Raw genomic sequence first — 144,179 nt, forward strand, 5'->3', positions numbered from 1 at the left:
CCTTTCCTTTCCTTTCCTTTCCTTTCCTTTCCTTTCCTTTCCCCTTCCCCTTTCCTTTCCCCTCCCCCTCCCCCTCCCCTTCCCCCTCCACTCCTAATCTCCCCTCCCGTCTTTTTTTTTTAACTTTTCTCTTTCTTTTTCCTTCAGGACTTCATACAAAAGTTAGAGACTGAAGTTATTGGAGTTGACTTGGAGTTCACTGTCAAGAAAGTAGAAACAAGAAACAATATGCAGCGTTTGTCAGCCACTGATATTTGTATTGTAATATTTATATTACAATAAATATAAAGTGAATTACCACTATCAGGAATGAAACAGATTATATCATAGCCTTTCCCTAACTGGAATAACATAACATCATAATTCCTATCATCCTCATCCAACATGGTCAGTGTTCAGGGATAGTTGAAGTTGTAGTCCAAATTTCTCTGGGGAATCCAAATTACAAACAATTGCTCTCTATATAACTAAATAGTGTACACAATGGAAGAGCTTAATTTCATCAAAGGACATGAAATTCAGAATCATTCAAAACTGAGGCACTTGTGATAGCAGTGTGAGATGACAATGGTGTTAGGCTCACACTGGGTAAGTAGTCTGTTAAACAGATTTCTACTGAATCCAATGATTCCACTAAAATAATAAAATGAACATTGTAGAAATGTTATATAATGTCCACTCTTTTCACATCTGCCAGTTAACATGATGCAGGTAACAAAAGTTTGCAGTACAATAGTAAGAGACTTTTTAAATTTGTTCTGGTTGCCCCTGGTATTAGCATCTATAGGAAAGGAGTCACATGACAAAATCAACCAATGGAATAGCTTGCCCTCAGAAGTCATGGAACTGCCATCACTTGAGACCTTCAAGAAGAGGTTGGACTGCCATTTATCAGAAATGGTGGAGGGTCTCCCTCTTGGTGGGGAGTTGGACTAGATGACCTATAAGGTCCCTTCCAACTCTGATTATCTGTTATCTGTTATGAGAAATGTGTAATGACATCATTATGTTAATATCACAATTTACATACTTACATCAGGTCTCTCGATACAAGGATATATAGTGAGCATTTTATGTTGATATCACTACAAATGTATCATCATTTTGATGTTATATTTTACATTTGAGAAATGTAATGTTATACTATAAGGGAAAAAAATTTCCCCCTGGAAGACACCAAATCTTGGAATATACAAAAAAGAGTCCTCATGAACCTTTGTTCTTAAGGAAAACAGCTATACTTCAACAATTAGTTTGGGTTGTAAACCCCCACCCCCACCCCTGGTCAGTTATGTGAGATGACTGATAAAGAAATGCAAGCAAACAAATAAACAAGGTTATTCTTTTGCTTTGCTCTGGTACTCAGAAACAAATACTACAATAATGTTCCCTTGCCAGATATATTGAAAAGAAATGCTGAGACAATTAAGTAAACCATGGAAAGAAAATCCAACTCTGTTGCAACTATCCAAGTGATGCTTTTGAATATCTGTGAAAAGGAGGGTGTGTACAAATGAAGCAATATCCATGAAATGATTATTTCTTTGTAGTAAATATTCACTGAGCTATTGCTTGAAGAATAGTTGTTCACATGCTAAACTAGTAGCAATCTAAACAATGACCTTGTCTCAAGGAGTCACCATGCAAATGATTTGAGAAGGCTTCACAACTTCTTGTCCTATTAAAATTCTCAATTTTATAAAACTGTATATACCTACCTTCTAAATAGGGTACTCAATCACTTATGAAAATAAGATTACACATAAAGAGATTTACATAAGCTTTGGGGTAAACTAATCTAAGTATATTATGTCCGCATCATTTAATGGATCCATTAATTTAGTCACTTGGTCAAAGAATGAAATAAGATTTGTTTGGCATGATCTGTTTTTGATGGTCACATTGGCTTCTAGTTATAACTTCATTTGCTTCTAGGTGTTCACAGATTTGTTGTTTGATTATTGTTTCCAAGATCTTCCCAGGTATTGATTGGTCTGTAGTTTCCTAGATCCAGGGTTGTTGTTGTTGTTTTGGTGACATGGTGATAATATCACCTGTTTTCTTATTGATATTCTATAATGTCCATATTTATTTCATAAGGAAGAAATGGGAACATGCTTGAAGGTTACCCTTTGTTCCTTAGGATCTTCCTGGGAGCTGATGTTTAGAATGTTACTGTGTGTCTCTCAGTGTGTGTTCCGTGTGTGTGTGTTTACAACCTTGTTGCATAAATGAGAGAGATTTAATTCATAATCAGCAATCCAAAGAAGTTAAGCTCCTCTAGTAGAATGGTCCCTTCTCTCATTCCCCAGCCAGTTGCCATTTAGATGAAATTGATGTAGAGATTGCTTTCTCTAGAGATTTTAGAAGTGTACTCATTGTGCTTTTGAGAAAGACATGAGACTCGATGTGTGTGACTAATGCTGCTTGCTTTGACATTTTTAATAAATACAGTGTATGTCAAGCCTGTCTCTGTGAAAAGGAAAAGTAGCTCCCAATTTCATTCCACATCTTCCTTCAGGGGATGCTGTCTTGAAAATTGCTATAATAGGGAGGATTATAGGCTTTGGCTTCTTTGGCAGATTTTTCCCAAGTAGAAATTCAATTTCCATATGCCATTTATTAGAACAAGAAGAAGGGAAGCGGAGCTGGCGTCATGACGATACGGCATGCGATCTTAGAGGTCTAAGATCACTGCCGATATTTTTGCTCCTGGACAGTCCTATCAGATCTAAACCATCCCAAAGAGATGGTGAAAGTGAAGAGCGCATCCTCTCGATCCCAGGGATACCGCAAAGTCCCTGGTAGATCCAGGAGAAGCTCTTCTTGCCAGCGGCAAAGAGGAAGCCATTAAAGCTGCTGAAGTTGGGACAGCTCTGAAATGGAAGAGAACAGAAAGAGAGAGTGTGCCAGTTTGGTGAGAACTTTTTCTTTATTCTAAGATCTGAAAGGACACCCTAAGGAAAAGAAAGAATCTGTAAAAGTTTTGACAGAAGTGATTAAGTAGCGATTTTAAACAGGAATGTCAAAGTAATGTTTTGTTTTGTTTTTCTCATTGCTGGATTTTCTATATATGATCTTGTATTTTGAAACTGGACTGGGTTTTTCATTTATATCTATTTTTTTTTCTCCTTTTTGATTTTGTAATATTTTAGGCTAGAGGCTTCCTTTAGTTATTTCTTTTTTTAAAATTTTTCTTTTTTTATTAATTCTTATTATATCCTGCTTGGAAAAGGAGGGGGAAAGTGAGAGCAAAGAAACTTTGTACCACTGCCAACTGGAGGCTTGAAAATATTCTATTTCCCAGTGACCAGACAAAGCTGAGAAAGAAAGAACTGAGACTCTTTTTCAAAGACAATACTATTTGATAAGATAGAGGGAAGAGCATGGGAGAGTATTATTGCAGATGCTCTTCTGGGTTTCTATCAACAGCTGGAGCCTGGAGTTGAAAGGGGAAAAAGATGATAAGTTTTTGGAGAAGAGAGTTATAATAAGACCCTTAGATAATCAAACAAAGTGCAGTGTGCCCTTTTTACTTTTCCTAAGTTGTGCTATCCCTCCTCACCAGTTTTATTGTATTTTTTTTTAATCTTTTTCTTTTTTGTAATAACTATTTGGGTTTTTGGCTTTGCTGGAGCTTGTCTTTGTTTTTCTTTCTTTCTTTCTTTCTTTCTTTCATTCATTCATTCTTTTTTTTTTTTTTTTGAAAGTCCAATCTCTACGTTTGCTTTTCACTTTAAAGGGGAAGCCTTAAAAGCCTTTTTTTTCCCCTTTCCTGGTATTTTTGTTTTTTTCATCTACCTTTCTGGTTTATTTTTATGCACTTTTTTCTATTTGAGACCTTTCAATTGGATTAAGGTGTTGAAGAACCTGAAGAATTTTTCCTTTTCCTTTTTTTTCCTTTTTCTTTTTTCTTAAGTCTTTTTCTTTATCTAACTATTGATTGGATTAAGGTATACAAGAACCTGAAGAAATTTTGTCCTCCCCTTTTTTTCTTTTTTTTTCTTATTATTATTGGCTTCTTTTTTCTACTATTTTTATTTTGAACTATAATTGGTTACTTCACAATTGGATTAAGGTTTAGAAGAACCTGAAGATTTTGAATTGCTTAAAATGAGTAGGAAATTTACAGCTCCTGGTTCTTTAACTTCTACTTCTTCCTCTCCACCATCTGGAGGACAACATTCAATACAGACAATGTTAAAGCAAGAAAAAGAACAAGAAAAAGTGACTCTGCAGATGATTATGCAAGGAATTCAAAATATTCAAGCAAGATCAGAGAATATTGAAAGGAGAATAGAGAACATTGAACAAAGAACAGGGAAAACCAATGAAAAAGTGCAGAACATCCAACAAATGATGTTGAAGTATGATGAGAGATTCCAAAAAATTGAAGAAGAAGATAAACAAAGAAGATTGGAGCTATTGATAATAGATTAATGGTGGATGAACAAGATAAAAGTGGTATGTTGAGATGGGAGATGGATAGATCAGAATTCTATCTTAGATTCCAAAACGTAGAGGAAGAAAAAGGAAAAAACCTAGCTGAGATAATGATAGAAATACTGGCTGAAGCTTTGGAAATAATTCAAGAGAAGATGATGGATGGAATAGATGAGGTTTATCAAGTTTTCACAACATATGCAATGAGAAATAGCTTACCAAGAGAAGTTCACATTAGATTTACAAAGAAAGCCATTAAAACACAAATATTGCAAGTGGCAAAAGAGAAAACATTGAAATACAAAGACAAGGAGATTGTGGTCTTGAAACAAATCCCCAGAAGAGTGAGAGAGATGAGAAGAGAATACTGATTCCTGACTAAAATGCTACTTTAAAAAGAGGTGAATTATAGATGGCTGATTCCAGAAGGTTTAATGTTCACATGGCAAGAACAGAGACATAGAATTGACTCAATTGAGAAAGTGGAATTATTTTATACATATTTTTTTGGAAGGAAAGAGGAAGAGGCAGAAAAAGAGATCTCACTAATTGAATTCCAAGAAGACTGCCAAATGGCGACTGCAAAAGAAGGCGCAGTAGGTGGAAAGGTGGAAGCCAAAGGACAATGTGAACTAAGATCTATGAGAGCTGCTAAACTTAACTATAAAATATAACCAAGGAAGAGAAAAAAATGATTACAATTAATATAAATGGACTTAACTCAGCCGTTAAAAGAAGGAAAACCTTTCATAAATTAGAGAAATTTGATATAATTTGTCTACAAGAAGTACATATTAAAAAACAATATCAGCAATTGTTGGTACAGCCAAAATTAGGGAAAATATTTACTTCCTTGACACAATGTAAGGAAAAAAGAGTGGTTTTATATATTAAAGAGACCACCCCAGCAAAATTGATCTATACTGATGATGATGGAAGAATATTAATGGTGGAAATAATGGACAATAATATGAAAACACTCCTGATTGCAATTTATGCTCTGAATGACAAACAAGAAGAATTCTACAAAAAATTCTATATGAAAATAATTGAACTGGACTATGCTAATATAGTTATGATGGCAGATTTTAATGGAATTGTAGACAATAAATTGGACTATACAGCATAGAAACAATAAAGAAAAACAGAAAGACTCTCCCTAAATCTTTTTTTAAAATGGTAGATGAAATAAACTTAAAAGATACATGTAGAGAAAGAAATGCTAAAACTAAACAATACACCTTCTATTCAAATAGACACTTATCATGGTCCAGAATAGATATGATATGGATGTCAACAGAATTAATATCTAACATTCAAGAAATAAATATTGAAACAAGTACTTGGGCAGATCACAACCCAATGACAATTAAATGGAAAGGACAAAAAAGAAGATCTAGATGGATGTTAAATAATACTATTTTAAAGGAAAAAGACTTCACACAGTGGATGGAGAAAGGATTGGCTTTTTTCTTTAGAGAAAACAAAAAAGAAGATACATCAGTTTAGAATGTATGGGATATAATGAAGGCATATGTTAGAGGCTTGATAATAGACTATACAAGGAAAAGGAATACTATGAAAAGACTACCTCTAAGGCCCTAGAGGATGAGCATAAAACACTTGAAAAAGAGCTACAGAAAATGCCACAGAAAAAGGACATAAAGCTAAAACTGGATATAATTAAACACAAAATGGGTCAAATAGAAAAAGAAGAATTAGCACAGAAAATTAGAGGTGCTGAACAGAACTACTTTGAACACACAAACAAACCAGGTAGATGGTTAGCATATAAATTGAGAAAGAAGAAAGAATCAAGGAAAATATTGCAATTAATAGATGACCAAGGCCAAGTTTGCCATGGTAGCAAAGAGAAGAAGGAAATCATTTGAGACTTCTATGGGAAATTATATATGCAAGAGAATATTGATAAGGAAAGATTTAAGTAGTACTTACAGAATGCTAATTTACCTCAGATACCTAAAGAGACTGAAAAAATGTTAGAAAGCAATATAACGATGATGGAGTTAACTGAAGCACTCAAGAAGCAAAATAATGGAAAGGTACCAGGCCCAAATGGACTTCCGACAGAATTTTATAAAACATTGCAAGAATCATTGAATATTCCATTGCTAGAAGTTATGAATGAAGTTATGTTAAAGAAGAAGATACCTAAATCATGGTCCAAAGCCTAGATTACCCTTATTCCAAAAGAGGAGGCCGACCCATTACAAATTAAGAACTATAGACCCATTTCTCTACTAAATGCAGATTATAAAATCTTTGCTTCAATATTGGCAGAAAGACTTAAAAAACATTTAAATAATTTTATCCATCCTGATCAAAATGGATTTCTGCCAAAGAGACAAATTAAGGACAATATGAGAGTAATCTTGGATACTTTGGAATACTATGAGGCACATCCTGAAAAACAAATGGCTCTGATATTTCTAGATGCACAGAAGGCATTTGATAATGTGAATTGGCGATTCATGTTATTACTGTTGGAACAGATGGGTTTTGCTAGAAAATTTATTCAAGCAATAGAAGCTATATATTATAAGAAAACAGCAAAGATAATGATAGAGGGAGAACTGACAGACTCTATTAATATAAGAAAAGGAACAAGACAAGGGTGCCCACTATCACCTTTGTTGTTTGTGTTAACTTTGGAAGTGTTAAACAGAAATATTAGAGATGAAAAGAACATAAAAGGAATGAAAATCAAAAAGGAAGAATTTAGGCTGCAAGCATTTGCGGATGATCTGGTTTTCATCTTAGAAGACCGTTTAGAAACAGCATCAAAATTGATAGAAAAGATAGAGACATATGGAAAGGTAGCTGGTTTGAAAATAAATAAAGATAAGACAAAGATTTTTATAAAGAATATGCTATTAAGACAAAAGGAAGAACTGGCAGATCTATTGAAAATTCAGGTCACGAATAAGATCAAGTACTTGGGGATATATTTGACAGCAAGATGTAGTACATTAAAAGAGAATAATTATATTAAACTTAAACAGCAGATAGCGCTAGATTTGGCGAAATGGGAAAACTTACACTGTCACTAATAGGGAGAATTTCAACAATCAAGATGAATATATTACCCATAATTTTATATTTGTTTCAAACAATTCCAATTAGGCTTGGAAAAGACTACTTTGAAGATTTAAATAAAATTGTGTTGAAATATATATGGAAAGGTAAGAAAGTGAGAATAAAGTTAAAAATTTTGCAAGATGCTAGAATAAGAGGAGGATTTGGTTTGCCTAATTGGGAGTTGTATTATCAAGCTACAAATTTGATGTGGGTTAAGGAATGGATAACATTAAGAAACACTAGATTGTTGATATTAGAAGGACATGATCTGATTGCTTGGGGGAAGAATTTTGGATATGGGATCGATTTAGAGAAATGGCAAAAATTGTGGTCTCAAAATTATAAAATGACAATGTCAACAGCATATAAAGAAAATTTGTATAAGATGTTTTACAGGTGGCATTTTTCCCCAACAAGAATAGCAAGAATGTTCAAGAATAAATCTGAAAAATGTTGGAAATGTCATCAGACACCTGGCTCATATTACCATATGTGGTGGACTTGTGCGGATGCTAAAAGATACTGGACTAAAATCCACATGTGGTTGGAAAAATGACAAAAAAACACATAGACTTGAAACCAGAGATATTTTTATTGGGAATTTTATCTGAAATATATAGTAAAGACTTGAAATACCTGATTGTAGATGTATTAACAGCGGCTAGGATTGTATTTGCTAAAAACTGGAAAAATGAGAAAATTCCATCACAGGAGGAAATCATTAAGAAAATATTGGAATGTGCTGAAATGAGTAGATTGACATTTGAAATCAGAGAACAAGAGGATAAACAATTTTATAAAATTTGGGATCTTTTTTATCAATGGTTAGACAATAAAGTACAGTAATGAAACATGTAGACTTTTAGAAAATAATAAATATATAAAGATGTACTTCTTTCTTATTATATCTACAAAATGATTTTAGGACAGATTTGGGATGATAATATGAACTGTTATAAAATAAACTAAGTAAATTATGGTTTTCTTGTAAAACATGAATGAATAAAAGTATAGTCAAATGATTGATTAATAATGATACTAAGGTATTTAATTTTTGATTGACAATATGAGATTATATGTAATGTAATTGTAATTGAAGACTACGAAATGGAAGCACAAAACAATTTGTAAACCAACCGGCACACTGTATGTACACCTATGGAGGATGGCTTGGTGTTTTTATGTTTTCTTTGTTTATGTTTGTTTTTAAAAACCAATAAAAAAATTTTTTAAAAAAAGGAGGAAGGGTGCAATTCATCTCAAATAAAAAAGACACCTTGAATATCTAATATATCCAGTGGCAAAAAGAAAATCATTTTACAAGTAATGGGAAGTGATATTATTATTTTGGGAAGTGATTTCTTGGTGTCACAACTGCTTACATTATCTTTTTGCCCAAGGTGAGCCTATAGTGAAGTCACAGTATTCTGGCTGTGAGACATCTTTCAGATATTTTTCAGATTTTTTTTTATTTCAAGAGTGGGTTAACTTTGCTCTTGATAGACCATAACATCTACACAATCCCTCTATAATTAAAAAAAAACATAAATAAGTAAATGTCATCCCAAGGCATTAAGGGGAAAGGCCAGAGGTGGCATTCAGGAGGTTCTGACCAGTTCTGGAGAACCAGTAGTGGAAATTTTGAGTAGTTCAGAGAACTGGCAAATACCAGAATGACCATAGAAAACATTTCCTCAAAATGTTTTCTCAAGAAGTGTAATAGAAATATAGAAAGCATTTGTAGAGAGGATTGTATTATGAACATAGGATATAATTTAAGGCATACCATTGAGCTATCTCTAAACTAAGATCAGAACTAATTCATGATCACTTCATCAAAATGTTCTATTCTCCTGTGGGGAAAAAGACCCATCAAACTAATTGAGATACTGAAAATAAAAATACTTGGATGAGCTCCAGTCGAATTATAATACAGAGAATTTCTTTCAAACAAATGTGACTTCTGATGGTCATTCACTTAGAGGACCCAAGAAAGCAAGTCAACAACATGGAAAAAACAATAATGACCTAACTAGATGCATGAACAAGAAAATATACTGAAGATATTATCAAACATCTCAAAGCAATATGTGAAGACTATTGGTTACTGTCAATAATTATTTTAATTATAGAGAACATATAGAAATCAAATATAAAAATATTGAACAATAATAATTATGTGGTTGAATTGTGAATAAATTGACATTTATTTCATCTTAATTATCTATTCATTTGATTTATATGGCAATTCATTTTACATATATGACTCAGTATACTTTTTAGAATGTTGTGAATGATATTTTTTGTTGTATGAACTGATTCATGAAGGTATACAAATCACTAATCTGTCTCCAGTAAATTCACAAAGTCCGGGGGGGGTGGGGGGGATTTGAAGACAAATTACTATTTAGTAACACAACATTATTAGATCATATGCTGATTTCAGTAGTTTAGAGATAACGTCAGTTTTTCTTCTCATTAAGCATTCTATGTGAGTTCCAATAGGCAATGTGAAATATTGAAACATTAGTATGTTGAATTATTTTTCAATCCTCTCCTATTTTTCTTGTTATTCAAATGACTTGAAGAAATATAATGTGGAACTTCCTCCAACTCTTCACAGATTTAACTGCCTCTCCCCCTATTCCCCCTCCCACCAAGATGAGAGCCATTTGCTCCAGTGGGTTTGCAGGATTGTTTCACACAGATGTATCGTTTAACTTTAGGCTTATTTTCTTACTCCTTTCCAATTTTTCATTCTTTTAACACCTTTTGTATTTTTAGTTTGGAATCTGATTACTGCTACTCCTGCCGAGAGGCTCACCTTAATTATTCCCATAGGAAAGCAAAATTCATGCTCTAAATGAGCTGGCTCACATCACATAACTTGCTCTTTCTTTGCATTCTACAGTATGTATTTTTAGCATCTTTACTAACTGAGAGCAAAGTGCAAATTTGCCAGCCGTTTGTGAGCAGGAGATTGTTCTGCAAGCTATATCTATGCAGCTTTTTCCATTATAATTGTGTGATTGTGTCAGAGAGACAGACAGTATTAAGCTATATCCTGACCTTGGAGATCAACTCCTGATAACAGAGGAAAAGATGAAGCGCATGGAATGAATATGTTGCAATAAAAGTAAGGACTCCAATGAAACTTTGAAAATGAGAATTGGGGAAAGATCTGCAGAACCTATGGAGATGAAGATACAGGTAGTCCTAGACTTACAATCATTTGTTTTGCAACCTTTTGAAATTACAGCATTGAAAAAAGTGACTTACAACCAATCCTTACAGTTATGACCATCAGAGCATCCCACAATCATGTGATCGCAATTAGGGTGCTTGGCAACTAGTATGTATTTATGATGGTTGCAGTTTCCCAGAGTCCTGTGGGTACCATTTGCAACCTTCCCAATTGGAGTAAGCCAGATTCATGTTATACCCCCACGATTCACTTCACTGCAGTGCTTTGTTTAACAATTGCAGTAAAAAAGGTCATAAAAATCAGGTACAACTCAATTAGCAACTGCCTTACTTAGCAACAGAAATTTTGGTTCCAATTGTAGTTGTAAGTCAAGGACTCTCTGTATGTTTAAGCAAGGTTATTATTGAAATCAGCACCCATTGAATAGAGACGTCAGAGCTTGTCCAAGGTGAAGAACAAGATTGAAGGTTGAGAAATCAGTCAGATTGGCACTTAGCTTTCATTTCATCATCAGGATCAAGGCAACATTCATCTGTAGCGGGCATGCATAAGTGCACAAAGGTGCCTACCGTCCCTGTCCTATTGTTTCTTTTAGTTTTTTTATATGTATCCATGTATTCATAACTATATTTTTACTTATACCTATTATCTTGTAAGCAATTGACAAACCAAATAAAATAAAAAAAATAAATTAATCAGGATCAAGGCAGTATTCTTCAGCATCATGGTTTAGGAACCAAGGTTTGGGAGACTCTGATAAGACTCAGAGGTGGTATTCAGCAGGTTCTGATCAGTACTGGAGAATCGACAGCAGAAATTTTGAGTAGTTTGGAGAATCAGCAAATACCACCTCCGACTAGCCCCGCTCCCATCTATTCTCTGCTTTCTTACTCCCAGCTGATCAGCTGGGACTTCTCTTGTTGCCTTGCACAGGAAAACCGAGCTAGAAAATAGGTTAGTGGGATGGGGAGGGAATGGGATTTTGCAGTAACCTTCCCCCAGGAGTGGGGAGGGAATGAGAATTTTATAGTATCCTTCCCCTGTAATGGGGTGGGAATGGAGATTTTACAGTATCCTTCCCCTGCCATGCCCACCAAGCCACACCCACTAAGCCACGACATGCCCACCAAGCCACACCCACAGAACCGGTAGTAATTTATTTTTGAATCCCATCACTGATCAGAGATGAATTAGATCAGAGGTATGGAATTGGGTTTTGGTTGCAATAGTAACATCCTGGTATTGTCCTTACTATTAGGAGGGTAGACCATATGTGGCTTAGCATGACTTGGGACTGGTAACTTCTTTTATATGTTCTTTTTCTCATTAAAAAGCATTATGTGAAAGTATTGAATTAGGGAACCACCAACAATATGACCAGGACATATAAAAGAATCAAACTTAAAATACAAGATAAATAAATATTAAGATGTATAATTAAGTAATGAAAGAAAATTAAATGATATGTCTGTGAAATTAAAAGAAAGAGGAAGGATCCCAATAAAGATACTCTGATTTTATCGAATAAAGTAGATAAATGCCTGCATAAGATTGAAGGTCTACTGTATGTTTCAATATCAATGAAAAAGTTAAAATGTATGTTGGGAAGTGTGAATTTGTGTCATTTAGGTTGTAGTTTTGTATAACAAGTAGTATTCATGGTTTCACACCCCAGCAGATGATAATAATGAATAATAATGAATGAATTTGGAGAAAAACTGCAATTGTATTTGCCACTATGCAAAACCCCATAATAGTGTGGTAAGAAGCAGTACTTTGATTTATTGCCCTTCTGGTTAATCATGCCAGAATAACCATTTCTCTTTTTATAAATAAACCTTTTTCTGAAGGCTTAGAATGTTTCCTTGAATGAAAGTATATGAGTATCTAACAGACCTGCAGCAAGTTAAAAATTGCAGACCTATATCCCTATTCAATTCAAACTATAAAATTTTTGCTTCAATTCTGGCAGAAAGACTAAAAAGATATTTAAATAATTTTATCCATATTGATCAAAATGGATTCCTGCCAAAGAGACAAATCAAAGACAATGTGAGAATTGTTTTGGATACTCTGGAATACTATGAGGCGCATCCTGAAAAGCAAATGGCCTTGATGTTTTTAGACACACAAAAAGTCTTTGATAATGTGAGTTGGTGATTCATCTTATTTCAACTGACACAAATGGGCTTTGGTAAAAAATTTATTCAAGCCAATGAAACGATATACCATGAACAAACTGCAAAGGTTATGGTAAATGGAGAACTAACAGAATCTATAGATATAAGAAAAAGGACAAGGCAAGGTTGTCCTCTGTCGCCCCTGCTGTTTGTGTTAACATTGGAAGTGTTGAATAGGAATATTAGAGAAGACAAAGAAATAAAAGGAATGAAAATCAAAAAGGAACAGTATAAATTGCAACCTTTTGCAGATGACCTGGTATTCATATCAGAAGATCCATTGGAAACAGCAGGATAATAGAAAAAATAGAAGAATATGGAAAAGTAGCAGGTTTGAAAATAAAGATAAAACAAAGATATTAACAAAGAATATGTTAGCAAGATGAAAGAAAGAATTGGAAGGAGTTTTAGAAATACAGGTCACAAACAAGGTTAAGTATTTAGGGATATACATTACACCAAGATGTAGCACACTGAAGGAGGATAATTATCTTAAACTCAAACAGCAGATTGTGACAGATTTGACAAAATGGGAAAATTTACAATTATCATTGATTGGGAGAATATCTACAATTAAGATGAATGTATTGCCTAGAATCTTATACTTATTCCAGACAATTCCAATCAGATTAGGGAAAGAATTTTTTGAAGATTTAAACAAAATAGTGCTAAAATACATTTGGCAGGGGAAGAAAGCGAGAATAAAACTTAAATTGCTACAAGATGCAAGAATAAGAGGAGGATTTTCTTTGCCCAATTGGGAATTATATTACCAGGCAACGAGTTTGATGTGGCTAAAGGAGTGGATATCAATAAAGAATACTAGACTTTTGAATTTAGAAGGATATGTCTTGCTCTTAGGGTGGGATGCCTTCCTCTGGTATAAGGGAACTAAAATGCAGGGGTATTTTAGAAGACATTATATTCGAGAAGCATTGTTTCTAAACTGGGAGAAGATAAAAAAGCAATATTATTTAAAAATCCCGCTATGGTTATCTACTATTGAAGCTTTTTCCTATCCAATAATATATAAAAAGGAACAAACAGTTAGATATGGTGAGATATTGAATGAAAAGGGTGAACTTAAATCTATGCAAGCATTGGAAGAACAAGGTGTAAAAATGAATTGGTTTTCATATTTGCAAAGACAATCTAGATTTGACAAAGATGTTAAAACAGAAGGTATTTATGATAAGTTGACTGATTTAGATAAAATTTTGATTGGTACTGATGAAAAGGTAATTAAAAAACTTTATGGACACTTATTAGAATTTAAATTGGAGGAGGAACAAGTTAAAGAAATGCTGATTGCTTGTGGGGAAAAAATTTGGATATGGGATTGATTTAGAAAAATGGCAAAAACTGTGGTCTCAAAATTATAAAATGACAATGTCAACTGCATATAAAGAAAATCTGTATAAGATGTTTTACAGGTGGCATCTACCCCCAACAATATTTGCGAGAATGTTTAAGAATAAATTGGATAAATGTTGGAAATGTAATCAGATACCTGGTTTGTATTACCATATGTGGTAGACATGCTCGGACGCAAAAAAAAAAAAAAATGGACTAAAATCCACGCATGGTTGGAAAAAATAATAAAACAACATATAGACTTTAAATCAGAGATCTTTTTATTGGGAATTATACTGGAAATATACAACAAAGAGGTGAAATATTTCATTGTAAATATATTAACAGCGGCTAGGATTGTATTTGCTAAGAATTGGAAAAACAATAAAATACCTATGCAGGAGGAAGTTATTAAGAAAATTATGGACTGTGCTGAAATGAGTAAATTGACATTTGAAATTAGAGAACAAGAAGATAAATAATTTTATATGATATGGGATTTGTTTTATCAATGGTTGGACAAAAAGACATGGTGATGTAATAGACTAGATAATTCTGTGGTAGAAATTTAATAGATTGATATAAAATATAATATAGACATATATAACCATTGGTTGAAAATATAACATAAATTTTAAGTTAAAATTTGGACTATCTTGTATAAAATGATGGCATAAGTAGTTTAGTCATGGATGATTACTATGTTTCTCACAAAATAAGGCCGGGCCTTATTTTTTTTGACCCCTGAAAAAAGAGCTAGGTTGTATTTTCGGGGGTGTCTTAATTCCCCCTCTTTGCATCCTCGGGTGGGTGGGCAGCAACGGCTTGGATGTTGACCTCAGTGTTGGTGGGGCACTTCGTATCAGGAGACCTTCCACCACCATTGCTTTCCCTTCTCCCCTGCTGTCACAGCATTTAGAGCAATGCCGCGGCGTTTGGCGCAGCCATGTGTGGCCAGCCAGGGCTCATCCCTGCAACCAGAGCCTGGCGGAGACACTCAGCTTCAGGCGCTCCTGTCGCCACTTTCCCTTTGCCTTCGAAGGCAAAGCCAATTCTTTTAAAAATGACGTCCTACTACTGGTACAACAAAGCGCCCCTGCCCAAGAGGGCAGCTCAACCCCACAAAGGGAGGTGAATCTCCTGGGGCTGCAGCGTAGGATTGGCCCACCCCAGGAGAAACACCCAGCCAGCTTCCCTGCCTGGTGCTGGGCAGAGCACAAAGAGCTTCACCTGGGGCACCCAGTGCAGCTGACAGGTGGGCCCTCCTGCCCGGTGGCAGAGCTCTCGCCAAGGCAGTGAGTGCCTCCCCAGCAGACCCTCTGCTCATCCAGCCAGTGCCATGCCAGAGCCATGTGGGCTGGGCATAGTCAGGAAAGTGAGCTGTGGGTGCGTGCCCACCTGCCAAGCAAAAGAGCCGGGCCGACCCAAGCTTGGCTTCCTTCCCAAGTCCCTCCAGCCCGAACCTGAAGGGGCTACCGGGAGAGGCTGCCTGAGGCAGTGATAGTGCCCACCCATCTACAGACAGGGAGGCGAGGCAATGGCAGCACTGCTTCCCTGGCTGGCGGGTCCGGTGGAGAGAGCCTGAAGCCGCCCATCCTTTCCACTCCTCGCCCAGCCCGTCCCCATCCCCACACATCTCCAAATGCTCCGGTAGCTTCAAACACTGCAGCAGCATGGGCATCGGGCAGAGGCACTGACTCGGTGGGACTCAGCTCAGGACACGGCGCAGGCCATCGCCTTGCCTCCCTGTCCATGGGTGGGTGGGCTCCATCACTGCCTCAGGTGGCATCTCCCAGTGGCCCCTTCAGGTTCAGGCTAGAGGGACTTGGGAAGGAAGCCAAGCTCGGGTCAGCCCGGCTCTTTCGCTTGGCAAGCGGGTGTGCACCCGCGGCTTGCTTTCCTGGCACTGCCCAGCACGCACGGCTCTGGCGTGGCCCTAGCAGGATGAGCGGAGGGCCTGGTGGGGAGGCGCTCACTGCCTTGGTGAGAGCTCTGCTGCTGGGCAGGAGGGCCCTCCTGTCAGCTGCACTGGGCACCCTAGGTGAAGCTCTTCACGCTCTGCTCAGCACCAGGCAGGGATGGTGGCTGGGTGCTTCTCCCGGGGTGGGCCGATCCTGTGCTGTGGCCCCGGAAGATTCGCTTCCCCACATTGGGTTAGGCTGCCCTCTTGGGCAGGGGAAGCTTTGTCATACTGGTAGTAGGGTGGCATTTTTAAAAGAATTGGCTTTGCCTCTGAAGGCAAAGGGAAGGCGGTGACAGGAGTGCCTGAAGCCGAGTATCTCTGCTGGGCTCTGGTTGCAGGGAGGAGCCCTGGCTGGCTGCGCATGGCTGTGCCAAATGCCATGGCATTGCTCTAAATGCCGTGGCAGCATGGGGAGAAGGGAAAGCAACCGTGGCAGGTCTCCTGATATGAAGTGCCCCACCAACGCCAAAGTCAACACAGACAGCACCATATCCAGGTGTTCTGTCTCACCAGTAGCCACAAGGTGAGAGTCCAAATTTCCAAAGGAAAATACTCAAACAGACAGAAACAGAAATGACAGAGTTAACTTCCCTTGGCTGAATTCGTCCTTGGCAGTTTTCCCAGAAGCTGCCTACCAAGTCTGATAATGAGGAAAGCAATAAATCAGAAGCATCCATCACACAGAATAATTCATCCGAACTGCTAACTCCAAAAGACAATTTGACCCGAACAGGGATTCAGAGCTAACATGCCTCCTTATATTCCCCGAGGGGCATGTCAGTCTCTTTTCTTTTTACATTATATGTCACGTTTCTGCCTGCGTCTTAGCCTTGCATCAGACCAGCATTTCTCAGCTTGATCTTCAGCTAATGACTCCGGCACACTCTCCTGATTATCAGCCGACACCTGAGGCACAATCAGGGAGGAAGTTTCTGGAGAGGAAGACGACTCTGAAACTTCCAGCAAAGCAGGCTCAAATCTTAGAGCCAAGTCCTTCTCTTCCTCCTGACTCCCATTTATGTCACTCAACAAAGCAGCCTCAAACCTTAATGCCAGATCTTCCTCATCACTCGAGCCTATGTCTTCTGACAGAGCAGGTGCAAACCTCTGAGTCACAACATCCAGGTATGCAACAAAAGTACTTCTTAATGGCAAGCCCTCCCCACCATTCCCCACCATTTCACATGTTTAATATAGGCCTTAATTTGGGGGGAGGGGCTTGATTTGATTTTATGCTGATAAAACATGCTGGGTCTTCCTATTGGGAGAGGCTGTATTGTTGGAGAAACACGGTAATAACTGATAAATATATAAGTATACATTAGTTTGACAATGTGAAAATTGATATAAACTGTGAGTAATGACTACAAAAAGATAGCACAAAAGATTTGTAACCAACTGACAGACTGTATGTATATAAAATGGAAGATGTTTTTATGTTTTTATGTTTTGTATGTTTATGTTTGTTTTTTAAAAAATAAAAACTCTTTTAAAAAAAGAAAGTATATGAGTATCTAGTTGTCAAATCCTTCTCTCCTCTCAGAGTTAAACAAGAACATTAATTACTCTGGGCAAGCACACCCTTAGACTAGCAGCACAATAGCTTCTTGATCTTTGCTATTAGACTGATCTCCATGGAACCAATCTGTTTCCCATCAAATTGATCTCACCAACCATCTTCTTTCTTCTATAGTCTTCTTTTAGTTGCCCTAGAACATTTCTGTGCATCCTCATTCTGAAACCATAGATTCAGCAGCTAAACCTATCAAAATTTCTCTTGTTTGGTTGGCCATCTCCTTTCCTTCCAAAAACCAGTCTAGTCTACTGAAAAGTAGGACTAGGGGTGACATGAAAGCAGTGTTCCAATATCTAAGGGGCTGTCACAAAGAGAGGGTCAACCTATTCTTCTTTTTTCTTTTTTTTTTGAAAATTTTATTTGGGTTTTCACAAAAACAAAATACAAATAAAACATCTTTTTTGAAAATGGCATGGTCCCAGGTTATCACTTCTTCATACAGACACAAAACTCAATTTCATGCTCATTTTTATATTCTATTCCATATCTTATTACCATTTTATATTTTCTACATAGTTTTCCCCCTCTTTTAATTTTCTCAACTTTGTTTTAATTATCTCATCTCAATTCAAATCATTATATTTGTACTTTTGTCTGTCCTGTTTTAATTTCACATTATCTTTTCTTATTAAGCAAATTTTCCCTGTAGTTAATATATATATATATATATATATATATATATATATATATATATATATATATATATATACATACATACATACATACATACATACATACACACACACACACACACACACACATACATACATAACCAAAGATCCACATACAAATACCCACGAAAACCTCAGAAAACAAATATTGCACCTCTACGGGGAGGAAACCCACCATCTGACCAGGACTTATGAAAAACTTGAAGTCCAAAGAGCTTCCATTTTATGTGACCTCGCATTCCTATGCAACTGCCAAGATCAAAATTTAATTCCCACAAGCTTCCAATTGAAATTCCACACCAACACAGCAGCTACCAAACGCACCCTAAAAAGAACAGAATTGGCCCTAATTAGAAATGAACTTCACACAAAAATATTTCTCCTAGACCAAATCAACAAAGATCTCCTCACACTTCACCTCAGACTCAGCAACAAGATTCACCCCTTACTTTGGGACAAATCCAAACAACTCGCTGTCTGAAGAGCCGAAACACAGACCACCCTCAAGACAGACACACACACCAACAAACTCAAAAAACTACAACAACACCAGAAACCAACTCCTCCCCCTCACAGCCACACATGAAACAAACAGTGCACAACATCTCAGACAAGATCCTCACCGAAGCCGAAACCAAGATCCTCTCAAAAGGATTCAACTTTGCTGTCGCTCCCAAACACATCCCCACAGAAACCATCATATGCAGAGTTGAAACCAGCCTGACCAAAACCAACCCTGATGATGCTAATAGAATCAGACTCGAAATCACCAACATCCTCTGCACTAGCAAACCACCCAAAGCAACTTATCCAAAGAAGAACAAACTGCACTACTTAACCTGAAAGAAGACACCAGCATAATAATCCTACCAGCAGACAAGGGCAACGCAACAGTGGTTATGAACACATCTGACTACCAAGTTAACCAACCTACTCCAAGACCCCACATGCAAACCCCTAAACACAGACCCCACCACCTACCTAGAAAAAATCACCAGATCCAAAATAAAAGCCTCCCCCCATCAATGAAGAAATCCAGCAAAGAATCATACCCAGAGAGAAATAATCCAGATGCCCTAAGCTTTATGGTCTCCCCAAGATACACAAAGAAGGAACCCCACTTAGACCAATAGTCAGCTCCATAGGCTCACCTCTACAAAACCTAGCCAAATTTCTCACCAAACAACTACAGCCCTATGCAGAATCCATCAACTCACACGTAAGAAACTCATTCCAGTTCATTGAGATCATAAAGAAACAAAACTTACAACCCAACAACCTACTAGTGAGCTTCGATGTCATATCCCTCTTCACCCAAGTGCCAATAAAAGAAGCCTTGACAGCCATCCAAAACCAAATACAAGCACATCCTAGATCTGACCAACCACTGCCTATCCAATACATACTCCACCGACAACGGACAAAAATACAAACAAATAGAAGGAGCACCCATGGGATCACCCCTCTCATCTGTCATCGCAAACCTCTATATGGAACACCTTGAAACACAAGCTCTAGAAAAATATGATCACAAACTCAAACTCTGGCTCAGATATGTAGATGACACCTTCATAATCTGGCCACATGGAAAGAAAAACTGAACAACTTCCTCACACACCTCAACAGCCTACACCCTAAAATACAATTCACCATGGAAACAGAAGCTAACAATCAACTTCCCTTCCTAGATGTCTTGGTATACAAAAGATCCAATGGCTCCCTAGGACACACCATCTACCAGAAGAAAACACATACAAACCGCTATCTACAAGCACTCTCACACCATCACTCAGCACAGATCAACTCCGTAGCTGAGACACTCATCTCCAGAACAAAATGCTTAGCCGACGAAAAACACCTAAAAACCGAACTACACACTCTCACTATCATACTAACAGCCAATGGATTCCAAAGAAAGAAGATTACCCACCTAATCCAAAAAGAAACCCCAACCACAATCCAAGACAGAGAACAAAACAATGGCAAAGCCCTCCTCCCATATATAAAAGGCACTACAGACAAAATCAGCAAGATCCTCCAAAAACACAACATTAAGACAGCATTCTGCACAAACAGAAATATATCCACCATCCTAAGAAACTCTAAGGACAAAATTGAGTTAGAAAACCAAGGAGTATATGAAATCTCTTGCACTGCCTGCCCCACCACATACATTGGACAAACTAACAGAAGAATAAGTGCACTCATTGAAGAACATAAGAACTCAATCAAAAAAGAAGAACCGACCTCTTCCCTGGTCCAACACCTCAAAGCCACAGGACATGAGATTGACTTTAAAAATACCAGAACTATCACCAAAACTGAACACTCCAGCAGCAGAATAATCAGAGAAGCCATAGAGATAGAAAAACGCCCACATAGCATGAATAGACGAGATGACACCTCCTGCCTACCAGCCATTTGGAAACCCGCCCTCATGAACAGACGAGTACCTAACACGAAGAATTATACCAGACCCACACCCATGAGAGCCACACAAGATGCCACCACCACACTTCCATGTAGAAAACAGACTCACACCCACACAGAAGATGAGACATGACCATGGACCAGAAGGTGCACTGCAGCTGCATCACTACCCACTTCAACCACCCCCCAAGCCATACATGAAGCAAACCGACACCCACCATGAAGATGCGGCACGACCACGAACTCAAAGCCAAACAGCAGGATCACAGCTCACCAGCTCAAATCCCCCAGCAACTAAGACTAACCTGAGCACAACCAAGCCCCACCTGAACAGAACATGCCTCCAGCCAATCAGAACACAGCCAAACCCCCTACCAATGAGAACACACCCACCCAATCAGAACACAGCCAAGCCCCCACCCAATCAAGTCACACCCCCACTAGCAGTTAAAAGGAAGAAGCAGCTGCAAGCTCACATCACTCTGAGAAGCACTGAGACGAAGACACAAGCCTGAAGGTGATGAATGAGACTTCATCGAAATGTTGCCTAGATACTTCCAATCTTACATGGGAGAAAACCCGAATAACCAAGGATCCACATACAAATACTCGCGAGAACCTCAGAAAACAAATATATGTATGGCATTCAGCTTTGTTCGGGTATTTTCCCACATCATTGTAGTTGTGCTTTTAAAGCTCACAGATGAACACTATACAGAAGCCTGATGATGGCAGATGAGATTCTGCCGAAATGTTGCTACAACTTTAAAAGCACGACTACAATGACGTGGGAAAATACCCAAATTTCCTTGGGAACACTTATAAACTTTCCATAATTAATTCTTTTTTTCCCCCATATTTCTCACTTATATTTTTATAAATCATTACTAATAATTAAAAATGTTCCCTTTTAATTCTCTCAATCATTTTAATTCATTTATTTATTAACAAACATCCCACTACATTACAGTATTACAAACATTACAAATATTACAAATATTTTATCCATCATTATATTTTCTAAAATTATTTCTATTTGTAATATAACAATGCTATCTTATGTACCTTTGCAGAATCCCTTTTTCAATTAAATTTTCACCCATTATCTCTAAGCAAACTTATGGTTACAATCCTTATATCTTTACCCTGTTTCTCCATTTCTTGTTTCTGTCTTTTACAACTTCTTCTCCTTGCCTTCTTCCCCCTCTTCTTCTCCCTCCTCCCTTTACCCCGCCATCTCTCTACTTCTAACTCTCTCATCTGTAATCCCATCTTCTGTTGCTTTCTAATATTATACTTATCTTTCAAATTGTTCTTTTTGGTTGTTTTTTCAAATGTTAAACTTTTCACTCTCTTTCCCCCCTTTTCTCCCCCCCCCCACTTAAAACTATTTGATCATTAAGGATGGCTTCTTCTTTGTCCCAATCTTCTTGTTCTGCAAGCGCTTCTTGTTGCTTCTCATAGTTCCAGATCTCCATTTCTAAGAATTGAAACACGAAGCCAGAAGAACTTCTCCCTTCTTGTGCATCTTCTTTCCATTTTTAAAGTTCTGTTTTCAGTTCTTCTAAGAGTGATACCATTTTAAAAACTTTTAAACAACCATCTGGTTAATTTTAGTCATCTAGATGCAAAAAACAAAAATCACCAAATAATCCAAATAATCCAAGGCTGTTTCTACTTGCTTCTTTTTTTCCACTTTCTCTTCCTGGGGTTCTATTATTTTGTTACTAAGTTTCAATTAAAATGTATATTTGAGGAATCTTATTAAAATTTCTCTGTAAGTTCCTTTTAATTACAATTCCATTCCTTAATTCCAGGCAGTCTCCTCCATTTTTCCAGATTCTGCCCTTTTATTCTTTTTTTCCTCCTTTCCAGCTTTTACAAACTTTTAAATGTCCAGAAATCTTTATTATCCCTTTGACTTTTATTTTCAGCTTAAATACCTATTAATGTCAAAGTTGATTTTTTTTCAATTTCTTGCTTAAGTCTCTTAGCAATTAGTATAAGGAAGGGATGAAAAAAAAAAACCTAATCCTTTCCCTTCTCTCTCCTTCGCAGCTTCAAAATCTTCTTTAGGAACAATTTTGTTAAGTTTAAATTCCAGGGTACCTTATTTGTTGCTTTTACTGTTTGACCCGGTCAATCAAAATTTTCTCTTCTAATCTTCCTCCTGCACATTCTTTTCCAGTCAAGTTCTTCTTTGTGGTGGCCATTTCTGACCACCGCTACAATCGCGTTCAGGAAAGGGAGTAATGGTCAGCTGGGGAGGAGCGATGCGGTTCTCCTCAACCCTGCAGGCAGTCTCCCCCATCTTCACCACCTCTACAGTGTGGCTTAGCCCCAAAACCAGCCAGCTCGGGGCGCTCCAGCAGCGAGCACGGATTGAAGCCTCAGAGAGATGAGGTTTCGGTCTGTCACCGAAGAAGCTAAAACTGGAAGTCAAAGAGAGGGTCAACCTATTCTTTAAAGCACCTGAAGACAGGACAAGAAGCAACAGATGGAAACTAATCAAGGAGAGACCAACCTAGAAGTAAGGAGAGTTGGAACAATTAATCAGTGGAACGACTTGCCTGCAGAAGTTGTGGGTGCTCAAACACTGGAGGTTTTTCAGAAGAAATTAGATAACCATTTGTCTGAAAGAGTATATAGTTTCCTGCTTGAGAAGTTGGACTAGGAGACTTCCAAGTTCTTATTCTGTTAGTTAATACCAACCTACTTTTCTTCCCACCCATATATCACCATTTCCCTTCCCAGAAAATTTCTGTGCAAGTCTCATTGCTCTTTCCTTACATTAATGATTTTCCCAGGCCAGCTTGTCATCCTGTACTCAGGAAAAAAAAAAAAACTAGGCTGGGCATCATATGACAGCATCATACTTTTTCCATTCTGTCCTAAAATTTGCTGTAAGTTTGTTCATTTATAAAAGATGTTTAAAGGGAATAGGCTTCTTCCTTAGAATGTTTTTCATAAAAGTGGAGTTCTCTCAGGGTTGCTGAATGCAGTGAGTGGCATATAATGGAAATAAAGCAGGTGTGAGAAAAAATAAATAAAGTGCTTAAGTAAATGATACCATTAAGTAGTCAGGCAGGCAGGCATTCTCTTGCTTAGCAGTGAAAGAAGGCATTTGTTCTCAGCAAGAAAGAGAGACACTTGTCTACAATACACTGTCTTTCTGGAGAAAAACCAATGAGCCTAGAAGCAGACCTGGAGATATTCCTAGGTGATTATCTTTTGAGTGATGCTAAAAGATCAAGTAGCATGCAATGGAAGCACATCAAATCCTACAATCCTACTTTGAAATAGCATTACTTGATACTTAAATAAAAACAAAGTAATCAAAGTATTAGAGAACCATTTCAAATACCCTCAAAGATTGTTATTCTGTTATTGCTTTTGCTATAAAATTGTAGTATTCGTGGGATCCCCATTTTATATGCCCTATTCATCAGATGGGCAGCATATACATTGAATGACTGAATGAGTGAGTGAGCAAGCAAATGAATGTAAATAAATAAGCAGTCTATATGTAGAAAATTTGGGACTGCATTGTTGGTTGAATGATGATGTGCTATCAAATTAATATGGATTCTTGGCAAATATATAAATACATGTTCTCTATGACAATCTGTTTCTAACTAGATCCTTCCAATGTGCACACATTTGAACTCAGCTTTGCATTGTAGGAATTACAAAATATATTTTATGGTTTATGGGGAAAGGTTATGAATGGAGAAAAAGAGATTACTGAGATGTAAAACCGATTTTAACTTTTAATTTTGAAAATAAAAATTACACAGCCAAAATCTGCCATATTTATCGCATTTGGTCTGCGAACAGACTATAATGGCATAATCTCAGGGATCTGGGGCATATGGGAATTTTGGGTCCTGCCTACTGCATTATAAATAAGCCAGATACAAACATAATTTGCTAGAATATCATTTTACTTCTGTGTATTTCCACTCTAATACCTTTCCCTTTCTCCGTGAGATCCCATTATTGATATAATCAATAAGGAAATGTCCTGCCAAAAAAGATCCAGAAATATAAGATTGAACATTATGATTATAACACCCAACAACAACTGATCAGCTACAAAACAATTAATTTGTAGCTTAATATTTGAACCAGAGCAACTATATTTCTGCTGGTTTCTTTCTACAGTTAAAATCAGGCCAAGACAATCAGACAGAAAGACAGAAAGATTATACCTATCCTTCCTTACCAAACTGATCTCTTTTTCTGCTGAGACATAGCCTGTCAGCTGAAAACTTATTTTTAAATATTACTTTCCAGATGTGAAAGGTGAGCAAAATATATGTCCACTGGAACAGATTCACTGATATTCACTGACCTCTAGGAAAAAGAGAAGGACATATTCATACATGCTGTCAGCATTCAAGACAAGAAGACATTCTTATCTACAGTTAAGAATAATGTTTTCTTCCTGAACTTAAAGCATGTTGATTGGAAATATATCCCACTTAATTCAGTTAAAAAGATGAAATGCTCTTGGATATTCAACTCTGCCATTGGATATAAATCCTAAGTGGCAACCTAGACTGCCAAAATTGAAGGGAAGCTCCAATCTCCTCTTGTTCTGAGACACAGTCATGGAGTTTCCTGATAATGAATTCTGAGAAATGATTCTCAGAATAGTTCAAAATGAAAAAAATAAAGAGAATAACAAACAATCAAATGTTTCCTTTTTATGCATGAATGTTCTACTGTAATTGAGATATGTATATTAGGTAAATTAGTATGTGTCTTGCCGTGGTGGCTCAGTGGCTAAGATGCTTGGCTTGTCAATCTAAAGGTCAGCAGTTCAGCGATTCAAATTCCTAGTGCCACGTAATGAAGTGAGTTCCTGTTACTTGTCCCAGCTTCTGCTAACCTAGCAGTTTGAAAGCACATAAAAATGTAAGTAGAAAAATAGGGACCACCATTGGTGGGAAGGTAACAGTGTTCCGCGTGCCTTTGGCATTTAGTCATGCTGGCCACATGACAACAGAGATGTCTTTGGACAGTGCTGGATCTTCATCTTTGAAATGGATGAGCACTACCCCCTAGAATCAGGAATGACTAGCACCTATGTGCGAAGGGAACCTTTATCTTTTTAATGTGTCCTGCACACTTGATGGTTCTTAACATAGGCTGTCAATGGTGGTGTATATATCCATTTCATCATTCATCATTAGTTTCTTTGGGTTATTTGTTATATTTACTGCACTAGGATCTTTTATTTTATTTTTTAATCTCAGAAAATCTAGGGATCAGGAATTGAACTATGTAAAATAATTTAAAGAATGGACAAGCCGAGAATTACTATTTGGATGAAGGGGGAAAGCTTCTGTGTTTGCAATCTTCTGCTCCATTCATCAAAATGACAAAAGAAGTGCTGCATCTTTGCATCACAAACTCTGCCACTTTGGGACCAGGGTGCAATATGACAATGGACATACTAAAGGATTTAATGGTGTGACCATGCTTTAGTCAGACTGACCCATTCAACTACATCACTGTTTCTAGGCTTTGTGTGTGTATTTCTCTGAGCAGGAAGAACAAAATAAGACCCAGTAAAGCTGCATGAAACTGTACTTTGACTACTATTCAGTAAGGCACAATTCCCTAAATTTATAGATTAAATGTGTAGAAATGTGTAGACATTTTAATTTATGTCCTTTGATGCCTCCAGATTTTACAAGCAATTCTGAACTGGACCTCCCCATTCACTCCCATCAGGAGGGGCATGCTGCTGTAGATCCTATCAACCAAAGTATTGTCTATGGAGATTCTCAGTCATCCAAGTCATGGTTATCCCAAAGGTGCTTTTTTAAGAGGCAAAAGGACTGTCTGTTTTTTTTCTTCAGATGGCCTCTGTGTAAAAATTAAACAGCCCACTCTCAACAGAGGGGGAATGATACAAAATCATCATCTTTCTTGTGGGGCTAGGGGACATATTGCTAGATTCTGTAAGAAGGGCAAACAACAGAATACTCGTAATCACCAGAAGGCTAAGAAGAATGTTAATTTAGCTATGTCTAGCAATTCAAGTGTAAACCGTGATTTGTGGGTAGTTGATACTGGAGCATTGCAGTGCATTACTAGAAATAGAGAAAGGTTTGTAAAGAAGTCTACAAGTAAGCAACATGTATCATTGGCAAATGGATGGAAGATGAAAGCATCTGGTGAAGGTACTGCATATTGTTCATGTATAAATGAGCATTTAACTATGTTATAAGTACCTAAACTGAAATTTAATTTGTTATCAGTAAGGGCTTTAGTTAATATTGGTTATGTAGTAACCTTTAGGGGAGATAATTTTATAATAGAGAAAGAGGGTAAAAGTGTTACTGCTACTTTAGAGAATGATTTATATGTGATACATGATAAACAATTGCAAATGGCTAACTCGGTTTATAACAATGTTAAGCCATAGAATGAATGTATACATTTACTGCATAGACATCTGGGGCATATTAATTTCAAGATGCTGAAACAAACTGTTGAATTGTCAGAGGGAGTAAAATTAAAACCCTATAGAAAGTACTTAAACAGTAATGTCTGTAGCCAGGAGAAAAGCAAGGTTACTCCAGCAAACAGACTGAATGGGTTTAAAACCAAACAACCTTTAGAGGTTGTTTTTGCTGACATAATTGGTCCTAAGAAACCCAGTTTGGGAGGTGCCTGCTATGTTTTGAGTATAATGGACCATTACTCATGGTACGGTTTCTGCTATTTAATGTAAAACAAAACAGAAACATTCCAACATTTCTTTAATTGGCTAAGGTTTGCAGAAAGAAAAATGAAACATAAGGTAATTAATTTAATTACAGATAATGGGACTGAGTTTATCAACAATAGATTCCAAACGATGTTAAAATTGGCTGGTATCAAGCATAATTGTTCTGCACCTTACAGACCACAATATAACTAGTTTATAGAATGAAGAGGGCAAATGTTACAAGCCATGGCTCACACTATGTTATCTGATTCAGGTTTGCCTGAAGCACTGTGGGGTGAAGCCATAATGTGTAGCAATCATGTGTTAAACAATGTGGTGAACACAACAACTGGTGAATTGCCATTCACTTGTTGGCATGGCAGAAAACCAAATTTAAGTTATCTACACACATTTGGAGCTCCAGCATGGGTGCATATTCCCTCACAAGTAAGACCTAAAGGACAACATAGGGCTAGGAAATTATTTTTCGTAGGTTACGAGGCCAACCATAGATCGTTTAGATTTTGGGATCCAGCCACACCTAATATTTACTAGCGCTAGTGCTAAACTTCTTGAGCATGTTGGGTGGCATAAACTAGAACAGGAATCCAACAATGATGTTGTTATCAACACCCAAATAGTCCCTAATGAGATAGTTAAACCATCAATAGCCATTAAAGAGGAAGAACAGTCACAGGAGGAGATAGAAGAACAGGAAAAGGTGGAACAGGAGAGTCCACCAGTAAGCCCTGAGTTACCTAGACATTCAATCCGTGTAACATGACCAACAGATAGATATCAGGCTAGTATAGTATGCTAAGTAAATATGGTTCCTACTAACTATAATGAGCTGAAACTGTATCCTGCTAAGGATCAGGCTGCTTGGTAGAAAGCAACAGATAAGGAATTTAAATCCTTACAAAGGTTGGAGGTATATGAAAATGCCAGGTAACTACCAGGTAAGCATGCCATAGGGTGTAAGTGAATTTATAAAATTAAGACAGGTGTGGATGGGACTGTTACCCATAAAGCCAGGTTAGTAGCATAAGGGTTTGATCAGTCAGCCAATGATTACGATGAGGTGTTTGTTCCTACTCTGAAGGCTACCACTTTACGAACAGCATTAGTGTGGGCAGCTAAAAATAAATACAAATAAATCATTTGGATGTTGAGACAGCATATCTGCATGCACCATTACAATATACTATATATTTAAAGAAGCCTTTGGGGATAAAAACTGATAACAAGACTGATTGCTGGAGATTAAAAAAGAGTCTTTATGGCTTGAAGCAATCAGGCTATGAATGGAACCAATGCATAGTGAAGGAATTAACAAAGATACGTTTTGTAGCTGGCATGGCTAATCCATGTTTATTCAAAAAGGAAAGTGATGGTGTGGTTTCATTGTTGCTATTGTTCACTGATAACATAGGACTGAGCAAGAAGCTACTGAGATTATTTCACTGTTAGAAAAGAAATTTAAAATAAAACATTTAGGAGAGATTAAATAATATCTTGGTTTAAAAATAGATAAATCTAGAGGAGGATACAAAATGTCACAGGTGGATAAGATTAACCAGTTACTAAAGAACTTTAAAATGAAATTTTGTAAACCAGCTAAAACACCGATGAGCCAGGAGTTTAGCCAGTGATGTGCAAAGTCCTATTTTTGATAAAGATAAATATCTTTATCAATCTTTAATTGGTAGCTTATCTTATCTTAGTAATTGGTCAAGGCCAGCTGTGTCAACCAATTAGCCAGGTTTAATGCTAAGCATACTGAAAGACACTGGCAAGCTGCTAAGCATGTATTGAGATATCTTAAACAAACAATGCTTTATCCATTATATTTGGAATCTAAGGACGAACTCAGTTTAACTGCATATGCCGATGCAAGTTTCGCTACAGATGTACCTACACGTAAATCAACATCAGATACTGTAGTATTATTAGGAAAGGTGTTAATTCGATGGCGGTCAATTTGACAAAGACATCTAAGTTTATCAACAATGGAGGCTGAATTCTTATGTTTGTCTCTAATTATGTAGGGATTTAGTTTGTTATAAACAATTAATGATAGATATGGGAATTAATGTCAATGAACCTATTGTTGCGTATGAAGACAACCAATCAGCAATTCAGATGGCTTCCAATCTCGCTATAAAAACAAGATCCAAACACACTGATCTAAGATATCCAAATGTGAGACAATGTGTTCAAAGTAAAATAATTATACTGGAGTACTGAATGTCAGAGAATAATATTGCAGATCATTTTATGAAAACCCAAGGCACTGTAAAACATAAGACTTGCTGTGAAGAATATGGACTTAAATAGGGTTTTACATATTGTCCTACCCAAAGGGGAGAATGTTAGGAATGCTAGTCACCTAACGGTTGGGTTGGAAATATATAAACCAGGATAGTCATTTAATACTGTATCTTTAAGAGAATGCTGTAAGTGTGATTGGCTGAGGTTCCTCCAACGGCCATAAGATGGAGCCAGAAACCTGGTTTCTTTCTTCTTGCATTTCCTGTTTTGCCATATTACCTGATCGTCATTCTACTTGGATTGCTGTGAGTCTTGCAACTGTTAGCAAACTCCGTTTACTGAACTCTGTTTATGATACTTGACTTCATTTTTGGATTATCCCTGGACTGATTGTTTTGAATATTAACTGTTTTAACCATGTATGATTTGGACTGTTTGTTGGACTTTGTTTACCCGTTTACTGGAAGTAAAACTCACATTTTACTATTCAATGTATCTGTATACTGGTTGTGTGTTATTCCTCACTACTCTCACTATGTTTTCCTGAGTGCACTCATTCTCCTAATGGGGAATACCTCAACAACACAAATACACTTCCTGGTGGCCTCAGTAACTCTCTAAAAGAATGCAAATGACAAGCAGTCTGCAAGGAGTATGAATTCTTCCATTCCCTACCATCCAGTCAGAGCTGAAACCTTCTGGATAAAAAACAAAATGTCTTCAAAGAAAAAACAGAAAGTCCAGTTGCCTCTTCAAAAAGTACCTTTGAGAGAGTCCAAGAATTGTAGTTGGTATTGTCCAGGAGAAAATCCTTTTCTGCTGTGGATCCCACCTCTGGAATTTTGTGCACCTTGGGGTGAGATATGCTCCCACCATCTTAGCTTTCTGAAAGGCCCTGGAAAATTGGTTCTGCCAATTGACTTGGGGCTCAAGGGGGTCGTTTCATTCTTAACAAAATAACAAAATAACAGAGTTGGAAGGGACATTGGAGGTCTTTTAGTCCAACCCCTGCTGAAGCTGGGGACCCTAAAAAATTTCAGACAAATGGCTAATTTCTTCATACAAACTTCCAGTGTTGAAGTACCCACAACTTCTGGAAGCAAGATGTTCCATTTGTTAATTGTTCTCACTGTCAGGAAATGGATCCTTAGTTCTAGGAGAAATGGAGATGGCTAGTAGATTAGCAGCAGATGCTATCTCCACCCCATCTATGTATCGGTTCTTTTCTTCCACTTTGTTGTTAATTTTAAATTTTTAGTTTTCAATGCCTAATGTTTTAATCTTTTCAACTTTCTTGTTGTTTTATACTGTTATATAACACACAATAATATCTGGCAACCTACATTTGATGACTGCTAAATAGTGTCTCTGTCCTGGTGGCCAGTGTAAGTGAAAGTGTTACACAGAGTATAGAATGGATAAAAGAGAGACACCCCTCCTTTTGCTAGGGGTGGTAGTAGTAGAAATTATTTAAAACTCTGTTCATGGAAGCATAACATTCATAGCTATCTATTCTGAGAGCTTAAGGTAAATTGATGATATATGCGGTACCAGTCTGATAGACTCTACAGCCATGATGGCGAACCTATGGCATGCGTGCCAGAAGTGGCACATAGAGCCATCTCTGCAGGCACATGAGTCATCACCCCAGCTCAGTTCCACTGTGCATGCACGCATACTTCCTGCCAGCCAGCTGATTTTCGGATATCTATCAGGCATGCGTGGGGGCAGGGCACATGCAGGAGACGGTACACATGCACAGGGGGTGGGGGGAGCCTGGGAGATCCTGCATGCATGGGCATGGGGATGGGGGAGCACAGGGGGTCCTGTGCACATGGGCAGGGGGATGGGGGAATGCGGAGGGGTCCGTGCACATGAGCAGGGGGTGGGGGAGCACGGGGGGGTCACATGTGCATTGCATTATGAATGCAGGCACACGTGCGTGCTCTCGTGCATGCACGCATGCACTTTTGGCACACGACGACAAAAAGGTTAGCCATCACTGCTCTATAGGTTTCGGAACTAATTCTAATAATGCAATATTCAGCTAATTGTATATCAGTATAATCAGATATAAATAATTTCCAGATTTCTGTCCTCTCATCCCAGACTGACACATTTATTTATTAAATTTATTTGGCTCCCATTATCTTTGTGTATGTGTGTTTGTGTGTGTGTTGGGTAGGCACACAAGTATAGGAATGTGGCTATGACTAAATAATTGTCATGAAACATTCTCACAATAATATTAAAACTTTTTAAACAGAAGAGCTGAATTTACATTGCAAATGCATCCATTTTGATAATCGTAAAATATACTTTTAAGATTGTCTGAATTAGAAAAACTTTCAAACATCTTGTTTTTTTTAAGAGCAGCATAAAAGCATAGTAATGTAGAGTAGAACTACATCCATACATTGCTTCAACACTCAATCAATTCTTTTTGCCTTTAAAAATTCACTACTTCTGGGAATTGAGAAAGATATTTGGTGATGTATGGTATCAGACTTACCTTTCAACAGGTTTATCTTTTGACAGTGCAAAGCACTCTATATTTTCAGGACAAACATGGATTTTGATGCTTTGTAGTACATATTTCATGAACCAAGAGATATTCACCTGAAATCCCCAGTTAGAGTTCAGGGATACAGCTGCACATAAAAATCATCCTTGCCAATTGTCCTAAACATTTAGCTAGGTTAGCAAGTTGAGGGATGAAAAGAAACATAAAATTCAGTTCAAATCAAATATTTATTGCTCTCTAGGACCAACCTGGAAGGCTTCAACCAGGAAATAAATAAATAAACAAACAAACAATAGTGCTAAACTCTTGATTAAAAACTATGAGCTTAAAATTAATTACGTGAATACTGAGATCATACATAGATTAATACAGTTTCAATATACTTCTAAAGCAAGATGTGAGAATAGCAGTAGCACTTAGACTTATAAATCATTTCACAATTCTTTACAGCCTACTCTAAGTGGTTTACAGAGTCAGCATATTGCGCCCAACAATCTGAATCCTCATTTTAACGACCTCGGAAGGATGGAATCTCAGCCTTGTGAGATTCAAACTGCAAAATTTCAGTCAGCCGACAGTCAGCAGAAGTCTGCGGACTACTTCCGCTGCAGACTAACCATTGCACCACTGTGGGTCATGATCTAGTTGTGACATGTACTACCCATTGATTGCCAAGGTTGATTATGCAGAACTGAAGGTAAAAGGTATACAAACTAATTTGTTCCAGCAATGAGAAGCCCTTGTGACAAAAGAAAGAAAGAAAGAAAGAAAGAAAGAAAGAAAGAAAGAAAGAAAGAAAGAAAGAAAGAAAGAAAGAAAGAAAGAAAGAAAGAAAGGAAAGGAAAGAAAAATCACCCTTTCTTTTATTTCCCAAGCAGAACTGCATATAGTCTAAATAGAAAGGAAACTTAAAAGAAATGGCTGGACTTGATACGTTATTATCCAGATCTACAGCTATCTTATTTAAACAGAAATGTATTTTTCACTATGTACAAGTGGGAAATTAACAGACCAGGTATTTATAATGCCATTGCTTTATTTTCTAAACAAGAAGAAAAACACATGCTTTCTTTTTGAAAATATATTGCAAGGGGATTTTTAAAAGCAAAGGATTGTGAGAATATAATAAACATTTATTGCTTTTAATTGAAGTGAGTTTTGTTTAGCTGCATCAGAAAATTCAGTGCTTCAGAAGCTGAGTATAAGAAATAAACAGTAGAGGTCACTGTTCCAATATGGAATAAAATAATAGTCCCTCAATTCCAGTTTCTTTCATGGATTGCCCAGGCCAATCATAGTCTAAGCTGTAAAAATCAGTCATTTGCTCTTCTTATCTCTCCATATAAATGATGAAAACAGAAACCATTATTTTTCAATAGATTATAATAACAACCTTCCAGTTTTCAAAGGTCTTCAATCTTTATTTCTGGCAATCTACTGGGCTAAAAATCAGGAGATTGTGAGTTCGAAAACCTGTCTTGGATACAAAGCCAGCTGAGTGACTCTCTCAGCCCTAAGAAGCATGCAATAACCCTAACCACTTCTGAAAAACCTTGCCAGAAAAACTGCAGAGACTTATCCACGTAGTCATCAGGAGTCAATTCTGATCTGAAGGCACAAACAAGGGCAGTACACGTAGTCCTCAACTTACAACAGTACATTTAGTGACTATTCAAAGTTATAACAGCACTGAAAAAAGTGACTTATGACCATTTTTTTCACATTTACAATTGTTGCAGCATCTCCATGATCACATGATCAATTTTTGGCAATTGGTTCATATTTATAACAGTTGCCGTGACATCACATGGGTCATGTGGTCAACTTTTGAGAACTTCTGACAAGCATAGTCAGTGGGGAAGCCAGATTTACTTAACAATCTGTTCCTAACTTAACAACTGCAGTGTTTCACTTAACAGTTGTGCCAGGAAAGGATGTAAAATGGGGTAAAACTCACTTAACACTGGTCTTGCTTATCAACATAAATTTTGGGCTCAATTATGGTTGTAAATTGAGGATTACCTCTGGTTGCATCTTCATAGACTCTCACATTGGAAAGTAGTGCATCTGTAAAGCCTTGTCCTTAAATCTCAGACTACTTTACACCAAAAAAGGAGAAAGTTGAAGGAGAGGCATCTTTTTTTAAAAAATAAAAAAATAAAGGTCTTTTTGAACTATTTTTTTCACAAATTAATGAAAGAAGCAGACAAAAGCAGCTGTTAGTAATAAAAAGCTGAAGAATATACTTTAGTGGGTAGAAGGCATCCATCTCCACTACATTATTCCCTTTCAGGGAAAATGACACACAGGACTAAAAATTAGGGTGGCAAATATATGTAAGGTATGAAATAACAACAACAATGATAATATTAATGATAATATTAATGATAATAATAATATTGTTAATGATAATAATGATAACAATAATGATAACAATGATAACAACAACAATAATAATAATCCCCACAGGGTGTCGCCTTGACATGGCGGGAGGCTTAACTATTCCAATGAAGCTGAGAGCTGTGCTGGTGGTAGTACAAACTACCAGCAGGTCCAACCATGTCAGAGAGGTCTAGGCTGAGGAGCAGAACTGAGTGCACCCAACAACCCATGCAGTGAATCATGGTGAAACACAGCCAAATGAAGCCTATACTGGCTCGGTCGTCGCCCAGGTTAACAAGGACCACGTCGGGTGTTGGGGAACTTGGGCATCCATCGACAAGTGGGCTACAGGCCACAGGTCCCATAGCTGAGGAACCAGGGCATGGGCCTGCAGGGCTACTGGAAGCTGAACAACTTCAGAAGTGGTAGAAATACACCATGTCAGAGTACTGCACTGTAATCAAATGCTACTACAAAGCAGAACCAGAAACATGAGTCTATCAAAAAATGATGTACAACTTATGAAAACAAGAATATCCAGACTCAAGGATAACTGAATTATGATTATCCGATCAACGACAATTCATCACTCAGAACAAAGTGCTCAGTGAAGTCAAACTTGAAAAAATACGGAAAAATTGTGAAACAGGAACACAGACTGCCGAACAGCAGACTGCTGAAGTGGCAGCAGAAAAAACTCCAATAACATCTGGAGCAACTGAACAGCCTGTATTTGAAGAAATTTTGCAAAAACAGGATCAGTAAGGGCCTGAAGTCATCATTGAAACACCAGGACTACTCAATGCCAGGCAGCAAGAACTGAAAGCTAAAATCTTGGCACACACTGCAACAAATGCAGAAAGAAGAAGGCTTCCAACATTGAAGTCTGTGCCTAGAAAATATTTGGCGCCATTGATGATAGATGCGAACTATGCACTTGCAGCAGTCCAGATAACATCATTTGAACAAACAAATCAGCTTGCTTACAGTACAGCAGTCATAGTAACAGAAGAACTGGGGATTCAAAAGCCGCAGCCCCCTAGAAAATTGACTGGAAAACCGTAATGGAAAATCAGGTTGTAGTTCAAAATCAAGAGCCTGCGAGCAGATGCAAGCAACTTGAAGCATTTGCAGGAGAAAAAGCTGAAGAACAGCAAGATCAAGAAACATATGGTAAATAAAATATGGGTTCAGCACAAAAAAAATTGACGAAGCATTGGAAATTGTGAAGCAGCAGATAATAGCAACAGCAACAAAAATGGAAAGATATGAAGCCAGAGTCATCCAGTACAAACAAAACCAATTGTTCCAATCAGACCAAAGAGGGTTTTGTTATGTCCTGAGAACTCTAGGAGTTCTCACTCAGGTCCACTCACTTTGTGTGGGCGTTCTTCCCCCTTTCCTCATTGGTTGGTTCTCCCCAGCAGCCAGCTATAAAAGCAGGCTGCGGGATCCAACCAGTTGCTGATTGCTGCGAGCCAGTTCCAGGCGTGGCAAGCACGGTCAGCCCTTTATTGTATAATAAAGTATTGTTGCACTCATGCTCTGGTCCAGCCTCTCATTGCTCAAACTTAACACTGGCGACGAGGATGGGATGGCTACCAGAAGCACCATGCAACCGCTGAGTCACTAGCCGCCGATCCGCAGCCCAGAGAGAGCGATCGGCCGGCGATAAGAGAAATGCTGATCCGCAGCCAGAGAGAGTGGTCAGCCAACAAAAAGAGCAAACAAAAAGAGCAAACGCTGATCCGCTGACAGAGAAAGCGGCCAGCAAGCGATAAGAAGCAAACGCTGATCCGCAGCCAGAGAGAGCGGTCAGAATCGAAAGTTAGAAGCATCTGTAGCCGCTTGTTAGCCCAGCTACAGGGAAAGTGAAGCGCTGCGAGCCGCAGCCGCTCAGTATCAGGCGCGAAATTCAAACGGTTGTCATTTGAATTTCAAACCTAAAAGGTACAGCACAGCGCTGTAGCCAGTCACTGTCGCCCACTCAGGCGCGAATCCAAGCGCCATCAACGGCTAACAGCCAAACGTGGTTAACCCAGAGAGAAAGAGAGGATTGCAAACAGCCTCTCCTGAGCTGAAATCACTTGCCCACCACGGGCACGAAAACATTGTCTGCTGCCCCAGAGAGATTTTTTCCTCAGGTTGTTCAACCGGTCCAGCACCATGAGTTCCAATCCAGTCTTCCCGGCGTTCAAACCAGACGAGGAGAAGTGGGAATCGTATAAGAACCGCTTTAATCATTACATCAATGCAGTTGGCCTGGCAGATGCGGGAGAGCACCGGAAAAAATCGTATTTCCTAATCTACTGTGGAGCCACCGTCTACGATACTGCCGCAGCGCTCGTGGCTCCTCGTGAGTTGAAAAACGTTCCGTGGTCTGAGTTACTTGAAATTCTCACTAACCACTATTCCCCCAGGCCCTCACAGATTGCCAGGAGGTTCACCTTCCGTATGAGGAAGCAATCGAGCAAGGAGACCATCAATCAATATATGGCCGCTCTCAGAACAGCAGCACTGCATTGTGGGTTTGGAACCTACCTGGAGGACATGCTCCTCGATCAATTAGTCTGCGGGGTCAAGGACCTCCACCTGCAAAGGCGCCTTCTTGCAAAAAAAGACCTCAACCTCGCACAAGCAGTCGAGGAAGCCTTGGCAGCTGATCTGGCAACAAACTCAGCCACCGAAATCCAGGGCCCAAGTGCCAAGCTGACATCACTCCCAGTCCACTCCGAGGAGGTGGTAGCAGAGGAAACCATCAGTGATGAAAACGAAGTCCACCGCCTATCCAACGAGAGACGGCCGCAGGTAGGAGCCAAACAACAAAACACCGGGCCACCCAAGCACATCACCCTGTGCCTAGCCTGTGGGGGATCTCATCAGAGGGCCACCTGCAAGTTTAAAGGAGCCACCTGCAATAACTGCCATAAAAGGGGACACATCGCGAGAGTCTGCCAAGCCCCCCAAAGCGCAGCACAGAGGCACCCTCCCTCGAACTCGGGACCACAGAGGCAAGTACTGAACTGTCGCACGCACCACCTTGCCAAGCACACTTGCCACACTGTTAGTAAAATTTCTCTCTCCGTTTCCCTAGAAGGTAAACCGTGCCGCATGGAGGTTGACACAGGGTCAGCGCTCTCAATTATCTCGTGGAATACCCTTAAGAGGCTCCAACCAAGCCTATCCACTAGCCGGCTCCAGAGATGCCAGTTTGGCCTGAAGGACTACCAGGGGAAGACCATTCCTGTAATCGGCAGAGGCAAGTTTCTTGTCAGTTTTAAAGCTTTTAAAGGTCACCTACCTCTAGTGGTAGTTAACGGCAATCTACCCACCTTATTGGGGCTCGATTGGTTTCCCCATCTCGGCCTAGGGCTAACAGAAGTCCATGCTGTCTCAACCTCAGACACTGACTCCTTATTCGCTGATTACTCAGATGTATTCAGCGAAGAGCTGGGGTGTTATAACAGTACCCCCATCTCATTCTCAGTTGACCCCCAAGCAGTCCCAATCAGGCTAAAACCGCGTAGGGTCCCATTTGCTATTCGGCCAAAACTAGATGCGGAATTGGATAAACTATTAAAACAAGGGGTCATTGAGCCAACAGATTTCGCCAAGTGGGAGACGCCCATTGTCACACCCCTCAAAAAAGACGGTAGCCTGAGAATTTGCTCGGACTACAAGATGACAATCAATAAATTTCTACAAGTTAGCGCTTATCCTGTGCCCGTCATCCAGCACTTATTACACACATTCGAACCAGGCAGCATTTTTGCTAAATTGGACATGTCTCAAGCATATCAGCAGTTCCCTGTAGATAACCAAACAGCGGAACTCCAGACAATTGTCACTCACAGGGTGCCTTCCGATGCAAGCGTCTCCAATTTGGCGTAAGTGTTGCCCCGGGTATTTTTCAATCCCTCATGGAGCGGATTTTGCAGGGCCTCCCTGGTGTAGTACCCTACTTCGACGACATCTTAGTCTCGGCCAGGGACAGACCCCAACTCTTCCAAAGAGTTCGAGCTGTGTTAGAGAGGTTCAGACAGCATGGCCTCAAGTTGAAAAAAGAAAAATGTGCCATTGCCACTAGACAGGTGGACTTTCTGGGTTATAAAATTGACGCCTCTGGCATTCACCCCCTGGAGTCCAAGGTTAAGGCAATCCACGAGGCACCCACTCCAACCTCCAAAACTGAACTACAGGCGTTCTTGGGGCTATTGAACTTTTACGCATCCTTTTTGCCCCATAAAGCATCAGTAGCTGAACCCCTACACAGATTACTGGATAAAAAGTCACCCTGGCACTGGGGGCACAAAGAAGACCATGCCTTTCACGCCGTCAAATCACTACTCACGTCAGAGGCGGTGCTTATTCAATTCGACCCTAACCTCCCTCTAGTACTGGCAGCAGACGCCTCCCCTTTTGGAATTGGGGCGGTACTAAGTCACAGGCTTCCCAATGGCGCCGAGGCTCCCATCGCCTTTTTCTCAAGGACGCTCTCTTCTACGAAGCGCAATTACAGCCAGATCGATAAGGAAGCCCTAGCAGCTGTTGCAGCCGTGAAAAAATTTCATGAATTCCTTTTTGGCCATTTTTTCGAGCTGGTCACGGACCACAAACCTCTCTTGGGCCTACTAGCCGGGGACAAGCAGACCCCTCAAGTCCTCTCCCCTAGGATGACAAGGTGGACTCTCTTCCTAGCAGCTTACTCCTACAGACTTATACACCGCCCGGGTAAAACACTGTCCCACGCTGACGCACTCAGTCGCTGCCCCTTGCCTGCCCCGGCTGAAGACCCTGCTCCTGTCCACGCTATTTTCGAGATCACTCAGTTGGACCTACCCATCACTGCCCTGGACATTGCTGCTAAAACCAAGGCAGACCAAACACTCGCCCAGGTGCTCGACTGGGTGAGGAGGGGGTGGCCGGGTGGCAATGTTGATAACAAATTCACACCTTTTAAGACTCGCATGCAGGAATTGTCAAGTCTGCAGGGCTGCCTACTGTGGGGCACTCGAGTGGTCATCCCGGCCTCACTGCGTACCCGAGTTCTGGAAGCATTGCACGAGGGACATCCTGACATCGTGAGAATGAAGGCGTTAGCACGCAGCTACGTGTGGTGGCCGGGTCTAGACGAGGACATTGTCAATTGGGTAAGTTCCTGCAGCATTTGCCAGGAATCCTGTCCTGCTCCCCCCATTGCCACCCCTACTAGATGGGAAAGCGCCAGCGCTCCTTGGTCCAGAATTCACATCGACCTGGCCGGCCCTCTGCATGGGAAGATGTTCCTAGTGGTCGTGGATGCCTATTCCAAATGGATTGACGTAGCACAGCTATCCACGACCACCACACTAGCAATCACCAACGTGTTAACACGCCTGTTCGTAACGCACGGGCTACCCGACTCCATTGTCTCCGATAATGGCCCACAGTTCGCATCGACTGAGTTCAGCCGTTTCGCGGCCAACCTGGGTATCCGCCACATTTTCACAGCCCCATTTCATCCTGCCAGTAATGGATTGGCTGAAAGGGCCGTCAGGACCACTAAAGGTTCAACAAGGATGACTGGCACCACAAACTCTCGCGGTTCCTGATGAGCCAGCACTCAACTCCTTGTTCAGTCACCAATAAGTCCCCAGCTGAGCTCCTGATGGGCAGGCGTCTGAGGACTGTATTGGACAGACTACACCCACAGTACTGCCCTGACTCTCCCCTCGCTTCCACATCGGGGGTTAGACATTTTATCTTACAGGAGCCAGTTTTTGCGAGGAACTTCGCTGGAGACCCCCTGTGGATTCCGGGCGAGATCGTAGCCATCACCGGGCCGTGGTCGTATCGGGTCAGACTGGAGGATGGTCGCATCTGGAGAAGGCACATAGACCAACTGCATAGATGCCTCAGCACCAGCACCAGCAGGGACCCAGAGGCACAAGACGAGGGGAGGCTTCATCCTCAGCCTTACATCCACATCACGCCCAGCGAGCAGTTCACACCTACAGCTGGTTCCGAAAGCCCGAACACAGACAGCGGCGCCCAGACAGTTGACCAGCCCGATCCAGTCTACAGGAGCACACCCCCAGTGATCAACCCTACGAGCCCCGGGCAGGCCCAAACCGAGGGGCACACTGGGGACACTTTGCCGACTCTGCCTTCCCAGGCAGACCCCGGACGGACAGACGATGTTCCAGAGCTACGCCGTTCCGGGCGCCAACATAAACCTCCTGCCTACCTCAAAGACTATGCATGTTCGCATCTGGGGGGAAGGGGTGTTACGTCCTGAGAACTCTAGGAGTTCTCACTCAGGTCCACTTACTTTGTGTGGGCGTTCTTCCCCCTTTCCTCATTGGTTGGTTCTCCCCAGCAGCCAGCTATAAAAGCAGGCTGTGGGGTCCAACCAGTTGCTGATTGCTGCGAGCCAGTTCCAGGTGTGGCAAGCACGGTCAGCCCTTTATTGTATAATAAAGTATTGTTGCACTCATGCTCTGGTCCAGCCTCTCATTGTTCAAACTTAACAGGTTTTATCAGAGTCTGAATCAGATGGGGGAATACGAAAATTGAAAAACCTGACAAAATGGTAACTACTCTGTTTTGGAAAGACCTATGGGAGACTGAGAAATGTTACAACAAAAATGCTGGGTGGATCAGAGACTTTGAGATGAAATTCTCCAAGAACAAAATGATCAACTGCATGGCTTTGGGCTCAAATACCTGACCAGCCTGCATGGTAAAATGGCTGAACAATTCAATGAGATGCTGCAGACAGGAAACATCAATGAATGATTAACTGGGAAAACCTACTTGATATAGAGGTATCCAGCAAAAGGGGCAATACCTGCAAATTATAGGCCAATAACGTGTCTGCCAACCATGTTCAAGCTGCTGACTGGCATCATAGCTGACAGGATCCAGGACTACCTAGAAGCAAATAATATCTTGCCAGTAGAGCAGAAAGGAAACAAAGGAGGAAGCAGAGGCACAAAAGATCAGCTCCTGATCAACAAAATGATTTTAAAGAACTGCAAAAGCTGAAAAACAAATCTGCATACAACTTGGATTGACTACAAGAAAGCATTTGATTCACTACTGCACATCTGGATCATCAAGTGCCTGGATGTCATTGAAATATACAAGTGCCTTGGTACTTTCACTGCAAATGAGATGAAGCACTGGAAAACAGAACTGTTTATTGGAAGTGAAAGCTATGAACTGGTTAACATCAAAGGGATTTTCCAGGGTGATTCTTTGTCACCTCTGCTGTTCATCATTGCCATGACCCCGCTATCAACAATTTTACAGAAAACTAACCTGGGTTATCAAACTGCTAAAAATTCACAGAAAATCTCTCACCTGATGTACATGGATGATCTGAAGTTATACAGACAATCAGAAATTTAAATCCAGTCACTGAGCAATACAGTTCAATACAGACCAATACAATTTTCAGCACTGACATCAGCATGGAGTTTGGCCTGGACAAATGCACCACAGTGGCACTGAAGAAAGGGTAGATTGTAGAAAGTGATGGAATTGAAATGTCCAATGGACAAACCATCAAGTGCCACCAACCCGAAGTCTACAAATAGCTGGGCATACTACAGCTGGATAATATCAAGCACGGGCAAGTGAAAAATGTGGTCAGCAAAGAATACACACAAAGGGTCAGAAAACTTCTATAAAGCAAACTGAATGGCGCTAACACCATCAAGGTTATAAATACCTGGGCCATACCCATCATCAGATATACTGCTGGGATCATAAACTGGACACAGGCAAAGCTGGACAGCTTGGATAGGAAAACAAGAAAACTGATGACCATACACTATGTGCTGCACCCATGTAGTGATGTTGACAGGCTATAGTTGCCCAGAAAAGCAGGCAGCAGGGGACTTTTGCAAGTGAAGCAGACAGTCAAAGAAGAGAAGCATGCTCTGGCAGATTATATGAAAGACAGTGTTGAACCAGCTTTGATGGAGGTCAACAAGAGGAAGCTGCTCAAAGTGCAGCAAACCAAGAATCAATATAGAAAAACAGTGATGCAAACTCAGGCTGACAGCTGGTGTAACAAAGCACTGCATGAAGAGTTCCTTGAAAAGATCCAAGGAAAAGTAGACAAGGAAAAGACCTGGTTATGGCTGACCAATGGAACACTGAAGAAAGAAACAGAAGGCTTGATTCTTGCAGCCCAAAAACAAGCCATCAGAACTAATGTAATCAAAGCCAGAATAGAAAAATCTGCTGATGACCCCAAACGCAGACTCTGCAAAGAAGCAGATGAAACCATTGATCACATACTGAGATGTTGCAAGACAATAGCTCAGACTGACTACAAACAACGTCACAACACAGTTGCTCAGATGGTCCACTGGAACTTGTGTCACAACTACCATCTGCCTGTAGCAAAGAACTGGTGGGATCATAAGCCTGAAAAAGTGGTCAAAAATGAGCATGCAAAACTACTGTGGGACTTCCAAATACAGACTGACAAAGTTTTGGAACACAATACCCCAGATATCATGATTGTGGAGAAGAAAAAAGTGTGGATCATTGACATTGCCATATCTGGTGACAGCAGAATCAGTTGGAAACAACTTGAAAAAGTCACCAGATATCAGGACTTGAGAATCGAACTGCAGAGACTCTGGCATAAAGCAGTGCAGGTGCTTCCAGTGGTAATTGGCACACTGGGTGCTGTGCCTGAAGACCTAGGCAAGCACTTAAAAACAATTGGCGCTGGCAAGATCACCATTGGTCAGCTGCAGAAGGCCACCTTAATGGGATCTGCTCTCATAATCTGCTGATACATCACACAGCCCTAAACACTTGGGAAAGGTTCAACTAGTGATTTGTGATACGAAACTCAGCATGGTTATCTCGTTTGCTGTGTATACTGTCATTTTTGTGTATAATAATAATAATAATAATAATAATAATAATAATAATAATAATAATAATAATAATAATAAATTTAAATCAACACGATCCGCTGTTCTCCATCATATCCTTGTAATTTACCTTCCTTGTTTCCTTCATATACATAGATTATTTCTTGTGTTTTCTTTCCTTCTTGAAACTTTCATCTCCTTCATTTTGAAGATCTCATCAGCTCCACCTGAACCATGATTTTCTTGATCTTCCCTTTCTTCTCTTTTAGAAGCATGGTATCAATTGCACTGATTATTGAGCATTACCCACCTACTGACCTGCTGTGTATACAGAGAGTTAAGCATTTCTTTTGAATTTTCTCTTCGTTTCTTCTTTTGCTTTTTGTCTGAGAAAGTTAATCTTAGGGTGCTTTCTTTCTGCTGTTCTCATCTCATTCCATTTACTGCCTGACTCCCTGCCTGATAGGATGTCCCTAAGAGCTGGGATTTGCCATCTGTGGTGATAGAACTTCTTTCTGTTAAAGTTATGAAGAGCTGCTGCAGGACTTCTTGTTCAGGTTAAATTTACAATCTTCAAAAAGCATACAGATTGCTTCTCTCAACATTCTGTACCCATTGAGTCTTCCTTCAAAGATTTCTTTTGTAGCACAATCCCCATTCATTTTATTTCCAACAAAGTATTTCTTACTCATCACTTTGGATTGAATTGGATTCAATTTGGAATCCATAACTTATTAACCCTCATTTATGCAGTCATTATTTATATTTAACGGTAACTTTTGCTTTACTATGCATACTTAAATATCCTATTCTCACATTGAACTTATTATACGTTTCTGCTGACAAACCTCTCACTTCCAAATACACATATATTTTTGCTTTTGTTGACAAACATTAATTCCACCTTCTCCATTTAGTGAAAAGGTAATTTAATTATTTAAAATGTTTATATAGCCACTCAACTTCTAACCAACTTTGGGCAACTGTCAATCAAGATTCAAAATTTAAAAACTGCCCTAATTATATGGATTAGATACTGATATTATCCATGTACATACACATTCACCTATTTCTTTTCTAATTTCTTGCCATATGTATAGTTTCTCATCATTTATTCAACTTTCTTTTCAGACAGACAATTTTGGCTTTTGATACATTAATTTTCATATCTATTCTCCCCATTCCATCACCTCTTCCAACATTTGCTTTGAAAAAGGTTCAAATTCTCAATCCTTAACACTTCATCGTCTAAATTCAAATCATGTCTTACAACCTGTTCACTATTGAACTATTCATTAAGCATTCAGTCTATATTATGCTTAACATATTCAGCAACCAAATGTCAACTCCATATTTGCATTAAATTTCCATAATTCAAGCATATTCACTTTTTCATACACTTTCAACAAATATGAAATGAACCTTTTTTTCCCTCAATGATACACTGAAGAGTAAATATCTGATCCCTTCCCCGATTGCTGGGGGAAAAAAAATACAATGCTCATTGTCATCACCTGTTGAATTTCAACCAGAAGAGGAAAGGGCACCTCTAAATTTTGTTCTATTGACAGAGATGGTGAAGTAGATTTGATTTTAAGAAAACCGTAAATTCAATTATGTTATTTAGCACTCACTAAAATTTAAAACAAAGAAAAAAAAACTTTAGCTTTAGAATGTTTAAAAGGAAAAAAAAACTGAACAGAAAAGCTATATTGCTGACAGTGGCATGCTTGGTCTCTGTTTTAATAGATGGCGCCTTTACTTAGACCATCCTATTATCAGGGGAAGGAAGTTATTTTTATCCCCCAAAAGCGATAGGAGCCAAGTGATGCCATGCGTGTGATTGGAATGTCACTGGAGTCACCTAAAGAGAAATAAAGAAAAATATTTAGTTTCCTGTTTCAAATTGGGTCTATGGCTGAGGTTCTGACTTTATCTGGAGATATTCAGAGTGCTTAATGAACTATTGGTTTGATATTTGGAATATGCCAGAAGTTTGATCCTTCTTCTCTAATATGTGAGTTCTTGCGTAATATACGTGTGTGCCCCAAAAGGTTATTCTTTAACTAGCTTGGTATTTGGTGTAATTGTATCTAGTGGCATTCTTTCTTACTGACCAGGAATGAGATCCAATACACACAAAAAAATTACATTTTCTTCTCTATTTTAGATTTAACCATGATGCCATACCAGATTCTAAGATTCTAAGGAAGAAGACAAAATAAATAGCAGATCGACAGCCTTTGTCCTTACAGATATCCAGTGTATTTTAAAGGTCAAGTTGGCAACTTGCAACTCCAAAACAACCAATTAGAGGACTTCAGAGCAAACTGATCTGTTCATTAAGAGCAGGAAAACTAGTTTGTTATTCATCCTAATGACAAGATTCCTATAAAGTTTAATTAGGTATATGTATTCATTTGGAACAGGATTATTAATTTAAGGTGAAAGGGAACATACACACATACATGCATGCATGTATCAATCAATCAATTTTTAAGAATAACATAGAATTAAACCATCTATCTTAGTGGCCCTCAGGGACTGATTCTGTGGAAAGAGGTTTTTGTGGACTGGAGGGGGCATGGTTTCGTGTATTGCCTGCATCCCACAGATGAGGCTTTGCTTGTTTACACAGACCAGTTTCTGGCATGCCACAGACCTGTACCAGTCCACAGACCGGGGATTGGAGATCCCTGATCTATCTAATTCCTAAAGAAGATTTAACTATAAGATATACATCTACTGTACATGTGTGCTTGTTTTCTTTATACAATGGTTTGTACGCCATTCATCTAACTCTTCTATGTGGTTTACATCTCTTAAAACAAAACAGAATAAAATGAAAGTTTTAATTCATTCCCACCTGAAAAGTTTCCTCCAACCATTTTGCATCTGCATTCCAAATAACTTAAAAGTTAACAGCTTTTAAACATGGTAACAAATGCTATTAAATTGTTTTTGCCTTTACAATTAAAATGGCCCATCAACTTGTATAATCCCTAACTCTGAGCAATTCATCTTGTATACTAACATGGAATATTTAATCCTCCACTTGACTCTCACTTCCATTACATTGTTTTCATCAATATAGGAACTTGTACTGATTAACTCTCCGTGTCCTCTAGTCATCATCCATGTCTCTTCAGAGGAAGGATTCTGATTAAAGCACTGAACTAAAAGGAAAAGATAATAAGTCCTCATTATCCGTCATGCTGTTTACATAGCCTTGAGCCAGATAGAAAGCCCAATGTGTGTCTGCATAGCCATATGCACACATGAGGAGGAAAGTTTGAATGGGGTACTCACCATCATCATAAATACTTTGCAATATGAATTTTTGTTTAATATATTGGATTTGCATAGCCTTTTTTTTACTTTTTTAAAAGTATAGTTTCACTACACTAGTATAGTTCTGTGGATTAAGTTTCTCCAACAGAGAAGATAGCATTTATTTAATCACTAAAGCATTTTACTTGGATTATACATTGTTTTGTCCTGCCCTTGGTTGAACATCTGTGAACAGTAGGAAGATCCTGGGAAATAGATACTCCTTAACTTTGAAATAATATTTTGGGAACTCCAAGAGCAGAGACTTAGTTCTCTGTTTAAGAGGAATGCCAGTAATAGGCTTTCTGGTGATCTTGTCAGAATTTCATACATTTTGGTCACAGTAATATTAGATAAAATATGTCATTTACTTATTTCGTTTTTTTCAAAGTGTCCCCAAACTTTAGTGGTCAGTGGACCAGATAGAAGTAGTGTTCATCAAATTTGCTGATGACAACAGGTTGGAGGAAATTGTCAACAAATTGGAATATACACACAAGATTCAGAAGGATCTTGACAGACTTGATCACGGGGCCCTATCCAACAAGGTACAATTCAGTGATGAGAAGAGTAAAGTCCTGCACTCAAGCAGGAAAAATCAAATGCACAGGTATCAAATAGGCTATATCTAGCTCAACAGTAGTAACTGTGAAAGAGATCTAGATGTCCTAGTGGATTGCTATTTAAATATGGATCAGCAGCATTCTACTGCTGCTGAAAAAGTCCATGTAGTCCTAGACTGAATGAACACAGAGATAGCATCAAGATAATAAAAGTGTCAGTACTGCTCTGTATGTCACTAGCAAAGCCATGCATCTATTCTGATCACCAAACTACAAAAAGATGCTGAGAATCTAGAAAAAGTGCAAAGAAAAAAAAATGAACGGTTGCAGGAACTGGGCTTGGCTAGTCTAGTAAAGAGAAGGATCAGGGGAGACATGATAGCGGTCTTCCAATATTTGAGGGGCTGCCACAGAGAGGAAGGGGTCAAGCTATTTTCTAAAGCGCCTGTAGGCCAGACAAGGAATAATGGATGGAAACTGAACAAGGAGAGATTTAACCTGGAAATAAGGAGAAACTTTCTGACAGTGAGAACAATCAACCAATGGAACAGCTTGCCCTCAGAAGTTTTGGGAGTGCCATCACTTGAGACTTTCAAGAAGAGATTGGACTGCCATTTGTCAGAAATGGTGTAGGGTCTCCTGCTTGTGTGTGTGGGGTTTGGACTTGACCTACAAGGTCCCTTCCAACTCTGATTATCTGTTATCTGTTAAGAGCAACAAAGATGATAAGGGGTCTGTGGGCTAAACCATATGAACGATGAAGGAAATTAGATGTGTCTAGTCTAACGAAGAGAAGAATTAGGAATGACATGAATGCTGTCTTCCAGTACTTTGGGGACTGTCATGGAGAAGAAGGGGTCAACTTATTCTCCAGAGCCTGAGGACAGGACTAGAAGCAATGGGTTAAAGAGACACCTAACCTGGAACTAAGGAGAATTTTCCTGACAGTGACAACAATTAATCAAAGGAACTGCTTGTCTCCTAGACTTGTGGGTGCCCTATCACTGGATGTTTTTAAGAAACAGTTGGAAAACAATTTGTCTGGGATGTAATAATATCTCTGCCTTGGGCAGAGGGTAGTACTAGAAGACCTCAAAAATTCCTTCCAAACTATGATTCTATGATTCTAACCCAGTGGTGAGATTCATTTTTTTTTACTACTGGTTCTGTGGGCGTGGCTTATTTGGTGGGTGTGGCTTGATGGTCATATGACTAGGGTGAGTGTGGCCATGCTTAGTGGTCATGTGATTGGGTGGCCATGCTTGGTGGTCATGTGACTGGATGGCCATGCTTGGTGGTCATGTGACTGGGTGAGTGTGGCCAACTCAATGTCTCTCATAACAAGGGGTACCTCGCCTGGCCCCTCCCCTCCCAGCCATTCCTTTTCAATTAAAAATAATAGCACAGAGGTTTTTTTCTCTCTCCACCTTCCTTCCTATTTCTTTTTCTTTCTTTCTTCCTATTTCTTTATGTCTTTTTCTTTCTTTCTCTTTTTACCTCTTTCTTTCTTGCTCTTTCTTTCTCGCCCTTCCTCTTCCTCTCTCTCTCTCTCTCTCTCTCTCTCTCTCTCTCTCTCACACACACACACACACACAGACACACACACACACACACACACACACACCTTGTCAGGAGGCTGCTATGGAATGCAGCTGGGATCCTGCTTTCCCAGTCAGAGCACTCTGCTGCCGGTAGCTTCTCCCCTCATTAAAAGCCTAATGCCACTTTCTCCTTTGGACCCCACAGCCCAATTCCCTTCCCTAATCAAGAGGAGACCCTTCCGTTGTCTGCAGCCCCAGAAAACTCCCAGAAAACAGGGCATTCCGATCTGGCACAGGAAGCTGGGAAAGCTGGTAACCCCCAAGGAGCTAAAACCTCATGCATGCCCATCACAGCAGATGCCACAAGGGCTGCACAAACATCCCCAGACAGTGTCCAGAAATCTGGACTTGGGGCACTGAGGCTATGCACGTTTTGCATAGGGTCCAGCCCTTGGTGGCAAGATAGAAATGGGGCTGGGAGGATGGGAAGAATAGTCTCTAGGTGACTTACTTGGCAGCATGAGAAGGCAGAAAGCAGGTGATGGGAGCAGCAGTGGGGGGCAGCGGAGGCCCAAGCTTGCTGTGCCTGTGCCTTTCTTCCTTTGCCCTAGGGAGAAAGAGGATGCGGGCAGCAGAGGCTCAAGCAGTCTGCGGCTGTGCCGTTCTTCCTTTCCTCCTGGGAGAAGGAGGATGCGGGTGGCAGCAGTCCTGGGGGATGAAAGGAAGAAAGTGAACATTCACAGAAGTGGTATTCCAGGAAGGCAAGGCAGGCAGAAGGACTGGGGCTGCTGCACAAGGGCACCTCCACTACCCCCTCAGCCCCAGGGTAATAGAGTTGCCCCTCAAGGGCCGCCCGGCCAACCACCCATTGGCCAGGCTAGGCTAGAAGTGGCGCATCCCATGGGAGAAGGAAGAAAATAAGCGGTGCTGCTGCTCCAGCCTCCATTTCCCACGTCCTCCTTCTCCCTGGTGGAAAGGAAGAAAGGCACGGCCACAGAATGCTCTGGCCTCTGTTGCCCACATCCTCCTTCTCCCGGGGGAAAGGAAGAAAGGTGCGGCCAGAGCAAATTGCACACAACATGTGCAGCCTGGGACATCCTCCCTCCCAGTCCCACCAGAGGAGCCTGGGGATGGGGCAGCCAGCGCTCTCGCCTGTGATGGGGCCGTGCCATCAACAAAACAACCCAAGTGAGCCTGAGAACAGTGGTGGGGGAGGGTTGGCAAGCTCAAGGATGGTAGGGGAGGGGGAGGCAAGCTCTGGGGGCAGGCTTACTTTTCAGCAGGAAGATCAGAGCTGCTCAGTTGGGGCACAGGGCCAGGCACTAAGTGGGAAGGCAGGTTAAGACACAAGGATCCAGTGTGGAGTGAGGAGTGACTAGGCGGGGCGAGCTAGAATCAGGTAGGTGGGGCAGGTGAGCAAGCTGCAACCGGGCTATCGGTTCGGGGGCATGGCCAGCCATAAGTCACTACTGGTTCGGTGACCCACACCAATTATTTCCCAATCTGGTGCGAATCAGCTGAATGCCACCTCTGTTCTAAGCCCTCTCAAGCTTTCTGAAATTTTCAGAAGCTAGCAGGAAGGCAAAATTATGATTCAGATTCAGACTTTTTCTTGGAGAGTGAAAGGAAAAATGCTGGAAGATTCTCTATATTTTTATACCAGGAGCCTTAACATTTGTCAAGATCTTCATAATATTCATGATTTCCCTTTCATCAGTTCTTTTTGGATAGTATTATTTATAGCATTTGATTCAATTACATTTTTTAAAAAATATCACTGTCATTCTCATACAAATTTCTAAAATATTCCTTGCAGCATTTTTTTCATTTTATATCAAATCATTCCCACTCTTAATTTTTTTTTTAATCCCACATAATCTACTGGGTGTTATTGCAGTAGTCCTTTTCACCACTTCCAAAAGAATGTTTTATTTCCATCAAAATTCCTCTTCATTTTCTCTGCTTCTGAATCATAAATGTTCTTTGCTGCCTTTGGCAACATGCTATGCAACTGTCACATCACTTTCTGTCTCTCCCTCCCCCCTTTCTCTCTTTTTCTTTCTCTTACTTTCTCTCTCCTCCCCCCTCTCTCTCACACACACAAAACACAGATTGTGCAGTATACTTATTTAATTTTCATTTTTTCCCCAGCAATTGTTCCCTCATAGTCTTTATTTTTCCTTTATCCACTCTCAACTCATCATTTCATCATACTATATTTTAGTAGTATGTACCTGTGGCTGTTGGCAGCATAATTCTTTTCTTCCCATTCAAAGTATACTCCTCATCCTTTCCACTTTCAACCACTATCTATTCATTGAATTGGAGGAATCATTCTATTTTCTATCATTTACTTTTATTTTCTCTTCACACAATCATTCTGCTTTTACTTTATTTCTTTCACTTGATTTATAACATTAGCTGCCAGTTTGGCAAAGGTCAGCCAAAAGCATAATCAAAACCCAGTTTTACTCAAAGCAAGCTGATGTTATTCTAGGCAAGAAAGAAACTTGATTTTAGGATCTACTTTCAAGCCAGCAAACTGCAGTCCACATCCTTCCAACTTGAAAATAAGTACAGTAAATGGCATACAGGCAGGAAGCTTGAATAAGAAAGTGTTGATATTTCAGTGCCATATAGAGCCTCTCCTGACTGCAAAGCAAGCAGGAAATAATGAGAGAAAATTGTCTCAAATGCTTAGAGAAAATATTTCCCAGCAGGTTAATATTTTAATAAAACATGGTTTAGTGATTGAGGGAAATATTATTTTGTACATTTTCCCTTTAACTTGATTCCTGCTTGCTTTCCCAGAAATTAATTCATTGTGTTGTCACTAAATTGTCCAAAACAAATTAAGTCTGATTATGATCATTTATTTATAATAGTTTCCATTGTTTAGAATCAAACTGAAGGAGAGATTGCTCCTTTATCTTTCATGGACTAACATGATAGGGAATGCCTCTGAGGCATTATCCAGCCATTGATTTGTCAACCTTGACCTTCTCTTGCATTATCTCATTGCAGAACTGACACTTCATTTCTCAAAGCAAGACTTTCTCTCAAAATCTCAGTGTCCAGATTACACTATTGTTTATATGAAAGAAGGATGGACAACTGTCAATAAGTGATATAAATGAAAGAGTGCCTTCCCCCCCCCAAGGTCTTTCATGAGTGTGTTTGCAAGCTATCATTGAAACAACCACTGGTTTACATATCATTTTTGCTCTGTGGCCTTCAGCAACTTATTATTCTTAGGCTTACTTTCCTACTTATATCAAAACAAGAAAACTGTTATTAATGCATACTTTAACAGAGACACTTAAGCAAGATTGAGAATTTTTGGGGGGTTGTCATGTTTTATTAGAAAGAAAAATTGATAACTACAAATATAGGTTCATCTAGCATAGAGGTGTCAAACTCGTGTCATCATGATGGCATCACATGACATATCAGAACTTTTTTCCCCTTCACTAAACTGGGCATGGCCAGTGCGTGAGGCATCTGGCCCGTGGACCATGAGTTTGACAGCCCTGATCTAGAGCAAGTTGTTTACATTATCCAAGAAAACAAGAGTGGAAGAGTGGAAGATGGATAACTTGCTGTGCAGAGTCCAAGAAAAGAAATAAAGAGAGGGAGAGAAAGCAATATGGGTATAAGTTTACATTTGGAGTGATGAATTCTCAACAAATATAATTTGCCTTTAATTTTGTACAAGGATAAATTTGTCCCTTTCATATTCGAGGTAACTCTCATGTAATGTTTAGATCAGGCATGTTACTTCCTAACACCTACATACATTTTCTAAATATTACTTGGCAACTTTTACTGAAGAACATCTACTTTAGGATTTCAGTTTTAAAAGCTGATGGGAGAAAACTGATAGGAGAGAAGAATGTGAAAGCTCAAATGTTGCTAAACCTAGATCCAGTCCAGTAGTAATAATCTCTAATATTTAAGAGTGGTTGCATTCCCAAACTTGAGATTCTTTTCCATATTATGCATGTTATTGTACACAATATCTGTACATTTATTTGCACATATTATCCACCTATAACTATTAAAACCAAAACCAAAAAAGGGGAGCCTCCTTGGGTATTGTTAACTGAATAGTAACAATAGTAATTGAACTATATGAAAATACAAGATTTAAAAAAAAGACTGAAACTATTTGGAAGTTAGCCAGAAATCTGTTTCCAGCAATTTGGCTGGCAAAGAGATTTGGGGCCAGAAAAGTCCAGCTGCTGATTGGCAGGATTGGAAAACAGATAGATTTGGAAGGATCTGATCAAAATTTCCCCTGAATTATGCACAGATAAGCTAACCTAGGAGAGAGATAGACAAGTGGTATTTATATTAGGAGCCATGGTGGCATAATGGTTAGAATGCAGTATTCTACATTGCTTGGAGTTTGATCCTGACTAGATCAAGGTTGACTCAGCCTTCCATCCTTCCGAGGTCAATAAAATAAGGACCCAGATTGTTGGGAGCAATATGCTGACTCAGTAAACCAGTTATTGCTGTAAAATACTATGGAGCAGTATGCAAGTCTAAGTGCTATTGATATTGCTATGTTGAGGTAATTCCCCATTAGGAGAATGAGCACATACAGGGAGACGTATAGAGAGTAGTGTTTGAATAATACACACAGCATACAGATACACTGTACAGTAAATGCAGGGTTTTACTTTCAATAAAGGCTTAAGCAAAGTTCAAAATAGGCAGTCCAAAGTCATTCACAGGTTAAATCAGTCAGTTTTCAATCCAGAGATAATCCAGTAACAAATTCCAGTGTCAAAAACAGTTCAGTAACAAACTTACATCAAATCCAGTAATATCAGTCAATTTGGAAAAATGGAGCAACAGCAATACTTTCCAACAGAAGGAAAACAGAGACTTACTCACACTCTCGTCTGAGACTAAGGCTAAACAACCCAGGTTTCTGGCTCCATATTATGGCCATTTGAGAAACCACACCTAATTACAGTTTTGCATTTTCTTAAAAATACAGTTTAAAATGTTTATCCTGGTTTATATATTTCTAACCCAAATACCTGTTAGGTGACTTATATTCCTAACATGCTATGTCAGAATCCTCCCTTATAAAGTTAGAGTTGTGTTTAGGATGTTGGTAGAATGAAGTTGAACAACCCTACAGACCTTGAGATGCTATTCCAGGAATGTTTTATCAATAATGCTATTCCAGGAATGTTTTATCGATAATAGTTGTGGTACTCTTTGTCCAATGGACAGTTTTTCTATTTGTGTTAATAGTTTCTTAGTGGTCATGGAATGTAGGAGAAAAACCTTTCTCTTTTAATGCTATTTTCTTGGTATATTCTAACATAAAAGATAATGAAATATGGGGATAATTGAACATAAATGTAGTAAAGTCAAGTTTCAGCAACCTTAATTTCAACTAGAAGTAGATACCTTGCATATATTTGATTGAAATATTTCTATAAGAAAAAGGAATAATATTTTACTTACTGCATGCAGAGATTTAACGATTTTGTTCCACAAACTCTTTTGTACACAGAGATCAAAATAGTTTTGTTGCAGCCTTCAATTGGCTGAAGGTGGTGGTAAAAATGAAGCACAAAAAGGAAAAGGATTTGAAAAGGATAGTGAGAGAATTTTGGAAAGGAAAGGTGTTATGAAATTCTGAATAACATGCTTGACAGCTGGCTTAAATGCAAGTCAAAACTTCATGAGCTGTAAAGGTTATTTTATGACTGACCTTTCTCCAACTCTCTAAAGGTATACAGATTTATTTTTCTTTCATGAACCAGTATTTCCAATTGATTGTTAAATGCTTACATTTCTCTGAATCATGATCAAACTAAACACAAGTGAGGTTAATCCTAACACCTCCATATCATTTGAGACATTCAGTGATGGATAACATTCTAACTCTTTCTTCAGATTCTTCACAAAATAATAGTATGCTAAAAGATTGGGGAGGGGCCAAAACATTTTTCAGAAATAAATTTTCAATTCTGTAGATTAATTTTATAAGAATATGGTCATAGAAAATCTTCTGGTCTCATTAAAACTAAGATATTAAGTGGGTCCTGCAATCTGCTCTGTGAGTAAGACTAATTTCATTCTACACAAAGGACATAAATCATCTCCAGTTTCCAAATGAATGAATTATGTATTTCAGGCTATGTATTTCAGAAATTGTCACCTGCTTTTCATTGCTTTTCCCATACATTTGTTAGCTCAGATAGCCATTAGATTTTTCAAGTGCATTTTTCCAAAATGGTTCTTGCGAGGCCCTCAAAATTTCTTGGTATGCCAAGCACTTGTCTGTTTTCCAGCTTGTCAAAAAAAAATCTGTTTGTCTCCATCTGTGTAATAGAAGTAGGCTTAGAAACTTCCAAAGATAGAAATGCAAATACTAGTTTGCAAATGCAAATTATCTGAGTTTATTTAATATTGTAACTTACGAGTGATTTCTACAATAGCTATTTAATGTATGGCAATGAAAACCATGGCAGTGAAGGGATGAATCAGTTTGGATATGCCTAGACCAAATACATTCAAATAAAGGAAGTGAATGTTGGGTTTAATGTCCCTGGGACAATGATGAAAGGAATAAATTAAAATAATAGAAAGATTTTATGAAAATATATATTCACACTTCTCCCAAAGATACTTTTTCAAGGGCCAGTCAGAGATGAAGAAGCTTCTTAGATGGGAAGCAAAACATCTTCAAAGAAAAACAAGGAAGTCCAGTTCCTCTTTAAAAAGTACCTTTGGGACAACCATGACCTAGATAACTGAGAATCTCCATAGATAGTCACACTTAGTGCCATATAAGTGCATTGCTTCGATTGTACAAAAATATCTATTAGGAGCAGAATGGTCTAATTAATCAAGTTATATCCATATTCATGTCAATTTTACTCCCATTTTGTATTTGCTTGACTCAGGAGGTTGGGACTGACATTACTTTAAAAAAGCCAACCAAACCACATTTAAGATGCTATTTAAATCATTCTTTTATCCTACCTATAATCTATCATTTCTGTTTGATTGAGTTGGTGGCTTTGCTCTATCATTTCTAATGAAAATGTAGGTCTGCGAGCCAAACCTGTCATCAATGTTTTATTGTGTCAGATCATATTGGATCATTGGGACATCTTCTGCTGCTCACTTGTGAGTAGTCATAATAGCTGCATGACATTCAATTACAGAATTTGATTAATTTTTAGAAATTGCAATCCACAGGATGCCAATTATAAAGGACCAAGAGAGCACAAATACCATGACCACTTGGAACAATTTGCCAATTTTGGCAAGAAATAGAAGATGGTCTTATAGTCTACGTTACATCTCTTAAAAGTTGGAACTCTCTCACACCTATTCTAATTTGTGGACTAATTGCATGGATGCAATTAGATCTATACATACAGAAACCAATTAACCAACCAACCAAACACACAACTAAAAAATATTTCAAAACTGGTTTGAAAGGAGTGTTTTGAGTCTAGTGTAAGAGCAAGAGTCTAACCAAAATGCAGGGCTGTTTTAAGAGCAGTATTAATTAAAGCAGATGTACCTCTTTCCAAGCACATATGGAAAACAGAAAAAAAAGAGAGGTTGCTTTAATGAACAGCAGAGAGCTACTGTGTGGACGGGACGTTAGAAGTATTGTGGATCATATTTGAAACATGCATAGACCTAATAATGCTATTATGTTTCCTTGTAGTGTTTTGGGCGGATCAAGAGAATTCTGGTAGCCTCAATTAATATATAACCTGATCATCCTGGAAGGCAGTCTGGCACATTTCAACCATGTATAATAAACAATCATCTGGCAGGAAGAATTTTCTTCTCACATTAGTCTCTCCCTCGCTTCATTTATTATAAGTCACACTTTAAAATATGCATAAAATCAGCAGGGAATAACTATTGCCTATAGAGAGACATCATCAGTGAGCAAAGAAGCTTGAGCATCTTTCAGACACAGGAAAACATATACTTTAGTTGAATTGGGAAAACCTTTTAAAATCCATTATTTTTTCCTTTTTATCATATTTTAACTTTTTTTTCCAGATTGTTGCATTAGTGAGACCATATGGGAATCACCAAAATGAATGCACATTCTCAAGTCATTAAGATATTTATTTAAGAGACATGATATAAAAACAACTAAAGGCCAAACAAGTCAAAGACAAGAATAGTAAATTGCTTAAAAATAAAGTAAAATAGCAATTATGGCCAACTAAACATGCTAAACAAACACTGACACCTGACTCCTAAAAATATGAAAGAGATAAAACAGCTACAGAAATACTAGATAATTCAAAAACTTGAGATCTTTGCCTAACCAAAACCAGAGATATTGGGGTCTAATAAGGACAAAGTTTTCATTGCTGGGAGCAACTGTTTTTTCTCTCACACTTGAACGTCCATATTAATATTTGGACTATGAACAAACTTTCTGATTTTATTGCCTAAGGTGCTACCAATTATTTCAAAGGCATGATTACAGTGTGCATGTGAGTAAGTCTGTTTATATGTGCATTTCCATGTATGTATTATAGAAAGAAACAGTTCTACAGCAATTCAATTTATTTTAAACTGCTTTCTTTAGGAATGAAAAGACTTCTCTTATCTCAAGAAAACTTTCCAGATACAGCCTCTGGAATAAGGCTTTGACAGCTGACCTTATTTTTTACCAAGCCATCTATCATCAAACCAACCCAGGCAGGGTAGTATATTACAGCAGTACAGACGAAGTATTCCACTAATATATAATAAAAGCAGTGTCATCTTGATGATGTATTTTCTGTAATATACGTTACCCAGCAGAAATATTTTCTAGAGGCTGGAATCCTTCAAGGTTAATTTAAAAGAAATATTTATGTTGTGATTCTTTGTGGAACTGGGAAAAGATAAATGACTGAGAATGTATCTGCAAAAGAAGTCATTCTCCTCATCTAGGAGGGTAAAGCACAAAGAAGACAATGGCGCCCAATTTAAACACTTTAAATGATTATAGAATTTGCTGGGGAAGATTTAAGTATATGCCTGTCAGGGATGCAATTCAACCACGTCGGCCCTTGGAAGAGGGATGATTTGAATTGGTAAAAAATTGCCCCAATTACCCCCGGTTGCTATTACTATTATACCAAGCCACACCCACAGCCACGCCCACGGTAGGAAAAATTTTTGCATTTCAGCCCTGGTGCCTCTCTTTCCCATAGAAAACGGTGGCACTTTTTCACTGGGATGTTGTTTAATGTATTTATTTTTCATTTCTTTTACTTGTTACTTAATATAAAACAAATACATGAATAAGTAAACCATCAGATGAGAAAGTGATTGCTATATGTAAATTTAACACAGAAAATTACAGGATTTTGACATATGAAAATGATGTTTTATATACTGTAGAGAGAAGGAAGATTGGGGCAGCCACACTTTCAAGGGAACCCAGATCTGAGATGTTTAATGCTGTGAAAATAAATAACTAGCATTTGGTATATAGATAGTACAGTTAATGTTAAAACTCTGTTTAAGGATTAGTTGCTGATACCATTACACATACAACTTCCAAGGATGTATTGGGTTGGGTGTGAAACATGAATTTGTTTATTTGTTATTTCAATTTGTACAGCCACTCATCTCAAATACATGACTTCATATTTGATGCCCGTATACATAATATCACTAATCTGAACCAGAAAGATTTTCAAAATATGCTGATCTAATTAATTTTTTTCTGGGTTTTATGATGCTGTTCTCCAGTTAAACAATACACCTGCACTCTATGCATTAGGCAGCAAGGCACAGAAAAATAGTTACATTATTGTTAATCAATTATGGTTATTTTTGTCCACTCCGACCTCATAACAAGACAAGACACAGGCTCAGACAGTATTAGCTGATTTAGATTTGGATGTAGTATTGATCACAGGTGCTTCTCTCCTGACCTCTGCTATCTCTCATCATCAATGTGAAGACAAGAAGTTGGTCACACAAATATCTTTAAAATACTTCTCTTATGAAAGGCAGTTTGTAGAAAATGTTCAGTTCTTGCAGTCAAGAAAATATAAAAATGAATTTGGTTACCCATGAGTACAAATGTTTGTTTATTTTTTAAAAAAATTATAATTAAGGAAGACCTGAATTTAAGGTTGGGAAAATGTAAAACTGACTCAAATCAAAATTAGCAGAATCATTCAGTCCTGAATCCTATACTGCTAAGAAAGGTACAGAGAAAGGAGGAAGGAAATAGACTGTGGCCATGGCTGATGTCTAGGAAGAATATCTGTTTGTGATACAAAGAAGCCTCTTTTCAGCTCAGGATGCAACAGCATCCATTAGAAGTATGCATTCAGGCATATCATGTCCCAGTTTCCATTAGTTTGGAAGGATGTGCAACTGGTTTCACTGGCTCAGAGGCTTTATCATTCAAGGAATTCTTGCTACACTGAACTTTGCAATAGTATAAAAGACTGAATGTGAAAAGAAGACATCAGGGAGATAAAAGACAGGCTAAGACATGCTGTGATGTTGGGAGAAAGTTCAGAATGGGTGAACCCTTGTCTTTTATTCTATTCAGGCAAGGCCTAAATGGAGCTCCAATCTAAAAGTGTTTTTATTAACACTCTATGAAAGAAAGGTGACAAAAGAGAAAGAGAGATAAGAGGACATTCCATAACAGTATTTAGGTACGTATGTATCTGTCTCTATCTGTATCTCTATCTCTATCTGTATCTCTATCTATCTATTATACATAAGTATGCATATATGTATATGTTATATATAGATATACATAGATTCATTTATACACACACACATGCACACACCAATTGAGATGAAGGACAATATTTTAAACCAGTAAGTGAATATAAAATATTTAAAAGAAAAATATTGAAATTATAAGAGGAAGATTCTGTAATAGACAATGCAGACACACAAGAAAAATTCCATCAATATTATTCAAATTTGTATAAGAAAAGTGGGCTCTTTCTAGAGAAAATAGATGAATATCTAAAAAGACAAATTTATCAAGGATGATAGAGGTATAAGGGAAATTTCTGAAGCTTGGGAATTGATGACACCCATATTGTGAATAAAAAGGGAGGATATTTTAGCTAGCTATTTAACAATAGCAATAGCACTTAAACTTACATACCGTTTCCCAGTGATTTACAGCCATTTTTAAGAGGTTTACAGTGTCAGCAATCTAGGTCTTCATTTTGTTCACCTCAAAAGGATGGAAGGGATGGGTCAACTTCAGCCAGTCAGAATCGAACTGCTGGAGTGAGCAGTGAATTAGCCTGCAATACTGCATTCTAACCACTGTGCTGCCACTGCTCTTGCTTTTATGGCTATAATGTACAAGGATTAATATTAATGCTATTTTGAAAACATACACCCAAAACTAACAGTCAAAAGCACTCTAGCAGATAAATGAAGTGATTTTTAAAATCATTTTTCTCTTTGTTGTCAATCTTGTGAAAAATCCCATTACCTTTTCAATGAGCTGTAATGAGAATATGCATGTTACTTGCTTTTCCCTGATATATACATTTTGGTTGAAATTATTCTGTTAACTGCCTTCTGGTTGTAGTCGGCGTTATCAAATAAATGAAGTGTTTCAATAGTAATATACAAATATTTATATTTATATGAGTTGTTTTAATAAATTAATTTTACAGTGGAATGGACCACTTTCTTTCAATGTGAGGTAAATGATTATAGGTGGCACAATTCAAAAGAGGAATAAAAATTTGCAGTCCAGTTTTCAATTTTTTTCAATTAACATTTTTTTGTTAATCAGAATGGGCTGACTGTAGGATTTTTATTGGTATAATTTTGTACTATTTGGGGTGAACTGTATTTTTAAGGATAGAGATGGGACTAGTTATGCCTCCCCCCTCCCCTGCAGGACTCCTGCCTCCTTTTGGAGGGGGATTATGCTGCCCAAATTAGCATTCTTTTCCAGTGAGCATTGGCAGTATAATGTTGAGGTAGCGCAAATAAGGAAATAGAACATACATATGAGCTGTGTGTCATGTATCCATAATGCTGCAGATTTAAGCAATTAGCTAAATGAAGCATACAAATCAGTTTCAGAAAAATCACTTTTAACTTCCTTCTATTTTAACCCCATTTAACTCTATTTGTTCCTGACAACATGAGCAACCTTGGCCTATAAAAAGAATGAGAAAAAGCAAATGCTTCACACCAATATAGTTCATGTTAGATCCACATTTCAGATTAAAGCAATCTTTATAAATATATAGATCTTTATAAACATATAAATATCACTTTATGTGCATGCTGAGTTTCTTACAGTGATCAGAACATCAATTACAAGGCCAGAAAGTTTGAAAATGTATATAATAAAAGAATATCTTGAAAGTTCTACTAGTGCAAAATACGATGTCATGAGCAGTGATGTATGTCCTTAGAAGCATGCACATGGCATCTCTGTTCCATAAACTACATTGATTACCAGTTTGCTTTCAAGTCCAATTCAAAGTGCTGTTTTTGTCCTTTAACACCGTATATGGCATGAGGCAGGTTATCAGATGGACCACCTGTCCCTGGTTACATCTATCTGTCCCATTAGGCCCAGTAGGAGTGTCTTGTTGTGGGTCCCATCTGCTAAGTGCAGAGATGTGAAACTCACGGGGCACATGAAAGTCTGCATCATGCACTGGCCATGCCCACCCCCTGTTTAGCAAAAGGGGGAGGGAAGTAGCAATATGTCACATGATGATGTGTCATTGCAAGTTTGACACCACTGTGCTGGGGAGTTCCATTTTAACAGAACTTAGGAGACAAGCCTTCTCTGATTTGGCACCTGCCCCTCCTTATTTTTTTAACAGGTGTGGGATTCTGCTGACATCAGGAAACCCTCATGCTGGTTGCATCATGTGTATCATTCTGATTTTAATCCTCTTGTAATGTTGGATTTTTTAAATTGATGTTCAATATTTTTTCAGGTGGTCTTCTTAATTTATTTTAATTGTAGTTTTTGTTATACACCACCCAGAGTCACCTGGTGTGACAAAGGTGGCCAGACACCATACATTTCATAAATGAGTTATATTAAAAAAATAAACACAACCATCAGAACCACTAGTTAGTAGAACTCCCCAAAACAAGCCCTTCATTGAAAACTAGCTAGATTTTCTCATTGTAAGTTGAACTGAACTGAAACAAATCTCCAATTAAAAATGGGTTCTTCTAAATCTGTGTCTCATATGTGTCATTGCTAGCCCAGAGAAGAGTTTTGGAAAGTTGTTTCACTTTGTTGAAAGTTCTTGCAAAGTACTCCTTTGAAGAAAAGCATAATTGTCCTCTTGCTTTTGAAAGTGAAGAAGTTGTATGTTTCGCTTGCACTCCTCTGAAGACTCCTCCATAGCCTAGACTAGAGCTTCCAAGAGGAGATAAGAGACACTTTTTCTCAGGAGTGTCTTCAGAATGTGATAAAAAAAAGTCAAGATGGCTTTGATGATGTGATCAAACCTTTGGCTGATTTTTATGAGCATCATATGTGCAACACAAAAACACCAGAGTTTCAATTACACTGTCATAGTTACAAACTTGACTTTTTTGACCACATCCTGCAGATATCTCTTACTTTTTTTTTTTTTTACTTTTGCAGATATCTCTTACTTTTTTGAAGCTTTCCCTTGGAACTAACACCCCATTAAGATTTGATTAGGACTTTCCAACTGTTTTTTTACATGTGATAGAATGACCTTGAAGGAAATGGGAGCTTTCCCATCATTGAAAATAGCAGTTTGAGAGTCTCTCTGTCTCTCTGTCTCTTTTGCTGCCCATCTCACAAGAAACTGCCTCTGGACATTGTACAATACTTAATTTTAAAAAATACACCATAGGTGGAGTAGGGAAGTAGGGAGTTAAAACCTCCATTCCCCTGCACCTACAACCCAATAGGTAACTGGCATCAAGTCCAATTTGATCCTCAGAGAAAAATCAGTCAATACATCCATCCATCCATCTACTATTTATCATTTTAAACTAATAGAATAGAATAGAATAGAATAGAATAGAATAGAATAGAATAGAATAGAATAGAATAGAATAGAATTCTTTATTGGCCAAGTGTGATTGGACACACAAGGAATTTGTCCTAGTGTAAATACTCTCAATATACATAAAAGAAAAGATACATTCATCAAGAGTCAAGAATCATAAGGTACAACACTTAATGATAGTCATCAGGTACAATAAGCAATCAAATCATACTAGGAAACAGTCAATATAAATCATAAGGATACAAGCAACAAAGTTACAGTCATACAGTCACAAGTGGGAGGGGTGGGTGATAAGGAGTGATGAGACAATTACCAGTAATAGTAGTGCAGACTTTGTAATAATTGAACAGTGTTGAGGGAATTATTTGTTTAGCAGAATGATGGCTTTCGGGGGGAAAAAAACTATTCTTGTTTCTAGTTGTTCTGGTATGCAGTGCTCTATAGTGTCGTTTTGAGGGAAGGAGTTGAAACAGTTTATGTCCAGGATGTGAGGGGACTGTAAATATTTTCACAGCCTTCTTTTTTATTCATGCAGTATACAGGTCCTCGATTGAAGGCAGGTTGGTAGTAATTGCTTTTTCTGCAGTCCTAATTATCCTCTGAAGTCTGTGTCTGTCCTGTTGGGTTGCAGAACCAAACCAGCCAGTTATAGAGGTGCAGATGATAGACGTAATAATTCCTCTGTAGAACTGTATCAGCAGCTCCTTGGGCAGTTTGAGCTTTCTGAGTTGGCGCAGAAAGAACATTATTTGTTGTGCTTTTTTGATGACGTTTTTGATGTTAGCTGTCCATTTTAGGTCATGTGATATAGTAGAACCTAGAAATTTGAAGGTCTGTTGATAGTGTGTTGTCTAATATTGTAAGAGGTGGTAGTATGGGAGGATTTCTTCTAAAGTCTACCACCATTTCTATGGTTTTGAGTGTGTTCAGTTCCAGATTGTTCTGGTTACACCATAAGGCAAGTTGTATAACCTCCTATCTGTATGCAGATTTATCATTGTCTTGAATGAGACCAATCAAGTAGGTTTTCAAACAGCTGTGGTTTTCAAATATGTATCTTCAGAGAGACCTGCTATGAGGAGATATCCCCACTTGCCATACTCAGTTGACCTTCTGCATCTGTGTATTTGCATGTAATCCCCTTATAGCAGGGGTGTCAAAGTTACATCATCATGGTGGTGTCATGTGATGTATCGCGACTTTCCCTCTTTCACTAAACAAGGTGAGGGCGTGGCCAGTGCATGATGCATCCAGCCCATTTGCAAGTTTGACATTTCTATCTTACAGTATGTACTCCAAAGTGCCAGAAAGACAAATTATATAGCCCAATAGATATCACTGGAAAATGTCTGTTCTCTCTTTTTCCAGTGAAGGAAGCAAGTAAAGGCTTCAGATTAATTACCTATCACTTGCTAACTGTTATTATAAAGTGGAAAGTGTAATTGCAAAGAATGCTGAGCTGATTACATGAAGGGACTGTGATGCAGATGCCACCAAAGGACCATGTTATGGTTGATAGAGACATAAAGTAATAAAGAGGCATCTATCTGCTTGTCACCCTCCTTCAGGAAGGTGTACATTTTTGCAGGTCTATCTTACCATCTGTAAAACAAACGCTGACAGGAAGCATTGTTTGATTGAGGCCTTAAGAGCAGCCTTAGAGACCTCCATCCATCTGTCTGATGCAAATATGTTTTGCTGGCTGGATTTCTTTTCAGCCAAAGACCTGTAAGCTGTCACTACATTGTCGCCCTTCCTTCCCTTTTGCATCTACCACATGCAAGGCAATATGTTTGCAACAAATATGTCCTGAACCCCCTGAGTGTTAAAAGTGTTGAAGAGTGTTGAAGGTAAGAATAAGAAGTTTTTAAAATATTCCAAAGAACAGAGCCAAAGAACTCTATTTTTGTCTCTAATTGAACACATGGGTTGCCTCAGGCACTTCTTATCTGAGGGAAAGAGACAGGTGTTATCCTGCCAGTCTTCATGGACATCATCCAAATGAGGCATGCATGGGTAAATTGGCAGGAGAAAGGGAAAAGTCTGCTCATGTGCTTTATGCATTTACTTAAAGTTTTTTTTCCACTTTTTTTAAACAGGCATTTGTTTCAAAAGATAATTCTATGCCCATTTTAAAGATAAGCAAACTGAGTTGCAGAATTAATGAAATTGAGGGTAGTAGTTGGCCTTGTCTGTTAGAAGTTGACATCCAATTTATGATAGTGGTTAAAGCTCCAGTTGAGAAAACAGGAGTGTATGAATTCCATCAAGGAAAGAAGTCAAAGAATACAAAACAACAACAACAAAAATCCAGTATGTCCTTCATCTACTGTATTATAGAAAGATCTTCAATTGTATTGATCACATCAAATTGTAGAACGTGTTAATAAAGTTGGAATCCCAGAATATTTCATTGTCATCATGAGAAACTTATATACAGGTCAGAAATCTACTGCACAGATAGAATGTGGTGAAAAGTCTAGCAGCTTACCAAGTAGTGCTTGGTAAGCTGCCAAAGAGTTGCCTTTTGGTGAGATAGGCAGCAAATAAATTTAATAAATAAATAATGAATAAGACTGCATACCTTTTTTCTTATTTATTCAATCCATATGATGAATATATATCAAGAGAAGCTGGACTGGAAGATGAGCATGGTTTTACAATTGGAAACAGAAACATCAATAACCTGCATTAATATTGATACTACACTGATAACCGAACATGCAAAGGTTCTGCAAGTTCTAGTAATAAAAGTCAAAGAGTATAAAGAGTTTAACCATAAAGAAGACCAAATAATGCCAAGACAAACAATAATTAGCCTTAGAATAGATAAAGAAGATATCACAATGGTACCTAACTTCTACCTTTTAATTTCAAGCATCACCAATAAAAAATCCAAATAGTTATGAAATATGCCAAAGACTAGTATTTGGTTAGTAGCCACGAAGTCCTTGAAAAAGATATTAGCTGGTGTGATATACTGATAACAACAAAGATCAGAAGTGTGCAAGCAATGATATTCTTTGTGATACTCTATGGAAACAAAAGTTTGGGACTTTGAGGAAACCCAGTATGAAAAGTATTTTCTCTTTTGAACTTGGATGTTGGAAGAAAATTCCTGAGAATACCATGGACAGCCAAGAAAACAAATGAAAGGATCATTGAAGAGATCAACTTGAAGTTCTCCCTCAAGGCACAAAGCTCATATTATCCTACTTGGTTCTCTAGAGTGGTTCTGGAAACAAGACAGCCTCAAGAAAATTGCTATGGAAGGCAAAAGAAGAGAGTGCAAAAACCTGCCTAATGCTTAAAACTAAACCTCTAAGACACGGGTGTCAAACTTGTGACATCATGTGACATTTCATGATTTTTTTTCCTTTGTGGAGGTGGGGTAGGCATGGCTTGTGTGTGACACATCTGGTCCACAAGCCACCAGTTTGGCACCCCTGCTCTAAAAATGATATCAATAGGCAATATAAATCCATCGCAAAAAGCAATGGAAGAACTAATCAATTGTCATCTTCCTAAACTGAAAGGGAAAAAATCCCATGGATGGGGACTATAACTAAGAATACAGAGATGTTCATGACTTACAAAAAAGACTATGACAGAATTAGGCAAAATGCAGAGACCTCACATTGACAACAATGGTACATACATGTCTATGGAGATTCTCAATTGTCCAGGTCATGGTTGTCTGAAAGTTGCTTTTATAAAAGGCAACTGGATTATGTTTTTTTCCCTTGAGGAAGAAGACATTTCACTTCTCATCCAAGAAGCTTCATCAGTTCTGACTGGATGGTGAGGAGGAATGGAGGGCTTAGTGAACTCATTCTTTCACAATTCAGTCAGAATTGATGAAGCTTCTTGGATGAGAAGTGAAACATTTTAGTACTCAAGGGAATAACATTGTCCAGCTGCTTTTTGAAAAAGCACCTTTGAGACAATGTTACATAAAATATGTGCAAGGCTGAGATGTTTCTTCCCCCCCTCCCCTGTAACATGGCTGTGAAAGCTGGATCATCTGAAAGAAGAAAAAGAGATGTCTTTGAATTGAGATATAGATAAAATTATTTAGGATATGTTGGATTACAAGAACAAATCATTCAATACTAGCTAAAACAAGGCTGCTTACTGGAAATACTAACAATAAAGCTAAAACTTACTTATTTTACACACATAATGTGAAGGCGGGAGTCAATAAGAAACCCTGATGCTTGAAAAAAAGTCAAAGAGAGAAAACACTAAAGTACAAAGATAAAGAAATAGTGGTACTGAAACAGGTACCAAGAAGAATGAGAGAGATAAGAAGAGAATATTTATTTTTGACCAAAGAGTTACTTAAGAGAGGAATAAATTACAGATGGCTGATACCCGAAGGTCTCATGTTACCTGGAAGGAACAAAGACACAGAATTGATACAGTTGAAAAAGCTGAGTTATTCTATGGAATAGAATTCTGGAATATTTTAGAGGAAGGGAGGAAGATACAAGAAAAGAAGAGTCATTAATTGAATTTCAAGAGGAATGTACAGTAGTAATTGAAAAAGAAGAAGGAGCCATAGATGGTGTACCCAGAAAACAATGAGAACCAAGATCTACTAGAGCAACAAATCCTTCTTATAAAGTCTAAAATGGATGGGAAAAAACTGATTATAATTAATATAAATGGACTTAATTCAGCTATTAAAAGAAGAAAAGTATTTCATGTTAGAAAAATTAAAATATGATATAATCTGCCTATAAGAAGTACATATTAAAAAAACAACATGATTATATATTGAAACAACAAAAATTAGGGAAATTATTTAAAGTGTTGACACAGTGTAAAAAGAGAGGAGTGGTGTTATACATTAGAGATACAATCCCTGCAGAACAAATATATACAGATGATGATGGAAGGGTTTTGATGGTGGAGATAATGGACAATAATCTAAAGACACTTTTGATAGCAATTTATGCCCCAAATGATAATCAAGAAGATTTTTACAAAAAATTACATAAGAAAATAATTGAACTGGACTATGCTAATATCTGTCTGATGGGAGATTTTAATGGAATAATAAATGACAAATTGGACTATAAAAACAGCAAAGAAAACTAGAAAGACATTGTCAAAATCCTTCTTTCGAATGGTAGATGAGATAAACTTAAAAGATGCATGGAGAGAGAGAAATGCGGAAAATAAACAATATACCTTTTATTCAAATAGACATGCATCATGGTCTAGAATAGATATGATATGGATGTCAACAGAATTGCTTTCTAACATACAAGACATTGAAATAGAAGCAAGTACCTGGGCAGATCACAATCCAATAACACTTGTATGGAAAGAACAAAAATGGAGATCTAGATGGGCTTTAAATAATATGATATTAAAGGAAAAAGACTTTAAACAGAAAATTGAGAGAGAATTGACTTTTTTCTTTAAAGAAAATACAAAAGAGGATACATCATTACAGAACCTCTGGGACATGATGAAGGCTTATACAAGAGGTTTGATAATGGAGTATACAAGGAAAAGAAATATAAAACAGAAAAAAATCCTTAAAATATTGGAAGATGACTACAAGAAGTTGGAAAAAGAACTACAGAAATTTCCACAGAAAAAGGACATTAAAATTAAAATGGACATAACTAAGCATAAAATGGGGCTAATGGAAAAAGAAGAAATAGCACAAAAAATAAAAAATGCTAAGCAGAACTATTTTGAAGATGCAAATAAACCAAGCAGATGGCTAGCATATAAACTGAGAAAGGAAAGAGACTCGAGAAGAATAAATCAATTGATAAATGAACAAGGACATGTATGCTATGGAAATGTGGAGAAGAAAAAAATTATTCAAGATTACTATGGAAAACTGTACCATCAAGAGAATGTTCAGGAAGAAAGAATTCAACAATACTTACAGGAAGCAAATTTGCCCCAGATACCCAAAGATATTGAAACAATGTTAGAAAATAACATAAAAATGATGGAATTAACAGAAGCTTTAAAAAAGCAAAACATTGAGAAAGCGCCAGGTCCAGAAGGTTTGCCAGTAGAATTTTATAAGACGTTCCAGGAAACATTGAATCTTCACTTATTAGAAATTATGAATGAAGTTATGACAAAGAAGAGAATACCCGAAACATGTTCAGAAGCATACATCACACTTGTACCAAAGGAGGACACAGACCCACAGCAAGTTAAAAATTACCGACCTATATCACTATTAAATTAAGATTATAAAATTTTTGCTTCAATTCTGGCAGAAAGACTGAAAATATACTTAAACAATTTTATTCATCCTTATCAAAATGGATTTCTGCCGAAGAGACAGATTAAAGATAATATGAGAATAATTTTAGATACACTGGAATACTATGAGGCACATCCTGAAAAACAAATGGCTCTGATGTTTATAGATGCACAAAAAGCTTTTGATAATGTGAATTGGTGTTTTATCCTGTTACAATTGGACCAAATGGGCTTTGGTAAAAAATTTACTCAAGCCTTCGAAACGATATATCATAAACAAATTGCAAAGGTTATCATAAATGGAGAGTAAACAGACTTTATAGATATAAGAAAAGGGACCAGACAAGGCTTTGTCACCTCTGTTGTTTGTGTTAACACTGGGAGTGCTGAATAGGAACATCAGAGAAGAAAAAGAAATAAAAGGAATGAAAATTTAAAAAGAGTATAAATTACAAGCTTTTGTAGATGAACTGGTATTTATATTAGAGGATCCATTGGAGTCTGCACCTAAACTGATGGAAGAGATAGAAGAGTATGGGAAAGTAGCAGATAAAATAAAGATTTTAGCAAAGAACATGTTAGTAAGACGAAAGAAAGAATTGGAGGAAGTTTTGGAGATCCAGGTCACAAACAAGGTTAAGTATTTAGGGATACATATAACACCAAGATGTAGCACACTTAAGGAGGACAATTATCTTAAACTTAAACAACAGATTGCAAAAGATTTGATAAAATGAGAAAATTTATAATTATCACTGATTGGGAGAATATCTACAATTAAGATGAATGTATTGCCTAGAATCTTATACCTATTCCAGACAATTCCAATCAGATTAGGGAAATATTTTTTTGAAGATTTAAACAAACTAGTGCTAAAATACATTTGGCAAGGGGAAGAAAGTGAGAATAAAACTTAAATTGCTACAAGATGCAAGAATAAGAGGAGGATTTGCTTTGCCCAATTAGGAATTATACTACCAAGCAACAAGTCTGATGTGGCTAAAGGAGCGGATAACACTAAGGAATATTAGACTTTTGAATTTAGAAGAACATGACTTGCTGTTAGGGTGGCATGCCTTCCTCTGGTATAAGGGAACTAAAATGCAGGGGTATTTTAGAAGACATTATATTCGAGAAATATTGTTTCTAAACTGGGAGAAGATAAAAAAGCAATATTATTTAAAAATCCCACTATGGTTATCTACTAATGAAGCTTTTTCCTATCCAATAATATATAAAAAGGAACAAACAGTTAGATATGGTGAGATATTGAATGAAAAGGGTGAACTTAAATCTATGCAAGCGTTGGAAGAACAAGGTGTAAAAATGAATTGGTTTTCATATTTGCAAATACAATCCAGATTTGATAAAGATGTTAAAACAGATGGTATCTATGATAAGTTGACTGATTTAGATAAAATTTTGATTGGTACTAATGAAAAGGTAATTAAAAAACTTTATGGACATTTGCTAGAGTTTAAATTAGAGGAAGAACAAGTAAAAGAAACAATGATTGCATGGGGGAAAAATTTCAGATATGGGATTGATTTAGATAAATGGCAAAAATTGTGGTCTCAAAATTATAAAATGACAATGTCAACTGCAACATAAAGAAAATTTGTATAAGATGTTTTACAGGTGGCACTTACCTCTGATGAGAATTGCAAGGATATTCAAGAATAAATTGGATAAATGTTGGAAATGTCATCAGATACCTGGTTCATATTACCACATGTGGTGGACATGCTCGGCCGCAAAAAGATATTGGACTATAATATACACATGGTTGGAAAAAATGACAAAACACCACATAGACTTTAAACCTGGGATATTTTTATTGGGAATTATACCAGAAATATATTGTAAAGAATTGAAATACTTGATTGTAAATGTTTTAACGGCAGCTAGAATTGTATTTGCTAAGAATTGGAAAAATGAAAAAATACCTATGCAGGAGGAAATCATTAAGAAAATCATGGACTGTGCTGAAATGAGTAAATTGACATTTGAAATTAGAGAACAAGAGGATAAACAATTTTATATGATATGGGGTTTATTTTATCAATGGTTAGATAAAAAGACATGGTAAAGAAATAGATTAGTAAGCCTTACAATAAAAGTTAATAGATTGATATAGAATACAATATAAAATATATAACCATTGGGTGAATGTATAAGATTAAATCATAATGAAAGTTAGAATATCTCGTATAAAATGATGGAAAAATAGTCAAATGAATGTTTAATAATTGATTTTATATAAGCACAAGCTAGACCGGTAAGGTGAGAATTTATATAACTTGTGAGTAATGGTAAAAAAAGGATAGCACAAAAGATTGTAACCAACTGACACACTGTATGTATATAATTGAAAGAGGGCTTTATGTTTTTATGTTTTGTTCGTATGTTTGTTGTAAAAAATAAAAACTTTGTAAAAAAAAGTCAAAGGAAATCATAAAAGAAGCTGACAGAAGACAAGGTCTTTAGATATTGTTGCTGATGACACAGGCATAAGGTCATAGGAACACAAAGAATCAGTTACTGATAGACAGTTGTGGCAAGGTTATGCCTTTAGGCCACCAAGAAATGGAAGCAACTGAATAACTGAAACAAAAACATGGATACACAATGCAAACATTCAGAAATTCTTTTTCTATAACCCTTATTTTGTAGTACTAAATGAACAATTCTGTTTTGCTTTTTTTTTTACTAGATTAAATGAAGAGTATCATTGACTCTCTCAAACGGTTTTTTTAAAGAAACATTTTCAGATTTGGTCTTTAATATATAAACATCAAATTTTTGAATATTCACAGCCATGCTATAAAACAAATTTCTGGCAGCATTCAAGATTTTCCCCTCAGTAATTAATATAAGCTCTATTAAGTTTTGATGGAATAACTACTCATGTAATATTAATGCTATAGCTTTACTAATTCTTTCTATTTTTCTGCAGATAAAAGAATAATGACCCTCTCTAGTGCTTTCAGATCTGATAAAGGAATCAAAGCATTAATCACTAGATATATTAATATTTTGTTTGGCAAAAGTAAAATGAATGCAGTATGAATGGTAGTGATCATAAGAATATCAGTGAATAAAATATGCATATTACAAATTGCTATAAAACAATTTGATAATTAGATCATTATGAAAATAACAAAATAAAACACTGTGGCTACTAATTTTAAGTTAAGTTCAAACAAATGTTCATTTCTCTCATGCTTTAGTTCATCTGGATATAAAATGATAACCAATGTATCTTCAGAATAGAAAGTGTATCACTTGATATAAATTATTTTAAGTATATATTTTCTTCTTCAGTCTTCCTTCCGTAAGGATTGCACTTCATTTCCTATTCCATACAACCATTAGTCATAATTAGATTGGATTGGATTCAGAGGTGGTATTCAGCAGGTTCTGACCAGTTCTAGAGAACCGGTAGTGAAAATTTTGAGTAGTTTGGAGAACCAGCAAATACCACCTCTGACTGGCCCTGCCCCCATCTATTCTCTGCCTCCCGAGTCCCAGCTGAACTTCTTTAGTTGCCCTGCACAGGAGAACAGAGTTTCTTTATAGCATCAATTCTCATCTCTGGACTTGCCCACACCGTTTTGGCATCTGAAGCAGGGTGCTCAAATAATAATCTAAGAGATCTCCTACTTGGGCCACAACTTTAAAATATTTCAGTTCTGTATTCTTCTTCCATTGTCCTTCTGATGATAATGCTGTACTATCTACTTCAATAAAGAAAAATTAACAATTGAAAGACCTCAACAGTAAATATAACCTTTCTTGTTTGTTGTCAGATTTCACATCACATGTGACAATAAATCTTGATTAACTAAAATGTAACTGCATTATCAGGAATTTGCTACCAGAAGAGCTCATGGGTATAATACAGTAAGATGACAATCAAGAATGAGCTATGTGCAACCAGAAAAATCTGCCTCCTAGAAATGGGAGGAAATCATGTCCTCTAAATTTGTTGAACCCCCAGCACATCCTTATGATCAGGGATGGGATTCAATTTTTTAACAACCAGTTCTGTGGGCATGGCTTGGCTGGCGGCTGTGGCTTGGTGGTCATGTGACTGGGTGGACATGGCTTGGTGGTCAAGTTATTGGCTGGGTGTGGCCAACTCAATATCACTCACATCGAGGCATGCATCTCCTCGCCTGGCCTCTCATGACTGTGGGGATGCTGCAACAGTCGTAAGTGTGAAAAATGATCATAAGTCACTTTTTTCAGTGCCATTGTAACTTTGAATGGTCACTCCACACAAGCAAAGTACCAGTAAAAGTGGGAAAAAAACTCCAGAGATGTTCCAGAGACAGGAAGTCTAGTCCTGTCAAGAATGTAATAAGGGTTACAGTTTCTGTAAGCAACACCAGAATGTTTCCTTCCTGCCTTCCTTACAGGCCAGTAATTTCTTCTAACAACCAGTTCTCCAAACTGCCTACAATGTTAACAACCGGTTCTAGTGAATAGGTGCAAACTGGTAGAATCCCACCACTGCTTATGATATGCCTTTGCTACATTGCTCTCCACTACAATTTTGAAACATGCAGCGTTTAAAGAATTATGACTAGGGAAGAAAGGACACTGCAAGTAAATCTCATTTTAAGTTCTTCCTATGTATAGAATACAAAGGGTATAGGTATACCTACTGTGATGACCCAGGTCATGGCACAAAAATAACAAAGTCACCAAAGTAGATAAATTCCCTTTAATGCCTCCAAATTGGTGCCCAATGTCCAGTTATCATGGGCTGGAGATCAAACTCTTCCAGAAACAGTCTATGAAGGGAAGAAATGCAGTTTGAACCCAAAGTACAAATAATTAAAAATAAAAAAAATCCAACACAAACCATGCTGAAGTAATTATTATGACAGGCCAGGATGATAAATTACAGACTTCCAAAAGATAACACAGCACCCACAGTTGGGAGGATGCCAAAACCCAGAAAAGCCTCAACAAAGATAATGCATGCTTTGCTTCGAGCAACTTTGCCATGCACAGTTTGCCCTTTTAAACAGTCTTTCCAGCTGCAGCCTATGAAGGGAAGCAGGGCCCTTTCCTCTCCCGTAAGCCATGTTGCTCCCTTTTCTGTTCCTCCCTGTGTGCCCTAGGATGAAGAGGGGATGGCCCTGGGTCTTCCTCTGAATGCCCAGCTGGACTGTGCCCTTCGCCCGGATCAATCACTGGAAAGCCACCGGATCAACACTCCCATTCCCTGTCAGCTGCTCAATCTCCCCCTTGGAATCGGACTCCACCAAGGGCATGACACCTATATAGAAATATCTTCTTTCCTTTTGGGGTAAACAACATTATGCAGATAGTAAGACAAAGTAATTAAGGCACAAAGTATGAAAAATGAAATGAAATATACTAAATTTAGCTTACACCCATAAAAGTCATTATTACCCCCTACATTTTTTTTCTTTTGTATATTGTCCTTGCTTCCACCACACCCATTGTTCACTTCATGCAATATCTTTCACCTTTCTACATTTTTCACTTCTTTTATTTTTGAGAATTTTGCCAATTTTGCCAATTACAACTTTCTTGGTAACAGATAATCAGAGTTGGAAGGGACCTTGTAGGTCATCTGGTCCAACCCCCCACCCAAGCGGGAGACCCTACACCATTTCTGACAAATGGCAGTCCATTCTCTTCTTGAAAGTCTCAAGTGATGGTGCTCCCACAACTTCCAAGGGCAAGCTGTTCCATTGGTTGATTGTTCATTAGACTAGTCAAGCCCAGTTGCTGTAACCGTTCTTCATATGTTTTAGACTGCAGTCCCCTAATCATCCTGGTTGCTCTTCTCTGTACTTTTTCTAGAGTCTCAACTTCTTTTTTAGAGTGTGGTGACCAAAATTGGATGCAGTACTCTAGGTGTGATCTTACTAAGGCTTTATAGAGTGGTATTAGTACCTCACTTGATCTTGATTGTATCCCTCTGTTAATGCAATTTAGGATTACATTAGCTTTTTTGGCTGCTGCTGCACACTGCTGGCTCATATTTAGCTGGTTGTCCACTAAGACTCCAAGATCCCTCTCATAGTTACTGCTATTGAGCTGGTTTCACCCAGTCTATATGTGTACTTTTGGTCTTTCTTGCCTAAGTGTAGGACTTTATTTTTCTCCACATTGAATTTCATTTTGTTAGATACAGCCCAATGTTCTAGTCTGTCAAGATCCATCTGGATCTTTTTTAAAAAAATTATTTATTTTTTCAAGCAATTATAAGATAACAAAGTTATGGATAGTTATGTGTTTACTAATGTAGGTGAAATATTGATAGTCGATGTACAAAAGCCTATTTCTTATTTTACCATACATTTTTCAAATGCCTCTAATTCAAATCAGAGATTATGTCAAATAAATTCAAATCTTTATTATGATCATAGAGCAGCATAATAACTGTTGTTTCTCCTATTGTTTTTCTTACACCCCAAACACTCATACAAATTCTAAATCAAACTCAGAATACAAGTATTAGTTCCAAAAAATACTGTTTATATCTCAAAATGCTCTCAAAGGTCACAATCTCACTATCTCCAAGTCTAGATAATGCTCTAAAGCAAAAATCCAGCCCCAGTCTATGTGATGATCTCCATCCACTATGTCCCCTGTTGGTGACTGCCTTCATTCTACTACTTATTAGGAGGGGGAGCAGAAATAAAAACAGTGCACTTTCTTCCCTCTCAGGATTTTCCTCTGGTGACTACAACCAACACAGAAAATTGCAATACACCGTACAACAATTCCATAGGTTTATTGTATCAAATCTTAATTATAACCGTTCTTACAATATGCTTCTCAGTTCTGGCACAATTAATTAGAGATGCATCTCACTGATAAATATATCCATCTAATGTAAGCACAGAAGTTATATTCATATAGTTACAAAACATTTCCTGGTAGCTCTTTGTTTCCTGAAAGATTTCACAATGTGGACAAGGTAGGGAGAGAAATAGCAGGAAAATTGCAGGAAATAAATAATACATAAATAAAAAATAATCATCTGTAGAATTCAGAAGCTCTTACCATATTACATGCACACTCTTACATACTTCAAACACTTCTCCCAACTTACACAAACAGTTCCTCTTTAGCTCTTATTTTACAAAAGTTGCATTCTGATCAGTTTTTTTTCATCCATCCTAGCATGAATTATTGTTCTGATTTACAAGACAATTCATGGAGGAGTTCACTGTTCTTGAGAAGTTCTTGATTGTGGAAATTCATATTCTGATTATTGGTACTTTTATCTATTACTCATACTTTAATCTTTTCCTGGTGTTTGACACATCTTTGGCTATTGCTTTTCCACATACCTCTGTGTTCAGAGGTACTGTATGTACATTAGACTGAGTATGTGTCAAATAGTTCATTAATCTCATTGCAGGATTCAATCTGGGTCAGCCACTAGTACCAGAGGTTTAGTCTTCCGAGCTTTCAGACTCGTGCTGGAGCCCACCCTCAGGTAATTTCTCTTTAGCAGAGTGTATGCTTAGGGCTACTCTGTGTGTGGTATATACGTATATGGTGCCAGGTTGTAAGTGGTTGATTGGGGTCTTGATAGCTGGCTATCATTGGCTGTTGTTTCTTTGTGCTACCAAGCCTTACCTCCTTAAGTACTTACTTAAGCCCAAAACATACACTCCACTAGAGATAAATTGCCTGAATATGGGCTTCAGCATGAGTCTGAAAGCTCAGAAGACCAAACATCTCATTCCGGTGACTGATCTAGATTGGATCCTTCAACATTATCCTTGGACATGCATATTTGCCTTTATTCATTAATCTCACTATCTATCACAATCACTAGAAAAAGACACAACTGCAAAAAGGTTGCATCCTATTCAAACATGAGTTCTTGGTGGTTCAACTAATTCTTGCTTTCTGAATGTGCTCTTCCAACATTTTCCAATGTGCTCTTCCAACATTTCCAATTCTTATTTTCTATTAAAAAGGTAGCAAAACACTCTTATACACAGCTATTTTCATTTCAAGTATTTCTCATAACAACTGCAAGCTTCCTAGTACGTTTCTACAGTAATCATATATCTTAAAATTTCTCCATTCATTTTCCCTTCCTTAGTAAGCATTCTATGTTATGCAAATTCATTTAGTTGATGTATTTTTTAATCATGTATGCAGATCTATTCTGTTTATTGAGCTATACAATTTATCTTAGCTTTTTCTGCATATGATTCAGCTCTTAACCAATATCATGTATAGAAGTGCACATATATTCATGTCCCCAGTCAATACCAATTTAACATTAGTGCAAGTATTCATACATGTGTCAAATATTCAAGGAGACATTACACACCCTTATTTTACACTTTGCTCAATGTTGAATCGTTCGCTATTTCATTTATTCTCATGCAAGTTTACTTTCACCATATATTGTTCCAATTACATTCAGCAAACAACCTTCAATTCCATATTCACACAAGAGTTTCATAATTCACATCTATTCACTATCAGTAAAGCTGTTTAGGAACCTGCTTATGGAGCTAGGATCAAGATTCATAAAATTATGCATGGCAAAGGAAGGATGACCAAGAACAAGTTGTTTTTAATTTCCCATAGCACTGAAAACTAGGTAATAATAAAAAATTAAAGTAATAGGAGGAAGTATTTATTTATGTAGCATGTTTTTTTCTCATCGCACTGATTCATTCCATTCCCACTCAATCATTTATATTACCCAATATAAATGAAAGCATTTTTATAAATAAAGCATTTTTTTCTGGATAACATTCATTCAATATGTTGCACAAATACCCCAAAACAACCTTACTACTTTTATTATCACTGTTCTCTGAGAGTAATGTGTAGTGTAACCAACTTCTGAATTCCTGCTGAATTCCACAATGTCAATTCATATATGATTAATATATTAGCTCTTTCCTTCATGATTAACCTACCCTTCAGGTTAATCAATTCTGCCCTTGGTTTCATAGGCATCCATGTCAAATTTTCTATCTGCCATGTAATTCATTTACTCTTTTAATCTTTTATTCCTGTGTGTATTATTCCATATGCCATTATCATTGTCAAATGGGCCAATATATGTTAATTTCCATCTGCCATCGTTTTTTGTTAATCAAGCCTTTCACCTTCTGACAATTTTTAATGAGATAGTAAGATGTAGAGAACCAGTTTGGTGTAGTAAAGGTGCAGTAGCTAAGGATAGGTTAAAAAAGATGAAACTAAATTCTACTGCCATCTTGGGCATCAAACCAGCTGGGTAATCTCATCTCTGCAGTTTTCATGGAAAGAAAACTTATTTCTAAGGCTAAGAGTGACTGATCCAAAAGTACCCAGCCGGCTTTGTGTCTAACATGGGACTAGAACTCACAGTTCCCTGGTTTATATCATGGTCCATCTAATTACTACACAAAAGTGGCTTGCTCTTTTTGTTGGATAACAAAACATCAGGCTAAAATCACTGTCTTTTAACAGTATGAAAGTATGAAAAATAAGAAACAATAAATAAAGTCTCAATACAGTCACTGTATTGAGTCTCAGTTACTGTATTGAGACTTTATTTATTGATTCTCATTTTTTCCTCTTTCTTTAAGGAACTCTTGGTGACCTATCATGACACTAGCTTACAACAAACTAGTGAAATCAGTAAAGCTTGTGACAGGACAATTGACCCATTTCTCTCAATAGTACTCTGATGGTTGTCTGAGCAAGAATTTGAACAGTTATTCCCTGCTTTCATTCACCATACAACCCATTAAGCAACATGAAATCACAACATGTCAATATGGTTCTTTTTTATATTGATAAGGTTCTTATATATGATCCCTAACTGAATGAAGGCATTTGTGCCTTTCCAAATGAAAGCATGGAAAGATAGTCATTGACAGGGTATAATTAAGTATTGAATATGAGAATTCTTTGTTTCCCTTTCCATTATAATGAAACTGCATATATGCAAGCCCACACATTCAGTTCTTCATACAGTTATTTATATTCATTATCTTGTTTAGCTGCAGTAATGTGGCAACCATATAAAAGGAACATGCATTCATTTTAAATGGATATTGGAAAGAAACAAATAAATCATTGACATCTTTATAGACACCACAAAGGTGATTACTATCATGGGATTGTTTTGTGACATTGAAGAGAAGTGAGCATATTTTCAGTTGAGTTCAGTGCTCATGACTTCCATCTAAATTAAAATACTGTGATTGACATCAACATCTTTCCTGGAGGAACTTATTAAAGGTTGTAAAAATATATCTGATGATGTTTCATGCCATTAAATATAAAACATGCAAATGCATTCAATTAAAAGTATATCCATTTTAGGATCAATCTAAAGACCATGGTGAGAGTTTCTCCAAAGATGTTAGCTTTCTTGCTTTGAAACATTGTAACAAGGTTCACTTCAGCTGGATCCTGAATTTACTTACAGAATATTAGGAGAAGTTGCTTGGAGTATTCAATGAAGTTTTAAAATACAAATATTGTCCACAAATACAGTTGTGAATATCCTATCAAGAAAGTAGTCTGGAGTTCTAGAGCAGGGGTGTCAAACGCACATTGTCATGGCAGTGTCATGTGATGTATTGGGATGTCTTTTTTCTCCTTTGCTAAACCGGGCGGGGGCATGGCCAATGTATGATGCATCTGGACTACGGGCCGTGAGTTTGACAGCCCTGTTCTAGAGAAATTTGCTTTCCATGTGAGATGAAAGACTTTCAGAAAGAAGGTTTTGGAAGATAGAAGACTGGGAAAAAAAACATGGTTTACTTTCATAACAAAAAGAATAAAATATTAATTGAAGGATTTTTTTAAAAGCAATTGTTACAACTTTAATCCCCCCAAAAACAATTTCTTTATTTGAAGAGCATAATCACTGAGATCTGGGCTTGGAGGTCATGCCTCATCATCTGATTGCTCCAGTTGACTAGAAATGCTGGCTTAATTATTCCTGAGGCTGACAATCCACAGGTTCATCTGGTGCAAGATCATCACAGTCAGGGTCCGAGCCAGATTCTGAATTGTGGTTCATAGCAATAGGGAGAGACAACCCCTCATTTTTATACTTTTACCTTGAATAAATACATTAATTTTACACATACATCCATTATATGTACTCACATACAGATAGGTCCAAAGAGTCCAAGCCATAGGAAAACAAACCGTCAGCATTTGCTTTCTTGAAAGAGAAAAAAAATTGTGGTATGAAAGGCTGTGATAAACTACAGTTCAGACTGAACACCTTAGAATATGGGTGTCAAATTTGCGGCATCACATTGCTGCTGTTATGTCTTGGGAACCGGTTGGGGGTCCAACCGGGTCCGCTGTTTAAGTAGGTTCAACAACCGTTCCTATTGGCTGGCGCCATTTGACAGCCGGCTATATAAAGCTGGCTGTCAAGCCAAGCCAGCCGTTGTTCGCTAGCTAGTCTGCCCGTTGGCTGGCAGACGCGACAACCACTGTTCCTTCAATAAACTTGTTAATTGCATGCCCTGGTCTAAGCCTCTCCTTCCTTCGAAATACAACACTGGCGACGAGGATGGGATCTGAAGGCTAGCCAGGAGCATTTTCCCAAGGAACAGGAGCCTGTCATCGGAAGCCGCAGCCGCTTGCCATTTTGCTTACCGAGCCTCGGACTCAGAAGCCTGTCATTGGAAGCCGCAGCCGCTTGCCGTTTGCTTACTGAGCCTCGGACCCAGCAGCCTGTCATCGCAAGTGAAAGTGTTAGAACCGCTTAGGTTAGATCTGCCATGTTAGAGAAGGCCGGGCGCTGTCAGTGAAAGTCGCGACGGTTAGAGCACCACGGATAGTGAAAGTCGGGCGCTGAAGCCGCAGCCGCTCGCGCCGCATGGAAAAAAAGGGCGCTGAAAATTCTAACGGCTGTCACTGAGCTGCAGCCTCTAGAGCAAGCTACGGCGCTGAGAGCCTCAGCCGCCTCGATCACAAAAGGGCACTAATTACAGTAGCTGTCACTAAGTGAAGTCTCCAGTGAAATTGCGAGCGCCTCAGCCGCCTCGCCAAAAAAAAAAAAAAAAAAATTATAATAAGAAAAAGGGCTCGAATTTTAAAGCGCTGCCAGTACAGCACCACAGCCACAGCCGCCTAACGCCGCAAAAGAGCACGAAAATTCAAGTGCCTCAGAAAAGCCGAAGTCCTTGAGTGAGAATAGGGCACTGTAGCCACAGCCGCCAACGCCTCAAGCAGCATCAATCCAAGACAACGAGCTCCCAGTGAGGTAGACCAGTCTACAAAGAGACTGAGGGGTCCAAAATGAATGTCAATTCAGTATTCCCCCTTTCAGACCTGATGAGGAAAAGTGGGATTCAGATAAGAATCGCTTCAACCACTTTATCGATGCCATTGGACTGGCTGAAGCTTCGGAGCAGAGGAAGAAATCCTACTTCCTCAGCTACTGTGGGGCTGTAGTATACGACACCGCCACAGCACTCCTGGCCCCACGAGAAATCGGGAATGTCCCATGGGCAGAGTTGGTGGAAACGCTATCCAACCACTACTCACCAAAACCGTCTCAGATTGCTAGGCGCTTCGCCTTTAGGATGAGGAAGCAAGCCGAGGGGGAATCCATAAATCAATATATGGCAGCCCTGAGGACAGCAGCTCTACAATGTGAGTTCAAGAACTATTTGGACGACATGCTGCTCGACCAACTCGTCTGTGGGGTGAGGGATCTAAAACTCCAGAGGCGTTTGCTGGCTAGAAGAGACCTCAACCTCCCCCAGGCAGTTGAAGAAGCCTTAGCTGCAGAACTTGCAGCACAGTCTGCAGCTGAGATCCAGGGCACTGCTCCCAGACCCAGCACTTCCTCCGTACACTCTGAAGAAGCGGTTAGTGAGGATGACCCTGCAGAATACTCTGATGTGCATCGCCTCAAACCAACAAGACAGCCGCAGGTAGGAGCGAGGCCAAGAAACAACAGTGGCCCAAAACAAACTCTTTTATGCCAGACCTGTGGAGGTTCCCATTCCCGGGCATCTTGCAGGTTCAGAAACGCCACCTGCCACAACTGCCACAAGAAAGGTCACCTCGCAAGAGTCTGCCAGGCAGCGCGCACCTCTCCACAAAGATCTCTTTCCTCTCCTGTTCCCCGAAGGCAAGTAGAAAAATGCCATACTTGTTACCAAGCCAACCACACACTTTACACCCCCAATAAAATTACACTTTCTGTCTTACTAGAAGATAATCCCTGCCGCATGGAGGTAGACACGGGGTCAGCGCTCTCAATCATATCTTGGGACACGCTTAAGAAGATCCAGCCCAGACTGACAAAGAACCAGCTTCAAAAGTGCCATCTCACCTTGAGAGACTACCAAGGAAAGAACATCCCCGTCCTCGGGAAAGGCAAGTTTCTCGTGAAATTCCAAACCTTTAAAGGCCATTTGCCTTTAGTGGTTGTTAATGGTGCCCTCCTAGTCTTTTGGGGTTGGATTGGTTCCCCTCTCTCGGCCTTAGTATAAAAGGAGTCCATGCTGTCTCAACTTCTGATGTTGACTCCTTATTTACAGACTTCTCTGATGTTTTTAGTAGTGAGTTAGGCTGCTATAAGGGCACTCCCATCTCCTTCTCAGTAGACCCACAGGCAGTCCCTGTTCGCTTAAAACCACGTAGAGTACCTTTCGCCATCCACCCCAAATTGGACGCGGAACTAGACAAACTACTAAAACAAGGGGTGATAGAACCCACAGATTTCGCTAAGTGGGAGACCCCAATAGTCACCCCGCTAAAAAAAGACGGTAATCTAAGAATTTGTGCTGACTACAAGACGTCAATCAACCGTTATCTACAGGTTAGCGCATATCCAGTCCCAGTCATTCAGCACCTGTTACACACATTTGAACCTGGCACCATTTTCGCCAAACTGGACATGTCACAGGCATACCAACAGTTCCCCGTGGATAACCAAACAGCTGACTTACAGACCATAGTTACACACAGAGGGGCATTCAGATGTAAGCGTCTCCAGTTTGGCGTGGTGTAGCCCCAGGTATTTTCCAATCACTGATGGAGCGAATCCTCCAAGGTCTCCCCGGCGTAGTGCCATATTTCAATGACACCTTAGTCACAGCCAGGGACAGACCCCAACTCATCCAGAGAGTCAGGGCAGTATTAGAGAAGTTCAGGCAGCATGGCCTCAAACTAAAACGGGAGAAGTGTACCATCGCCACTAGACAGGTGGACTTTCTAGGCTACAGGCTAGACGCCTCAGGCATCCACCCGGTGGAATCGAAAGTCAAGGCCATCCACGAGGCGCCCATGCCTACCAACAAAACCGAGTTACAAGCCTTCCTGGGGTTATTGAACTTCTACGCTTCATTTCTCCCACACAAGGCGTCAGTTGCTGAGCCATTGCACAGACTCTTAGACAGAAACACACCATGGCACTGGGGACCCAAAGAAAACCAAGCATTTGTGGCAGTCAAATCTCTACTCACCTCTGAGGCTGTCTTAATACAATTTGACCAACGCCTTCCTTTGGTCCTAGCAGCAGACGCATCCCCTTTTGGGATAGGAGCTGTCTTAAGTCACAGGCTTCCCAATGGCTCCGAGGCACCAATTGCCTTCTTTTCAAGAACCCTTTCAGCGACTGAGCGTAATTACAGCCAGGTTGATAAGGAGGCCTTGGCTGCAGTAGCAGCAGTCAAAAATTCCACGAATTTCTATTCGGACACCAATTCGAACTTATTACTGATCACAAGCCGCTTTAGGATTATTATCAGGGAAAAGCAAACCCCGCAGATATTGTCGCCTAGAATGACCAGATGGACCTTATTCCTGGCGGCTTACTCGCACAAACTGGTCTATCGTCCCGGTAAAAATCTAAACCACGCTGATGCCCTCAGCCGCTGCCCTTGCCAGCCCCAGTCGAGGACCCAGCTCCTGTGCATGCCATTTTTGATGTAAACGAACTCAAGCTGCCGGTGACTGCAGACGACATAGCATCACATTCCAAGAAGGACAGAACAATCGCCCAGGTTCTGGACTGGGTAGGGAGGGTGGCCGGAAACTAACTATTCAGTTGATTTCGCCCCATTTAAAACTCGCCAGCTAGAGCTCTCTAAGTTGCAGGGATGCCTATTGTGGGGTACCAGAGTGGTCATACCAACCACCCTTCGCATACCCGTCTTGAAGATGCTGCACGAGGGCCATCCAGGAATTGTGCGGATGAAGGCGTTAGCTCGAAGTTACGTCTGGTGGCCCGGGATGGACGATCAGATCGCCAAGTGGGTAAGCTCGTGTCGACCCTGTCAGGAATCTAGGGCAGCCCCACCAACCGCCACACCCACAAAGTGGGAAAGTGCCAATGCCCCGTGGTCACGGCTTCACATCGACCTGGCCGGGCCAATGCACGGCAAGACCTTCTTGGTGGTCATGGACGCCTATTCAAAATGGATAGATGTGGCCTTACTTCCCACGACCACCACACAGGCAGTTGTTAAAGCCCTGACTCACCTTTTCGTAACTCACGGACTCCCTGACACACTGGTCTCCGATAATGGCCCCCAGTTCACCTCAAACGAATTTAGTAGGTATGTCACCAATCTAGGCATCAGACACGTCTTCACGGCACCCTTCCACCCCGCCAGCAACGGGTTGGCTGAACGGGCAGTCAGATCAGCCAAGGAGGCGTTAGCCAGGTTCGGCCAAGTGGATTGGCATTCTAAACTGTCTCAATTCCTCCTAAGCCAGCATACCACACCGTGCACAGTTACGAACAAATCCCCGGCTGAACTGCTGATGGGGAGACGCCTGAGGACTACCTTAGACAGGCTGCACCCCCACTACTGTCCAGACTCCCCTTTGGGGTCTGACAGTCTGGCCAGGAATTTCGCAGTTCAGGACCTAGTGTTTGCTAGGAACTACGCGGGGGACCCACTGTGGGTGGCCGGGAAAGTCGTGGCTGTCACAGGTCTGAGATCTTATCGGGTCCAACTTGAAGACGGTCGTGTGTGGCGAAGACACATGGACCAGCTGCGGAGACGACGGAGCAGCCTGACCGGCCCAGACCCGTCTCCACCAGATGAGTCGCGGGCGCCACTCCAAGGTCCAGCTAGTGATCCCCAGAGTGATCACCCTTCACCAACGGAGCAGAGGGAGCAGGCAGTAGACTGGGACTGCCAGCCGGGAGCACCACCGTTTATCCCCAGCGAAGGCAGAGACTTTTCCCTGGCTCCAGTTCCTGCGCCGAGCCCTGTTCGCCCCCCTGCGTACCCTGACCAGGGGTCCGCGAACTTGTCTTCGCCCAATGACTCTCCTGAGTTACGTCGCTCGGGTCGCCAACACAGACCACCGGCGTATCTCAAAGACTATATGTGTTCCCATCTAGGGGGAAGGGGTGTTATGTCTTGGGAACCGGTTGGGGGTCCAACCGGGTCCGCTCTTTAAGTAGGTTCAACAACCGTTCCTATTGGCTGGCGCCGTTTGACAGCCGGCTATATAAAGCCGGCTGTCAAGCCAAGACAGCCGTTGTTCGCTAGCTAGTCTGCCCGTTGGCTGGCAGACGCGACAACCACTGTTCCTTCAATAAACTTGTTAATTGCATGCCCTGGTCTAAGCCTCTCCTTCCTTCGAAATACAACAGCTGCCATATGATGTTTCATAATGTTTTTCCTACTAGCAGAGCTGTGGTGGGTGTGTCCTGTGTGTGACGCATCCAGCCCATGCGCTGCCAGTTTGACACCCCTGCCTTAAAAGCACTTGCCAAAGTGTCATGATCAGAATAGGAGTCAAGCTGGTATGCAAAGTGTATTTGATTCCCTTCTTGATGATAAAAGTTTATATGTGTTATGGCTGTTTTGGGAAGTTAAGGTAATTTAAATTATTATATATTTTAAAAAGTGTATTACTCATCCAAGTCAATAATGACTGGAGCACCATATAAGGAAAGAAAGATGGAGAGCCATGTTAGGGTGAAACGTTGTAATTTCTATCTTGAGTATGGCAGGCTCACTGACAGATACAATGGTCAAATGGTATGATCTGCCCAGGGATGGGCTGCTACCAGGTCACACTGGTTTGGGCAAACCGGTTGTTAATTTTATGGCCATTTTAGTGAACCAGCAAATCCCATCCCTGGCTGACCCCGCCACCCCAACTTACCCCTTCCAGGAGTTCCTGCACAGCCTGTTTGGAATTGCAGGTAAGAGCAGGGCCCATGCAGAGGCTCCAGGAGGGCAAAAAACAGGCCTCCTGGAAGTTTCTGGCCTCCAGAGAACCTCTACAGCCCAGGGAGGCAGTTTTCACCCTCTTGGAAGCTTGTGTCAGTGTCCAAATAAACTTCTCATTTAATTCAGCACTCAGAGACAAAGTCCATACAAGTAGGAATTTGTTAAAGAAGTCATGTTGGCACATCTGGGAAAACCCGAATCTGAAACTTGTGGGTTTTCCCTTCCCCAAGTGAAATTCAAAGAGCCATCCCCTGCACCCATCAGTCCATCACATGGTCCAATAAAACATTGTTCTATCGGAAGCCAAATTTTCACTCACTCCCATCCAGGTGCAGGCTGACATGTCCTTGACTTTTGAGAAGAATGTTGTTGAATCTAATCTACTGCTCACTAAGAATTCTCCCCTCTAAATTCCCAGGCACTAACTGTGGCAACCTTGAAGCTTCTAATAAAATATATGGCTAATAAAAATATGGCTTCAATGGCTGACAGCTTGAGGAAAGTCTCCAGAGTCCAGCGAGTGTGAACCTCCCCCACCATGGTGTAGGAGGCTGACTAGGCCACGGCCACCATGGCCACACCACCCAGCAACCAGGCAGAGAATCGGCTGTTAAATTTTTTAAAACCCACTCCTGGATCTTCCCAATGTCTAGTTTCTAGGAAACTAAACTAAAACAATCGTCTTAGTTTTCACAAAAAGACTTTTTCAAGAGCACAGCAATTTCCATCTGAGGTTCAGTCAAGATCACCTTGGACTCTATATCCCAATTTCAAGTTGTGAAAAAGTTTCAATCTAATTTAAAAAATGAAACTGTATGTCAATAGCATATGGATATTTGTAAAGATTGAAATATTTAACCTCAAAATTATGCCGCCACAGAATAAAACTTAAGTTTTTTGCCCAGCCATAGGTGTGAATTAAACAGGTAGGCATGAATTGATTCCAGAGGTAGACACTAATAGATACACATACTGGGGTGGGTGGGGAGGGAGATAATAAAGGAGGTAAAAAATAGTCCCAGAGAAAATATTAAATACTATTTTAAAGTAGAAATATTTTTAAAAACTAAGTTAAGCAAGAATGCACATTCTACTACACCTGTGAAATACCGTTCTATGTAGGACAAAGCTATAAACTACACTTTCTTCTTCTGAAAGATTAGCTACATTAAAGCTTGCTTGCTCTTTCCTTTGGCTATTTCTTCCTGCTACACAGGAAGAATTCAAGAAATTATTTTATTTCCAGCTCTTTGGGTATCTCCTCTTCTCATAAAACAAGTGGTAATAATGGCTTGATTTAGAACATTGAAGGAAGATTTAAAAGCATGTGTCTTATTCATTATATGGCTACACACACACACACACACACACACACACACACACACAGGGAGGGAGGGAGGGAGGGAGGAAGGGGGAAGACAGTTCACTTCCAAAATGCTGATATTTGAACTGGATATTCAGCAGCAGTACAATGGTGAATAATTTAAGTTTTACTTGCTATCTTAGACAACAACTCCTGCATAGAGTTTTCAAGGTCGCAGGGCTTATTAATTATCTTGGAGGGCTTTCTGAAAGTCTTAAGCTGTTTTGTAGAAGAGTATCAAGTATACCTCCTTTTATTGCATTTGTCATGCTGGCATTTTGTCATTATGTTGTCATTTTCCATGTTTGAAACAGGCAAAATAGAAATAGCATCCTGCAGGCACTTTGTCTTTTCCAACTCTCTCAAGGGAAAATAATCCTCACTTTTATAATCTGGCAATCTTCTGTAGTACCCAATAGATTGTTAATTATTTCAAGTTTTAGAATGTGCTTGACTCTCCCATTACAGCCAATAGGAAGGAATTTCTATTTTAATGTCCTATGAGTTGGATTAAATATACATAATACATTTAATGCTCAAACTTCAGTACATGGGAACACCAGTGTTAGGTTGTTATAGCCCAAATATATTAAAACCCAACAAGACTTGTAAATTTTCCAAGAAAAGAATTGTCAACAGTCATGATTTCTACATATCATTTGCAAAATTGGAGAGCATATGCCTCCAAGTACTGGCTGTGATTCTTTGGGATGTGCAAATCATTTTGAATTTAAAACATCTCAAGTCTGAAATGCTTTATTTTGAGACTGCAATAATTTACTCAAGGCTCAAAACATTTTGTTTCTAGGAACACTCTGTACATGAAGTGGCTCCATTATAAGCTCACAGAGCTATTTTGAATTCAAAACACTCCTAGAAAGCTTAAAACATTTTGATTTTTAAGCAGCTATTTTTAACTCTATGGAACATTTCAGACTCAAATTCTTGAACTGCATTGCTCATCTGAAAGTATTAGCATTTGCATCTTGACTAGGGAATGTGCCATATTAACTTATACAGGTGGTCCTTGGCTTACAATCACTATGTCAACTTGAATGCCTGTTTCCAAGTTGCTATATGTGATGGTGATGGTGGAAATCTGAAAGAGCATATAGCAAATGAATTCAGAAGCACATTCCAACCTTATATTAAAAAGATTGTAGCTAAGCTACGGGAGCTTTTTTCCACGAAATTCCTTAACTGGAGAACATGATTGATGACACCCAGCCCATAAATGTGCTTAATTGGAGAATCTGATTTATGACACACCCAAGGGGAAGGGAGGAAACAAGGTCACAAGTGACTATAAATTATGTATGCCAGAGTTGGCTTCATACAGGTCATGCCATATCACATCTAATAAACCTTTTGAAGTTTCTTGAAATTTGGCTGGAGGCTCATGATTAAATTAGGGTGATCTCTGGAATCCTAACACGCTCATTTAGTGATAACTATATTGAGAAATGTGCTTATAACTGGACTTCACACAACTGTCACAGCATTACAATTACATTACATTTACAATGTTTTAGGACCAGCTCTCTTCTTACTCTGCATAAATGACCTCTGTGATCATATTAAGAGCAACTGTGTTCTCTTCGGTGATGATGTAAAGCTATTCAACACCACAGACAATACTACTACCCTGCAAAAAGACCTTGACTATGTATCAGAATGGTCAATCAAATGGCAACTTCAAATCTCAACAAATAAATGCTCTGTCTTACATATTGGCAAAAAAAAAAAAAAAACAGAAAATAAAATACAAGCTAAATAATCAAGACCTTATTGAGGATCCAAACTTTGTCAAGGACCTTGGAGTACTCATCTTTAATGATCTAAGTGCTAGAGCCCACTGTAACTACATAGCCAAAAAGGCATTAAGAGTTGTTAATCTAATCCTACACAGCTTCTTCTCTGGTAATATTACACTACTAACTAGAGAATACAAAACATTTGCTAGACCTATACTCCAGTACAGCTCATCAGTCTGGAACCCATATCGTGTATCTGATATTAACACAATTGAAAAAGTCCAGAAATATTTCACAAGAAGAATTCTCCACTTCTCTACTCATTGCAGAATATCTTATGCCACCAGACATGAAATTCTAGACCTATAAAACCTAGAACTACATCACCTCCAGTCTGATCTAAATATAGTATATAAAATCATACATTGCAATGTCCTATCTGTCAATGAATACTTCAGCTTAAAGCATAACAATACAAGAGCAAACAATAGATACAAACTCAAGGTTAACTGCACCAAACTTGACTGCAGAAAATACGACTTCAGCAACAGAGTGGTCAATGTTTGGAATACTCTACCTGACTCTGTGGTTTCTTCCCCAAACCCCAAAAACTTTAACCTTAGACTGTCTACTATTGACCTCACCCCCTTCCTAAGAGGTCTGTAGGGGGCGTGCATAAGCACACCAATCGTGCCTACTGTCCCTGTCCTATTGTTTCTTTTTATTTTTCTTATAAGTATCTATCTCATGTATTCAAAACTATGTTTATTCTTATACCTGTATCTTGTAAGTGATTGACAAATCAAATAAATACTAAATACTAAAATACATGTCCCAAAATTGGGTGCTTGGCAACTGTCATATATATAATTTATATACTGTCCATCTCACTCTTTAGGCAACTCTAAGTTGCATTTACAACAGCTGCAGTGTCTCAAGATCATGAGACCACAATTGCAACAGGCTTCCGATAAACAAAGTCAATGTGTGAAGCCAGATTTGCTTAACAACTACATGATTCACTTAACAACTACAGACAGATAACTCATTTAGCAATCATCTTGTTTAGCAATGAAAATTGTGGTTCCAATTAAGTAGAGGCCTACTTGCATCTCTACCTACCTACAAAGGCAGGATGCAATTGGTTTCATCCTATTTTGGATGTACATAGTATCTAATGAGTTCCAAAATAGGACAAAAATGATTATGTGCCTCTTGGTAGTTTATTTACATAGAACACTGCACAGAATATATAGAATTGTAAGCTGCTTGGTATTACTTGACTGAGATGAGTAGCTATAGAAATAAAATAAAACAAACAAACAGCGTAAACTATATAGAATCCCCCCCCCCCACGGTAAGGAGGGGATGAATGTCATGTAAAATCAAAGGATATAGCGATATGAAATAACGTGTTTCTCACAAAATAAGACCGGGCCTTATTTTTTTTTTTTTTGAGCCCCGAAAAAATGGCTAGGACATCTTTTCAGGGGTGAATTAATTTCTCCCCCCCTGCGCACCAGCACTGTCTCCAACAACAGCATCTGAGTTGATCCCGCTTTCCCCCCATCCCTGTAACAACAGGAAAAAAAGATTTTGAGGTACCTGGGAGCTCTGCATGCTGTGTTTTGGTTTAATCCTGAGCACCTGGGTGGGTGTGAGAAGAGCCGAGTGAGTGTCTCTGCCGCTGCTACCCTTGGTGCTCCAGCCTCAGGCTCTGCAAGTTTGCAAAAGTCCAGGTGGGCAGCCCGTTCCTGCATTCCAAGCACCCAGACCGAGCTGCAGCTGTCCCTCTCTCGCCAGCAGCATCTCCAATAACAGCAGCAGCAGTGGCGAGAACTGTGGAGGTTACGGAGGTGGCTTCCCCCCCCAAGAAATGGCTAAAATGCTTCCACGGTTCCCATCGCTGCCGCTGCTGTTATTGGAGATGGTGCTGGCAAGAGAGGGACAGCTGCAGCTCAGCCTGGGCACTTGAAATGCAGGAACAGGCTGTGCACCAGGACTTTTGCAGACTTGCAGAGCCCAAGGCTGGAGCACCAAGGGTAGCAGCAGCAGAAACTCTCACTTGGCTCTTCTCACGCCCACCTAGCCGCTCGGGATTAAACCAAAACACAGCATGCAGCGCTCCCAGGTACCTCAAAATCTTTTTTTTCCTGTTGTTACAGGGACGGGGGGGAAGCGGGAGAGACTCAGATGCTGTTGCTGGAGACGGCGCTGGCAAGAGAGGCGCCAGCACCGGTGGGAACCATGGAAGCTATGGAGGCCTGAGAAGCGGCTGAAGTGCTGCTGGACATCCATGCCGATGCTGCCCGCCTGCTGACCCAGGTAAGGGAGCCCTCTGTGCTCCACTATGATTGGCTGTTAGGAGTGGCTGATGGTGAGGCGTAGCTGCCCGCGGGGCACTCCTAATGGCAAGGTCCCCCCTGCCTTCCCCCCCACCAATTTCGCATGTTTCAAACTAGGCCTAAATTTGGGGGGAGGGGCTTAATTTCATTTTATGCCTAGAAAACATGCTGGGTCTTCCTATTTGGGGGGGGCGTATTGTTGGAGTAACACAGTGTCTGTATAGATCTCTCTGAGAGCTTAAGGGAAAGTGAGCTGTGTATATAATTCTGCTAACTATTAGAAGAGTTGTGACAATATGTAACTAATGGGAGCTTCTTAAAGATTTGTATACAAGGCAACTGTCCTTGACAGCAACCATGCAAACTATAGTCAATGAGAAAAGGAAGGTGAATTAGGTGGAAGCAGACCATCTGATTGAAATTCAGAACACTTAGGTTAAATGTAGGAAGCTCACTGGAGACAAAGATAGGTCAGAACAACCTAATTTTATTTGATTTATAGCCTACCTTTTTACTCAGAGAACATTCAAGACAATTAATGTGTGAAGAAATAGATATTACAAAGCCAGCCAGTCTAGTAAGCCTCCAGTATTGTAATTTCAGCTTAAAATTACCCTAGGAATTTCCTGTCATAATGTGGTCAATAAAACAATAAGTTGCCATCCATGCCACATTAGGTGCATCTTTCACTGAAGGTGTTGGCCAAGTTTGTATTGCACTGAAAATGAACATGGCTTTGTCTTTTCCTCTCTCTTTTTTTCTACAGTTCCAGAGACTAGATTAAGAGCTTCGGAACAAGAGAAAATGCCTTCTGGGGCTTGGATGTCACATTAAACTTCAGAAGTCTGACAATTCCCATTGCACTTTTTAATAAAGTGTGACATATAGCTTTGGAGCAATCTGTCTTTGCTCAAGAGAAGCAATAGCATGTGTTCTGTCATAAAAACCTGAATAGGTCTTGCCAGCTAGAGATTTTGCTTGCATTGCCTTTGCTGATATCCTGATAAACGTTGGGAATCAACTGACTGCAGGGACTTTATTTTTCTAGGAGACTATGTAGAATCATTTTGCTAAACTTAAGAGGGGAAATATTAGGAAAGAGGTATACTGAATTGCCTAAGTCAGGGGTATCAAACCCAAGGTCTGTGGGCCACATCTGGCCCATAATGTGGTTTGATTTGGCCCACGGGGCCGTAAGGCCTAATCAATGCAAAGAGGAAAGATCAGGCCAGTGTGGCTTCAGCTGATTTACCCAGTGCGAAGAAGAAAAGTCAAGCCAAGCCTGGCTTCGGCCTGGTCTACCTAATGTGAAGAGGAAAGATAAGGCCAGTGTGGCTTCAGCCTGGTCTACCCAGTACAAAGAGGAAAGATCAGGTTAGTGTGGCTTCAGCCTGGGCCAGTCTGGCTAAAGCCCGCTCTACTGAATGCAAAAGGAAACATGCCAGCAGTTTGGGAAGTAGCATCAAGCTGGGCAATCCTACCCAGTTGACCACACCCACCCAGTCGACCAGCCCCCTGAGGTCAACCACAGCCCTGGTGCAGCCCTCAATGAAATTGAGTTTGACACTCTGGCCTAAAGGATGAATAGACAGGTAGTAATCAAAATGTATTTATAGTTTGATTATCACCACCCATTGGAGCACAAAATGGGATCCTATACCACCTGGCTTGCCTTCCAGCAAAGGAAAGAAAAAGAACTAAAACACATAAAGCCCTCAGAATGTGTGGCTATCCTAAGTGGGCCCTCATCAAATCCCCCAAAAGACCCAGCAGGAACTCCTCCATAACAGACAAAGAAGATAATAATAAACAAAGCAATGTTGTAATTCTATACATTGTAGGAATATATGAAAAGCTCAGAAGAATCTTCAGCCAACATTCATGCACAGTTGAAACCCAAGAATGCACTAAGGCAGAAACTTGTCCAGTCCAAGGATAAAACACCCAGAGCAATGTGGTATATGCAGTACAATGCAATGAGCCATGTGCAGATCTGTACTTTGGTGAAACAAAACAACCCACTTCATAAATGCATGGCACAACACCAGGAATAAAAGTCAACAATCCATCTGCATTTAAAAGACAAAGGCCACTCTTTTAAAGATAGCAAAGCCCACATTTTGGGTAGGGAGAACCATTGGTTTGAAAGAGGATGTCTATGTCAAAACTGAACAGCTCTCTCTCAACAGAGAGGGAGAGGTATGACGTCATCTATCTCATCTATAACACAGTTCCAAGAAGGTTCCACATCCATTTGAACTACTCAGGTGACCCTGAAGACACAGATAAACCTCCAAGGGGCCTCAATAACTCTCTAAATTAGAATGCAAATGACCAGCTGTCTGCAAGGAATATAAAACCATCCATTCCCCACCATCCAATTAAAGTTGAAGAAGCTTCTTGGATGAGAATATCTTCAAAGAAAAACAAGAAAGTCCAGTTGCCTCTTGAAAAAACACCTTTGGGACAACCATGACCTGGGTGACTGAGAATATCCATTGACAATTGCCCGAGGGTGGGATTCAATCAGTGTAACAACTGGTTTGGTGAGTGTTTGCTTTTGTGTACAGCATTTACAACTCACTTTCTGCTGCAAGCCCTGTGTGTAAAACAGCTGATATGCAGCAATCTGCTGTGCCACGCAAATCAGCTGAGTTGGAAAACCCAGAAATAAAGCACAGACTAGAGCTGGGATGAGTGAGCAGGCCCAATAACTGATTGTTAGAGAAAACTGGTTTGCTCACAGCTGATCTTTAGAGCTTCCCTGAACCGGGTTTAGAGTTTCCCTGAACCGGGTCGAACCAGTAGAATCCCACCCCTGCAATTGCCCTTGAATAGAAAATTCAGAAAGATCAGAAAGCTAACTTTGCCAGTTTACAAATATCCCTCTGCCTCTCTCTCTCCTTGTTTCCAAACCTCCTGCACATAAACAGAAGACTTTAAAGCATCAGAGTAAAAAGTTTGATAGCCTTTAAACAATTGCAGAAGCAACCTGTGTGTTTGTGTAATCTAGTTAATCATCACCTGGTGTGTTCTGTGTTCTCTGAAGCCTCAGAAAGAAAACACTTGTTTGGGAGGAGGCAGGGGAATTATGTCAGCAGCTAAGTGTTATCAAATAAAGTGCATCATCAAAAACGGTAGGGGTATTCTGTTTCACAAGTCAGGAAGAATTTTAAATATATCTGGACTGGCAGGCCTTCAAGCCGACATATGGATTGAGAGGCTTCTCCCCAGGCTGTAAAAGATTACAGTGGATGGCTTGATAGCAGGAAAGCAATGGCCCTCTAATCATACGCCATCAGTACAAGTATCCTGCCTGATTGTGTAATAAAGCAGGTGTTTACTGAGTATTTGAGGATTTCTCAGCAGCAGCCCTTCAATTCAGCAGCCCTTGTAAACCAAGTTCAAAGCCAAATGCCCAATCTAGGGCTCTTTCAAGCCAGGGTAAACAAAAAGCAATCTCCTAAAAGAGATAATGCAATATTTTGCTTGCGGTTCCCTTCCTTATCCAGCCATAATTTAGAACTGAGCAAGAGTGCCTGCTTGATGTAAGGATCTTTTAACAATTCCAACTGCACTTTTTAATGAAGTCTGGCATGTAACTTTAAAGTAATTGGTCTCTGCCTGGCAGCAGTAATATCATGGATTAGATCAATGAGTTTGAATGGATTTTGTCCTCAGGAAGATTTCTGTTCTGACACCCATACTTCTAAAAGTACTTTTTGGGAACAATGTGGAGAAGCATTTCCAATGCAAAGAAGACATTCATAAATAAATGTGAAAAGCATTATACATCTGCAGAGTTATTAATTAAAGGTCTTCCTTTGGAGAAGTTGTATCTCAAACTAATTCATAAAATGCCAACTAAAGAAAAACAAAAACAAAAGGTCTATAGACCCCAAGACTTCCAATGGGTGCTTTTACTGTATGCTAAATGCCAGCGAAAGGAGGAAGATTGCCTTCAGAATGCATAGTGCGGTCTCAGTGTAAATCACACACTTGCACAACCCACCAAAGCTTGGTTACCAAAACACTCTTAAGCAGAACATAATTCTAATTTGGATGTTGTCATTTTTAATGCTTTAAATAACTTGACAGCATGGGTGTATTGGTTCAAATTTCCATGGTGGTGTTACAATTATTGTTATTGTAGTCATTATTACACCACATGAAATGGATAAAAGAAAAAAAAAATAACTACTGGAAGAAAAACTCATTTCCACAAACAAAATTAGGAAGGTATTTTTTCTAGATTATCATTTGACAGATGTCATTCTAGATCAGGGGTGTCCAACTGGTGTCGTCATGCCATCATCATGTGACATATCATTACATTTCCCTCCTACACTAAACCAGGTACGGGCATGGCCAGTGCATAACACATCTGGTCCGTGGGCTGTGAATTTGACAGGTCTGTTCTAGATTATAACCATTACCAGGTGCACCAAATCAGAAAATCAGCTGTCTAGGAAGACTGGAAGCAGGGGTGGGATTCTGTCTGGTTCTATAGAGCCCTTTGTTAACTTTCTAAACAGTTCAGAGAACCAGTAGTTAGAAGCAATCTCCTTTTGTTTTTTTCTACCCTTATTACATTCTCACCAGTACGGCTAGACTTCCTGTCTCTGGAGCTTCTGAGGCTTGCCTTTCTTAAAGGGGAAGGATTGTTTTAAGATTTTTACACTGCTGTTGGGAGAAAATACTTCCCTGGACAATCAGCACTTTGAAGAAATAATTGAATAATGAAGCAAAGCTTTTAGTGATAGGGAACTAGTATGAATGACATTCAGCAAGGCTCCTTGGCTAGCTAGAAAGATTGACATTCAAACATGCGTTTACATAGACTTTCTGAGTTTTGGTCTAAAACTGGTTTTTGGTAAAGCTTAATTCTGTGTTTATTGATGGGATAATTTTTCCCTATTCAGCTTCAACAAGCAACAGCTACTGTTGTGATTTAATTCTTTGTGTTGTGTTTGAATTTTTTTCTGCATCATGGTTTCTTTTTCTATCTGGGGAGGGGGTCTTTCCCGTTACTTTAGTACTATCTGGCACTGTCCTTTTGGGATATACTTCCAAGAGGCAGGATGCAAGCTTGACACTGATTTTTTTTACTGCCTTTCCTTAAATCTGGATGATTTCCTTAGGATATCTTGTGAGGTGAGTGAGACCAGCTGTTATCTTTAAGTGGTGCAAATGCATTTAAGGAAATCTTTAAGTGGTGCAAATGTATTTAAATGCATTTAAGTGGTGCAAATGCACCCTTTTCCTGGGTGTGCTTTTCCTGGAGAGCTTAAGTGACCGCTCTGCTAAAGGATTTCACAACATGAGCAAGAGATGGCTCACTGCATTTTAACTATTTTCATTCCTCAAGGTGCTCTGCACCCTGCCTGATTTGTAACTCTGGCTTGCAGGTATTTTTAATCTAATGATTGGTATTCAGGGCAGCTTTTTGCAAGCAAAGACGCTTTTTGTATTTTTATACAGGTAGTCTTTGACTTACAACAGTTCATTTAGTGACTATTTGAAGTTACAATGGCACTGAAAACAGTGACATGACCATTTTTCACATTTATGACCGTTGCAGCATCCCCACTGTCATGAGAGGCCAGGTGAAAAGTGCCCCTTGACATGAGTGATGTTGAGTTGGCCATGCCCATCCAGTCCCATGACCACCAAGCCACACCCACCAACTAAGCCACACCCAGAGAACCAGTTGTTAAAAAAAAACTGAATCCCACCCCTGATTGGAAGTATATTTTACTGAGACAGGCAGAAGCTTGCAAGTTTGATTGTGCTTTAACTCCTCTCCTTTTAGCCCTATGAATCAAGAAGATGTCTGCTAGAGATGCCCTTGAGAATTATCTTGCTTTCCAGGGCTTAAATAATGTTTCAACCCTCTTTGCATTCTTGAATATTTCTGCCAAGGTTGACCTCTAACTGTCTACCTTTTGTTATTTTCAATGTATGAATAAAGGCCAAGAGTGGCTTTTTTTTGCACCACGGCTTTATGAGACATGCAGTTTTCCCCCTTGACTATATAGCTTGTCTAGATCCTTCCAAGACTTTTGATGAGAGAAAGCTAAAATCTTGGTCTAATAATTTCTTATATTCCCTGGAATTTAATAGAATACCAACATCATGTAATGATTGTTCAAAACACATCCAGACAAATATGTTTTCATCCCCAAGCCTATGCCAATAGGGAATTTTTTTCTTTCTTCCATAAAATTTTAGATTCTCCCCAATTGGGGAAAGATATTTCATTTAATTTAGCCATTGGCTAAAACTTTCTCTTCACTTATTAAATAATAGAAGAGACATGCATTGCTGATTGTCATGCTTGGAGGAGTCCAATGTGTCTCTTCTTTATGAAAAAATCTGCTCAAAGAGAAGCTGGGCCTTTGGAGAACATGGCCCTTGGCATATTATGTTGCAGAACAAAGCATGATAATTTAGTGACCCCTACAAAATGATCCTTTAAAATGTCAATTAAGAGAATAGTAAATAAGCCAATCATATATGAAAGAGTAAGAATCAAGGAAAAGTCATTTTTTGAGAACCAAAGAGTAAAAAGACATGGCAAAAAGAATTTAAAAAACCATAGAGAGGTTCTAGGATCCAGTCTGGATGAGTCACTGAACCAGAGGTTTAATCTTCCAAGCTTTCAGATTCATGCTTGAGCCCATCCTCAGGGACCTTCTCTCTAGCAAAGACTAGGACATGGAAAAGAAAACAAAAAACAGTCAAAAGACAAAGATTTTGTGGCAAAATAATGTTTAACAATGTTGAACTGATTTTAGCTCTTTAAAGTCAAGTTAATGGCTCAGGGAATGTTTTTATAGCCCAGTGCCCCTCCCCCCCAAATTTTTTTAGCCCTATGTTATATATTGATGTGTTAAGTGAGAGTGGTAAGAAGTATGTGATAAAGTTCTAGCTTTTCCAAAAGAAAACAAAAGCTATGAGTCATTGAATAGCAACCATCAGCTTAGTTCACATATCACCCTGTTGTGTAAAAGACCCAACCACAATTTTCAAAATATGCTGACACATAAATGATGATCCAGAATCATATAATTTAAGGACCATTGGGGAGGGATGTTTTCATCCTCTTTCTTTCACACAAACTATTTGAACTAAGCTTCCTCTTAATGTTTTGGAATACATGTCCCTCCATGGAATGCAGACTACATTCTATTACATTTATTCATCTATGGAAATTCTCAGTCATCCAAGTCATAGTTTTCTCAAAGGTGATCTTTTTCTCTCTTCAAAAGGCAACTGGACTGTTTCTTTTCCTTGAAAGAAAAGAAAGAAAACATCTTCATAGTTCTGATGGTGGGGGGGGTGGAAGGATAGGTACTGAGACTGAATAGTGGGGGCATAGAAGGATAGATTTTGATAGCATGGTATTGGTGGGGGGCAATGGTATTTCTTTGCAGTCATCTGGCCATTAACACTGTCTGAGAACTGTTGATGCCACTTGGGAGTTTATATGTACCCACAGGGCCACCTGAATCAGAGTCCAATTGGTTGTGGAATCCTCTTGGAATATGCTGCAAGGGCTATGTTGTAAACTGGAGATAAGTGGTATCTTATTCCTCCCATTCTATTGAGGGAGAAGTGTTCTAACATAAATGGCCTCTTTTACTCCTCTTTCAAACCAACCGTTTGCTGTATGCAAAATATGGATATATTTAGTCAAAATGTGGACTTTACATTTAGTCACTTCTTGACTGGATTACTACTTTTCTTCCTGCACTGTCCCTGAAGATTATTTGAAAGACACAACTGGTCCAGATTGCAGTAGTCAAAGTAGTTATCAGGACTCTTTATGGTACCCATATAATACCTCTATACTGAAGGTTGCACTGTCTGACAGTTAGCTTTTGGATACAATTCAAGGTGCTGGGTGTCATCTTTAAATCCCTATATAGTTCAAGGTTCACATGTCTGCAGGACTATCTTCTTCAGTCCCACAAATGAGATTTAATATGGGATACTTTTTACATGTTCCTCTGATCAGAGATTGCAATCTTAAAGTATCACAAAAACATGCATTCTCAATTTCTGCTCCTTTCTATAGAAAAGTATTCCCCCAAACATTTAAACTTTTTTCCTGGCCTTCAAAAAGTTAGTGGAAACTTAAATATTTCATCAAACTGTAGCAGCCAGTTTATAATGCTATAATTATCCCTCCTGAGGATGAGTTGTTTTGTTATTCTGAGTTCATTTCTAAGGTCATACGTTATTATAATACAATTTTATTATTACAATAATCATATATTATTCTGCATTTTTTTTATATTTGGTTAATGTTTGTTTTCAATGCCAGTTATTTGAGAGTTGCATGTCACTCAGTGTCAGCTGACCGGACTGGCTAATAAGTCCTAAAAATAAATAAAATAAAGCAACAGTGACATTTTAAGAAGATATGTTATTGGATTAAAACACACCAAAAAAAAAACCTTCTTATATTCCCTTTGGTAGATAATTTAATACTTTCCCCCCCATTTTCTATGCAATCAAACCTATTGTAACATCTTTCAACCTTTGTTACCTTGGTAATTTAAGTGACGAGTTAAATGCTAATGCAATTGATAGGGGTGAACAACTGGTCAAAGAAAAACCTGATCTGACTATTTAATATTTCCATAGCTTGCAGAAATATGCAGGTCATATCTAATTTTAACAAGGAATTGTTCACTGTAAGGGTTTATGTTTCCCTTGGAAGCCATTAACCCACTCTTACTAGAGTAACTAACTCATTGCTTAGGGTAGAAAAATAAAGTTGATCTTAAGGGTTGAGAAAACCAAGTTCTTGATATTCTTTGATTGTTTTTTTTTTTCCTACCTCAGAATATAATCCAGAAAAAAAACTGTAATGCATATATTTAAAATAGCAAAATCCTTGGTTCTGAAAGCAGCCCAACCTACCTTATGTCAGTTCAGAAGGCACTGGTTCTGAAACATGGATCTTTGAGGTAAGATTTTGTGCAATTTGCATGTTTTATATTTTGTACACATATGCATATTAATAGAGTCAAAAGGTGGTTATGCACTGGATAAGATCCAAAGATCAGAAGAACACAAGCACAGGAATTTGTATTGTTTAAAAATGTATCCTGATGAATAAATGATTCATGAAATTGATGCTGTAAATGGACGATGGAAGAAGAATAGACCAAAGATAGCAACACTGAACAATTATTGAAACAAAACTAAAAACATAAACATTTGTGAAATCTGCTTGAACTGGTATGATAAAGGAGGTTAGAAATGTAATGAATGAATGAAATAAAGGCAGTTTAAAAATAATCATCTTAACTAGATGCCAATAACTAGCTGACCTTAGCTGATTTTGAAAAGCTAAAAGCAGGGTTGGAGCTGATTAGTATTATATCTGTAAGAAGAGCATTGGTCCATTTTTTTGAGTCCATTTTATTTAGCATACTTAATTAACAAAATATAGCAGGTCAATTGTAGCTGATGTCACAGGAAATGTCACATTAATAGCAAAATCCAATAACTCTCTTGAAAGCTGGTTCTTCAACCAGGGCAAATATTAGCCAATCTGTCTTGAAATTCCTGAAATTAAGATCAACTAAAATGAGTAACAGAATAAAAAATCAAGTAAGAGCAGCATCTCTTTAGTCTTAGAAGGATACTGTAGAAAAAGAACTCCATTAATACATTAGAGATGTTAACACACCAGAGGGACAAAATGAACATACTGGTAGAAGGATACAAACTATTCAAAAACCCAGACCCCATAAAAGAGGAGGTGGAATTACACTGTATGTAAAGGACCACTATATTACTACAGAAATGCATGAAATCAAAAATGAAAACCTCCTAGAATGCATATGAGTCAATATAAAAGAAATAAGAATGACATGGCCATAGATGTATATTATAGGCCACCCAATCAAGCAGAAAAAAATAGATGTCCTTTTTGCCAACCAACTAACAAACATATGCAGGAAACACACAACAATAGTAATGGGGGACTTCAATTATCCAGATATCAACTGTAAAACTAATTCTTCACCAAGTGAAAAATCAAATAAGTTCCTAACCAACCTAGCTGACAACTTTGTTGTCCAAAAGGTAGAGGATGGAACTAGAGGGAGAGCCCTACTGGACTTAATTCTTACAAACAGAGGAGAAGTGATAGAGGGAGTTGAAACTGCAGGAACCTTGGGTAAGAGTGACCATGTCATACTAGAATTCAGCATAACACAAACACAAGCAATATAACATAATGACACCAGAGTCTTGGATTTTAAAAGAGCTATTTTAATGAACTCAGAGAGAACTTGGGAAAGATTCCATGGATGAAAATCCTAAAGGGGAAAACAGCTCAAGAATCTTGGGAAACTTTAAAAAGTATGATCATAGAAGCCCAGACCAACACAATATTACTGAGAAAGTAGAACAAGAAATCCAAGGAGAAACCAGCATGGCTGGACAAAGATCTCTCTGGCAAATTGAAAGAAAACAAGAACAAGTACAAAAAATGGAAAGAAGGCAGAATATCAGCAGATAGCCAGAATCTTCAGAAACAAAGTCAGGAAAGCAAAGGCTCAGAACGAACGAAGACTTGCAGCAAAAAGTCAAAGATAATAAAAAAAGTTTCTTCCAACATATAAATAACAAGAAAAAAAATCAAGGAAACAGTCAGTCCACTAAAGAGAGAAAATGGCAAGGAAGTAACAGGTAACAGAGAGAAAGCAGAACTGCTTAACTCCTTCTTTGCATCGGTCTTCACGCAAAAAGAAACTATAGCTCAACCCACCAAAAACATAACTGTAAAAGACAGACCAGAAATAAAAGTTAAAATAAGCAAAAAAATTAGTAAGAGAACACCTGTCTGATCTTGATGAGCACAAATCACCAGGGCCTGACGGATTACATCCCAGAGGGTTTCTTAAAAAAAAATTTTTTATTGGTTTTTAAGACGAATATAGACAAACAAAACATAAAAACATCAAGCCATCTTCCATATATATACTATAGTGTGTCGGTTGGTTTACAAATTGTTTTGTGCTTCCATTTTGTAGTCTTCAATTACAATTACATTGTATATATTCTCATATTTTCAATCAAGTATTAAATACATTAATTTCATTGTTAATCATTTGACTATACTTTTATTCATTCATGTTTTACGAAATAATCATATTTTACTTAAATTGTTTTGTGACAGTTCATATTATCATCTCAAATCTATCCTACAATCATTTTGTAGATGTAATAAGAAAAGAATACATCTTTATATATTTATTATTTTCGAAGAATCTACGTATTTTATTACCATGTTTTATTTTCTAACCATTGATAGAATAGATCCCAGATTTCATAAAATTGTTTATCCTCTTGTTCTCTAATTTCAAATGTCAATCTACTCATTTCAGCACATTCCAATATTTGCTTAATTATTTCCTCCTGTTATGGTATTTTCTCATTTTTCCAATTTTTAGCAAATACAAACTTAGCCGCTGTTAATACATTTACAATCAGATATTTCAATTCTTTACTATATATTTCAGGTAAAATTCCCAATAAAAATATCTCTGGTCTCAAATCTATATGCTTTTTTGTCATTTTTTCCAACCATGTGTGGATTTTAGTCCAGTATTTTTTAGCATCTGCACAAGTCCACCACATATGGTAATATGAGCCAGGTGTCTGATGACATTTCCAACATTTTTCTGATTTGTTCTTGAACATTCTTGCTATTCATGTGGGGGAAAATGCCACCTGTAAAACATCTTATACAAATTTTCTTTATATGCTGTTGACATTGTCATTTTATAATTTTGAAACCACAATTTTTGCCATTTCTCTAGATCAATCCCATATCCAAAATTCTTCCCCCAAGCAATCATTGTTTCTTTAACTTGTTCTTCTTCTAGTTTAATTTCTAATAAATATCCATACAATTTTTTAATCACCTTTTCATCAGTACCTGTCAAAATCTTATCTAAATCAGTCAGTTTATCATAGAAACCTTCTGTTTTAGAGTCTTTATCATACCTTGAATGTATTTACACATATGAAAACCAATTCATCTTTATACCTTGTTCCTCTAATTTTTGTACAGATTTAAGTTCACCCTTTTCATTCAATATTTCACCATATCTAACTGTTTGTTCCTTTTTATATATTACAGGATAAGACAATGCTTCAATAGTTGATAGCCAGACTGGAATTTTCAAATAGCATTGTCTTTTAGTCTTCTCCCAGTTTAACCACAGAGACTCCCGTATATAATGTCTTCTAAAATATCCCTGTGTTTTAGTTCCTTTATACCATAGAAAAGCATGCCACCCCAACAACAGATCATGTCCTTCTAATGTCAGCAATCTAGTGTTTTTTAATGTTATCCATTCCTTAACCCACATCAAATTTGTAGCTTGGTAATACAACTCCCAATTAGGCAAACCAAATCCTCCTCTTTTTCTAGCATCTTGCAAAAGCTTTAGCTTTATTCTCACTTTCTTCCCTTGCCATATATATTTCAACACGATTTTATTTAAATCTTCAAAGTAATCTTTTCCAAGCCTAATTGGAATTGTTTGGAACAAATATAAAATTCTGGGTAGTATATTCATCTTGACTGTTGATATTCTCCCTATTAATGACAGTTGTAAATTTTCCCATTTCACCAAATCTAACGCTATCTGTTGCTTAAGTTTGATATAATTATTCTCTTTTAGTGTACTACATCTTGCTGTCAAATGTATTCCCAAGTACTTAATCTTATTTGTGACCTGAATTTTCAATAGATCTGCCAGTTCTTCCTTTTGTCTTGATAGCATATTCTTTCTCAAGATCTTTGTCTTATCTTTGTTTATTTTCAAACCAGCCACTTTTCCATATGCCTCTATCTTTTCTATCAATTTTGATGCTGTTTCTAGTGGGTCTTCTAAAATGAAAACCAGATCATCTGCGAATACTTGCAACTTAAATTCTTCCTGGTTAATTTTCATCCCTTTTATATCCTTCTCTAATATTTCTGTTTAGCACTTCCAAGGTTAACACAAACAACAGAGGTGATAGTGGGCACCCTTGTCTTGTTCCTTTTCTTATATTAATAGAGTCTGTCAGTTCTCCCTCTATCATTACCTTTGCCGTTTGCTTATGATATATAACTTCTATTGCTTGAATAAAATTTTTAGCAAAACCCATCTGTTCCAGTTGTAATAACATGAATCACCAATTCACATTATCAACTGCCTTCTGTGCATCTAGAAATATCAAAGCCATTTGTTTTTCAGGGTGTGCCTCGTAGTATTCCAAAGTGTTCAAGATTACTCTCATATTATCTTTAATTTGTCTCTTTGGCAGAAATCCATTTTGATCAGGATGGATAAAATTGTTTAAGTATTTTTTAAGTCTTTCTGCCAATATTGAAGCAAAAAATTTATAATCTGTGTTTAGTAAGGAAATTGGTCTATAGTTCTTGATTTGTAATGGATCGGCCTCCTCTTTTGGGACAAGTGTAATATAAGCTTCTGTCCATGATTCAGGTATCTTCTTTAACATAACTTCATTCATAACTTATAGCAATGGAAGGTTCAACAATTCTTGTAGTGTTTTATAATATTCTGCTGGAAGTCCATCTGGGCCTGGTGCCTTTCTATTATTTTGCTTCTTGAGTGGTTCAGTTAACTCCATCATCGTTATATTGCTTTCTAACATTGTTTCAATCTCTTTAGGTATCTGGGGTAAATTAGCATTCTGCAAATACTGTTTAACTCTTTCCTCATCAATATTCTCTTGTGTGTATAGTTTCCCATAATAGTCTCGTATGATTTCCTTCTTCTCTTTACTACCATAGCAAACTTGGCCTTGGTCATCTATTAATTGCAATATTTTCCTTGATTCTTTCTCCTTTCTCAATTTGTATGCTAACCATCTACCTGGTTTGTTTGCGTCTTCAAACTAGTTCTGTTTAGCACCTCTGATTTTCTGTGCTAATTCTTCTTTTTCTATTCGACCCATTTTATGTTTGATTATATCCATTTTTAACTTAATGTCCTTTTTCTGTGGCATTTTCTGTAGCTCCTTTTCAAGTCCTTTATACTCATCCTCTAATGCCTTAGAGGCTAGACTTTTCATGGTATTTCTTTTCCTTGTATAGTCTATTATCAAGCCTCTGGCATATGCCTTCATTGTATCCCATACGTTCTGGATTGATGTATCTTCTTTTTTGTTTTCTCTAAAGAAAAAAGGCAATTCTTTCTCCATTCACTGTGTGAAGTCTTTTTCCTTTAAAATAGTATTATTTAACATCCATCTAGATCTTCTTTTTTGTCCTTTCCATTTAATTGTCATTGGATTGTGATCTGCCCAAGTACTTGTTTCAATATTTATTTCTTGAATATTAGCTAACAATTCTCTAGACATCCATATCATATGTATTCTAGACCATGATAAATGTATATTTGAATAGAAGGTATATTGTTTAGTTTTAGCATTTCTTTCTCTCCATATATCTTTTAAGTTTATTTCATCTACCGTTTTAAAAAAAGATTTAGGGAGAGTCTTTCTGTTTTGCTTTATTGTTTTCTGTGCTGTATAGTCCAGTTTATTGTCTACAATTCCATTAAAATCTCCCATCATAACTATATTAGCCTAGTCCAGTTCAATTATTTTCATGTGTAATTTTTTATAAAATTCTTCTTGATTGTCATTCGGGGCATAGATTGCAATCAAGAGTGTTTTCGTATTATTGTCCATTATTTCCACCATTAGTGTTCTTCCATCATCATTAGTATGGATCAATTTTGCTGGGACAATATATTTAATGTATAAAACCACTCCTCTTTTCTTGCATTGTGTCAAAGAAGTAAATATTTTCCCTAATTTTGGCTGTATCAACAGTTGTTCATGTTGTTTTTTGATATGTACTTCTTGTAGGCAGATTATAGCAAATTTTAATTTCTCTAATTTATGGAAAGTTTTCCTTATTTTAACAGCTGAGTTAAGTCCATTTATATTAATTGTAATCAGTTTTTTTCTTCCATGATTATATTTTATAGTTAGGTTTAGCAGCTCTCGTAGATCTTGGTTCATGTTGTTCTTTGGCTTCCACCTTTCCACCTACTGTGCCTTCTTCTTTTGCAGTCGCCATTTGGCAGTCTTCTTGGAATTCAATTAGTGAGATTTCTTTTTCTGTCTCTTTCTCTTTCCCTCCAAAAAATTCTGTGTAAAATGATTCAGCTTTCTCAACTGAGTCAATTCTATGTCTCTGTTCTTGCCATATGAACATTAAACCTTCTGGAATCAGCCATCTATAATTCACCTTTTTTCTAAGTAGCATTTTGGTCAGAAATTGGTATTCTCTTTTCATCTCTCTCACTCTTCTGGGTACTTGTTTCAGGACCACAATCTCCTTGTCTTTATATTTCAATGTTTTCTCTCTTGCAACTTGCAATATTTGCGTTTTAATGGCTTTCTTTGTAAATCCGATGTGAACTTCTCTTGGTAAGCTATTTCTCAATGCATATCTTGTGAAGACTCGATAAATGTCATCTATTCCATCCATCATCTTCTCTTTAGTTATTTCCAAAGCTTCAGCCAAAATTTCTATCATTATCTCAGCTAGGTTTTGCCCCTTTTCTTCCTCCATGTTTTGGAATCTGAGATAAAATTCTGATCTGTCCATCTCCCATCTCAGCATCCCACTTTTATCTTGTTCAACCATAGTTAATCTGCTATCAATGCCTCCAATCTTCTTATCTCTGTTTATCTTCTTCTTCAATTTTTTGGAATCTCTCATCATACTTCAACATCATTTGTTGAATGTTCTCCACCTTTTCATCAGTTTTCCCTGTTCTTTGTTCAATGTTCTCTGTTTTTTGTTCAATATTCTCTGTTCATATTTGAATATTCTGAATTCCTTGCATAATCATCTGCAGGGTCACTTTTTCCTGTTCCTTTTCTTGCTGTAACATTGTCTGTATTGAACGTTGTCCACCAGATGGTGAAGAGGAAGAAGTAGAAGTTGAGGAACCAGGGGCTGTTAGTTTCCTACTCATTTCAAACAATTCAAAATATTCAGGTTCTTCTAGACCTTAATGCACTTGTGAAATAACCAATTGCAATTCCAAATACAAATAGTAGGAAAAAAACCCAAAATAATAATAATAATAATAATAATAATAATAATAATAATAATAATAATAATAAGTATTATTATTCAGGTTCTTGTATACCTTAATCCAATCGATTGGCTAGATAACAGTAAAAACTCAAAAATGGAAGAAAAGACCATAAACATACAAAAAAGAAAAAATTGTTAAATCCAGAAAAAGGCAGAAAAGTAAAAGATAAAAAACGAAAAAGTTTCTTCAACACCTTAATCCAATTAAGAGGTCTCAGGTATAAAAGGATGCATAAGAAGAAGAAAAAAGAAAGCCACAAAAATTAAAAAAGAAACCAATATGTAAGGTAAATAGAGAAAAAAAAAATCCAGGGGAGGGAGGGAGAAAAAAGAAAAGGGACTATTCCCTTGAAAAAAAAAGGAAAGAAATCATTAATACTAAAGCTTTTCCTTTAAAATAAAATGCAAACATAAAAATTTGACTTCAAAAGACAAAAAGAAAGACAAAAAACAAGTTCCAAAAGGCCAAAAATCCAAATAGCTATTACGGAAACTAAACTAGTAAGGAGGGAGTTTGTTAAAGTAGGAAATAGTGCAGCTTAAAAAAAAATAAAAGAGCACACTGCACCTTGTTTGATTGTCCAAGGCTTTTGTTAAAATTTATAACTCTCTTCTCCAGAGTCTTATCACCTTTTTTTTTTAAATAAGCTTCAACACTAGGCTCCAGCTGTTGATAGAAACCCAGAAGAGCACCTGCAATAATACTCTCCCATGCTCTTCCCTCTATCTTATCAAACAGGCAATGTCCTTCAAAAGAAGTCTCAGTTCTTTCTCAGCTTTGTCTGGTCAAGGAAAAAAAATAAAATATTTCCAAGCCTCTAGATGGCAGGGTTACAAAGTTTCTTTTGCTTTCACTTTCCCCCTCCTTTTCCAAACAAAATATAATGAAAATTAATTAAAAATGGAAAAAGATATTAAAAGAGATGACTAAAAGGGAGTCTCTAGCCTAAAATATTATCAAGTCAAAAAGGAGAGAAAGAATAGGTGGAAGAAGAAAAAACCAGTCCAGTTTCAAAATATAAAATCATGTATAGAAATCCAGCAATGAGAAGAAAAAAAAATATTACTTTGACATTCCTGTTTAAAATCACTGCTTAATCACTCTGTCAAAACTTTTACAAATTCTTTCTTTTCTTTAGGGTGTCCTTTCAAATCTTAAAATAAAGAAAAAGTTCTCACCAAACCGGCACAATTTCTCTTTCCGTTCTCTTTTGTTTCGGAGCTGTCCCAACTTCAGCAGCTTTAATGGCTGCCTCTTTGCTGCTGGCAAAAAGAGCTTCTCCTGGATCTACCAGGGACTTTGCAGTATTCCTGGGATCAACAGGATGTGCTCTTTACATTCACTGTCTCTTCAGGATGGTTTAGATCCGATTGGACCCTCCAGGAGCAAAGATATCGGCAGCGATCTCAGACCTCCAAGATCGCATGCCATATCGTCGCGATGACAGCTCTGCCTTCTCCATCCCAGAATTTTAAAGGAGCTGGCAGAGGTCATCTCAGAACCATTTCACTATATCTTTCAAAAATCCTGGAGCATGGGGAAACTATTAGAGGACTGGAAAAGAGCTAATGTGATTCTCATCTTCAAAAAAGGGGGGATAAACAGACCCAGGAAACTATAGATCAATCAGCCTAACATCAATACCTAGGAAGGTACTAGAAAAGATTAAAAAAACCTGAACATGCCAACATCTAGAAACAAGTAAAGTAATAACTAGCAGTCAGCATGGGTTTGTTAAAAACAGATCATGCCAAACCAATCTTATTTCATTCTTCAACATAGTGACTAAACTAGTAGACCAGCAAAGTACTGTAGACATAACAGATTTAGATTTCAGCAAGGCATTTGACAAAGTAGACCACAACCTACTTCTTGGTAAGCTAGAAAGTGGGATAAATAGCACCACCACCAAATGGACTCGCAACTGGCTGACAAACCATACTCAATGAGTAGTCCTTAATGGGTCTAAGTCTACGCGGAGGAAAGTAAGCAGTGGGGTGCCACAAGGTTCTGTCTTAGCCCAGTACTCTTCAATATTTTCATGAATGACTTAGATGAGGGAATTGAAGGGGAACTTACCAAATTTGCAGATGATACTAAGCTGGCAGGAATAGCTAACATCCAAGAAGATAGGCTCAAGATCCAGATGGATCTTGACAGACTAGAACACTGGGCTGTATCTAACAAAATGAAATTCAATGTAGAGAAAAATAAAGTCCTACACCTAGGCAAGAAAAACCAAAAGTACACATATAGACTGGGTGAAACCAGGCTCAATAGCAGTAACTGTGAGAGGGATCTTGGAGTCTTAGTGGACAACCAGCTAAATATGAGCCAGCAGTGTGCAGCAGCAGCCAAAAAAGCTAATGCAATCCTAAATTGCATTAACAGAGGGATACAATCAAGGTCAAGTGAGATACTAATACCACACTATAAAGCCTTAGTAAGACCATACCTAGAGTACTGCATCAGTTTTCGTCACCACACTATAAAAAAGATGTTGAGACTCTAGAAAAAGTACAAAGAGCAACCAGGATGATTAGGGGACTGAAGACTAAAACATATGAAGAACGGTTACAGGAACTGGGCATGGCTAGTCTAGTAAAGAGAAGGACCAGGGGAGACATGATAGCAGTCTTCCAATATTTGAGGGGCTGCCACGGAGAGGAGGGGTCAAGCTATTTTCTAAAGCACCTGTAGGCCAGACAAGGAATAATGGATGGAAACTGAACAAGGAGAGATTTAACCTGGAAATAAGGAGAGACTTTCTGACAGTGAGAACAATCAACCAATGGAACAGCTTGCCCTCGGAAGTTGTGGGAGCACCATCACTTGAGACTTTCAAGAAGAGAATGGACTGCCATTTGTCAGAAATGGTGTAGGGTCTCCCGCTTGGGCAAGGGTTTGGACTAAATGATCTACTAGGTCCCTTCCAACTCTGATTATTTAATTATCTGATCTGAATTAAAGAGCCCAATTAAAGAGCTGAATTAATAGCCCAAGATGTATAGCTTAATCATTACTTAGTTTAAAATGTAAATTTTATTAAAGCTCAGAGATACCCTCCCAAAATGCAGTCAAAGTTCCATGTTAATTCCAAAACAGTATGAAGTGAATATTGTTTGTGATAAAAAGAAAACTTTGACAGTTCAACAGATCCAACAACTGATTGACAACAAAAGTCAAGACAAGAAACAATGGATGGAAACTAATCAAGGAGAAAAGCAATCTGGATTTAAGGAGAAATTTACTAACAGTGAGAACAATTAACCAGTGGAACAGCTTGCCTCCAGAAGTTGTGTGTGTTCCAACACTGAAGGTTTTTAAGAAGAGTCCAGACAGTCAGTTATCTGAAATGTTATAGGGTCTCCTTCTTGAGCAAGGGAGGAACTAGAAGACTCCCCAAATCCCTTCCAACTCTATTCTGATTGATTCTGTTTGATTGATTTGGGACTGTACAATACAATTCAAATAGTAATGAAAGCAACAGCTGAGCAGCCATGTAAAAGAAGAATTTCTTCTTGGTGTCATGTATTTTGCTGCACTGCGGGACTGAAACATTGAGTTTCTGTTCTGGAAAGGTAATGATGAAGTTTGGAACAATAGACTATTGTCTCTTCCTCACTTGACTCTGGGAAACAACATGAAGATGGCATTGTCTGTGCTTTAGTTTAAAGTTGACACAGCTTAAAGTTGTACTTGCTATTTCAGTTTTAAAATAGTTGGTTTCCTCTCATCCCATTATAATTTTTGGCATAAATACAATCTGGCACATATCACTAAAAATCTATTCCAGATACAGTCAGAGATTAAGATCTTTTTCCTCTTGACTATGTTAAGCTGTTATGGGCATGTCACCTGGGCATTGAAAATTGCCTCCCATTGCCATTTTGGCAGAAAATGCCAAATCTGCATATCAAATATAATTTTTGATTGGTGTTTTCTATACTGCTTATCAGGTCTAATGCAGGCTCCTTAAAAACAAAACAAAACTCAGATTTGGTAAAGAGTGTTAGTCCAGTGTTGAATCATAAGTGGTCAGAATGCTGGTCACATGCTACCATTGGAAGAAATATCCACCTGGGTTTAGTTCCAAATGGGAAGAAAGACCCTGGAAACATGGAGGCTGATGGGAAAGATGGTTTATTGACCACATGGGTTTGAGGTCCTGGGCAGCTGAACACTAGGAGTGGAGAGTGAGTGGTATTTATACCCTCTCCTGGGCCATATCCTTGAGCTTCCTGTTCCTGCGCAAAAAATATATTCTATTGGTTTTCAGACTCCCAGAGGCATATGCAGGGGTCATAGCTGAGGTTGTCTGAGATAAGTTTGGTTGAACCTTGCTGGGTGTTGCAATGAAGGGGCTTGGTTGTGCCATGTGGTGAGCTTTGCTAATAGTATATTAGTATAATATACTATTAGTATATAGTATATCCTAGTATATTCTAGAGGGTCATGTCTTAATCCCATCACCCTGGAGCTGAAGGTCTAATTGTCTTGTCGATAGTCTGGCCCAGTCTCTCTTAATGTGCACCTAATATCTGCTGGAGACAGGGAGCTGTGGCTCTGAGTTTCTGTTTTTAGAAACACATTTCTCCTTTAGGGAAAATGTAATGTTTTGTCTTTTTAATATTTCCTAAAATATTTCATACTTCTAAGGGGTTTGGGTGCTAACTTTCTACACTACGTAAAAGGTCAATTTAAACAGGGAAAGATTTACAGTTTTAACTACCTTTAATTTTTTTAAAGACTATAACTGTTTCCCATCAATGTTTCAGGTATTGCTATCATGAATTTACAAAAGTTGCCTTTGATGCTGGTTGTACCACATTACCTATTTCATTCATGTTCCGTTTGGAACAGTTGGAACAATAGAGACTGAAGGCAAAGCAGCTACATAAATCTATCCACAGGCAGCTGAGTATAACTCAGGCCTTACTCTTTGCTTTGTAAAGCAGCCTTATCAAGTAGTGTTGCTCTGCTTGCCTCTGCATATGTCAGGATAAAGGGTTTGGGGAACATGCCTCATTATCCGGCTGTTCAAGCTGATCAGGAGATGCCTATGATTGTTCAGCCTCCTCAAATGAATCATGGTTTGAAGATTCCTGAGGCTGACAATCCATAGACTCAGCAGGAAGTAAGTTATCAGAATCACAATCACTGTCTGATTTTGACTCCTGGCTTATCAGGGAACAAAAAGACCCAAGCATCTCTTCACCAGCAATCAGCACTCAGATCAGCATTGCTGAACTCCAAGATTAATATCAGACCAACAATCAAGAAAACAAGAACCCCAATCAAGAAACTGCCAAAGAAGCTATCAGTAAACAGTCCAACCAAAGAATCTCTAAGACCACTCCCACCAACACTGACAGGGCAAGACACTAGAACAGGAGTGTCAAACTCGTGGCCCATGGGCTGAATGCGTCACGTGCTGGCCCCAGCCATGCCCACTTTAGTGAAAGCGAAAAAAAGTCCTGATACATCATGTGACACTGCTGTGACAATGATGTGAGTTTGACACCCTTGCACTAGAATATAAACTGAGAGCAAATCCCACTCCTTATCAGCACTGATGATGTTACATAGTTGGGTAATAAAACATCTGCAAGAAAACAAGCAAGCTCAGAGAACACCAAGGACTCACTCCTTTGTTTGCTTGTTTGATTTTATGCCACTCATCTCCTTTATAAGGTGACTCACAATAAGGAGTGGTTGGTAATTATTTTTTTCTCTTGCATGGGAGAATGCATGAGGCATTCAGTGAATTGGAAAACAAAGTTAGATAAATCTATCCATTGCTTTTCTTAATATGGCATTCATTACATAAGTAAGGACAGCCCCATTTCCCAGCCTTGTTACTATGACAGAACAGGATTCCAAAATGTGGCAAATGCAGTTTATCCCAACATACTATTCTGCAGATTGAAGAACTGTGAGTAACATGACAATGTGGATGTTTGGAATAGCCCCATGATGATAATTATTGAGCACCATTGCCTATTACTGATAATTAAATAAGAGTTTCAATGTTTACAGTCCCTTTTCTCATCTTTGGTTAACTCATGAAGATCTTTATAAAGAACTGAGGATTTAAAGAGCAGAAATTTTGACTGTACACCCTTTCTTGCTTTAGCTCTCTTTGCTTTGTGTCCAAATGCCTGTGCAGACTTAGAGTACTGATAAGAACAAGAAAAGGATCCACAAGATCAGCTTGCAAAAAGATGCAAGGAGGTTCTATTGTTGTACTTCATAGGCATTGTTCACCCTTACAGAGAAGGAAAATCAAAGATAGCTACTGCCCTGATTTTCAAAACTTTCAGGTTTACTCTTTTTTCTCTTTCTTCAGTTTCCACTTCTGTTTTACATTCTGAGTCCTACTTTTCTCTCCTATAAATGATGGAAAGATTATGAAGGAAATGTTATCTCTATCTTTAATAAATATGTCAGAAGCCTGTGGATATCTAGCTTCCATATCAACTGAAAAGTATTGTCCATCTGAGATCAATTACATTGTTACTCTTGAGTTTTCATAAGTAATATATGTTACTTTTCATCTCACAAAATAATCTGCCTGAGAACCAAAATAGAATGACAAGTATCATGGCAGTGCTTTTCCCCTTCCTTTTCTCTAGGAACAGATAGAAGTAGAAATATTTATTTTGTTACTAATCAATCTTTACTAAATTTAAAACCTTAAAAATGTATCCACTTATATTATCCTGCACACAGCGAAGCGCTCTGAAAAAGAATCAGCACTGCGGATCTTAAAACATGAAAACTTTGAAGCCATTCATGGAGACACCCAATTCTTCTTACAAGTCACTTCATAACCCGAATAAGGGATTATCAAACAACCTCATTGATTTTTATGAACTGAATTCCCATCGATCTTGTCTTGGTACAATCACTTAACTGAAGCACACATGCTTTTCAATTCACTTACTATCTAACTAGTTTAACTAAACAGGCACACCTGAAGGTGGTTGTTGTTTTTTTTTTTGTACATAGAGAAGAAATATAATGAAGAGTCTTTACTTATACCTTTTTAACTGGAATGCCAAATTCCAAAGGGTCAGTTTTATTTTCAGAACTATAGCAAATGCCAATAGGTACACCACTGGAAGGCCTTAAGAAGACAGATCTTCTTGGGGAGGCTCTATTTATATGCTCACTAAGAATTGACACCAGCTTGATGGCACATGGTCAGTTGTGACAAACAGCCAGAATGAGAAGTAGTTATGTCAAAGCAACAATGCAATATTATTGGCTTAGACAATGTGTCACATAAATGCACTCATGTTCATAGTTATGCTTACCAACCTTCCCCCAAGGCTGATTAGGTACTAATAGAAGATTAGAAGATGGATGGTTCTTTTCAAAATAGGGGACTTCTACCTAGTTCTTTATATCTGGTATAATGATGATGATGATGATTGATGATGATAATTTTACTCTGGCTACTAAGGGCCTTTTGTTATTTTTCCTCTTCATATTAATAGGTATGTACAGCCTAGTATATATATATTTTAGTCCTATCTCATTTTTAGACTCTCAGTGCCAATCTACTCATACCTTTCATTCATGTCTAAGTCACCAGAGTTCCTTTTTTGCTCATAACATGATTGCCAACAAGTATGGCATCTATGTGTAGAATTTAGGGAGTGAAAATAACCAGAGTATTTTATATTTTTACACCAGTTTCAGTCAGTGCACTGATTCAGCACAGGTCCATATCAGTAAACCTTTTTAAATGATGAGTTTAAGCTTCTGTCCAAACTTTGTTCTTACAATTTACTAGATCCTAAAGTGCTGCTAAGGTTAAAAAGCATGCAGTGGGACAATCAAAGAGGAACATTGGCAGAAATCCTAAGGCAAGAAGATGGGTATGATTCATAAGTAATAATGAAACTTGGTGAAATGACACATATTGTTATGATATGTACAGAATAACCCTTGAGTAACAAGGATATGCACATGGAAATGTTTATAAGAGTAGTTATGAATAATTATTTAGCTATACACAGATACACTGAATTGAGTTAAAGTTTACTTTAAGAAATAGCAGTCCAATAAACAGTCCAGGTCATATGTGTTTTACAGTCCAAAGAATATCCAATTACAAAGTCTTCTTACCATTTGCCTTTTTCATTTCCAGTAAACAAAAATATCAAAGTATAAGCAAAGCATAAATACAACAGAGAATCTTAGATAGCAACAGGATGTCAGAGGTATAATGTCAGAGAAACATAATGTCGGAGAGACAGAATGTCAGAGAAACAGAATGTCAGAGAAACAGAATGTCAGAGATAACAAGCCATTATCTCTACCTCCCTCTTATGGCAACCTGCAATACAATCAACCAATTAAAATATAGTATAAATCAACACAGTGATTTTGTCTTAAAGCTACAAACATACATTGCTGCTTTATATATTGCCAACCCAACTAATTGGTGGACAGATTCCTAACACATATCCTTAAAACATATCCCTAAAAGGCTATAAATTATTCAGAAGGATAAAACCCAATAGAAAGAAAAGCATATCTTTTAAACAAAATTCATTATCTGGAACATGGAACTGCTGAGAATGTTTGGATAAGAATAAAAAATATAGAAAAAATATTGTTATTGATGATGTACAATTCAATATATAGACCACCTAATGAGGCAGAAATTATGGATGACCAAGCTTTTAAAGATGGTGGTAATGGGAGACTTCAGTTATCCTGATACTGCTAAAAATCTATTTCAGACAAGAAATGTAGGTGCAATATATTTCTCTTCTTTCTTGTTGATAGTTTTATTTGTCCAATAATGAATGAAGAAGGAACCAGTAAGGAACAGGTTCTACTATCCTGGATCTAACTGTCTGATTCTTACTAAGAAAAAGGAAGTGGTTGAAGAAGTGAAAATGACTGCAACTTTGGGAGAAAGTGTATATATTATCCTTGACTTCATGTTATCAGGTGGACAACGAATACAACACATGTACACTAGATTTAAGAAGAATAGATTTTGACAAATTCATATAGAAGAAATATCACATTTAGTGGCTTGAAATCTGGAAAGAGAATAGTGTCTGTGAAGAATGGAAATTCCTGTGAAGCCCTCAATACAGTGTATCCTAAAGTATAGAATAAGCATGTGTGAAAAGGCCCCTCAAAACTTCAAAAACAAGGATGAATTGGTAATTTATGATTATGACAAACATAATTTTAATTCATATTTTATATCTATTTTCTTTCAAAAGGGAAGAAAAATCCTAGCTGGCCATCATTGTGCCAGGATAGAAAGAAGGAGCTGAAGATCAGGATAGACAAGGAGGGGGTAAAAAAACACTTAGATAATTTAAATGAATTCAAGTCTCCAGAGCCAGATAAATTTCAACCAAGGATACTGAAGGAACAACTAGGGTGATTGTAGAATCATTAATTGTAATATTTGAGTACTGAAGAAAATGTAAGGTCCCAGAAGATTGAAGAAGAGCAAATGTCCCTATTTTCTTTAAAAAGAGGGGGTGGGGGAGAAGAATTGAGAAACCAGACACCTGTCATCGTGATATCTGTACTAGACATGTTGCTCAAGAAGATTATTAAATAAGATTATTAAATAATTTGTGATCATTTTGATAGGATGCAACAATTAATAAGAGTCAGCATTGGACTGTCACAAACAAATCATGGCAGCTAATATTATTTCCATTTTTGGCAGAGTTACTAGCTAAATACATCAGGAAAATGGCATAGATATGGTATAAACTGGCAAGATTGGATTAGTCGATTCAATGGATTCATAGCTAGCTGAATGAACACACACAGAGAATACTCTACCCATCACAGGGGGAAATACTGTTGTGTATACACACACACACACACACACACACACACACACACACACACACAACTTTACCCAGAAGACTGAAATGAACTGGATCAAATTTAATAAGAAGAAAAATGTCAAATCATGCATTTCATGTGAAAAAAAGTGTCAAAGGAACACGTATAGGAAGGAAGATCTCTGGCTTTATAGTAGTACATGAGAAAAGATTCAGTTGCTTAAAAGGCAAATGCTATTTTGAGCATGTTAATAGGAATTTAGAGTTCATTTCATGGGAAATAGTTGGCCCAGTCTACTCAGCCTTTGGAATATTATGTCCAGTTAATGAACATTACAATCTTAAAAGGGTATCAATTAACTGGAGGATATTCAGAGGAGAACTTCTAAAATGATGAGAGATTTGGAAAAGAAATTGTATGAGGAGCTGTAAAAATAATTACGTATGTTTCACTTGTGGAGGAAAAGACTGAAGAGAAATAAAACCACACTCCTCAGATACTTAAAAAGGGTTGTGACTCTGGAGGGGAAGACTATGACCAGTGCATTGAGCCTATGGGTAATAGGTTCAGATTAGATATTGAGAGGGAATTGCTAATGGTAACAACTGCCAACTATTTGAATAAAATTGCCTAGTGATATGTTATTTCTCTCTTGAGGGCTTAAAGCAAAGGGTAGATAACCAACTAACAGATTCTGTACTGAACAGGGCTTGTAAACAATGACCCATGAAGTAGTTTCTGACTCTGTGACTCTGTGACTTTCTGACTCTTATGAAATAACAAAATGCATCACCGATGTATCAGTTTAATTCTTGGAGCTTTAAAATTACCTGTCACCTGAATTCCATCCCATTTGTCATCAGTGAATATGCAGGGAAGAAATCAGTATTATTAGTTACAAAATTTATGTTTGCTCTAACACAGTGTCACTACACCTTGATTCACCCTTTTAAAACTTAAACACCAGAATATTTAAATGCAGATATTAATACGGCACTAAGAATATTATTTTGAACTAGAATAAAAAAACATTATATTCTGTTGAACACTAATTTTGAGCCAGTGCAAATAGATAAAGGTGAACAATGGATATATATATACACACACACACACACGCACACACACAAACACATATATATTATCTGCCATGATATACATAAGCTTTATTAGCTTTATTCATAAATTTAAAGTTTAATTATTAAAGAACTACCACCTCAGTCCTTCAATGGATCAATTTTTTGCAATAATAATTGTAGATTTTTACCTCCCTTGTAGGGTATTATGAAAGTGGCAGGAGCATATATTTACAATGGTATTGATACAAAAGTATAAAGCAATATAGATTGCACTGTAAGATAGTAATAAATGTCTTGAAATATTGCTCTATTAGTAAAAATAAACAACTGAAAAAATGTACTTTGTCAATAAAGAAGACAAATGTTATTTAGAACAATCTGTTGGGAAATGTTTGATATTATTTGTAAAAATGTTTGCTATCTGAGTCTATACCTTTGTTCTCCATTTGTTTCATTTGGTATTTTTCAGACAGTATTTTTATATCTTTTCAACACTCTAATAGATGCATCCCACTAATTCTTAATTGATCAGATGGCTTCTATATAATCTATCAGTCAGGATCAAGCTTGGTAATTTAGCCTGTTGGAATATCATTAAATAAAATGTTTTATATCAGTGGCCTGAGGGGCTATATCACTTAACTAAAGCCTGAACCAGTGTTTGGATTCTCCATGGTACCCTAATACAAAGCAATAATCAATACATACAGTAGTGCTCAACAATACTGTCAAACAACATAGTTCAAATATATTTTTATCCCTATACTATTTCTGTAGCTGTCCCCATGAAATACTAGGCTTCTGTTCCTGAAACACACACACACACACACACCAAATCATCTCATTTTTTGCTAAAGACTTAGCAGTTTCACCTAATGCTTGAGGCCTAACTGTGTGCAGATTATCTTTTAATTAGATAGTTAGCTATTGTTTGATCTTGTAATTCCATATATTCCTTTGAGTTCCAAGGAAAAGAGTAATGTATAACACCATGCAATAAAAGAATGACTAAATAATACATCGGCATTGGCATGAGTTTGCTTAATTTGATTTGTATATCACCTGGAGATCTGCATTTGCATACAAGCCAACCCCTTTAGAACTTCTGCAGGAATGTACAGAGACTGGGAAAAAGTGGGCTAGAGTTACATAGGTGGTCCAGTTCTCACTCAGCTTTAGCTTTTGACATGTTCAACCATACATGTCTCGAACAAAGGAGCCATACTTTTTATTATGAGTTAAATGATCACTGCTGTAAAACATACTACTTTTAACTTCTGAACAGAGTAAATATGTATAAAATTGAACTGTCACCCGAACTGTTCAATATATATGGTGTTCAAGAACTATTTTCACCAAAGGAAAACAGAAGGGAAAACAACACTGCCAATGAACCAATGTTTCAGAAGATGCCAATTTCAAGGAACTAGAAAGGACACAGCAGGAAATAATTAAATTTGAATGATCCAGGGGCTTAATTCTAATTTGGTGGCAATGCCTTCATTAACCATGAGCAGATTTGTAGATAAATCAGCCAATCGCTTGCAGCACAACGTACATGAAGATTAATTGAATTAACAAAGGCAAACATATCTTGATGCTGACACTAACCAGGCATTGTCACACTATTTTATTTGTTGCTTCTGAATAGTTTGTTTTCATTAGTTTCAAATATACCTTTAATCTTCTCAATGATACTTAAGAATACTAGAAAAATGTACTATATATTCTTCTTTTAATTTTTTTCAGCATTGTTGCCTTGATACTTGTCATATCTGTGTCCCAAAAGTGCTTTTTAAGGAGCCAACTGGACTTCCTTCTTTTGTTTTGTTTTGTTTTTTCTTTGAAGACGTTTTGCTTCTCATCCAAGAAGCTTCTTCAGCTCTGACAGGATAATGGGGAATGTCAGAGCTGAAGAAGCTTTTTGGATGAGAAGCAAGAAAGTCCAGTTGCCTCCTAAATAAGCACCTTTGGGACAACCATGATCTGGATGACTGAGAATCTCTACAGAAGTTTGTCATATCTGTGCTTAATACTTTGATTCTAATATTTGAATGTATTATCTGCAGTGTAGTCATAATTTTCTACTTATTATTCAAAAGGCACTCTTGACTTTAGACCCCTTGAAAGGGGATTTTATCTTAGGTTACCTTATGCATTTATTTTGGGTCTATATGTTTGTTGAATGAGGCAACTGTCCTATTGACAAATCTGTGAACAATCAATGTATGGAGGAAAGGAGAAGTGGATTCAATATAGTGCCCTTTCTCCAAACTCTAAGCTTTTCGAATTCAAACTCCTTGGAGCAGGCACAATGACTTTTGCATATGTTGAAATTTCCTTAACTCAAGTGCCCCTTTGCACAGGTTTTATAATATATAACTCTAAGCTGTACTGCTAATCTTTGTATTGCTTTGGTTTTTCTTCTTACTACAATGAATTGAGTCAAAGTTGAAAGATCCAGCAGCAGGGTTTTAAAAAGACATTTTCGCTTTTATTCAGATAAGTCAGGCATAGTTTATGATTCAGTATTCGTTTTCTACAAATATCCAGAAAATTGGAACACCCTGCATAGTTCTATTCACTGGGGGCTTGGAGTTTCTATTCTATTAACAGACCATCCTCCAGTCCTTGAGTTGGAAGAAAAACGTACTGGGATAAAGTGTTCTGCCATAAATTGTTCTGCTATAAATTATGCTGCACTGATGGCTGAGCCTTATTCTGCCTCAGGTGGTACTACCCTTGCAGTATTAATGTGGGACAAATGAAAGGCAGCAGCTGGTGGAATTGACCAGCTTTGTTTTCCCCCTCCCATTGACTATTATCTGACACTGTGAGAAACATTCACCCCTTGCTCTTCTTCATATGGGGGCTGGGCTGAGTATAGTCTGGTCTTTGGAATGGCAGGTTCAGCCTTTGTCAGTCTACTCACCCAGGAACTTCAGCCCTGTGACCTACAAGTTGGAGTCTTTTCTGGACATATTTTTAAAACATCAATCTAATCTGTTTTCAAAATTAGCCCAATTTGATAAACCATAGGCCTGTGGGAGGAAGGGAGTGTGAAGAAAATTAAAGAGTTCCTCCTAGTTCATGCCATGCTTCTTCTTCTCTGTCCTGTGACCGTTCAGTTGAACTAACAGGACTTGAGAAGGGCTATGTGGTAAAAATCAGCAGTGAAGCAGAAGGAAGATGTATCTTCAACTACTGTCACAAGAGAATGGCAGAACTAACAGGATGTAGCTGTATCTTACAGGGGAATGGGACAACTTGGCACAGCCAACTTGCAGCAGCCAAACTCGCCACGGCCAACTTGCTGCAAGACAACTCATTGCAGGACAACTTAACAGTTCTATTTAATTATTTAAAATAAATAAAAATATTTTAATTTTTGCCATTCAAATTTCATTCTGTCCTTCCTTTTGCATCTTTTTTTTAAATAATTCTATTCCACCATATTAGTGTAACTCTTGTCCTGCAGCGAGTTGTCCTGTGGCAAGATGGCTCTGGTGAGTTTTCCTGCAGCAAATTGGCCATGGCAAGGTGAACTGGCTCTGGCAAATCATCATAGACCTGTCTTTTAGCACCCAGATGTATCTATTAAGTGGGAAAAATGGTATGAAACTTTCATAAATGGACATTCTGTAAAACATAGGACTCCAGAGAGCTAGTATTTTTTACATTAAATAGGTTCTTTGTACTGGACCTATTTTATAAGTAGCCCACATAATGCCTTACCAATACTTTCTGAGGTACCAATCAGGCATTATGCAGGGAGATGTTTCTGCAGATGCTATATGTTTGAACTCTCCTGCAAAACCAAGCCAGAAAGATCATGGAGGACAGTTTCCTATGACCAAAGGACAAATGCAGCAGCAGAAGTTATTCTGACCATGCCATCACCCAAATTATTGAAGAATCGTTTCCAAATGCCAAAACAGGGTCAGGAGAAGTGGGAATACTCCGCATTACACCTGAAACAGCTTACTACGGCTTTATGTTGCCTCTGCTACCAGCTGGAATTTAGATAAAAGGAACACCATGAGGACATGCCAACAATTTGCAGGACATGAAAATGAGCCTCAAATTAGAGGTGTATAAGAGGTGGTATTCAGCAGATTCTGACCAGTTCTGGAGAACCGATAGCAGAAATTTTGAGTAGTTTGGCAAATACCACCTCTGACTGAAGATTTTACAATATCCTTCCCCTGCCACACCCACCAAGCCATGCCCACAGAACCGGTAGCAAAAAAATATATGAAATCCTACCACTTTACTGTATGTTCTACCCTTCAGAAGGAAAGGACTTACAAATCAGTTAAAACAAGGCAATAGTTGTTATCAGCCTTGCAACCTTAGAAGACAAGATTTAAGATTTTTCTGGACTCTTAAGAGATTATTTACTAATGTTTGTGTTTAATTCTCAGTTTTGATAAACTGAGAATTAATACTTATCAGGACAAAGATGTCAATTATGTCAATAACCAAATACTTCTCCACTTCACAACTGTGAAGCATAAGGCAAAAGTATTTTTTCTGAGAACAGGGTGGATAGTACCTAAATTTGATAAATGAAATGTGGCAAATAGGACAATAAGAAGCAAAGAATATCTATAGAGATTCTCAGTCATCCAGGACAGTCATGGTTGTCCCAAAAGTGCTTTTTCAAGAGGCAACTGGACTTTCTGGAACAACAACAAAAAAAAAAGTAAGTCCAGTTGCCTCTTGAAAAAGCACCTTTGGGACAAGAAGCAAATGGCTTAAATTGAAATAAGTATAAGAGGAAACTGTATATTTGTTTTGGCAAGGGACAATCAGCTGTCCAATATGTTTTCAGTTTAGTGGCAATATTTTTTTTTAATCTGGCTGTACTATGTTGAGTGTCAGAGAGACCTCTTTTGAGTTTGAGTAGCTAATTAAATTATGTCACGTCAGGTGCTGGAGACTTATAGTTAAATTCTGGTCCAAGGACACTTTCTGTGAGACTAAAGAAATGAAGTTTGTATTGAAGATTGATCTTCAAGCTTAGGCTAGCCTACACTTGGAAAATTCAGAGGTTGGTGTGTCATGACCTCCTTTCCTTCTTTTTCCTTGTTATAGCCTGATAATTGGAAGAGATGCAAAGCCCAGTTACTTCATCGCACAAAATACATTTAAAAAATGAAGAAGATGTACAGAAAATGAAAAGCAAAAATCTGACAAAGTTTGCAGATGACTAGCCTAAAAAAAAAGTATCATTACATCATTCTGCAAAACCTCATGGAGATATATAATAACACATCATACAGAAGTGTGTAATGAAAGGTTTTTCTCCTGCTTGTACTGTATAACATTAAAGGCTAAGATCATCCAAAGAAGCTGGATAATAAGGCTAGATAAAAAGAAGATACTTCAAAACTTGGTACTAAAAAGTATTTTGTGGAACAGCTTTGAAATTAGATAAATGCAGATATGAGATACAATAAAGCTATCAATAGGTCCATGTTATGATGTTTATAGAGTATGCTCAGTTTTAGGGTCTATATATTCTTCAATAAAAGATACTAAAGAATAGAGAGAGAAAACAGCTTACATGTGGTTTTGTGGGCTGCCTATAGGCAAAAGAAAATCCTTTTGCTTTTGTAAGGACTTTGAAGTAAAGTTATTCAGAACTTTGTATAAAGTACTTTATAACAGTACAGTCAGGCTAGAGTACTACATGGAAAATAGAAAGCATCCTGCCCTTGAACTATAAAACACTACAGTAATGGTGTAGTTTCAAAAACATACTGTAGTAGCACAATAGTATGAAATGATAAAATAAATAAATAACCAAAATGATTATTGAGTCATTTGGATGATCCATGTTGAAGGAAGATAATTGATTATAATTCAATTGATAATTTACTTGGCTTTACTTGCAATGTGTGAGTGATTCCAAAAGGATTTAGTAAGTTGATTTATTTTAAAATATTTATTACCACTAACCCAAATACAGTACAATATATTTTGGATGGGGAGAGGAGGGGACACAATAAAGACAACTTCAAAACAAGATATTGCAAATCATATAAATAGCAATTCAATTTAAGTTGGATGTCCCTGCAGATGTCTACCATGCTGCAATAAATTGGTCCTGATCTTAGAAAGGTGAGGGAAGCCATATACAGAACTTGAACTTCCCAGGATGAATGGAGAGATTGTAGCCCTTTGGTGTTGCTGTCTTCAGTGCCTGTATAGGCTGGGACTGTGATGACTTACAAAAGCTGGAGAGTTAGAAATTCTTCAGACCGGCAAATCTGTTGATTCTCTGCCTGATCTTGTACAGGCAAGATCCTTGACTTGGATTTATTAGAACATATGGTTTCTTATCCAAAATAATGTCCAGTTGCCAGGTGGCAAACTACAGCAAGATTCTCTACATCAAGATGAAAGCTAAAATTAGAAGACAGTTCTAGGGTAGGAGATCAACATTATAAGCACAGGTGCAATGGTAGGACACAGAAAGGAAATCTGCATGAATTTATAATCTTGATTAAAATTTAAAAGACAAGATTATCTATATGCAAGGCACATTTTGTTAGGGCTGGGTTTTTTTGAGGGAGGGAACTCTCCTTGAAAAAGAGGGTCATTTTTCCCTCCCTCCCTCCCTCTCCCTTTTTCTCTGCATGAACAGTTTTCAGTCCAGGTCAGTGGTGACTAACCTTTTGGGGTTCCTATGCCAAAAATTGTGTGCACACTTGCACACGCACACTTGCGTGCCAGCATCAGAAGGCAATATGTGCTCCCCCATGTCCCCTACACATGCATGCGTAATCCCCACCCGCCCACCCCCGCTGCCCCCTTACCTGCACTGTACCTCACAACTGATTTTCGGCTGGTTTGAGGCCTTTTTCAGCCTCCCAAAGGCTTGAGGAAGGCTTCTGCAGGCTTCTGCAGGCTTTGCAGGCCAAAAACTAGCCCCATTTCATCACTTCCAGTATTTTCGGAAAAGCAGGATGTGATAAAACAGGGCCTCAAACTGGCCAAAAATCAGCTGTGAGGCACGCACATGCCCAGTGAGGTAAGTTTGCTTGCAGCTCGTGTGCTGGCACAAATGTCTCTGCATGCCACCACGGGTCTAGGTTATTGAGGAAGATACTAAATATCAGTCTGAAAAACTAATAGCTAGTACAGAGAAGACAATAATCAGAAGTCCTATATAGAGGGCTATATAAACATTTTCTTCAATACTAGTACCCACCTTAAAATTCCAAAAAGGAAACTCCCATTCACAAAATTAATGCCAGCTGTACTGTGGATCTGTGCAAAGCTTCAAAGGAATATGTTGCTACAGTAATACTCCTAATGAAGAATTCATTCAAAGCTGCTTCATGGAAAGATAGCAGACTGAAGCCATATCTTGCTTTATTTTGCTATGCCAACACCCTTCTATGGTGGTTCCAATAGGCAGTACTAATGGAAACACAGAAGAACCTCAATAGAAGTGGCCACCAGAGCAGCAAAGCACTGATAAAGTATATCTCAACAAAGTGAAGAGTATTATCTCCATAATACAAAGCATTTTCCTCACTCAGGCCTAATACAGTATGGCATGAATAAATGAGCACTCTTAAGTAATACATCTCTGGCTTCATCATATGGTTCATTTTTGGACCAGAGGTACCGTATACTACAAACCAAAGATGGCAATGGACACAGAAACACAGAAGGCATTTACAGAAAGTATGTACAACATGGTATACCTGATAGAGCATTGGTATCAGGTTACTCGTCTTCCTATGAGTCACTTTCTGATCTCTAATTCTTCTGCTCCCTTGGGATCACTGGAGTGGGCTCAGTATTGCTTGACTTTCTTCCCAGCTCAGCCAAAACACCACCAGCCTCTGCATTGGGAGAACCTCTTTCCAGGTTTTCTCTCCAGTCCCCTGCCCCCTGCCCCCAAACCAGGGTTTCTGTTTGGCAGCTGATTCCCCTCAGACCTTTCCCAAATCTTGGATGAAATTACGTATTGCATTCAGTCTAATCTCTTCCAAGCCTTTAGTCTAGAGTCTGGGGTCTTGGTTGGTATTTATCCTTCTGAATCATCTTTCCATCCCAAACAGAAATCAACACTTGCCCTGTACATCTGACTTCACTTTTCATCTCTTGTCCTGTGTCTCTTTCCAGTCCAGCAACAAACTTTGACTATCCACTTCTTTTTTTCTCTTTCTTTATAATTTTGCATTACTGTGACAGCATGTTCTACAGCAGCTAAGAAAGTGGATGTTGCCCTTTGGACTCCAGTTCTCAACACTTATATACTTCACTCTCTCAATAAGATGACACACTTAATATCTCCCCTCCCCAGCTCTGTCTAACAGTCAGGTCAGCTCCAGGTCCTTCTACAGTGTACCTGCCCTTCAAGGCCACAATTAAGCTGTTTTTCTTCTTTTAGTTCACACTGTGTTTGGCTCATGGCAATAAAACCATAGCGATTACAGCTATCAAAATCCATATCTTATATACAGCATGTATTCCTTGCACTGAAGCACCTCCATCTTCTTCACAATACTGATGCCCAGCTTTTCAAGTACCGTATATTGCCAGTGATGCTAATGCTAATTGTTGTTGTGGCTAAGGTAGGTCATGTATAGCAACTTTCCCCTGGGACCTTCTCCAAAGGTGGGGAATTTTGAAAGGCTTTAAAACTTTGTGTGATGATAATATTACAATTTGTAAAAGGCATTGATCACAAAATAAAACTCTGAAAAAAATATTGGATGAAATGATTGTAAGAAAAGGAAGATATACACATTTATAAATCAAATTGACAATACAAACTTAAGAGAATTAATGGGCTGCAAAATAACTAGTGTTATATTTTTCAACAGAAGTGTGAAATATGACTGGGTTCAACATTTTTAGGCAAGCTGTAATTCAGTAAAATGTACAATAAGAAAGAAGTTGATGACAGAGGAAAATATTGCATGGGATTCATGTATCCTAGCTTTGTTGTTTCAAAGGAGAAGTACCAAAATCCAAATATTTATTAAGGAGGATTTATCATTTCATAATGCCCTGTAAGCATGTATTGAAGTTAATCATTGAAATTATGCTAAAATGCAATTACATTGGACCCAAATATAACTGAAAAATTTACTCTGATGAAGGATTCAAGAAATATTATTGTTGCACAGTTTTGATTTAACATCAGGAGAAAAAAGAAAGAAAGTGGCATATTTACTTATTAATCTTACTTAAAAGAAGAAATCTTAAAAGAAAAGTTAGTCAAAATATATTTTTTTTGAATAAACAATTACCTATTTTAAAAGCAATATAACTTTCGTATAGAGATTAAAAATACTCTAAAAATGATGACACCTAATCTCTATGAAAGCAGCAATATGTCCTTGTAGATATTAATCAGTTTATAAAACATATCATTATTTCAGGAGCTTAAAAAACTCGCTGTTTTTTTTCACTCACAACAAACCTGCGAGATAGGATGACAGAATGAGTTTCCTAAAGTCACCATAATTATTAGATTATAATTATTACTTTTGTCATGAATCTGCAAATTCAAAGCTGGGTTTTCTTACTCTAGTCTACTTTTCTAACATGCACTACACAGTAGCATTTTCAGTGGCTGGGATCAAAATGGGCAAGATATCAACACAGTATTATAGTCCATGGGAGCAAAAATTTTAAAAAGTCATTTTATTTCCCATTAGATATCAAAGACAAAATAATTTCCTTTAGAAAAAAATCACCAATACCAGCTATAGTTACCTACATTTTTTAAAAAAAAAATCTTACTACATTGAATATAAACAGACATGTCTACCTTTGTCCCTTTTCCTCCTTCTGCAACTCATATTATTTCTAATTAAACATGTTTTTATTTTTTTCCCTCTGTTAAATGAATGGAACTTCATTTATCTGCTGTGCTGTAATTCAGAAGTGCTGAAAAATTCTTTGGCAAATAATAGCAATAGCAACAGCACTTAAACTTCTGCCCCCAACAATCTGGGCCCTCATTTTACCCACCTCAGAAGGATGGAACATTGAGTCAACCTCATTGAGTCAACCTCAATGTTTGAATTTCACCAAATTGTAGGCACAGTCAGTCAGCAGAAGTAGCCCGCAATACTGCACTCTAACCACTGTGCTACCTTGGCTCTTATTTAAGCTTATTTAGGCTCCTAGATTCAGATTTAGATGATGAAACACATTTTTCACACTGTGGATTTTTTTTAATGTCTGACTTAAGTGACTTGCTTTGCTTGCAGAGAAATAGCCAATGCGTAGATGAAAAGCAGGTGTTAAGATGCTTGAAGCTGATAACAATTGTCTATATCAGGAGAGTAAAAGGTGATCAACTATGCCCATGATAGCTATGGATTTCCCTGAACACACACTGACTTTCACTTGTCCTGAAGCTAAAGATCTCTTGCAGAGTCAAGCTCAGGGGGAAAAAATATATGGGTACTGGAAGAGAAAATATATGTATATGTTAACCCTTAAAGGGTACTTCTTCACAGTTTCCACCACTCACTCCCAAGGGGAGATTGGGCTATCTTCCAGATTATTTATTTAACTGAATCAACCACTAAGTCTTTTGAGCCACGTACTATGAAACATGCCACTCAAATTTAAAATAAGAGGAATTAAAAATAAGCAAATTTCTATTTCAGGCTCAGTTAAGATGTTTGGGGGAAAAATAGAAATAATTTCTGGACTCCCAGTCTATTTGATTTGCTCCCATTTCTTGATCATGTCTTTTTAGTGTGAAAGTAAATTTGTTCAGTACGGCAGTTCAATGGAAGTTGGACTATTTGATAGAACTAGAGATTTAATTATAAATAGCAACTTAATGAGTGCTGAACCTATTTTGCAAAATGATTTGACACAAGTACAAAGCTGGTTTTGTATGAGTCAACTTTAATAATTGTTTCAATAAATAAATACTATCAACCAAAACTTTTAACAATATTTAAAGTACAGTACATTTCTACTTCATTTAATTGAAGTGGATCACATCAGTGTTGCATAAAACACTTCTATTAAGCCCAATAAGTCTCTTGAAGGTCTGAAATTTATGAATCTCATTAGACTTTTTGTGACAAAGATTTCCTTTTACAACTATTTCAGAAAGACGTCCCTTCCTTCCCTGTTATTCTACATTCTGTGTTCTAAGATGGTTTGGCAATTGAGATGGTTAAATGGTTTGCTGAATAAACAGACAGCCAAACAAACAGACAGAAGAAACATGCAGTCCTTACAAGTGAAGAATTCAGGTTGTCTCCCCTATTAGGTAGTGCTTTGGACTGAAAATGTTTGAAGGATTTGAGAAAATCACCTGATAATTTTTCATAATGAATACTGTGGTAGTTTATATTTCAATACAATAATACATACAAAGAGTGGAACTTTCATTGTGAAACCATAAAGCACATCTTTCTGACATTGTGGTCAGAAATGGATGCCTATGCTGACCTGTTCTCAGACCAAGTTCCTAAACATTAACATTTTTAAAAAACTTTCGGTGACACTAGCAATCTTGAATCTTGTCCAAAAAGGATAAAGAACACTTTGGCTGTTCAGTGATATCATTGTGGTTCATCTTCTTAAAAAAAATGAGAAGTTAATAATTTCTTAATCCAAAGTAAGATATCTGTTTGTCAAGAACCTTGGTACCAGTTCTTGATAGGCATTTTATAAACCTCCAGCTTTCAAAGTTCAGTAACCTCTTCTATTTGAAACTCTGCCTCATTAATGCTTCCAGAGGGAATATTCACAGTATAATATTCCTAACATTAGCAAGCAACTTCATGAAACTTGAATTAAAACTAGCTCTCTTGACACCTATTTTGCAGCTGAAGTATAAAATGAGGGGTGATTTTATGTCAGTTATGAAATTAAATAGCTTTTCAATGGCCTGAAAAAGGAAAAAAAAAACATGTATAATGCACAAAATGTTTTGGACATGGCCTTGGATTTGTGAACATTTCCTTCAAAAAGATCAGATAATGATCAACCAAAGTATTGAAAATGGCATAGAGGACTTATAAAAGGGCAATTATTGGTTTGTTAATATAAGCTACTTCATATTTTCGTTAGGCAAGACAAATTTTCAGGCTAAATAAGCATTTTGGGTTCTGTAAAAACTGCTCAAAGAGTGAACATTTGAAAATGATTAGGGAGTAATAGTTTCTGAGGGAGGGAAGGAGGGAGGAAGGAAAGAAGGAAAGCTAAATGAGTTCTAAAAAGGTGACTGCAGCCAAAGAGGAGCATTCAACACATTTTTGATGGTTTATTAAAATTTTAGTGGCATTCTCTAGATTAGGGATGTCAGACTCCTGGCTTGTGGGCCAAATGTGTCATGTGCTGGCCATGCCCACATCCAGTTTAGTGAAGTGGAAAAAACTCCCAATACATCATGTGATGCTACTGTGATGACATAAGTTTGACAGCCCTGCTCTAGATCTTTATTGCACTTCTCCCACTTAGATATAATTCTCCTACTATCACTGAAATGTTGTTTGCTTCCCACATAGTTGTCCACACCTGTCATCAGTGATTACTGATTCTTCCTCAGTTTCACATTAAATTTAATGATACGGAACATGTTTATTTGTGCATTATAAATTTAACAAATATGCCAGATGACTAGAGAGCTGATGTAGATTTTGAATAGCAGTGAATATTTGCTCTTTGTGAATACCAAATACTTAAATATATAAAATCATTCCAAATTAGAATAGAGAAATTGTAATAATTATTTCTTGTTGGCAAAGAGCCAACTATTCTGGAAGGAAGGGCATTGCACAAATCGTCACATAGGATCTGTGAGCATCTTCTTCAGCCATCTCCTTTTCAGAACTGCACTGAAGTTTTAGAAAGCAGTAATACAATCTCAGTAAATGATATATCTACTTGAAAGAGATGCAGATTGAGTGAGCCAGATGAGTGTTCCTGTACATGACTGATAGCCAAACTACATCTAGTGAATGAAATATAATACTGGCAGCATTACAGCTTTCCCATTGGTTTATGGATGGATTTTTCCTATCCTAAATACATTATCAATGAAGAACTATGATTATTTGATCAGTCTCTCTCCATCTAGACATAGTCTAATAGCTGGGGCTGTACAAAGTTGAAAGGGTTGCTTTGATTTGACAAGGCTTTGAGTCAATCATTTCTTCAAAGTGGATTCACACAGTGAATTTGCTCTGAAACAGTGAATTGAATCAGATAAATCAAATTGATAGCCTTTGGAAGTATTTTGCAGACTCATTAGCTCTTCCACCAGTTTTGTGATTGTTGCAGACAATATTGTATATTGCAATTTCATTTCTGTATTTGGCAAATCCTGGAGAAATGAGGGGGTCTGAAATCAATTCTTACTAGAGCTTTTTTAAAATAATAAAATTAACTGTGACAGGGTACTTTCAATAAATAAACAATAAATAAAACCCTTCCTCACTTCTATGAGTGATGTGCATATTCCTTCATTTTGGGTCCTCTACCAAAGGTCTGACAATTTGAGGGTTTTGCAAAGCTATTTCAATACTATTCACTATTTCTAGGACTACACTCAATAACAGAGAGGTCCTGGGATCTGTTCTTGAAGTCTAATCAAGCCACTCTCCCAACTAAGGACTAATGATCCCAAATGCTCCTATCAATTCTGGGATCACTTTAATCTTTATTTTCCAGAGATTCTTTAGTTTCTTCTTCAAACCCTGATACTTCTTCAGCTTCTCATATTCCTTCTTCCTGATGTTGCTGACGTTTGGCACCATTACGTCTATCACCGCTGCCCTGTGGTCCTCGTCTACTATCACAATGTCTGATTAGTTGGTTAGTACCTGTCTAGATTTGGAAGTCCAGAGGTGGTATTCAGCAGGTTCTGGAGAACTGGTAATGGAAATTTTGAGTAGTTTGGAGAACCAGCAAATACCACGTCTGACTGGCCCCACCCCTATCTATTCTCTGCCTCCCAAGTCGCAGCTGATCAGCTGGGTCTTCTTTTGTTGCCCTGCACAAGAAGAGAACGGAGCTGGAAAGTAAGTTAGTGGGGTGGGAAGCAAATGGGATTTTGCAGTAAACTTCCCCCAGGAGTGTGGAGGGAATGGAGATTTTTCAGTATCCTTCCCCTGCCATGCTCACTCAGCTATGCCCTCCAAGTTACGCCACACCCACCAAGCCATGTCCACAGAACTGGTAGTTTAAAAAAAATGATTTGATTGCTTATTGTACCCTATGACTATCATTAAGTATTGTAACTCAGGGGTCCCCAACCACCAGGCCCTGGACCAGTACCAATCCGTGGATCATTTTGTACTGGGCCGCAAAGAAAATAAAAATAAAAAATAAAAATAAAATAAAAACGACAGCTTTGTTCGCCTTCGGTGAATGCTGCTGGGATCAGGGATCAAGAACACAAAGGAAAGAAGGGGAGGGAGGAAGCAACCAAAGCCTGTCCTGCTCTCTGGCTCAATGGCTTCAGTTTCCTCCCTCCTCGTTCCTCTCTCAGTCACTCTCTCACTCCTCCACCAACCCAAGAAGTAACTGCTTCAAAGAAGCCGGCAGAGTGGCTTTTCCTGTCAGTGCAGCTCCTCCGAAGTGCCTGTTCACCCCCACACAGCCACCCACGGTTTAATCCAGTGCTCCGTTCTGCCTGCCTGCCTTTGTTTCTGGTTGTTTTGGAGCAGCTTTGGCTGAGAAAAAGAGGCGAATAGTTAATAAAGGGAGGGAGACACCTGAGGGGTGAGGCTGAGGAAGGCAGGGCCGAGAGGCGGGGCTTCTCAGCCATCCTGCAGGGACTTGTCCTGAGCCACGGAGACAGCTGTGGGCTGCCGCCGCCCAGCGCTCAGTTTTGAAGGCACTCCTCAGCCCGGTGCAGTTCCTGAATCTGCAGCTGAAACCCTCCGTTTTAAATGTCCCAATAGAAGAGAATATCTGTCGCTCAGGGTTGCAATGAGGAGGCATTGGCGCTCCCTGGACTTGGTGGTTTTCTGGCGGACGTTTTATTACCCGACTAGGTAACAACATCAGATGTTACCTAGTCAGGTAATGAAACGTCTGTAAGCAAACCACCAAACTCGGACTCCACCCCCCCACACCCGGTCCTTGAAAAAGTGTTTCTGCATGAAACTGGTCCCTGGTACAAAAAAGGACCACTGTTGTAACTTATGATTCTTGACTCTTGACAAATGTATCTTTTCTTCTATGTATATTGAGAGCATGTGCACCAAGACAAATTCCTTGTGTGTCCAATCATACTTGGCCAATAAAAAATTCAATTCAATTCAAAGTCCATTAAACGTTTCTATTTCTTAAAATATGAAAGTAGTAACAGTTCTTTTCCTAACAAACAAGTTAGTTTAGGCATTTCTGCAAATTCAGACATCTTCACTGTCCATTCCTTTTTGTAGGTTCATTTCTCTGTTTCTTTACCATAGCAAGTCATAAACTTGAACTTTGCTCCCTCTTGCACTAATAGGATGAAGACATCTGTGTTGTAGGACATCTGGGATTTTAGCTCAGTTTTCAGAATTCTGAGATGGCTCGGGCTGACCAGTCTGCTAAACAGTCTTGGGTCAAACTTTTAAATTTGACAAAGTTGGGCAGACATAAGTATCTCTGCCATAAATTAATGAGTGACTGAATAATAAGGACATATGCGGTAAAGGTCAAAACACTCAAGATGGCAATCATGATTGCATGACTGAAGCCTCATCTTTTTTTTTTTTTTTACGTGTGTCATCATCATTCACAGATATAAAGGGGTTGGGCATCAGCTGCTTGGTCACAATTATCATCTTGTCATTTTTGAGCCCTTCCCCCACAGATGTATAATCACTGATTGTTTTTAGGAATAGGCAACATATGAATACTGCTACTATGTGCCAGACTCTTTCTCATGGTCTGTCTATCTCAGTGCCATTACGTTTTATTATGCCTGACAGCTTCTTGGCTAATATTTTCACAAACTGTTTCCTTAATAGAGTTGAGGCTTGCTCCTGATCAGAGGGTATCTCCCAGGATGGTCAAAATTATACAGCAACAGAGATTGCAAAGCTGCACACTTCATATGGACAAATTAATAGCTATGCTTTAGCAGCATGCCTAGCTTGTCTTTCCTGCCACCCACATCCCCCCACCAAACATCTGCTTTTAAACCTTTCTCCCACAATAAATATATATATATATATATATATATATATATATATATATATATATATATATATATATATATATATATATATATATATATACACACACACACACACACACACACACACACACATACATATATATATATATATATATATATATATATATATATATATATATATATATATATATATATATATATATATCTTTGGTTGTTCGGGTTTTCTCCCACGTAAGATTCGAAGTATCTAGGCAACGTTTCGATGAACTCTCATTCATCATCTTCAGGCTTCTGTCTTCGGCTCTTGCTTCTCAGAGTGATGTGAGATTGCAGCTGCTTCTTCCTTTTAACTGCCAGTGGGGTGGGACTTGATTGGGTGGGGGCTTGGCTGTGTTCTGATTGGGTGGGGGTGTGTTCTCATTGGTAGGGGGCTTGGCTGTGCTCTGATTGGTTGGGGGGTTGGCCGTGTTCTGATTGGTTGGAGGCGTGTTCTGTTCAGGTGGGGGCCTGGTTGTGCTCAGGCTAGTCTTAGTTGCTGGGGGATTTGAGTTGGTGAGCTGTGATCTTGCTGTTTGGCTTCGAGTTCGTGGTTGTGCTGCATCTTCATAGTGGGTGTCGGTTTGCTTCATGTATGGCTCGGAGGGGTTTGAAGTGGGTAGTGATGCAGCTGCAGTGCAGCTTCTGGTCCATGGTCGTGTCTCATCTTCTGAGTGGGTGTGAGTCTGTTTTCTACATGGAAGTGTGGTGGTGGCATCTTGTGTGGCTCTCATGGGTGTGGGTCTGGTGTCATTCTTCATGTTAGGTACTCGTCTGTTCATGAGGGCGGGTTTCCAAATGGCTGGAAGGCGGGAGGTGTCATCTCGTTTGTTCATGCTGTGTGGGCGTTTTTCTATCTCTATGGCTTCTCTGATTATTCTGCTGTTGAAGTGTTCAGTTTTGGCAATAGTTCTGGTATTTTTAAAGTCAATTTCATGTCCTGTGGCTTTGAGGTGTTGGACCAGGGAAGAGGTCATTTCTTCTTTTTTGATTGAGTTCTTATGTTCTTCAATGCGTGCACTTATTCTTCTGTTAGTTTGTCCAATGTATGTGGTAGGGCAGGCAGTGCAGGGGATTTCGTATACTCCTTGGTTTTCTAATTCGATTTTGTCTTTGGGGTTTCTTAGGATGGTGGATATTTTTCTGTTTGTGCAGAATGCTGTTTTAATGTTGTGTTTTTGGAGGATCTTGCTGATTTTGTCTGTAGTGCCTTTTATATATGGGAGGAGGGCTTTGGTGTTTTCTTGTTCTCTGTCTTGGATTTTGGTTGGGGTTTCTTTTTGGATTAGGTGGGTAATCTTCTTTCTTTGGAATCCATTGGCTGTAAGTACGTTGGTGAGAGTGTGTAGTTCGGTTTTTTGGTGTTGTTCATCTGCTAAGCATTTTGTTCTGGAGATGAGTGTCTCGGCTACAGAATTGATCTGTGCTGGGTGGTGGTTTGAGAGTGCATGTAGATAGCGGTTTGTATGTGTTTTCTTCTGGTAGATGGTGTGTCCTAGGGAGCCATTGGATCTTTTGTATACCAAGACATCTAGGAAGGGAAGTTGATTGTTAGCTTCTGTTTCCATGGTGAATTGTATTTTGGGGTGTAGGCTGTTGAGGTGTGTGAGGAAGTTGTTCAGTTTTTCTTTCCCGTGTGGCCAGATTATGAAGGTGTCATCTATGTATCTGAGCCAGAGTTTGGGTTTGTGGTCGTATTTTTCTAGAGCTTGTGTTTCAAAGTGTTCCATGTAGAGGTTTGCGATGACAGGTGAGAGGGGTGATCCCATGGGTGCTCCTTCTATTTGTTTGTATTTTTGTCCATTGTAGGTGAAGTATGTATTGGATAGGCAGTGGTTGGTCAGATCTAGGATGTGCTTGGGGGGTTGTATTTGTTTTGGATGGCTGTCAAGGCTTCTTTTATTGGCACTTGGGTGAAGAGGGATATGACATCGAAGCTTACTAGTAGGTCGCTGGGTTGTAAGTTTTGTTTCTTTATGATCTCGATGAACTGGAATGAGTTTCTTACGTGTGAGTTGATGGATTCTGCATAGGGTTGTAGTTGTTTGGCGAGAAATTTGGCCAGGTTTTGTAGAGGTGAGCCTATGGAGCTGACTATTGGTCTGAGTGGGGTTCCTTCTTTGTGTATCTTGGGGAGACCATAAAGCTTAGGGCATCTGGATGATTTCTCTCTGGGTATGATTCTTTGCTGGATTTCTTCACTGATGGGGGAGGCTTTTATTTTGGATTTGGTAGTTTTTTCTAGGTAGGTGGTGGGGTCTGTCTTTAGGGGTTTGTATGTGGGGTCTTGGAGTAGGTTGGTTAACTTGGTTTGGTAGTCAGATGTGTTCATAACCACTGTCGCGTTGCCCTTGTCTGCTGGTAGGATTATTGTGCAGGTGTCTTCTTTCAGGCAGTTAAAAGGAAGAAGCAGCTGCAATCTCACATCACTCTGAGAAGCAAGAGCCGAAGACAGAAGCCTGAAGATGATGAATGAGACTTCATCGAAACGTTGCCTAGATACTTCGAATCTTACGCGGGAGAAAACCCGAACAACCAAAGATCCACATACAAATACCCGCGAGAACCTCAGAATATATATACTCTGAGACAGAGAACAAGAAAACGGCAAAGCCCTCCTCCCATATATAAAAGGCACTACAGACAAAATTAGCAAGATCCTCCAAAAACACAACATCAAAACAGCATTCTGCACAAACAGAAAAATATCCACCATCCTAAGAAACCCCAAAGACAAAATCGAATTAGAAAACCAAGGAGTATATGAAATCCCCTGCACTGCCTGCCCTACCACATACATTGGACAAACTAACAGAAGAATAAGTGCACGCATTGAAGAACATAAGAACTCAATCAAAAAAGAAGAAACGACCTCTTCCCTGGTCCAACACCTCAAAGCCACAGGACATGAAATTGATTTTAAAAATACCAGAACTATCGCCAAAACCGAACACTTCAACAGCAGAATAATCAGAGAAGCCATAGAGATAGAAAAACGCCCACACAGCATGAACAAATGAGATGACACTTCCCGCCTTCCAGCCATTTGGAAACCCGCCCTCATGAACAGACGAGTACCTAACATGAAGAAGGACACCAGACCCACACCCATGAGAGCCACACAAGATGCCACCACCACACTTCCATGTAGAAAACAGACTCCCACCCACTCAGAAGATGAGACACGACCATGGACCAGAAGCTGCACAGCAGCTGCATCACTACCCACTTCAAACCCCTCCGAGCCATACATGAAGCAAACCGACACCCACTATGAAGATGCAGAAGGACCACAAACTCGAAGCCAAACAGCAAGATCACAACTCACCAGCTCAAATCCCCCAGCAACTAAGACTAACCTGAGCACAACCAAGCCCCCACTTGAACAGAACACGCCTCCAACCAATCAGAACACAGCCAAACCCCCTACCAATGAGAACACACCCCCACCCAATCAGAACACAGCCAAGCCCCCACCCAATCAAGTCCCACCCCCACTGGCAGTTAAAAGGAGGAAGCAGCTGCAATCTCACATTACTCTGAGAAGCACAGAGCTGGAGACAGAAGCCTGAAGATGATGAATGAGACTTCATCGAAACGTTGCCTAAACACTTTGAATCTTACGCGGGAGAAAACCCGAACAACCAAAGATCCACATACAAATACCAGAACCTCAGAAAACAAATATTACACCTCTACGGGAGGAAACCCACCATCTGATCAGGACTTATGAAAACTTGAAGTCCAAAGAGCTTCCATTTTATGTGACCTTGCATTCCTATGCAACTGCCGAGATCAAAATTTAATTCCCACAAGCTTCCAACTGAAATTCCACACCAACACAGCAGCCACCAAACGCATCCTAAAAAGAACAGAATTGGCCCTAATCAGAAATGAACTTCACACAAAAAGGTTTCTCCTAGACCAAATCAACAAAGATCTCCTCACACTCCACCTGAAACTCAGCAACAAGATTCACCCCTACTTTGGGACAAATCCAAACAACTTGCTGTCTGGAGAGCCGAAACACAGACCTCCCTCAAGACAAACACACACACCAACAAACTCAAGAAACTACAACAACGCCAGAAACCAACTCCTCCCCCCCCACAGCCACACATGAAACAAACAGTGCACAACATCTCAGACAAGATCCTCACTGAAGCTGAAACCAAGGTCCTTTCAAAAGGATTCAACTTTGCTGTCGCCCCAAACACATCCCCACAGAAACCATCATATGTGGAGTTGAAACCAGCCTGACCAAAACCAACCCTGATGATGCTAATAAAATCAGACTTGAAATCACCAACATCCTCTGCACTAGCAAACCACCCAAAAGCAACTTATCCAAAGAAGAACAAACTGCACTACTTAACCTGAAAGAAGATACCAGCATAATAATCCTACCAGCAGACAAAGGCAACGCGACAGTGGTTATGAACACATCTGACTACCAAACCAAGTTAACCAACCTACTCCAAGACCCCGCATACAAACCCCTAAAGACAGACCCCACCACCTACCTAGAAAAAACTACCAAATCCAAAATAAAAACCTCCCCATCAGTGAAGAAATCCAGCAAAGAATCATACCCAGAGAAAAATCATCCAGATGCCCCAAGCTTTATGGTCTCCCCAAGATACACAAAGAAGGAACCCCACTCAGACCAATAGTCAGCTCCATAGGCTCACCTCTACAAAACCTGGCCAAATTTCTCGCCAAACAACTACAACCCTATGCAGAATCCATCAACTCACATGTAAGAAACTCATTCCAGTTCATCGAAATCATAAAGAAACAAAACTTACAACCCAGCGACCTACTAGTAAGCTTCGATGTCATATCCTCTTCACCCAAATACCAATAAAAGAAGCCTTGACAGCCATCCAAAACAAATACAACCCCCCAAGCACATCCTAGATCTGACCAACCACTGCCTATCCAATACATACTTCACCTACAATGGACAAAAATACAAACAAATAGAAGGAGCACCCATGGGATCACCCTCTCACCTGTCATCGCAAACCTCTACATGGAACACTTTGAAACACAAGCTCTAGAAAAATACGACCACAAACCCAAACTCTGGCTCAGATACGTAGATGACACCTTCATAATCTGGCCACATGGGAAAGAAAAACTAAACAAGTTCCTCACACACCTCAACAGCCTACACCCCAAGATACAATTCACCATGGAAACAGAAACCAACAATCAACTTCCCTTCCTAGATGTCTTGGTATACAAAAGATCCAATGGCTCCCTAGGACACACCATCTACCAAAGAAAACACATACAAACCGCTATCTACATGCACTCTCACACCACCACCCAGCACAGATCAATTCCAGTAGCCAAAACACTCATCTCCAGAACAAAATGCTTAGCCGATGAACAACACCAAAAAGCCGAACTACACACCCTCACCAACGTACTTACAGCCAATGGATTCCAAAGACACAAGATTACCCACCTAATCCAAAAAGAAACCCCAACCAAAATCCAAGACAGAGAACAAGAAAACGGCAAAGCCCTCCTCCCATATATAAAAGGCACTACAGACAGAATCAGCAAGATCCTCCAAAAACACAATATTAAAACAGCATTCTGCACAAACAGAAAAATATCCACCATCCTAAGAAACCCCAAAGACAGAGTCGAATTAGAAAACCAAGGAGTATACTGAAATCCCCTGCACTGCCTGCCCTGCCACATACATTGGACAGACTAACAGAAGAATTAGTGCACGCATTGAAGAACATAAGAACTCAATCAAAAAAGAAGAAACGACCTCTTCCCTGGTCCAACACCTCAAAGCCACAGGACATAAAATTAACTTTAAAAATACCAGAACTATTGCCAAAACCGAACACTTCAACAGCAGAATAATCAGAGAAGCCATAGAAATAGAAAAACGCCCACACAGCATGAACAAACGAGATGACACCTCCCGCCTCCCAGCCATTTGGAAACCTGCCCTCATGAACCTCACCACTGCCCACTCCAAACCCCTCCGAGCCATACATGAAGCAAGCCGACACCAACTATGGAGATGCAGCACGACCTCGAACTCGAAGCCGGGCAGCAAGAAATCCAGCCAATCAGAACACGGCCAACCCCCCCAACCAATCAAAACACAGCCAGGCCCCCCACCAATGAGAAGACACCCCCACCCAATCAGAACACAGCCAAGCCCCCACCCATTCAAATCCCACCCCCACTGACAGTTAGAAAGAAAAAAGCAGCTGCAACCTCACATCACTCTGAAAAGCAAGAGCCAAAGACAGAGGCCTGATGATGATGAATGAGACTTCATCGAAACATTGCCTAAACACTTTGAATCTTACGCGGGAGAAAACCCGAACAACCAAAGATCCATATATATATATATATATATATATATCTCAAATTTTAAAGTTAGAGCCTGATAATTGTTGAATTGTTGCAGTGAAATTTAGGCTTTTGGTTAGACTGTTCAGGTGTTGTTATCCTTTCTTTTCCTTATTCATATGATCCCTTCTTAAAATGATACAGGGGAACTAGTTCAAAAGACATTGTAGCAAAAGCTTTAGGATACCCAGTTAATTTGCACAGGTCCAATAATAATTGCTGTTGAAAATAATAATGCTGATAGTGTTTATCAGACTAGATATGAGATTTCTAGGGTACTGTGCACATATTACAACCTGGGAGTCCTGAATCTATGATAGAAGCATATAGATGAGATATGTTACATTTCTAGTGGATAATTTTCAGGGCTGAGCAGCTGGATGATTCCATTGCTGCCCAATAATATAATTGTGAATTCAGGTATGTATACCTTAAGCATCAATCCTTAATGTGCCTTGAAGAGAATGTGGTTTTGATAAGATAAACCTCCCTCAAAAGCATTCTTCAGTTGTAGACCCTAAAGCAAAATTCATACATAAAGAAACAGAGTTTATAAATTGCAGGAATGTTTATGAATTGCAAACAATACTTGAATCTATCAAGAAGTAATCACAAAAGGTATTCCAGAAAGGAAGTTTTAAAATGCGGTCTTCACAAGAATTGAAATGCGTTTTTCTTCTTATGTTGGAGAAATTATTATTATTTATGTGCTTGGTTTATTTATTTATTTATTTGAATGGATATCTGAGTTCCATCATCTTTGAATGGAGTCACATGTTATTCTTTATCAAGAAGTACAAGTTAACCAAGATGTTAAGGAGTGGGGCAATCTCTAAAAAGTGAATGCGACCATTCACTTTCATCTATCTCATGTAAAATAGTAAATTTCAGTCTGATTGAAAAATGGGACATGCCTGATGGTCTAAACATTCAAACTTGCCAGTTCCCCCCTGTTAATATTGAGATGAATATTAGTAGATCTAACTCTTCTTTTCACAGTTTTTCAATAGAGATAACACAATGTTACTTCCTTAATATTCTGCAAAGGCGTTGTGCTACAGATTTCAGAATATCCAGCTAATATAAATAAATTGACTAAAAAATATGAAATTGAAATCCAATGAGCATAGAAAGCACCAGATTAAGTAGTACTGGATTAATTCATGGAATGGGAGGAAGGATCATGCCCTGGATAATTCTGTTTTGAGTTGAAAATGCATAAGTACTATTTTGTACATCTTTATTTCATTGGAGATATAAAAAGTAGACCCAGCAGCCTATGCATATATGGAAGCAGATTTCTGAGAAGAAGCTTAAACTATCTTCATTATTTTTACCTCTTCTTTTTCCTTAATTGCTACAAATTTATGTCATAGTTGACCATTAAACATATTGGAACATTACATTATGATAATTGTGATTTAAAGTATAAAATTATAGGACCAATTGACAAATGATGAGAGTTGCATGAAGTTGAGATATTAATGGCTCAACTAAGTAGTTAAAACAATGAATGAATAAATATACCCATTTATATATCAGAGAGCCCTCCAGTAATGAGCACAGGAAATGGAAAATATTTTTCTAATATTTTATGGTTGCCTAATTGGGAAACCTCTTGCATAAATCCTCACATAGGCATCACTTAGGTAATGTTGCTTCCTCCTCTTTATGACCTTTTCCTAGATATTTTGCTTTCAAATTTCACTCTGTCCCAGGCAACATAAATTCATGCTTCTTCAACCAATAGAATACTGTTTGAATTAGCATCTATCCACCTACCCATTCGTGGATTTTCCTTTCTTCAATTTGCAACAAGAAAGTTCATTCAAAAAAATTAAAAGAAAGGAAAGGTTAAAAACATCCCAAGAATACACAGGTTAACCAATTCTTATGACTATATTCATTCTACAACACTAATTGTATTTCCGCTCTAATACTACACCAGCCCTGCCACTCAATCTTGTTGATCTTCAGATCCTGAATTGTTGACATGGGGATACTAAAAAGGACTAGTATATTTGACTTAGTGGGATCAGAGCAGCCAAAAAAACACACCCCAATATTGGAGGTGGGAGACCAAACATTCACTGCCAGGCTTCCTAATCCAGGGCTTTCTGCCATCAGGTCTCCATCACTTACATTGCTTTCAAATCAGCAAACCCAAAGAGGACCACAATTGTTGTGAAGACTGCCATTTGCAGCCCCAGCACACATGTTTAGCCAAAACAGTCTGAAGTTTTCTATTAGGAGGGGAAAGTAGAATAATTCTAATTCAATTTCAACAGCATTTTAGGCTCTTTATGGTCATTCAGAAACAAGCATTGCCAGCCCATTTACCACGGATTCATTTTCCAATTATACCACTATGCTAACCAATGTATCAAGAGCAAACTCCTATGAACTGTTACAGCCATTGATTAGACTGAACACTGTGCCTCTTCATGT

Source organism: Pseudonaja textilis, chromosome 2, assembly GCF_049901715.1.
Source record: "Pseudonaja textilis isolate UNSWEBS1 chromosome 2, rPseTex1.2, whole genome shotgun sequence".
Classification (NCBI taxonomy): domain Eukaryota; kingdom Metazoa; phylum Chordata; class Lepidosauria; order Squamata; family Elapidae; genus Pseudonaja; species Pseudonaja textilis.